At 47.2% G+C, this 143572-nt stretch overlaps 1 protein-coding gene and 1 long non-coding RNA gene across 2 annotated transcripts; one reads left to right on the plus strand and one right to left on the minus strand.

The window, feature by feature from the left end:
- Positions 1-8509: 8509 nt before the first annotated feature.
- Positions 8510-90471, minus strand: SPSB4 (splA/ryanodine receptor domain and SOCS box containing 4). The gene is made up of 3 exons (XM_006936390.5): positions 89769-90471; positions 73715-74561; positions 8510-9890 (listed from the first exon to the last, which is right to left on the minus strand). Exons 2-3 carry the CDS (start codon positions 74406-74408, stop codon positions 9763-9765), a joined length of 822 nt encoding a protein of 273 aa, XP_006936452.2. The 5' UTR covers positions 74409-74561; positions 89769-90471; the 3' UTR covers positions 8510-9762.
- On the plus strand, positions 64820-76295 carry LOC111562296. Its single transcript, XR_002745429.2, has 4 exons — positions 64820-65228; positions 67289-67422; positions 73530-74187; positions 75436-76295. It is a non-coding gene; the product is annotated as an uncharacterized LOC111562296 (long non-coding RNA).
- Positions 90472-143572: the final 53101 nt, after the last annotated feature.

Raw genomic sequence — 143572 nt, forward strand, 5'->3', positions numbered from 1 at the left:
AGACTACACTGTATAATAAACTCTCGTGTTCTCATTACTCAGCTTCAACAGTTCTCAACTCATTGCCTGTTTTGTCTCATCTATATATCCCTGTAACTCCAGCCCCAGCATCATGCGATTCCATCTGGAACTATTTGTTTGTATTTCTACCAAAAAAGATTATTTTCAGTCTCTGTTTTAAATTTCTAAGAATTCAGAACCAGTCCTGGCAACTTCATCTGAAAATCTTGGAGGAGTTTGGGAGGAATGCAGGACTGCCCACACATTGATAAAGGAGAAGCGATTTCAAGACATTTTTTCTTAAGGAGAGGAAAAAGGCTGGTCTTCTCTATTTACAAAAAAAAAAAAAAAAAAAAAAAAAAAAAAGGTGGATTTTTCTGTAGCTAGTGGGCAGTGATATCCTATTAAGCTCTATGTGACAGTCCCAGGGGCTGTTAGGTAACATGACTATTATCCAGGAAAGAAATGTGCATTTTTAGATGGAAACGTGCAACCTCTCCCCTGTGTGCGTTTGGGCTCATAAGGGCATCCACACTTGCTTTTATAGGAGGCCACTAGGTATGGGAGATCCCTGAACAGATGTTGCGCTCCTGGGAGTGCTTCTAGGACCTCAGCTCTCTGAAAATGTTTTCACGAGACAATGGGATTCTTTGTTCTTTAAAACCTTCCAATCTCTCAGCAACTGCCTTCTCCTCCTGCTCCTCCTCCTCCTCTTCCTTCTCTCCCTTCTTCCTTCTTCCTCTTTCTCTTCCTCCTCTTCCTCCTTCTTCACCTTCTCTTTCTCTTTCTTCTCTCCTTCCCTTTTCCTCTTTCTCCTTCCCCCTCCTCCTTCTTCCCTTCTTCCTCTTTCTCCTCCTCCTCCTCCTTTTTCTTTTTCTTCTTATCCTTCTTCCTTCTTCCTCTTCTCCTTCCTCCTCCTCCTTTTTCTTCTCAGATGCGATAACCATACAAGTTGATGTCAAGGGAAATATTGCATTGAATCCGAAGCATTTTTCAATGAGAAGGAAGTTGCTTTGGGGGCATGAAGCTCCTTCTCTCCTTTTTTTTTTTTTTTTAATTTAGGTATCCTATATATAAACAAAGTACATGAATCTTACGTAGATAGTTTGGTGAATTTTCACGTATGTATATATTTGTGTAACCATCACCTGGGTGAAAATGTGGAAGTTTTCCAGGACCCCAGCAAGCTCTCTCATGCTTATCCCCAAGATAGGTGGCATGCCCCTAACCCCTCCTTTGGATATCTGTATGACGGTAACACTATTCTGACTTGTACAATCAGAGGTACGTTTGCCTGTTCTTGAACTCACCTAAATGAAGTCATGTATTTTTTAATGTTTATTTATTTATTTTAAGAGAATGAGAGAGAGAGACAGAGGATGAGAAAAAGAGAATCCCAAGCAGGCTTTGTGTTGTCAATGCAGAGCCCGAGGCAGGGCTCGAACTCATGTGAGATCATGACCTGAGCTGCAAATCAAGGGTTAGATGCTCAGCTGACTGAGCCACCCAGGTACCCCTGAAATTATGTATTATTTTGTGTCTAGCTTCTTTCATTCATCATGTCACAAGATCCACTCAGGTCATATGTAGCAATAGTCCATTTTTGTTTTTTTTACTAAAAATCATTATATGCATACTATTCCACTGTATGAATATGATGCAATTTATTTTTCTCTTCCGGTGATGAACATTTGGCTTTTTTCCAATTTGGGCCTGTTAAGAATAGCCATGATGCACCCAGTTCTGTGTGTTACAACCAGCTTCTTCCAGACCGTGCCTTGCCTTTCCATTCTCTTAAGCTGTCCCGTGATGAAGAAGGGTTCTTAATTTTCATCAAGTGTGATATATTTATCATTTCCTTTATAGCTACTGCATTCTGTGCTTCTAAGAAAGCCTTGCTTGCTTTCTCTAGAAAACATATGTTGTTGTTTTACTTCCGTGTTTATGCCTCCAATCACTTTCAATGTAAATTTTTGTCTGTGATGTGAGCCAGGGGTGATGATTCATGGTTTTTCCATTATGGATAGCCGAGTGACCCAGTACCACTTATTATTTTTTTTTACGTTTATTTTTATTTTTGAGGGGGGGAGGGGCAGAGAGGGAGAGGGACAGAGGATCCAAATCTGACTTTGCGCTGACAGCAGAGAGCTTGATGTGGGGCTCGAACCCATGAACTGTAAGATCATGGCCTGAGCCAAAGTCAAGCACTGAACCGGCTGAGGCACCTAGGCGTCCTGACCCAGCACCACTTATTGAAAAAGCCCATCTTTCCCTCCCTGAAATTCAGTGACACAATCATTGACCAGGCAAGTGTGGGTCTGTTTCTGAACTCTAGTCTAGTCATTGAACTCTTTGTTCATCCTAATGCCACTGACAAGCCATTTTAATTTACCTTTAGAGCAACTCTCAGTATCTGATAACATAAGTCCTCCTACTCCGCTTTTCTTTTTGCAGATCACTACAGCTGTGCTAGGCCCTTTGCATTTCCAAATGAAGTTAGAAGCAACTTGTCAATTTCTACAACAAACTCAGAATTTTTATTGCTATTGCATTGGCTCTACAGATCATTTTGGGAAGAATAACATATGAACAAAATTGAATCTTCTGATTGACATGGTATATCTCTCCATTTATTTAGGGCTTCTTCAATGTCTCCTGAAAATGTTTTGTAGTTTTCCATGTAGAGGCCCTGCATACCTTTCATTAGATTTTCCTATTTTTAAATTAACAATTCAGGAAACAACAGATGTTGGCAAGGATGTGGAGAAACAGGAACCCTCTTGCACTGTTGGTGGGAATGCATGTTGGTGGGAAAACAGTATGGAGGTTCCTCAAAAAATTAAAAACAGAACTACCCTATGACCCATCAATTACACTATTAGGTATTTATCCAATACAAAAATGCTGATTTGAAGGGGCACATGTACTCAATGTTTATAGCAGTTCTATCAATAATAGCCAAATTATGGAAAGAGCGCAAATTTCCATTGACAGATGAATGGGTAAAGAAAATGTGGTGTGTAAATATATGTGTGTGTGTGTGTGTGTGTACACACACACACATATATATACATATGTGTATATATATACGCATATACGTATACATGTATACATGTATATACATACATAAATGTATACGTATATATGTGTATGTGTGTGTACACACACAATGGAGTATTACTCGGCAATGAAAAAGAATGAAATCTTGCCATTTGCAATGATGTGGATGGAACTGGAGGGTATTATGCTAAGAGAAATAAGTCAGTCAGAGAAAGACAAATACCATAAGATTTCACTGATATGTGGAATTTGAGAAACACAACAGATGAATATAGGAGAAGGGAAAGAAAAATAAGATAAAAGCAGAGGGATGCAAACCATAAGGGGCTCTTAAATACAGAGAACAAACTGAGGGTTTCTGGAGGGAGGATGGGAGGGGGTGAGATAAATGGGTGATGGGCATTAAGGAGAGCACTTTTCTGGGTGAGCACTGGAGTTATATGTAAGAGATGAATCACTGGGTTCTACTCCTGAAGTCAAGACCACACTATATGTTAACTAACTTGGAAATAAATTAGGGGCACCTGGGTAGCTCAGTTGGTTAAGCATCCAACTTTGGCTCAGGTCATGATCTCATGATTTGTGGATTCAAGCCCCACATCAGGTTCTGTGCTGACAGCTTGGAAGCTGGAGCCTGCTTCAGATGATGTATGTCCATCTCTCTCTGCCCCTCCCCTGCTCATGCCCTGTCTCTCCCTATATCTCAAAAATGAATAAACGTTTAAAAAAAAGAAAAGAAATTTTACAACATGTAAAAAAAATGTAGAAAAAAGGTTTTCCTATTTTTGTACTGTAAGTGGCATTGTTTTAAATTTTATTTTCTAATTGTTGTTAATATGTACACATGCAATTTATTTATTTTGCTTTATATTTTATTTTAGAAAGAGAGAGATCACAAGCAAGGGAGGGGGAGAGGAGAAAGAGAATCTTAAGCAGGCTCCATGCTCAGCACAGAGCCCAATGTGGGGCTCAATCCCACAACCCTGGGATCATGACCTGAGCCAAGATCAAAAGTCAGAGCTACCCAGGTGCCCCTATACATTCAATTTAAAAAAACACTGACCCTGTATCCAGTGATCATTCTAAATTCCCTTATTGATTCTCAGTTTTCTAAAGATTTGTTTCTATCTATACAGTGATGTCATCTGCAAATAATGATAGTGTTACTTCTTCCTTTCTAACTTTTATACGTTTTAATTTTTCATTCTTGTCTTATTGAACTGCCTAGGATTTCCAATATAATGTTGCACAGAAGTGGTGAAAGTGGGCAACCTTTCTTGTCTGTCATCTCAAGCAGGTGGGGACACTGTCACCGAGCTTGTCGCTACTTATTTACTCCCCAAACCCATCAAAGAAGTGGAGGAGGGCATCGCTATTTAGGTCATATGTGCCATCTTCCTTAAGGAAGCAAGGTTTGGAAACACCGGGAACCAAAGCGTTCTTATAGCTGGGGCTCACCATTCTCTATTCTTCTACTCAAAACAGTACATCCAGGACCACGCCACTCTCAGTCACTCTGTATTTTCTGTATTTATTGTTGTATGGATATTTCGAGTGATCATGACAAACCTCTCTAGGATATTCTCCACACACCGTGGGCCCCACAGGTCAGGGGGGTGGGTGGGGCTGGAATGAATTAGTCAAGAATTGTGAGCCATTGGGGCAGAAGTGAATGGTCCTTCCACTCCGGTTCTGGAGAGCAGCCAACTCAGCATCACTAAAGGAAGAGAGAGAGTTGGGAAGTACTCCCTGGCTTTGGACTTAATCACATTGGTGACAACTGCCCTTCAAAATCTTCTCTTCCCTGGGAGTTCTGGGTGGGCTAGGATAGCTGTCTCTGTTCTCTGATAAGCTTTATCCCCCCGTGTCCACCATGTCTCCACCGAGAAAACTTAATTAGGCACCTCTTCCAGAGAGATTCAACTTGGCTGTGCATTAGAATCACCTAGACAGCTTTACAAACTATCAAAGCCCACGGCCCACTCCCAGAGGTCCTGATTTAATTGGCCTGGGGAGAAGGATCCGGACGCCGGGACTTTTTACAAAGTTCCTCAGAGGATTCTCAAGTGCAGCCAGGCTTGCCTAGTCATATCATGCAGCTTATTAAAAGAGTACCCGAGGGGCACCTGGCTGGCCCAGTCGGTTAAGTGTTCGACTTCAGCGCAGGTCATAATCTCACGGTTCATGGGTTTGAGCCCCACATCAGGCCCTGGGCTGACAGCTCAGAGACTGTGTGTCCCTCTCTCTCTGTCCCTCTTTCTCTGAAAAAGAAATAAACATTTAAAAAAAGAGTACCCAGGGATTCTTTTCCTTGTCCTCTAAGAGTTCATCCTCTAATCAGGGGCATACTGGTTAACCCTGGTATCTGGGCGGAGATCCTGGGTGTCTGTGAGCTCCTTGGACATCGGTGCCCGAGGCTGTGAGGCACTTCAAAGTCAAGTTTAGAACTCACAGACGCCCCTCCCGAAGCCGCCCTTGGTTGAGTGTGCTTGTGTATGTGCCTGTGTTATAGCAATAGTCCAGAGAGGTGAACTCAGAAGCCTTGACCCAGATCCAGACAGTTACACCCATGAGGGAGGTTGGCAGTGAGAGGTCCTGATGCTGTGCTGTGGGAAGGGTGGAGCTAGGGCTGGATCACAGAACAGAGGCCTCTTCTCAAGAGGCTGTCACTACTCAGCTTTGGCCAACATCACCGTCAAGGAATGTGGGCCTGGTCTCAGCTCATCTCCCTATTTTTTAAGAGACGTCAGAAATCTGGATTTTCTGTTAAATTACTTGATTTTACTGGGTTGGGCTCAATTTTATTTAAACACACACATGAAGTGGGAAGACAAAACACGTCTACAGACTGGAATGGGACTCAGCCCCTCAGAACTAGAGGGAAGAGAAGACCAGCTCCTTGTGTTTTGGACTCATTGTGGACATTCCTCTCCTTGCCAGGGGCCTGGGGAGAGGTGCCACATGGTCTCCTGTCCGTTGGCTGAGGCCCAGCCATGTCTCCCGTTCAGGGGCTGCAGCTGGGAGCCGGGGCCTGGAGAGCGGGCCCGGCTGTCCTGCACAAATCAACCACCAAGAAACCGTGTTCCTTGCTACCTGCCGCCCGTCTGGCTGCCACACAGTGAGGTGATGAAATCTTTGTTTCTTAGTGAAAGATGGCCCCCAAAGAAGCGAGCTGCTGGCAGGAGGGTTTGAAGAGAAAGCAAAGGAAAGAGGATGGCCTTTGTCCAGAAAGTGGCAATGTTAGATGGGGTAAAGCTCAGCCCTGTGGGGGGCTGTGCCCCCCATATGCTCTGTTCATAGACAGTTAGAAAGCAGTTAGCGGGACTGTCTCAGCAAGTGCCTCCAGCAGAACCAGGTCATGGAGAGAAAGGCCGAACCTCAGAGAACGTGCCAAGGATGAGAGAGAGCTGGGGGCTGGGTTGTGATGAGCACTGGCTCTGGGGAGTGGTCAGAGGCTCCCGGGATGCCTACACCGGCGTGTGTGTGTGTGTGTGTGTGTGTGTGTAGACAGTGCTAATACACTAGGAACCCTGGGGACATGACACACATCATAGGCAAACTGAACTAGTGCTTGAGGCAGGGTGGCAGCACAGTGGCTCTTGACCTGAGCCCATCTCACCAGGGCCTAGAAGCTCCTGCTTTGAGGATGGGACAGCAGGAAGTTCCCCCACCCAGAGATCCATCCCCCCACCCCCCACCCCTGCTTTCTGTGTATGGCTCCCTCTCATTTCTTCCCAACTCTGCATCTCTGCACTGGTTTTCCTTCACCATCATCAGTCCTGGGCCCTTTCCGCTCCCCTCCCTGCTCTCTAGCCCTGCCCAGCTCCTTTCTTCCCTCTGACTTCATTCCATGGCTTTGCTTCCTGTTATCTGTCTCCGGCTCAGAATGAGAGGTCCAGCAGGGCAGGGCCACATCCCCTCCTTCCTGTTCTGGCAGTGCTGGGCACACTCCAATGTCCAACAATACCTGCGGAATGGCTAAGGGGGTGAAAGGGCCTGAGTTCCTGGAGGCTCATGGCCAGGTCCTTGGCTCTAGCAGGAATTCCTCCTCTCCCCCAGAGACTTTCCTTGCAGGTTCCATGGGCATCCCAGGTACAAGGGGGGCACTTCCACACACATCTCCACCTCGCGGGCCTTTGCTGAGACCACACATCTGGTCCAGGTCTGTGTGGGAACAACAGGCCCAGACTCTACCACCCCAAGGCTCTCAGCCCACTGGGACAGCCAAGCCAGCGCTTGGGCAAGGGCCCTGGGAGCCGGGAGAGGCATCCTCAAGCCTGGGAGGTGAGGAGCAGACTCTCAGAGCAGGTAGAGGTTGGTAGGTGGTTTTAAGGAGGGCTTCCTGAAGGAGGGTGAATCTAAGCTGATCTTAGAGAAGGTAAAGCCAGGACAGGGAGAGTATTGCTGGGGTGAAGGAAATTATATAAGCAAGGCGTGGGCAAGACAGGTGTCTTTAAGCTGGAAAGTTGGTGCTGAAACTAGGACCCTAGGAGTCAGGAGAGGAAGGATCCTTGTCCACTGGCCACCTGGTCTAGCCACTACAGTGTGTAGAGAAGGAAGTGGTTTACCCAAGGTCACAGCACATTAAGTCACAATGCTGGGACTCAAACCCAGGCCCCCTGACTCCCAAAACTGAGCCCAGCCTCCGCCCTGACATCAGAGCAGGGGAAGAACACTGACCCGGGTGGTAGGCTTAGCCGGTCTGATGCTTTCGGTCCATCCTCACCAAGGTTGTTTTTGCTGAAAAAACAGGTATGAGGAGTGCCTCCTCCTCCAGGAAGCCTTCCCTTCAGGCCCTTATCTTCCTACACCAGCTTTGTGATCTTCCTCTCCCTTTATTAGTCCGTAACATCTGTAAACATCTCCCCTGGAGGGACAGATCTGCCTGTGCTCTGGGTCCTCAGAGGTTGGCAATGTGCATGTTGGTGGCCTGTACTGCTGAGTGAATGCTGTGCCCGTCCTGGCCCAGACCTTGTCTTGAACTGTCTCCTGACCTGCTCGCAGCTCCAAGCCTGTCTCGGCTGCACACTCACCCTTCAGCCGTTTGCACCACTCCTCGATGATGACATGCACATCCAAAGTCACATCCAGTTCCACCTGTGGGTCCAGTTTGAAACTGTTATCCCATAGGGTTCACCCTGCTTGACCCTGTGCTCCTTGCAGAGCCCACCCTTGGACACCCCCACCCCAGCATCGTCCAACCTGTTTTCCCACCGTGGGGACTAGCTTTGTGGGGACCCAGGCCCCAGACACATTCGTTCTTCCGGGGCAGGCCTTTGTAAAGTGACTCGGGTTTGGGCTCAAGTGGGAACGACAAGACGGAAGACGCGAGAAGAGCCTGGAGAGGGGTTCCCACTTCTGCCTTATGAGGGTCTGGGAACACACCAGCCAGGCTGATGAAGGACACCCTCCCACGCCTCCCCACACAGCATTTAGTAAACAGCGGAAGGACTGAACAACACACTTTATTAGAAACGCTCCTCATTCATCAGTCAAATTCACATTAAAGTCGGGGGAGGCGGTGCCGTCTGGGGCTCTGGGATCCCACTGCGGTGACAATTTCCAGTTATAACGGAGTCTGGACAGAGCTCTGGGAGTGCACGAGAGATGCCCAACAAGGGTGGTGGCGGCATCCCCAGGAGAGGACCAGGCTCGGGACCTGCACCCCTACGGGTCCGGGGCCGCCCGTGCAGCCCCAAGCTGATAAATAAACAGCACATCGCACACACGCTTGAAACAGAAACAAACTCGTTCGTGTCTCCTAAAGTGAAAAAATAATTCGCTCAAATAAAGCTTTGTGACGGCTAGGTACATCTGAATGGACGGTTGCCTAGAGTCCCTCGGCACCCCAGGAAGGCTCCCCAGCCTGAGGCCATCATCCACTCGGGTGTCACGATGCCCCCACTTCCCCCATTAGCACCTTTGGACTACGTACTGCCCTCACCACATTCCTCTTTTAAAATGCCACCAGGTGTAAGATAATAATAATCAAGGCTACACTCTGTCCCCGGGGTGAATTAGTCAGACTCAGCTTCCCCGAAGAGAGGTGCCGCGGGTAGCCAGGGAACTGTGGGTCAGCGGTGGGGACAGAGGGCACGTGAAAGGGTAAGTAAACAATGTGCAAAGAGGTAAGCTGGAAGGGGTCTACACACGGCTTTGTCCACTTGCCAATTCTGTCATCAGGCATCCCTGGGTCACAGTCTTTCAAAGGAGCACAAAGTCCCGAGGTGTCAAGAGAGCGTCGGCACCAAGCTGCTTTCGTCCTTCATCATTCGGCCGCACTCTCCTCCCCGAGCTGGCCAGTCTTCCCCGGCCCTGTCTGCAACCGGGCACACCACAGCGAGCCTCCCGCACAAATGTTTCATTCATTCTCGTGAATAAGGAGACACGCTCTCTGATCAATACCGGGGCTGCTGTGTCTTCTTGGTCGGGGGGCAGGATCTCCGCTGGGTGGAGGCTCCGGGCTCCTCATGGCTCCCAAGGAGGCGCCTGACTTAGGAGGGCTGCCTCCAGGGTGGCAAATACTGTTGGCAAGGGACATTTCACTTTCAACGTTGGGAACGCGTCCTGGTCCTTTCCAAGAACGGAGTGTCCTGGCGTTCTGGGGCGAGGAGGAGGACGCCTTCCTGAATGTACTGTGTGACCGTGAAATGACAGGCCCAGGCCCTGCTGTGTGTGGGTCCCCACTGCTGCTCCTCAGCCTCACTGGTACTGCAGATAGTTTTTGAGAGATTGAGGCAGGGGCAGGGAGCCGATGTCCCGTAGGCGCTGGCGGCCCAGGGCCAAGCGGATGGATCTCCGGCACAGGTCCATCAGCGGCAGGGGCTCAGCTGCAACGAGAGGAAAGTGGATTAGTCTTGCCGCTGCCTTCACACACCTGCTCACCCCTGCCTACCATCTGCCCACCACAGGCGCACCTGCTCCTCTGATCTGGCCTCCAGGGCTGGGACTCCTCCTCCGGGAAGGCTTCTTCAGTTATACTAGCTGGAGGCTTAGAGCAGGGGTTTTCAAACTGTGGGAAGCAACTGATTAAAGAATCCCGAAACCGGGGTGCCTGGGTGGCTCAGTTGCTTAAGTGTCGGACTTCGGCTCAGGTCATAACCTCACAGCGCATGAGTTCAAGCCCCGCCTCGGGCTCGGTGCTGACAGCTTGAAGCCTGGAGCCTGCTTCAGATCCTGTGTCTCCCTCTCTCTCTGCCCCTCCACCGCTGACTCTCTGTCTCTCTCAAAAATAAGTAAACATTAAAAAAAAAAAAAAAAGAGGGGTGCTTGGGTGGCTCAGTCAGTTAAGCCTCTGACTTCTGTTCAGGTCATGATCTCGGAGTTGGTGAGTTGGAGCCTGGTCGCGGACTCTGTGCTGACAGCTCAGAGCCTGGAGTCTGTTTTGGATTCTGTCTTCTTCTCTCTCTGCCCCTACCCCTCTCACACTCTGTCTCTCTCTCCCACTCAAGAATATAAATAAATAAATAAATAAATAAATAAATAAATAAATAAATAGAATTCTGAAATCAATTCATTGGATGGTGACCAGCAATTTAAAAAAATAATTAAAAAAAAAAAACAACAAAGAAGAAAGACAAGAAAGAGAAAATGGAGAGCAATGGCCATAGCAAGACTAAGTATTCCACGAAAGCTGTTTCTCTGATATGCATGTTCTGTGTGTCTCAGTGGAAAAAATACTTCTCTCTGCAGGTCCCTATAAAAATGAAAGCCTCTGACCTAGGAGGGGATCTGCAGTGGGCTTCCTCCTAGAAACAGGTTAGGCTTGGGGAGGCTGTTTGAAATTCCGTTGAACCCTCAAACTTCTCCTGTAGCACCTTTCGATAATCAGCAGAGGGATGTATTTTCTTCTAATATCCAGTTCTGGGAAAATTCATGAATTAAAATTCATAACCCATAGAACATCTGGATGTGGGACCAAGTTTAATTAGTTTTATTGCACACATATTTATTGAGCTCTTATTCTCTTCCAGGCCCTCTGATTGGACCTAGGTATACAGAGATAACTAAACCAAGGCCAGAGGCAGTCCTGGAAGTAGAGAAGGGCTCCGGGCTGGAGTTTAAGCAGGTGAATACTTGTAACAGAGTGTAATAGATGCAATGATTCCTAAGTGCACAAGGGGCAGAAACTGGGCAGTTCCTATGGAAGAATTGTTTGAAAGCTTCAAAGAGAGGATTGCTGAAAAGGTTTTGAAGGATGAATAGGAGTTTTATGTCACGTTAGGGAAGGGAGTATTCTAGGCTGAGAGAACAGGCAAAGGCACAGAGGCATAAAACAGCCTGGAAGGTCTGGAGGGAGAGGAATGGTGCTGGTCAGCTGGGTCAGGAATGAGAGGATGGTGGTAACATGTTGTCTCATATGGCTTATATAGGGCTAGTTTCCCCAAGCTGATGGTAACACGTTAGAGGCCTAATGCTGCATCTTTTTTTTTTTTTAAGGTTTTTGTTTTTGTTTTTGTTTGAGAGAGAGAGTAGGGGAGGGGAGAGAGAGATAGAAAGGAAGACAGAGAGAATCCCACGCAGGCTCTGCACTGTCAGCACAGAGCCCGGTGTGAGGCTCAAACTCATGACCCCAGCCGAAATCAAGAGTCGGACAATTAACCAACGGAGCCACCCAGGTGCCCCCTGGAGCTGCGTCTGAATGCTTTTTTGGTAACAGAACAAGTGACAGTTTAAAAGCATCTATAATGTGCTAAGATGCCATAAAACTGTAAGTAGTGAATACTGACACAAGAGTTGTGATAGGAATAATATAAGGGATGGGAAAGAGGTCAAGAGTGTGTTTTGGAGGAATTTTCATTTACGAGAGCTGCGGAGTTAATATGGAGAGCCATTCGAGTTAAAGTAGGACGTGGCCGGTGCACTGGAAGCCACACACCAGAGTGTCCCCAGCTCTCCTTCACTCGAGACGAGGCTGTGCTGTGTGGCATATCCACGGGGAGTATTGGTGGCTTTAAACATTCTTGCCTCCGTATCCTCTTTTGGCCCTCATACGAACACTCATGTTGGCCAGGGAGGCCTGGCCTCCTGTTTTTCAGGCCCAGAGAGCAGATCAGTCACCGTCAGTCACATGGTCACACAGTCACCATGCCTAGACCCACACCCGACACCTCTCTTGAGGCGTTCCCATAGCTACACCCTGGTACCCAGCTCTCCTTCTCCCTGTCCTCCCATCTGGTTCTGATCCAAGCTTTGCGCTGCTCCCCAAATCATGCCTCTGTGAACACCCCCTCCCAAATCCCAATCCTCCTATCTACTTATAATTACTTTAAGTTGTTTATTTATATTTTTTTTTCTTTGAGTATAGCTGACACTCAATGTCACATTAGTTTCAGGTTAACTGTAGTCACTCTTTACTGAAGACTTATGTGGTCAGGTGCTGTGGGGAACTGCTCACGTGAATGTATTATCAAACTCATATCACAACAACCTTTTGGGGTAGAAGTTATTATAACTATTATTATTACCCTCATTTTATTGATTTATTTTTTAAGTTTTTTTTTTAGCTTATTTATTTTGAGAAAGACGGAGAGAGCATGAGTGGGGGAGGGACCGAGAGAGGAGGGACAGAGGACCCCAAGCAGGCTCTGCAGTGTCAACGCGGAGCCCAATGCCGAGCTCAAACTCACAAAACCATGAGATCGTGACCTGAGCTGAAGCCAAGAGTCAGATGCTTAACCGACTGAGCCACCCAGGCACCCCTATCCCTATTTTAAGGAGGAGGAAACTGAAACACAAAGAGGGTAAGTCACTTGCCCAAGGACATATGGCCGGTAAGGGCCCCAGCCAGGAGCCAGTCCCCACTCGTGGCAGAGCCCAGGTGGGCCCCGTGCACCAGGTGTCCTGACCAGAAGTGCACTCTTCCTCCACTTAGACAAACGTGGCAAGGGTTTTCAATTCCATTCCTCGTTGCAAGCAGCCTGTGAACTTCTTAAAGGACATGAGCCAACTCACCTGTCCTGGGACCTACAGCCCTCAGTCTGCACACAGGGGGATGGCCCGGAAATTGTCTGTTCAATGAACGAATTGATGTTCTGCCTCGGGGCATGTCCTCTATAGATGTTTTAAGCTATTGGAATAAATTGCTCTTACCCAGAAGCATGTCTGCCTTAGCTCCCCCATGCTCCTGTAAATCCCTCCCCTCCCCCCCCCCCCCAACAGGGCAGGTTTCAATTCAGGTGGGGATTTAATTGTGGTGGGGATTCAGTGAGCTGGAAAGTGTAACGCACTTAGCATGATAACACAGAGTAGGTGTTTAACACGTGCCATTTCTAGCTATCTCCTCCCCACCCGTGCATTTGTTTGGTTGCCCTTGGGGAGGATAAGCTTGGGGGGGGGGCTGTTAACAAGGTAGGTTTTGGCTCTGAGGGGAGAGGGGCTGGCACTTTGCATCAGGAAAATTCTGAGCTGTTAATGTCTGATAATCATGCCAGAGCTTGAAAGCTTCCTTAAATATTTTAAAGCTCTAGGCACACATCAGGTCCTCAATCCCCAAAATGCTAAGCCTTGTCAAGCAAACCCAATGCCCTGTGTGTTCCCTGCCTAGTTAGGGGCTGAGGAGGAGGAAAGAACTCTGTTTATCCTCATTCCTCTGCGGTCTTTGAAATCAGTCCAGAGCCCAACTCCAAAGGAAGTGAGAAAGGGGGCTGGGGCTGGAGTTCAGGGCACGTCTTTAGCTCCGAATAGGAAATAAAAATCATCTCTGCTAATTTCTGAGCGACCTGTAAACTGAAGGCTGCACAGCAATGCCAGGGTGCACAGAGCAAGGCCTTGCTGCAGCCGTGGAACTTCCAGCACTTCAGGGATGCCCAGTGTTGGCTGGGCCCACCCTCCAACTCCTCTCTCTGACTCCCCTTGGCTTTGGAACCCTTCGGAGAACTGCCAAATGCCGAGGCTTGGAAATGATCAACCAGGTGGGAAGAGAAACACAGAATCTTTCAGCACAGGAGCCATTTTCAGAAATGTTTTCCAACCAAGACGACAATCGGAAAGGAGTCATTGTTCACAAAAGCACCTATGCGAGTGGCCAATAAGTATGTGAAGAAGTGCTCGACTTTATGAATCGCCAGAGAAGTGCAAACTGACACTACAATGTGACTCTGCTGTCTGCCAGCCAGAATGGCCAAAATGAAAACAAGGCAATAGCAAGTGCAGACGAGGATGTGGGACAACTGGAGCTCTCGTGACGCTGAGAGCACGTAAGCTGGCACAACTATTTCGGAAAACTAAAGCTGAGCCTGTGGCCTGCAGATTTCCCTCCAGTGTGCACCAGTGTGCTAAATGCAGGTACACGAATGCTCCTGGACGCATTATTGGTTTTTAAAGTTTATTTATTTTGAGACAGAGACAGAGAGCGAGCAGGGGAGGGGCAGAGAGAGAGGGGGAGAGACAGAAATCCCAAGCAGGTGCCACACTGTCAGCACAGAGCCTGATGCGAGGATCGAACCCACAAACGGTGAGATAACAACCTGAGATGAAGTCAAGAATCAGACGTTTAACCCACTGAGCCACCCAGATGCCCCAGAAGCAGTATCTGTAAGAGCACGAATCCAGAAACAATTCTACTGTCCGCCAACAGTGGAATGTAAGCGTAAATTGTGTATCTTCACATAGCACAACCCTAACCAGCCATGAGAAGGAGGACCCACAATTATATGCAAAAACACGGATGAATCACAAACATAATTTGGAGTGAAAGAAAAGTACATTTTGTGTGACTTCACCTATAAAGTTCCCAAAACAAGATGATGACATTAGGGCAGTGGCGATACTGGGCAGGGGGCGATTAGGAGGGGCAGGAGGAGGAGCGCCTGAGTGGCTCAGTCGGCTAAGCAGCTAGGCAGCTAAGTGTCAGACTTCGGCTGATGTCATGATCTCATGGTTTGTGAGTTTGAGCCCCGTGTTGGGCTCTGTGCTGACAGCTCAGAGCCTGGAACCTGCTTTGGATTCTGTGTCTCCCTCTCTCTCTACCTCTCCCTGGGTCACACTCTGTTTCTCTCTCAAAAGTAAATAAATATTAAAAAAAAAAAAAAAAAGGAGGGACAGGAGGAAGCTGGGGGACAGGTATTGTCCTGCTCTTTGAGTTCTGGTTGTACCCGCGTGTTCAATTTATAGAAACCATCCAGCTTTGTCACCTGAGACTTGCATGCTTTCTGCATATTTATACATCAAAAATGCATTTACATTAAGAAAAATAAAAGGTCACTGACTGAGTGGGGAGTGCCTCCACTCCATGGTTGGGGGGTGTGGACACAAGCCAGACGTCTTCCCAGCGGCCTCAATGGGGCCAAGTGAGGAGAGGAAGCTGCTTCAGAATCCCCTCTCCCGCTCCCACCACCAGTGGGCCAGGCAGTTGGCTCACCTTCTCGGGACCACATTTTTCTCATCTGTAAAGTGGGGACAGCAACACTTCCGGCCACGTGTTGTGACGATAGTATGCCACCGCATGCTCCTTGCCTTAAAGACATTCTCTCTACGGTAGGTCTTATTTCAGGCCATCAGCCCAAGAGGCACCATTAAAAATAGTAGCAATTTACTTATTGTGTTTCTAAAAATGCCTCAGTACATGGTCCTAATTGACAATGCTCTGCTCTTGATGAAGATTTATTGAAGCTGGGGCTGCATGTCTGGTTCCACGCTAAAAATATCACAGGGCAATCATTTCCAAGGTTCTGTGGTGACCTGAATTCTTCCGTAACTCTCCATCAACCCCTTGTACAAGCCCAAGTAAGCCACGGAACTTCTCAGGGACTCTTGTTTTGCTGTCAACGAAGTGGGGAAGTTAGATCATCTGGCTTAGAGAGTCCATATCTGTGATGGAAACGGTGAATGGTGGAGATTCCACACAGGGATTGGTGGCTTAAGCAGCTTCCCTGGGCCCCTTGAGGTCTCCTCTGCTTGCAGTGGAAGATGCCAAGATGTGAGTCCTACCCTACATCCATCCCTACGTTGATATTTTGAAAAAAGATCAACAGTTTAAGGTCAGGAGATGAAATTCTTTTGCAACAGCTATAGACAGTGGTCAGCAGAGAGGGGAAGGTTTGAGCGCCAGCCTTGAAATCTGAACTTCAGTAGAGGTGGGTACTGTTTGTTTTTGGGAAAAGAAATGAGAAGACACGCAAATGGGCAACCACATACACGCTCTATATGCCTGACACCGTGCTAATCACTCATCCATAGACTATGGTTTTGGTGTCAGAAGACTCAGAGAATTCCCTGCATGCCTCTGGGCCTCCCCTCATGCTGCTCCTTCAGCTGTCAGACCCCCCGCCTGCCTGCCAGAAGCCTGCCTCCTCTATAGGACCCCAACTAGGTGTCACCTCCTCGCCAATGGCGTGGCTTCTCTGCCTTCTCTGTCTATACCTGTCAAGTGTCGCTCCACTTAATTACACAAATGGACAAATATGTCATTACGCATTCACTTCTAAAATATATGGCATCCCTGTACCAACCGGCCCCATCATGCTCTGCAGGGACCTCAGCTCATATCTAGAAAGCATTTGGAATCTGGAGTTTTCTCTTAGCAAGCTTCACTGTTTCCCCAGCAAAAAGTGTTGTGACTGCAGCTGGGACATAGGCAGCGTTTTCTGATGAACTCTGTCCCAACAAGCGTCACTGGCACAGATGGTCCCCACAGCACAGGTGGGGCCTGCGTTTTTCCCCCGGGATAGAGAGCGAGCGAGCCCCTTCACAAGCATGGGAATGCTGCACAACAGAACAGTCCTAAATAATGCATGGCCTTCCCTAGCAACACCGCGGAGCAGGGACGTGGGAAACTTCCAGAGGGGAGAATCCGGAACAAAGTGTGCTAGGAAACACCACCTGAACTGTGTGAGGCTGTGCCTGGGGCGGCAGCCTGGACCCCCGGCTTCTACCTCTCCCGCCCATGTCTCTCGAAAGGGCAGAGGAGATGTGCACCTGTGTGCACGTGTGTGTTTAAAGGATCTGACAACAGTACTGGAAAGCAAGACAGGCAGTCAGCAGCCTAGACGTTCGGTTAAATTCTGGGAAGACAGGGACAGGACGGTGGAAAGATCAAGCAGAGAACTGGCAGCCCTGTGCACCAGGGGTGGACACGGCTCTCACCAAAGGAGCCCTGGAGAAGCCCCAAGCTCCAGCAACAGAGGGCAAGACATGGGCTATCATCAGGGTAATCCCTTGGAGAACTACAAGCTCAGCATCTGGGACAGCTGAAGCCTCGGCTCTCTCTCTGCAGGAGACAGACAGCCTCGGGGAAGCTCCTGGTCAGCGCTGCGGTCAAACAGAGATGCCGAGTGGAGCACGAGCCAGCCCTTCTCCACCGCAGAGGGCATGCTGGCCGGGGGGAGACGCTTCCATCAGGATGAAGCGCCCGCGGGTCTGGCCCGCCCAGGTCCCTGACCCAGTCCTCTCCAGAAAGGTGGGTCCAGAAAGACAGCGGTCACCCGAAGACTCCACAGCGCTCCCACCGCAGGGGACCTGCACTGCTACGGAGCGAAAAGCAGCTACCCTTCAGATTCTGAAAGAGGAGCCTCTGCCCACCCAGTCTGATTGTTACTCAAGGAGGTGCTCCTGCAGAATGAAAACGTGCTCCAAGAAACAGGATGGCACGAGTTTCCAGGAAAAGGAGAGAGGAAATGGAACGTGCATGTGAAGGAAGGTGGAGGGATGGGCATGAAGAGCCGTTAGATCTCCTGCCAGTGGCCGTCGCTTCTCTCAAGCGCCATCCTCCCCGTGACGCTCTCTGCCTCCTCACCTCTGGCCGCAAACCTCAGCCAATCTTCCACTGTGCCCTGGAACTGCAGCTTTGTACGCAGAAAATGGCACCCCTGACTTCCCCAGGAGCTCCCCCCACCTCCTGCCTGAAGGGCCCGTAACATTCTCTCCCAGACTCCACGGCCCCTCGGCCTTCCCTGGGGGCCGTCTGTGCCCGCAGGCCCAGGAGGCGGGCAGACTCCTTGCACATCTGAAGCTCCACACCTGCCATTCGCTTGTGAGAATTCCCACCTCCTCTTTGCACCCCTTGGCTCTGACCCTTGCTTCTTTCATCCACCGACCTCTGGCCCCTTGTTTGTCAGGGTGCTGGCCCGGCCTCCCAGGTCCCCTCTCCGCCCACACCTGCCGCCTCCGCCTCTGACGCAGTCCTCCACAGGCACAACCCTCTCATCACTCAGGCTCCTGGTTCTGGACCACCTCGTGCTTGGGACACTCCCCTCCACCCAGTGCCCACCCCTGGGTCATGCCATGGAGCTCAGCCACATTCCCTAAATGCCCATTTCAGCACCCCAGTCTCTGACCACTGGATCAGCCTCCCCCACTGTGGCCACAGGACCCTCTCCTTCTTCGCTCAACCCATCAGCATTCTTTTCTTTCACCTTCCTCCTCACCCCAGCTGCATGATTCACCATCCCCAGCGATAAAGGATGGGGGGGCAGACGGGTGGGATGGGTAGCCACTAAGTGGCCGGGGGCGCAGGGCTGGAGACTGAGAACGTACAGGGAGCTAGGAGCCCCTCGAGCTCGGTTCATCTCTGTTCAGGTCCATTTCAGGGCCCCCTCGCCCTGAAGCTGCTGCACAGCTGAGTGAAAAGTGGCTGAGCAGCTGGCAGCCCTGGGCTTGGCGGGCCTCGGCCACCAGCTGCCAGGGTGGCTTCGCCTTCCTCCTTAGGGTCTCAGCCTCTATCAGCGTGGCGAGTGGTTTGGCAAGAAGGCTCAGGGTCCCTTCCACAGCTGACCCTTGGCAGAACGGAAATCAGATTTGATCCTGGCAGCGGAAGGACTCTGACTGAACCCAATCAAATTAGGCTTCAACGTACATGAGAAAGTGAACGGCAGGGGCGCCTGGGTGGCGCCGTCGGTTGAGCGTCCGACTTCAGCCAGGTCACGATCTCGCGGCCCGTGAGTTCGAGCCCCGCGTCGGGCTCTGGGCTGATGGCTCGGAGCCTGGAGCCTGTTTCCGATTCTGTGTCTCCCTCTCTCTGCCCCTGCCCCGTTCATACTCTGTCTCTCTCTGTCCCCAAAAAATAAATAAATGTTGAAAAAAAATTAAAAAAAAAAAAAAAGTGAACGGCAAGGCTTCCGTGAGATAAATGTTAGATGAGCCTTGGAGATCTAGGGCCGTGGCTCTCATGCTAGCACAGGCAAGGTGGGCTTCCTGGGGGAGGTGGTACTGAGCCGTACTCTGCTGTGTTATCAAAGGCAGGGCTGGGTGCTCGGAGGCCGCACTCAGGCTTACCAAGTGAGACTCATGTTAGCCACAGGCTCACATTAGCGCTGCCGAAGGAATGAAGACTCTTGGTGACCTGAGTCCTTCATCTGAGGGCCTTCTATCCATGGGTGCTCTCTGCTCTCTTGCCCTGGATCTAGCAGAGCTGGGGTTGCCTGCCCACTCACTCTGCCGCTGCTGTGCCCAGGCCCCGCCAAAGCCAGTGGGTGGGTGTCGGCTGCTGCCTTCACCCCACTGTGAGGAAGAATGAATGGCTCCAGGCAGGTGCTGGGGGACTTGGGGCTCTCTGGGGATTTGTGGCCTTAGGCCTGTTGAGCCGCCTCAGCCCCTAAGCGGTTGCAGGCTGAAGAAGCCTCTGTGTGTTTAGGCTTGGGGGGGGGGAGGACTGGGGAGACGGAAAGAAGATCCCGTCACTTGCCCAGCCTCTTGAGAGCCTGGCAGGGGTGTGGGGAGCGGTACTGGAGAGAAATCCTAGCTCGGCTTCCGTCCTCCTACAGGGCCAAGGTCAGTCTCTGTTGACAGCAAACTTGAAATTTCCCTGAATGATGTAAGATCTCTTCGCTGGCCCATCCTGCAGATGGGGAAATCAAAGCATGAGGACATCACTGTTATTATTATTTTTTTTAACGTTTATTTATTTTTGAGACAGAGAGAGACAGAGCATGAATGGGGGAGGGGCAGAGAGAGGGAGACACAGAATCGGAAGCAGGCTCCAGGCTCCGAGCCAATAGCCCAGAGCCCGACGCGGGGCTCAAACTCACGGACCATGAGATCGTGACCTGACCTGAAGTCGGACGCTTAAACCAACTGAGCCACCCAGGCGCCCCAGGACATCACTGTTATAATCAAAGTCTTCTTAAGAGGGCTTGGAGGGACACCAGAGTCCCAGTGTCATTTTGTGGACTTTGAGGATAAAGTCTTGTCCCTCTAATGCAACGATGAATCACAGATGCAGGCACTCATCATACTTCTACTTCTAAACTTGCTTTGCAGGACCTGAGCAGGGAGCTGGGCACACAGGGGCTCCCGGGGCTACAGATGGGTCAGGGAGATGAGAATGAATGGTGGCAGCCCAGCTGGGTTTGTGTTTAAGAGCAGGAATTGTAAGGGGGGTTGTGAGAGCCAGGAAGAAGGGCACCTAGCCCAGCCTGGGATTATCCAGGATGGCTTCCTGGAGGAGGCTGCAAGTAAGAGAAGTTTCAGAAGATGAATAAGAGTTAGCTTTACTGCTGGGTGAGGATGCCTATTGGCTCCAAAGCCATCTCTCTAAGATGCGTTCAAGGAATCCCGTTTGTGTAAGTAACATTGGGAAAAGTTCACAGTTTTCTCAAATGACACTTTGAGGAAACAAAAACCAGTTGTTGAAGATCTAGTCTGTTAAAAGAAAAAGTCAGCGCCCTCCCTTTACTGGGAGTAGAGGCTGTACCCTCGATCTTAGCCAAGTGTCCATGAGGGTGCCCAGGCGAGTCCCAGGAGTGAATGTACACTGTGAGATGGTGTGTGCCTCACTCTTCAAATGAAGACATTTCCAGAAAGGCCCATCTCCCTTTCCATTCTCATGTCCCTGAATTCTGACTGGAATGATCAGTGGTGGTGTTCCTGAAGCCTGAGGAACATTTCATTTTGGAGGTGAAACTAAAATGACTATCGACCTCAACTCGACAGGTACTTAGCCCCTGCTATTACCTGAGTCGGGGACAGCGTCACACCAGCCTCTACATCGGCCCCAGTCTGGGACCCTCGGGAGCCATCCATGGCCCAGGAGCATCAGCTTCAGCCGGGAGCCTGCTGGGAATGCGGGAGCTCCGGCCTACCCCGAACAGCTGCATCAGGCCCAGCAATTTCACAAGATCCCCAGTGATTCCAACACAACAGTCTACAGGCCCGCTCCATGGGGCTGCTCCACACACATCCCAACACCCAGCAGAGAACCCACGTATCTCCCCCGGCCCATCTTCCTCACCACTGTGCTTCTCTGGTGGGATCCCTGTCCTAGGGGCCATGTCTCGGGCTCCTAAGCCCTCCTTTGCCCTCCAAATTGGCCCCACCAGCAAGCCCTGCCATGCCCACCTTCTAAACACCTCGGATCCACCCTGACATTCTGTCTTCGCGACCAGCCCTCTGGTCACCTCCTGACCCCGCCACGAAAAGCAGCCTCCCGAGCGTCCCCCTGCCTTTGCCCTCTCCCCATCTAGTATAGCTTCCTCTCTCTGCTGGGTGAGCCTGTCCCCCAAATACGTTCCCCAGCAGAGGCCTGTGAGTGGTTCTCATCATTATAGTGACTCGCCTGAGGAGTTCATGGGACAACCCCTGTTGGAAATATTCTGCCCTGCGGCCAGACATCACCGTCTAATTTTCTGTTTGGGAAGTGTGGTTTCCCTACCCCCGACCTGTGATAAATCCCTGACCACCCTGAATTCTCCTAGAATCACTTCCTGTTGGTGGTGTTCTCTTCACCCCTGTAGATGCTGGGCTCCCACAGGTAGGGACTGGCTCCTATCCTTGCTGCCCAGCCCTTAAGGCTCTGCTCTGCACACGGGTGCTTGGTCCCCGGGACCAAGGAGGCAGCTGCGATGAGCCTCATCTTTACAAAGGAAGTGGTAGCCCAGCTCTTCTGGTGCAAGAAACACATTTTTAAAAAGTAGCCCTTTTACATTGCCCTAAGCTGGCTGAAGAACCCTCCAGCAAGGTCCCACCGGCAGACAGAATTAGCAACACATTGCGCCAGTTCCTCGGTCTGGTGGAGGGATGTTCCTGACTCAGCCGAAAAATTTCCCAGAATATCTGGCTGTTTTCAACTTGGGGCTTGCTCTGGGGAGCTGCATGATGGCTGGACACCCTGGCTTTGGATGAGGACAGCCCCTGGCCACGCGGGGAGAGCCTCAGGGAGGTGGGGGGGGAGGGCTCTGGCTGTGATACACCCTGCACCACGGATTGTCCTATGTCCCCAGAAGTCTTCCCTGCTACTGCAGTCCTGGGAACAGCCTGGTTGCCCCTACAGATGCTGAAAGAAACACACCCAGCATGGAAAGACCACATAAGAGAGCACAATGGTCCTTCGGAGACAGTTGGTGCAGGTCCCATTCAGGGCAGTGCTGGGGCCCTCAGGGGTGGGTCCCCCTTTCTCATGGTGTGTCCCCTTCTAAAGGAGAAGAATGAGGGGTGTGGGGGCAGCAGGACTTGCCGACCACGTAGCAAGACTTACTTAAAGCCATAACAATGAATACAGTGTGGCATTCGAACAGATAAACTAGAAAAGTTCAAGAACAACTAAAACTAAATAAGCCATTGTTTACACATATGTCTATAAGTGAGAAATCTAGGGGCACCTGGATGGCTCAGTCGGTTAAGTGTCTGAGTTCAGCTCAGGTCATGATCTCGAGGTCCATGGGTTTGAGCCCCACAGCGGGCTCTGTGCTGACAGCTCAGAGCCTGGAGCCTGCTTCGGATTCTGTGTCTCCCTTTCTCTCTGCCCCTCCCCTACTCATGCTCTGTCTCTCTCCATCTCTCAAAAATGAATAAACGATTAAAAATAGTTTAAAAAGCAGTACGTGAAAAATCTATAAGGAACAATAAACACAAAATTCAGAGAAGTGCAGGTTGGCAGGGATGAACCACGGATGTGCACGGGGGTATCCAACTGCCAACGTTCTAGTCCTTGGGTTGGGGATAGATTCACGGGAACACTAAATTATAAGGAAGTAAATACATAAAGAAGCAAGTTAGAATGAAAGAGGGCTATGCATGGCTCTGATGCCAGTGTATTACAACTAAGGATTGTATTTAATCCAATTCTCTGTATCAGAGGTTCAGTCAAAACAAAAAAAGAGAAAGAGCAAAAGTGAGTGGGACAAGTCATGGACTGGCCTCTATCTGGCCAGAAGCTTGGCCAGAAGACAATTTATAGCTGAATTCGAGCTGATGAGTAATAACGGAGTCACCCTCGCCTGCTGAGAACTCAGAGCTGCTTAGGAAAAGGTGCTGCTGGAAGGAGACACAGCCCAGGCCTGGAGCTGAATTCTGGCTTTAAGCGGCCAGCTGCTTCCTCTGCAGAAGGGGGGCGATGCCTGCTTCGTCGGGTGTGGGCGTGTGGGGGCACGAGATGAGGGGCACGGGCTTAGGCCCCGGCGCACCTGGGTGATCAAACGTGACAGCTATTGTTTCAGAACAGTTGGTCCTTTAGAACAAAGTGAAAGCAGCTGGGGTAGACAGCGGGACGGACACCCCATGTAGGATGCCTCCACGTCAACAACTGCTGGGGAGGCCCTGCAGCTGGTGCGCCACGAAGCCCGCATCTGAATCTAGCTCGGTGAAATCCCAGACTCCGGCCCTCTCCATCAGCCCCTTCTACTTTGGGGATGTCCCTCCAATCTTTTCATCAGAAGCAGAAGCATGAGGAAAGCCATGAGGGTTGATCTATTTTCAAAGTCTATCTTGGTGTTCTTCTGGGCTCTTTGGCTGCATTTTTGGCAATAATAATAGTAAAAATCTAAACAGTCACAGCAAGGATGTACATAGCACTTCTAATGTCTGGAGATGGTCTAAGTCTTACTGTACTTATGCCTCACTATCACCCAATGAGGTAGCCCACTTACAGACTGAGGAAACTGAGGCACCGAGAGAGGTTAGGTAGCTTACTTAAAGCCAGCTTCAAGTGGTTAAAAGGGACCAGAACTCAGGCAGTGTGGTTTGGGACACACCTTATGTTGGCAGACTCTCCTGGGGAAGTGGGGTGACAGTCACTGAGGAAGAAACCTAGGTCTGCTGATTGTCCCCAGTCTCTGTGCCCCCATGCCCCAAGACTCAGCCTTGCTCCGTGTGTGTGTCAGGGAGGGGTAGCTCTTTCTTTGTGCGTGGAGATCCCTGGATGGACTGGAGGTGAGCCCCTGGCCCAACAAAGCCCAGCCATGGCTGGCAGGCAAGTGGTGAGATATGGGGCCAATGAGGGACTCTGCCTAGTCAGGGACAGCTACTAATGCGTGGTCCGGTCCACCTGGTTGCACCTGGGATTTGGTCTGAAGAATTTGGAAAGGAGAAGGAAGCCAGAGAAGACTGCCTTCCACTGTCATCCCTTCCTGAATCAGCCCCAGGGCCATGTACCCTGCAACCATCGAGGCTAATGGGGACAGTTGACTCCTGTTTTCTAGCAAATAGCCAAGGTCAGGCAAACTTCCTTCCACTTGGGAAACGTCATCACCCTAGCCTCTTGCTAAACAGCATAAGCCTCAGGGGTTTAATACGAAGGCCTTCTAATGGATTTATGGTGTTTATTTGACCTTTCCAAGTGTGAGCTCAGAAACAGGCCCAGAGGACGATGGTGGAAGCTTGTTTTTCTTAACTTAAGCAAAGCTGATGAGTAAACTGAATTCTTGGATGGAGTCTGCCTAGTTTTCTCACCCTGGCTCCCCCCTCCTTTAGCCAGAGGATCCAAGTAGCTCAAGAGGAACCCCGTATTTAGGGGATAGCTTGGGAAGAGAAAAAGTGTGTCTACTGAAAAGCAGCAAGTGATGAGGTCTGTAAATAAAAATGTTCCGTGTGTAAAGAGCCATGATACAGCATAATAGCTAGCAAATTTGCAAACTCCTGCTCTATTTCCATTTCTCATTTCAAGGCAAATGGCTCTTGCTTTAGATAACTTTTTAAAAAGTTAATGGTCAGTACATGAATGAAAGCCACTTCTAGTATCACAGATGTGTTTGGATTTTAGACCAGAGGCGGCCAACTCCAATGCCTAGGGGCCAGAGGGGTGGCCTGTGTGAATGGCAGGCGCAGGTGTGGGCAGTGGGCATGAGGGTTGGGAGGGGGAGTCCTCCACTAGAGGGCGCACACAAGCTCCAGCCACGGATCCAAGCAGGAAGGTGCGTCCGGTGTTACCGATTTCCTGCTCTTTCCAAAACCCCTGACATCCAGATTCTTATGTGACATTTCTGTGTCAAAACATTTCTAGGGCCAGACACAGACCCGGGCTAGTGGCGTCGGTTCACTGCCGAGTGAAGCTCATCCACCACCTTGTCAGAACCTGGTTAACAGTCATCCCACCCTGGGGGGAGGGGCACCCCCATCCTCGTAAACTTCTGGAAGGTCCGATCCAACCACAGAGGCACAAACTCGATGGGATCCAGCAATGTGCTCACTGTTCCTCTATGCTGAGGATGACCCGAGCTATAATATCCACGATGACACATAAGAATCCTGAACTTCACGAAAACCCCATTCTCTCTCTCTCCAGCGTCTCTCACCATGGATTCTGAGTATTCTGATTGGGAAGATCTCACTCACTTGGTCACCAAATGCACCCACTCCTTCTTCGCACTCGGTTTTCCTTGTGTAGACAGACTGGCGAACCAACCAGGTTGGCAAAATGTACAACCTCCTGTAGGGGTTAGGACACCTGGCAGTCCAGGGGCACTGGAGGGATCACCACAGAGTATCAGTCAGTAATGCTACCACCACCACTATCCCACCAACGGTAATAATGGTTAATATGGAGCTCGCCCAAGTAACAGACACTTGCCCTTTGGTAACTCGTTCAGTCCTCCGCATCCTATGAGGCAGGTACCATGTTTACCCTCGTTGTAGAGACGAGGAACTCAGGAATGGAGAGGTCGTGTGATTCCCAAGGTCACCCAGAAAAGAGGGCAGAGCTGTTGGTCCCAGAATCTGTTCCTCACAAGACACTATCCAACGCCCAGAATACTGATGTAGTTGGTGTAAAATGTCCATATCTATTTTCCCATAAAATCAGGCACCTTCTTATTTCTTATTTTACTCCAGACAACGGGTAGCAGATGGTAGAGGTTTAGCAACGAAAATATATTGGTAGAGAAAAATGACAGACAAAATTAATTTTTTTGTTAGTGTGAGTTGGACAAAGGCAGGAAAATATTTTAGTTCCGGTTGTGGCAAAACCAGTTTCTTAAAGGAACACAGATTGAGAATCCCCTTGACCAATCTTGCAAGTTGCCAAGAGAATCGATCTTAAATGAGCAGCTCTTACCACAAAAAAGATAAGGTACTAGGTGATGGGATGGAGGTGTTAGCTTCCCCTGCAGGGGTAATCATTTTGCAATATGAAAGGGTATCAAATCAACACATTGTACATCTTAAACTTACACGATGTTGTATGTCAATTATATCTCAATAAAGTTGGGGGGGGGGGGGGTGGAGGCTTGTTTCCCAATTATAGTAATAATAATAAAACAGCCGAAGACGGGCAGCCGTTGCCCTCTGCTGGGCCCTGCATCCGGGCCCAGCCCTGCCCCACTAGCTTGAGATGCATCACCTCTCTGGGTTGGCATAGTGAGCCAGACACAGCACCATCATCCCATGTTATTTCGCAGTGAGAAAAACAAGCCGGGAGGCTTAAGCTGCTGGCACAATACTACAGACCTGGCGAGGGGCGGTCAGCGCTGGTGGGTATTCGCTATGCTTTCGTCAATTACCCCCTGGAGTCCTATGTTCCCTGAGGATCTGCTGTGTGCAAAGCCAGGTGCTGGGGAATCAGAAATGAATCAGACACCCTCAATTTGGGGAGCACACAGTGTCCTAGGGGTTATGGGGGATAAAGGGTGCTCCCCAGTGCCATGCTCAGGGTGAGTTCACCCCTCAAACACTTCCTGCATGAGCATAACCGCCCTGTTGACTGAAGTCTGGGGACAGCTTCCTTGCAATGAATTTATTTTTTAATTCAGGTGAGGTGGACCTAACATAAAATTAACTATTTTAAAATCGACAATTCAATGGCATTTAATACATTCACAGTGTTGTAGAGTCATTACTTCAATCCACTTCCCTTTTTATCCCTTTTTATCCCTTTTTATCACCTTTTTATCCCTTTATTTTTTTATTTTTTTATTTTTTTTTTTAATTTTTTTTTCAACGTTTATTTATTTTTGGGACAGAGAGAGACAGAGCATGAACGGGCGAGGGGCAGAGAGAGAGGGAGACACAGAATCGGAAACAGGCTCCAGGCTCTGAGCCATCAGCCCAGAGCCCGACGCAGGGCTGGAACTCACGGACCGTGAGATCGTGACCTGGCTGAAGTCGGACGCTTAACCGACTGCGCCACCCAGGCGCCCCTTTTTATCCCTTTTTATCACCCCCAGAGGAGATCCTGTACCCATTAAGCAACTAGCTCCCACCATCCCTCCTTCCTCCAGCCTCTGGCAACCACTAATCTGCCTTCTGTCTCTATGAACTTATCTATTTTGGATATCCCACATAAATGGAATCGTACAGTACGTGGCCTTCTGTATCTGGCTTCTTTTATTTAGCAACAATGTCTTCAGGGTTCCTCCATGTTGTAGCATGTAACAGAACTTCATTCCTTTTTAGGGCTAAATAATATTCCATTGTGTTGAAATGCCATATTTTGTTTATTCCTCCGCTGACGGACATTTGGGTTGTTTCTACCTCTTTTTTGGCTGTGTCTATGTATATTTGGGTACAAGTATTTGTTTGAACACCTGTTTTCATTTCTCTTGGGTATATAACGAGGAGTGGAATTATTGGGTCATGTGTTGACTCTATGTTTAACTTTTTGAGGAATCACCAAGCTGTTTTCCACAGTGGCCACCTCGTTCTACATTCCCACCAGCAATTTCCCCATATCCTTGTCAACACTTATTTTCAAAAATGTGAATTTAGTTGGACGAGATTCCTGGAGTGAGAGACAGAAGACCCAGGTCTCGGCTGTGCCACAGACTCACTATAATATAGTTAATAGCGGCCAGCATTTCTACGGTGTGTGCTACACCAGGCACTATTTTAAGAACTTTCTGCAAACTAGCTTCATTTAATCCCACAACAGCCATCAGTATCTTCCTTTACACATGAGGAAGATAAGTCACATGGAGGTCATAACCTGCCCGAGATCACTCAGCCAGTGAGTGGGTTCAGGAGGGATCCGAGCCCAGGCAGTGTTAACGAAGGTTCCAACCACCGCACACAGGGCGTCTCTGGGCTGCGGTTCTCAGCCTGTGTGAGGCAAGAGGGCAGGTCTCTTGGCCAAAGCCACAGGAGTTTTTTGCAAATGAATTTTTATGTAGAACCACAGGTAGAAGGGAAGGTGACCAGAGTGAGGGGTGGGGTCTCAGGTAACACCCTCAAGGTGGGGCCTTGAGGACTTCAGAGGAACAAGGTTTTGGGACTTCTCTGCAAGATCCACAATTCTGGGAAATGAATGTTGACACGAAACCTCAGACTTTTGTCCGATGGCTAGAAAGGGCACATTATTTGATACACCTTACATGTACCAAGCATGTTGTCTCTTTTCTGAGGACCTTCACAAATACCCTAGTTGCTATCAGAGTGAATCATTCCACAAATACACTCGAGAATGTCTGAGGCCCTAAAGACTTCTATTTACTAGGATAGGCTTTTCAGGAACCAAAGAGACCTGCTGATTTCAGTTAAGTTCAGACTGGAGAATTCCCACTCTTTTCTTGCCTTGGTTTCACGTCCTGTGGCAATCTCCCACAAGCTGGAGCCTCTTTCCTGTCTTGTCAGTTCAAGCTTGGGATCTAGAATAATCACCAAGTATTGAGTACTTACTACATGCTGGGCCTGGTGCTCAGAATTTTTGACACATCATCTCCCTTAATCCTCACTGCAACCCGTGAAGGATCCATGTGCCTTATCCAAAACCCTGGGGCCAGATTGTTTCAGAATTGAGAGAGTTCCAGAGTTTGTTAATTAAGTTGCATATGCCATGTATTGCATAACATCCCTGTGGTCTGGGGCAGCGCCTGTAATCAAATACATTAATATTTCTATAGTGAGACCTATGAATATTCACACTGAGGGAAATAAGGAATGACTATAAATAGGCTCACACCCGTTCCAATGGAGTCTGGCTGCCAAACGAGTTTGCCCCAAACTTAGGAATAAAGTTCTGGTGTTCACAACATAGTCCTGCACCAATATCTCTGTTTTACAGAGAAATGAGGCTCTGAGAGGTTACATGACCGGCTAATTGGGGTAACGTAGCCGGTGAATACTGGAGATAGAATTTGAGTCAGAAGTCTGTCTTTAGCATTCATGTCTATAGCCTCTTGGCAACATGGGGAAAGGGCACAGGGGTGCCCGGGTGGCTCCGCTGGTTGAGCGTCTGACTCTTCACTTTGGCTCAGGTCATGATCCCAGGGTCACGGGATGGAACCATGCGTTGGGCTCCATGATGAGTGTGAGGCCTGCTTAAGATTCTCTCTCTGTCTCCCTCTGCCCCTCTCCCCCATTCTCTCTCTTTCTTGCTCTGTCTCTCTCAAAATAAAAAATAAAAATAAATTTAAAAAAATTTTTAAGAAAGGAAGAGAGCAAAGATTTCTAGGGAAAACAGCTGAATGTTCAAATCTCCGCTCTGCCACTTAGGAGCTGCGGGAGCTAGGAAAATCCCTCACCATTGACCCTGAGCTTCTGTGAGGTCTTTAGGGCTGTTGTCAAACATTCCAGCTTTTACCCTCCAGGCACAGATCAGCTTTCCCTTTCCCTACTCATCTGCAGTCAGGTGTGACCATGCACTTACTTTGGCTAATGAAAGGTCAGTGGGAGTGTTGTGTATCACTTCCAAGTGGAAGTTTTAGCAGCCAGTATGTGCATTGCTGTCTTCTCCTTTCCATTAGGGACCATTAGAGGCTGTTCCTTTTTCCCTGGACCTGAAGGACATAAACCTTGCAAAATAGAGCCTCGGGCTGACCAGGGATGGGCAAAAACAAACCTTGGTTGTTTGAAGTCGGCGCAATCTGGGGTTTGTCTATTACAGCAGCAAGACCTGGCCTACCCTGACTGAAACGGGCCCCTTCCCTCGAAAACAAGTGACGTGAAGACTGAATGAGGTGGCACCTGTGAAACTCCAAGACACTGCCTGGCAGCGAACGTTAATTAATTCCTCTTCTGGCCTCAGCCTGAATTCCCCAGCTATAAGGAATGGGGTATAATTGTTATCCTGCTGTGTGTGAATGAGTAAAACTGCTTGTTAATACCATGAGGTATTAACGCAAAGCATTTTGTGGATGTTTACTTGTATATTCAGTCATACATGTCCCTCACTCCACTCTGGCTTTGATGGAGAGGCTGGGGAGAGGTGTGGGGGGGAGGGGAGGTTGGGGACAGAACCTCAGCCCTGAGATAAATGGCCACCCGAGGACTCCAGGTTCCTGATGGAAGGGACAGCTGTGGGCCAAATATCCCCAAAGACAGGACTGCAAAGGGCCCGCTTGTGACAGGAGGAGGTCAGGGGGGCCAGGCAGCCTGCTGACGGCTGCTGAGCACAGAGAAGGCACCATTTCCCTCAGGAGGGGCTTCCAGGCGAGCCCGCTCAGGCCGACAGATGGAGGGAGTGAGGCTGCGGGGAGGAGATTCTCTGGGATGAAAATGTGCAGTTGCCACGGGACTTGCATTAAGACCCCATTTAGCAACACCGATTAAGGAGCTATAAATAGCACCTGGGCTCTCTCACAGGCCATAAAACACACTTCCCTGCACTGCTCCCAGCCTGCAGCCTGCCCTGCTTAATTGGGGCTCAAAATAAAATACCTGGAAGGCCACTTTTTGATGGAAGGCCCTTGTTGTCATAGTGACCAGTTGCTGGGCTAGGGATGGGCCAGAGGCTTGACACAGGGCTTCTGAGGCAAAGGTGGGGGAGGAGAAAGCTGGGGAGGAGGAAGGGGGGGAAAGGGAATGGGGAGAGGGGAGGGAACACTGACAAGGGTTACTATGGAAGTCTGGAAGCACACATCAAGAAGGCTAGTGGAGACATCAGCCTACTCCCCCATTGACTGTAAAAAATGGCAGCCTCACCCATCACCTTTTCCAACCCACAGTCTAATAATGAAGACCATCGAGGCAAGGCAGTGGGCCTGGCTGGCCTTGGGTAGATATGAGAAGCAGAAGACTCGAGTTTGAGTCCTGGCTCAGTCACTGAACACACTGAACAGCTGGGAGACCTTGGGTGGGCTTCCTACTCTTCTGGACCTCTGGTCTTTTCCACCATCAACAAGAGACCGGATGAGAAGGTCTCTTCGCGCACAGCTGGGGCTCTACAGCTGAACTCCCACCACTGTCAAGAAGAATGATGAAGCCCTCTGGGTGCTGAGTCACCTCCAAGATCTATGAAACGAAGAAAGCAAGGTGCACATCACCTGTCTGCGTCTGCGTAGACTGCGTCTGCTGCTGTCTGCGTATCTGTGAAAAATCCCTTAGAAGAAAACCCAAGAACCTGACAGCAATGGTTGCCTCTGGGGAGGGTAGCTGGGAAAAAGGGTGGGCAGGAAACTTTTCACTGTTACATCTTAATTAAACTTTATGAATGTATTTAATATAAATACACTTTAAATTTAAAAAATATGGACTTCAAAAGGCCCAGGTTTAATGAATGAACAAATGACCAACTACATCAGTGGGGTCACCCTTACATGACTACTCTCCGCCTCATGTGCTCCTTGAACTTCTTGCAGTGTCCTGCACTTGGCTATGTGTTTTAAAGCCTCTGTGCCTTTGCACATGCTATACCCATCTAGCAACAGCCTTTCCATCTAGCAACCTCTTTAAATCTCAACTCCAATATCCCTCTTCTGTGAGCACTGCCTAGATGCTACAGCTGCCCCAAACACCTGTTATTCTCCCCACTGTACTTCCTAGAGCACTTGATTAATCTTATCTCACTGAATTACCATTATCTGCAGCTGCTCCAATAACTAGGAGATTTTTGAGGCCGGGCCCCTATCTGATTTCAGAGTGTATCCCAGGCCCTCACATAGAATGCTGCTCAGTATCTCTCAGGGATCACACACACACACACACAGCATCCATTCCAGATGATTCCCTGCGGTTTATCTGCTGAAATTTAAGTCTCTACTTTCACACCACCTCCTCCCTTGGCCTCATTTGGGTGTGCTGGGAAAGTTACATTTTCACATTAGTCTGAGCAAAATACAATTAGGAAGGGATGCCCTGCAGCAAGAAATAACCACAGTGGATGTACCCAGCAACATACACAGCGAGGGGCCTGCCCCACTGCTCTAAAGAGAAAGGATTCTGTGGATTCTTCACGGCAAAGGTTACATCTGGGCCTTCACCTCAGCTGCCTTCCTGCCTGGATACTCAGGAATCCCATGGAAATGAGGCACCCACAGGAAGGGGCTGCCAGGCAGAGGGCCTTGGCTCTGCAATTTAACTGGTTGAGCGGCCTTGGCAAGCCCTGACTCTCACCGGTCCCCATCCACAGCATGGGGGCTTGGACCAGGGTCCCTAAGGCCCTTCCCATTTGAAATCTCTACCTGGAATTTTAAACATCAGCCCAGGCAGGGCAGCACGGTGAGCAAAATCTACTCTAGACAAATAGATCTCTGAGTGAACACCAGAGACCAGAGGAGGGGACAGAAGGATATCCCAGTAGTTACAGGATGATATCACATGCAAGACACCCTCCCATGGGTAAACACACAAACCTAAAGAAATACCTCCCTTTTTCCAGGTCTTTAAATTGGAGTCATCACTGAAATGTGTCTTCACCAGGACTGCCCCCTGTGGATGGCAGTGCAGGGAGGACAGAATCCAGCTGCTATTAAATGAAACTCCGGAGACAATGAAGTGAGGTTATCAGAAGGATAGCCTTGATTATCACCCTGATTTATCGAAAGATCGATCATTTACACACTTTCATTCTGTTAACCCTTATGTTAGTTACTAATGGATTTTTGGTGGGTTTGCTTCCAGCATCTTTTCTCTGCTCTTTTAATAAAACATACTCAGGTTCCCCTGGGGAATATGTGCATTCCCAAGACCCTGCCCCATCCCACCTGTGTGGGTGGAAATTGTGACCAGGGCTCAGCTAATCAGCACATTCCAAGCCAGTGGCCACTGCGACTGGCTCAGGAGTGGGTATGTGACCCAAAGAGGGCCTTAGAATGCATTCCAGGACTTGTGCTAGTCAAGGCTGATACAACAGGCTGGCCCCTGCAAGATAAGGAGGCAATAGGTTGGGATGCCTGGGTGGCTCAGCCGGTTGACCATCCAACCCTTGACTTCAGTTCACGTCATGATCTCGCAGTTGTGGGACTGAGACCTGCAGTGGACTGTGCACTGAGCTTGGAGACTGAGATTCTCTCTCTTCCCCTGCCCCTCTCCTGCTCGTGCACATAGACACTCTCTCAAAATAAATAAAGATTAAAAAAAAAAAAGGATGGAACAGGTGGCCCCAGGGGCTTCTTGCAGGCATTTTGGGACTTGAGAAAGAGCCCAACCATGGTGCCTCCAGAAATGTGTGTGCAGAAGGGGCTTAAGAGGTGGGATGAGGCAGGGTCTTGGGAACACCCATATTCCCCAAGGGAATCTGAAGATGTTTTATTAAAAGAGCAGAGAAAAGATGCTGGGAGCAAACCCACCAAAAATCCATTACTAACTAACATAAAGGTTAATAGAATGAAAGTGTATAATGATCGATCTTTCGATAAATCAAGGTGATAATCAAGGCTATCCTTCTGATAACCTCACTTCATTGTGGGATGCCCTGTGGGATGAGAGATCTGGAGACTGGTCTATACTTAAATTGTGTTATTTCATGGAGATTGAGAGTATGAGGACCTCAAGCCCCATGAAGTAGCCCTAAGGCACCACTGCGTGCAAAGGAAGAAGAGCTGAGAAATGGAGAGAAAAACTAGACCCTGGCAATAGTGTTTGAACCCTGGATGTAGGTGAGGCTGAAGCCCGATTTACCCAAGTACTGGTCAGTGATAAAAGCATATACATTCCCTTTATTAATATAAGGTAGTTTGGGTCAAGTTTCCTGTTGCTTACAAGAGAATACAACTAATAAACCACCCTGGCTGTGTTAGGCCTTCTCTAACCCTGGACTTGAGTTATGGGACTATGATCAGAGGTTATTTCAGATGGAGGCACTATAGTAGGTCGAAGAGGATCCCTGGTCCAGTGAAGAATGGAAGGAGGTAAGAATGGACATTAAGAGGCCTGGAGTCAGAAAGGATTCCAGAGAGGTAAGAAAACCGTGGCGGGCCATGCTATACACTTGGAGGAGGAAGTCTGCCTTCATGGAGTAGACTAAGGGCTCTGGAAAGCCCTCCTTGCCCAGTGCCAGTTTTCTGGCTCAGGTGCGTCAAAATCCACCTGAGCGTTTCCCCCTCAAGTTCAGTACTATGTAAGAGACACAGAGAGTCAGGGAATGTACAAGTTAGAAGGGATCTTCAGGGATACCAGTCCATCAGGCACTGCACAATCAAGAATCTGCTGCCCAGAGAGCTGAAGTGGCTGACTCAGTGCCCACATGGCCAGTCCAGGGCAGATCACAGGCCAGAACCCCTCAGATGTGGTGTCCTTTCCACTACCCATAGTTGTTGTCTAGTTAAGTCTGCTCTTTTTCAGCCCTCTCTCCTCTGCTATGAGAAAGCTCTGCCACCAGGTGGCGATGCGGAGTTGCCGCATGCTTTGTGGCCTTGAGGTCAGTAGCCATTATGGATTTGCTTTTAAGAAAATGTATCTTTATTCATCTCAAAAGATAATTAGCATACAAAACTATGACTAATTTGAATATAACTTGGAACACAAACCAAAGAATTATAATTGAGGCTACATATATTGTCGCTTCTTTACTAATTACGTGCCTCTTTCTAACCTGGCCAATGTAGTAGAGAGAAGCCAGGCATTGAAGTCAGACTGACTTGGCTTTCAAATGCAGCTCTGCCATGTAGTAGCTGTATGTCTTTGGCAAGTCATTTCTCCATGAGCTCCACTTATTCATCTGTAACAATGGGTTCACTGCTACTATAAACAGCGCTGTTGCAAAGGAGAATTTCATTGCTACATTCTCAGGAGCTTGTATATATAGTAGGTTTTCAATAAACCTCACTTGGAAGAACGTGGTACCTAATGAAGTGCTTGGCACAGAGTGACAAGTACCCAATGACACTTATTACTAGAGGCAAAAGGGAAGTAGGTCTACCAGTGAATTGCAGGCCATGGTCAGTAAGAAAGGGCGCTTTGTAGGGGATGTAAGAACTCACTGGGAAGCTAGAAATCACAGTGTGTCGGTGGCTGCCCACTCCCTCACGACGTAAGACGGATGCTTTCCCCCCCCTTTTTTTTCTTTAATGTTTATTTATTTTGAGAGAAAGCGTGTGAGTTGGGGAAGGGCAGAGAGAAAGTGAGAGAGAGAGAATCCTAAGCAGGCTCCACGCTCATTGTGGAGCCTGACGTGGGGCTAAATCCCATGACCCTGAGGTCATGACCTGAGCTGGTATCAAGAGTCTGACACTTAACTGACTGAGCCACCCTGGTGTCCCAAGGCTGATGCTTGGCAACCTCACTGTCCGACGTCCTCTCCTACCAGGTACCTCGGCTCTGAAACCCTTCTAGAAACCTCTATGCCTGGTGGGCAAGTTCTGCAGGAGAATTCCCATTTCCCCTTCTTTGTGACTTCCCTGGCCTCACCTATGCATAAGGGGCTAAACTGTCCCTAAAAACACAGTGCTATAGAAGATTCTCAGGGAGCTGGCTCTCCTCACCTAACTCCATCTTCTGGGCTGACTTTCCAGGCTTAGGGCCTCATTCTCTCCATCCACAAAAAAGCTGCAGCTGACTTGGATGGTGCCCACATCCCCTCCAGAGGTGGGGTCCTGGGAACCGCCACCCCCCCCGCCCCGGGGCTGACAGGCCTTTCCAGGGGCGCAGAATTCCCTTAACTTCAAACCTCCTCTCAACTCTCACGGAGCAAATTATGTGACGCTTTTATTTTTCCCAGCTTGAATGGGCAGAGCTAGCACCTCATAAAGCGACAGGGAAAATATTTGGCTGGTTTCGTAAACCAGGGCCACAAAGGCTCGCTTGTGAGGGACAGCCCTGCCCATCTGGGCAGTGAGGTCCACAGACACCACTGCCCGCCTGACACCGGCCACCTGTGTGCAGACCATGAGGCCTGGCAGCCTCTCGGCTCTGCCGGGCCGTCTCCTCCCACGCACTTCCCGACCCTGAGCTGCCAAAACCAACCCGGGCCATTGGCACGGCCTAGGGCATTCTCAGGGGCATGCCTGGGAGGCTCTCAAAGAAGCTTCTGTGGACCGGTCAGCGGCAGCCACCGGGAGAGGTCTGCCGTGTATCCGGGTCACAGTCTGGCCCCAGCAGGCTCCCCTCAAGGAACCCACCCACAGGCTCCCCTTCGGCAGACTCAAGTGCTCCCAGCCTCCCCGCCTTTGCTCCTGCCGTTCAGCCTGCCTGGAACACCTCTCTCATCCCCCCCATCAGGCCCATTCCTACTAGGTCCCACCCCTGCACAAGGTCCTCCTTGGTCCATCCCCCCGTAGTTCTGCACCCACAGGGACTGTGTCTTTCCACGAGCTGACAGCACTCATTGCCCATGCCCTCATTAGATAATTAATCACACCCTTCCCGGGGTGCCTTTATTATTTAATGCTGGCATTATTTCGCTGACACCTCATTTATTTGAAACAGGGAAAGAGCTTTTTCAACATCAGTGAATTTTTCTGATAAATTATCCTTTTAAGTACCTAAACCTACTTTTAGTTTGATCTCTTTGGGTGGGAATTTTTCTAAAATGCATTATGCCCTCACCTTTAATTTTTTTCCAGTTTTACTGAGATATAATTAACATATAACACTGTACAGGCTTAAGGTGCACCACAATGATTTTATATATGCATATACTGTGAAATGATATCATGTCCCCATCTAAAACCAGTCACCCTTAACACAATGGAATCCATTTTTTTTTAACGTTTTTTTATTTTTGAGACAGAGAGAGATAGAGCATGAACAGGGTGGGCCAGAGGGAGGGAGACACAGAATCTGAAACAGGCTCCAGGCTCTGAGCTGCCAGCACAGAGCCTGACGCGGCGCTCGAACCCACAAACTGCGAGACCGTGACCTGAGCTGAAGGCGGACGCCCAGCCGGCTGAGCCACCCAGGCACCCCAATGGAATCCATTTCTGAGGATTCCGTTAGAAAAGAAAATGCCACGTTTGGTCCTGGTTCTGCCTGGCTGCTGGGGTGGGGGCTGCACGCCCCTTTGCTGTGCTCGGAGAGCTCCCGCTTGCTGCTGCTCTCCTGAGCGCCCCCATGTGGGTAGGTGGTCCACGGTGTGGGCCCGTGCCTGTGTGCTTTTCTCTGGCCTCACTGCCCACGCTGGCTGCTGCTTCTGTTTGGCGAAGACAGTGGGAGGCAGATGACCGGCCTGATGTACATGCTAGTAAGGTGTGGATGAACAGAAAATAGTGTCTAAGAAGATTGCTCTAAACTTCAAAACAGAAAGTGGGCTCCTTTCAAGGCCCTGAGTCTTTCCATTCATTCTCTGGGCTGAGGTTGTATAGGGCTTGAGGACGTGAAACAACTGTGCTCTTCCCATGTTGCTGTGCCCTCGGGGTGATGAGTGGGCTCTCTGGTGCTTGACCCAGAGCGGCTCCATAAGAAGACCCAGCTGACTTGCTTTGAGCAATGTGTGACTGGGATGGGGTCACCCCAGGGCACCGTTCTCAGCTCTCACTTTAGAACTGATGGCTTCTTGAAGGGCGGGCTGTGTCATCTCTGCCTCGGAGGGGCCATGGCTCCAGGTCACTGGTGACTGCTGGCTCCAGGGGATGTACATTTGGGATGGGTGAGAATTTCTAAACTTTGCTGGAATGAGTTGTTGTGTCTAATCTCTGGTTCTTGGAAAACAGAGAGGTCAAACGACTTTATGCAGCACACAGGACAGGTATGGCCACTTAGGAGCCATTTCGTTTCTTGTAAGTTACCACAGCTGGTTTGGGCTGCAGTAAATCCTCTTTTAAGGCCTGGGAATAGAGGTGCTGAACAAAGAGTGGGCTGGGCGTGGTGAACTACACAGCCACTACTGTCAAGGACAGTAGGAAGAAAGGGCTTGGGTGGCCCTTAGAGTTGCCGGGTGGAGGTGGAGGTGGAGGTGTGGCTTGGTTCATAGGCAGGTAGCCTGTCTGCCTGAAACGTGGTGAGTTCTGTCAAGCAGTGTTCTCCTCCCCGGCAGTGCTTTCCTTGGGCAGCCACTTCAACCACGAGGCATCTCCAAGGTGCCACTCGGCCACCTGGCTTTGGGCACTGTTAGTGAGTTTGTAACCTCATCACACCCCAAATTACCCTTGCTCGAAAATCTTACATACACAAAGCTTTACTTCCTGCTTTCTCCTTTTAACCTTTGGGAGACGCTGCTGCCTCTCCAGCCTTGTTTCTTGCCATGCTCCATGCATGCCACTTGTTATCTCCATTCCTAAATTATACCAAGCTCCTTCTCACCTCAGGGCCTTTGCACATACTGCTCCTGCTGCCTGGAATACCTTTTTCTTCACTCCCACCCCACAATAGACATCTTGCTAGTTAATTTCTCCTCTAAGTTTAGAGGTTCCCTAGATTGGCCTTTTCTGACTCCCAAGACAGACCAGAGCTCCCTCATGCCTGCTCCCAGCACTCTCTGCTTCCCCTGTGTGCCACCAGCACCATAGTAACCACAGGACAACTTCTATAATTGGTTGTGACATGTCTCCCTGCTGAGTTCTAAGTTCCAGGACGGGGTCCCTGGCTGCCCTGTTCACTGCCTTATCAGCACCTAGCACAGGGTCTGGCACAGAGTACATTGTCAGTGAATATTCAATCAATCACTACACCCTCCACTCCAACCCCAGCCAAGCTGAGGCCTCCAGCCCCAGACCCTGAGGCCTCTCATAACTGTGATTTCCTGCTCTTTCTGCCTGGATACACCTTCCTGCTTAAGTAATTCCTGCTCTTTGATGAAGGAAGGAATGAATCAACGAAAGCATGAACCAACGAACAAACTATTAGGATTTCAGTTAATTTATATGGGAGTCATGAGGCCTTCCACTGCATTGGAAAGGCTCTGAACGTGTGGCTGGAGAAGCATTCACAGAGAAAAGGGCCTGGAGTGGGAGCGCTGCCTATAACAAAGTGGAATGAATTGACAAGCATCCCTGAAAATGCTTTTGGGAAATCCTAAAAAGTCTCTGGTGAGCAAGGGCCGGTGAATGGAAATGAATAGTGCAAAACCTATTATGATTAATTTAAGATGAGCACGCATCATTGATGCCTTTCATGTTTAGTGTGCTGTCTGCTGCTTAGCTTAAGGGCGAAGGAAAAATGTTCATAAGGTGGACAGAACTTGGGTGTCCATTATTTGGGGAGTATTATGCAGGTAATGGTAAGAGTTACCTGGCAGTGGTCACTTCTATGTGTGAAAGTCATGCGGGGCAGTTTATATGCATTGTATTATTTACTAATGGTCAGGAGACCTTTGACAGATGGGATCTATCTCCATTTTCCAGCTGAGAAGACAAAGGCTCAGAGAGGTTGAGGAGCTCAGCCATGATAACAGAGGAGCTGTGGCAGGGTTGGGCTCTATCCCTGGTAGCTGGACTCTGAAGTCTCTGCCCGGCTGCAGAGTGAGGTTCTGGGCAGGTGCCTGCAGGGGAGCATCCCCCAAACTGAAGATGCAGTGTTGCCATGGAAACAAGGTTCCCAGCCTCGCGTCCGGCCGGGTCTGTTTGACCCACTGTTTAGTCAGGTGCTCCCCAGCCTCCCAGCGTGGGCGTCTGCAGTGGGGAGGAAGGGGAGGGTGGGCCACTGCAGTACTCAGGCCAGCCTGCTGAGGGCTGTGGCAGTCTCCAAGGGGATGGCAGTTGGGCTCTAAGTTCCCCCAGCCTTCTCCAAAGGGACTCCTCCACTGCCAGCCTGGAAGGTCTGGAGAGCATGTTTTAAGACCAGTGTCACTCATGTGTGACAACTTCCACCTGTTCGTCTACACTTGCTGAGTTGCTGGTTTCACGAGAAGCCAGGCCTCTGCCTCCCTGAAGTGACGTTTCCTGTGTGGTCATTGTGTATCTCCAACACTAGCAGGGTAGCTACAGGGCTTGGGCCTGGAAAGCAGAGGCCTCTGACCATTTCACAGGGACTCTGTCGGGTTTATGCAACAAGCATTGCCCAGAGAGCTGGCTGCAAGGGTACCCTTGCCTTCTCTCTCAAGGCTCCAGGCCCACACCCAGGGCTGCTAAATCCTGGGATCCGGGATGCTCGCTCTGCAAGCCGTGCCCCTCCTCACCCTTGGCCTCACCTGTTGAAGCCATTGTAGTGCATCTTTCTGAGCACACAGAGGCCTTTGCTTCACGCTGATTGAGCAGATGAGCCTTTCCCCTACATATTAGTTTGTTCGGTCTGCCCTAAAAAAAGTGCTACAGACTGGGTGGCTTAAGCAATAGAAGTTTATTGTCTCACAGCTCTGGAGGCTGGGAGTTCAAGATCAGGGTGTCTACACAGTGGGAGCCTTAGAGGGCTGTGAGGGAGAATCTGTTCTACCCGCTTTCCCCTAGCTTCCGGTGGTTTGCAGGCCATCTTTGGTGGTTCTCAGCCTGTAGACATGCACCCTGATCTCTGCCTTCTTGTTCACACGGTGTTCTCCCTGTCTCTGTGTCTGGATCTCCCCTTTTTATAAGGACACCTATCTTATTAGATTAGAGCCCACTGGAGTGACCTCATCTTAACTTACATCTTATTGTATCTTATTTGGAAAAATAAGGTTATATTCTGAGGTTCTGGGGGTTAGGGCTTCAACATACCAGTTTTAGGGGAACATAAGTAAGCCCGTAACACTTTGTTTACTTTACGCAAGGGAAGATGAGGGCTACCAAGGAAGAACAAACCAGCTCAGCAGCTGGTATGTCTGGAGAGCCAGGAGAGAGAGACTGAAACATATATGCAAGAGGCAGCACAGAGGGGCAGAGCCATGAGCCAAAGGACCACGACCCCTGCCACAGACTTGTGGCTTCTGGGCATGGGCAAGCCCAGTCAGGACAATACTTGGCCCATGCCCAATGGTGGTATAGTTTACAACAGTCTCTGGCAGAGGGGATTCTCAGAAGGTAAACATAGACTCTGCTGGACTTGAACTCAGGGGACCCCAAGAGGCCAGACCTGGCCTCAGCACTAGCCCATTCTGATGCTACAATCTCTTGTTCTGAACTAAGTCTGAGTTGACAATAAAACATCTTGACAAGACTAACAACCAAGCTCACTTAATATAAATCTCCTCTAAGTAAATGGTCCCCCAATCTTGAGATTCTACAAGGCACTAGCCAATGTTCAAAGCTTTAACATATACATGTTTAATTAATTAGATAAACCCTTTCTGGAAAATCGGTTGGCACTCAGTGTCAGCAATCTCAAAAACAGTTTATATTTCTTGACCTATTATTACTCCTAACAATCTACCATGCTGAGATAAATAAAGAGAACAGCGGGTATAGGTAAAAGCATTCACTGCAATGTTATTTACAAGAGGGAAAAGTTGGAAACAAATGTATAAAATAGAGGACAGTTAATTAAATTATGATATGATTAAATGGTGACATACTATTTATTTAGTTATTAAAAATTACATTATACCACCAACACCACGACTACTTATCACTGTTCTGTAAGTGAAAGAAGAGAAAGAAGGCAAAATTGTCATTTTCTGCAGATGGTTTGCTTGTATACCCAGGAGAACCAAAAGAGAACCTTCGAGAGAAATAAGAATGCAGTGAAGTAGAAAATTACTGGTCATCAAAAATCAACAGCTTCCCTGCAGGCATATAACAAGTTGGGAAATATAATGGAAGGTAGGATTCCTTTCATAATAACAACAAAAAAGATAAAATACTTAGGGATAAACACAACAAGAAATGTGTAAGGCTTGTAAGAATAAAAATGTAAATCACATTGAAGGACGTAACAGAAAACTTGCCTAAATGGAGAGATATATTTTATGTGTGGACCGCAGTACTCAGTAACTCAAAGATGTCAATTATCCCCTAAAATAATCCATAAATGTAGTATGATCTCGATTAAAATGCCAATGGGGCTTTGGGGGGACCTTACTAAAATGATTAAAGTTTATCTGGAGAAGTAAACACAAAAGAAACAGAAAAATGCAAAAATAAGGAATAACGAGGCAGAAGCAGTCCTACAGGCTATTAAAACAGATTTTTAATCACTGCATTACAGTAATTAAAACCACTTGGCACTGGTGGAGGTCTAGACAGACAGTGAAATGCTGTACTTCTCCAGCAATTGGTGAACCTATCTGCTGCTGGGTGAGAAAATGGTCCTGACGGGGAAGAAAGGTCATGGATGTGATAAGCAGACAGGCCTGGGCTGTCCTCACAGCCTGTGTGGCCTTGAACACCTGCGGTACCTGCCCTGAGCCTATTTTTATTTCACAGGAGTATGGTAAGGTAAAGGTCATGAATAGGGGGTCAGATGTCACGGGGACTCAGTGAAGAGACACGATGATGGTCAGTAATTTATTATTTGTTATTTTTAAATTATTTTAATGACTGGATTGTTTTAACTATTTTAAGTTGTTGAATTTACCTTTTGGATATTACCACACTGCCACCCAGTCAGAGGCTCACCGGCCTTCTTTCCTGTGGCACCAGCCACATCCCAGTGCCATCTGGTCCTCCCTCCCGAGGGTCCTTGAGCCCATCTCTCTTCCTTTAACAGAGAGGAGGCCAGGCTCTCTCTCCCATGGGAGACAAGCAGAAAGTCAAAGTGGAGGCTTTAGGAGATACTCGTAAGAAAGGATCAAGACTACAAGAAATGTAAGTCTTTGGAGAGAAACGTGGGCAGCCTCAGAAACAGTCTCCATTGCTGGAAAGCCTCTGTTATGGGCCCAGGATGGTATTATTGAAGATCATCGCATCCCCAGGTTGGGAGAGAAGAGGGACAATGGTGGACATGAAGGAATCAGCATGGTAGGTCCAAGGGCCAACAAAGGCCCTGGCCTGACTTCAGGGATGGCCTGTGTTAGGACCAAGGGACTTTGGGTGACCCGGGGCTGGGAGCTGATGATGGAGAGCCCCAAATGCAGGCTGAGTGTCCTGGCCTAATTCCAGCTCCAACACAGACTGTCAAGAAGAAAATGGAACAAAAAGAAATGGTATTTCAGGGTGATGAGTCTGGCAGCCATGTATAAAAGGCACCAGGTTGCGGACAGGGGACCCAGAGGCAGGAAGTTCAGCCAGGATTGCTGATGCAGCTGACCTAGAAGGAGCAGGAAGATGCCAGGCCTGCTTAAACCATGCAACGCTCCAGACATAAGGCTCTGGATTACAAACTTTCCAAGATCCTTAAAATATGTTTGAGATCGGGGTAAATTTATTGGTTCATTCATTGGCAAACTTATTGAAAGAAAGCTGCAAAACTAAGTTAATACATTTAATTAAATATCTACCCTAGAAAAAGAGCCACTATGTCAAGAAGTCAAGTTCCGGGCAACACAACTGAACTCACCAACACAACTGAACTCACCGCTACACCTTCATTATGTTTAACAAAGGATGCTGCGAGGCTTTTTGAAATTAATTTTTTTAAATTCAAGTTAGTTAACATACAGTGTAGTACTGGTTTCAGAAGTAGAATCCAGAGGTTCATCATTTGCATATAATACCCAGTGCTCCTCCCAACACGTGCCCTCCTTCATGCCCATCCCCCCACGCCCTCCCCTCCAGCAACCCTCAGTTTGTTCTCTGTATTTAAGAGTCTCTTAGGGTTTGCCTCCCTCTCTGTTTTTATCTTATTTTTTTTCCCTTTCGCTATGTTCATCTGTTTTATTTTTTAAGTTCCACATATGAGTGGGAAATCATATGATATTTGTCTTTCTCTGACTGACTTATTTCGCTTTAAGGGTGTTGTAAGTTTTAATGTGTTTGTTGTGATGTTACCACATATGTAAGAAGCACAAGCTGGAAATGATAGATGATACCCAGTATGGAACTAGAAACCCAAATGATCTGCACACTCTAGGAAATTTGGCATACTGCAGTAAGATGGAACCTATCACGGTTTCCTATAAAGTCCTGCTTTTAAGCCTTGGAAATAAATCCAGCTGGCAGGACAGGGAGAGCTGGCCTGGCAGTGTATTCTGTGAAACAGAGTCATAAGCTCCCCGAGACTGGACAATGTGAGCTGGCTGCTTAGTTAGCTGAGACTAACAGAGGCTGCATCAAAAGCAGTATGAGGTCCAGATGAAAGGAGGGGAGGTCTCGCTATAATGTTTGTTGGAGAGGCCCTGACTATCTACCTCCTTGCTACCTGTCTATCACTTGCTGGCTTATGAACTTATTTAGCTCTTTCCCCCTATAGCCCTAGATGGTCATCACATCCCAGCTTTGGCTCCTCTTCCAGAGGGGGCCTCTACTTCTGCCTTGGGTGTTATTTCTACTCCTTCTATGCTCTTCTTATGGTTTGTCCAAATCCAGGCTCAGACTCCCAGCCCAGACTCAGTCACAGAGGTCTTATGGTTGTACCAGTTTGGAGATCTCCATCCTCTTGGGAGACACCCCCGCGCACAGTGCCAGCTCCCCCCGGCCCAGCCTCTGAAGCAGATGGCACTGGAGCAGATGACCTAAAATGTTCTGGGGGGGTGGGGCACAAAGGATCCCTAGCCATCCCTGCGTTCTGGGTCCTAGCTGCTTCCCAGGAAGTTTGGGTGGACAACGGGCCCTCCCCATCGATCCCCCTCATTTATGGAGAAAAGTGAAAATTCCCTCTTCCCTCCTGATGTCTGGGGCCCTGCAGACAACAGAGCCAGATGACATTGGGATTTATATGAGTTTTGACAACATCGAGTCCCAGAGAAGTCGCAGGGGAGCTGGGCAGGGAGCAGGTGGGGGAGCGAGGGATGAATAAGTCTGTTCTGAGCCCCAGGACAGCCTCTTCCATTATGCATTTGTATTCATCCCGTAGCCATGGTGCTCCAGGCAGTGGCCCAAACAATACAGAGAGCACAGCTGTTGAGGAGCTTACGGTCTCAAATTTTCCGCCTCAGAGTAGCCCGGAAATCCCTTCCCGAACATGCCCTCTGCAGTCTCGCCCAGAGCACTCTTCCCCAGGGATGGTGCAGGGCTGCCTCGTCACCCTGACACCCAGCGGCAGGGCCCCCTGCCCCAAGCTACCTGGAAGCAGGCCTGAGAGGAGCCGAGCCCATTCTTCCAATGGGAACATCCACTAGTTATGCCCTGCTGGGGAGCAGGATACATGGGTAGATAGTCCAGACTCTCCTTGACACCTTTTCTCCTCAAGTGCTTCCTTGGTGGCCCCTGGGGCACTTCTAAACCCCCCATGTTCCCTGAGACAGAAAGTGCAGCCACAGAGAAAGCGTGTAGTGTAGGGGACAAGGGAATCGGGGGAAGGGGGGCAGGGGAAGGGACACGTAGGCAGGATGTGTTCTTCAGCCGGCTAGCAGGGAGAGTTGGCCGGAAGGTGCCCTCAGAGCGATCCCACCTGAGGACGGGGCAGCTGGGGAGTTTATACAGCAACCTCCAGACTGTGAAGGAAGGCTGCTCCCAGGGGACAATCGGGTGGCACAGCCATCTCTCACAGCGGGAAGTCAGGCCACAGGCATGGAGGGCACCGGCCAGTCTGTGCTCGGGCCCTGGGCGCGACGGGTCCTTGACCAGTCTCAGTCCTAGCCTATGACAGCTTCCTCCTCAGGGTGCAATAGAGTGATTTCCACCTGAAAGCCTTTTGTGACAGGACTTGTGGGGTAAGCTAAAAAAAAAAAAAAAAAAAAAAAAAAAAAAAAGGCCAGGGGCAAACGTAATTTCCAATCCGTGTTCTCTTCAGGCCACCTCAAAAATTGCCTCCTCAGGGCACAGAAGTGTGTGGAAGGAACTGCTGTCCAGCCAGCTCTCCCTGAGGGGGATGTGCAGGCCAGGAGCCACCCCATGGGTGAGGCTGGCGGAGTTGCTTGCTCCTCGGGGCACCCTGTGGTAGTCAGCACAGATCTGCATAGACCCGGAACACGAATTCGACCACCCACCAGGTTCCAAGCACCTACTCTGTGCAGTGTCATGGGGGAGGGCGGACAATGCTGGGTCAGGTAGAAAGGGCCGACGCTGGGGGAGTCACAGGAGGAAGATGACGATGGACACAAGCTGCCCTCGGCTGCAGAGGGTGACCACTTGGTGGCCCCAAGCTGCAAGACTGCCACAGATATTGTTCTAGAAATAGAATGAGCACTCCTGGCTACCACTCACTAAAGAGAACCAGGTCAGGCCTAAGTGGCATTTGTTAAACACTGACTGGGTGCCGGGCAGCTGGCTGACTTTTTCATAGACGTCACCACACTAAAGCCCCCCTGCCGTCCCAGAGAGAGGTGCTGCTAGCCCCTATTTCCCAGGAGGGGAAACTGAGGCCCAGAACTTGGCAATGGCTTGCCCAAGGCCACATAGAATGTCTACATGGTGTTAGAGGAGGAGGCCGTCGTGCCGGAGTTCAGCAAGATGTGGCTCTGGCTGCAGATGGCCAAGGGAATAGGCGCATGGCTCTTTGTACACGACTGGCAAGGAAGACCCTTGGCTTCCAGTTTGCCTCTCCTGCAGAGGTTGAGCTGCTCGTAAAAATATATATGTGATAAATAGGCATGTGGAAGGAGGGAAGAAGGGAGCCCAGCCGGGCCCTGGCAGCTGGCACACAGCCCTTCTCCAGCAGTGCATGGTGGTAAGGTGGCTCTGGAGATCCGGAAGCTTCCCCAGCTGTGACTAATCCACCGTGGGCCTCACGCCCAGCTTAACCTCTCTGGGCCTCCTCTTGGTCACTTCAGATCAAACGGGCTGATGAATTAAATTATACCTCAGTTAGAATAGCAGAAGGAGCATGTTTTTGAAATGAGACAGATCCTGGCTCTGCCACTTATTAGCTGAGTGACCTTGGGCAAATCAAGTGACCTCTCTGAGCCCCAATGACCTCAGCTACAAAGTAGAGAAGAAAGTAACGTCTACTCGGCAGATGTGCTAGGAAGATTTACAATATGAAAAGTGCCTACCACAATATATGGCATTACTACATATTGTATTATTGCTGTTGTCATTATGGCCAGCTGACATTTTTAGGTTCAACTTCCAAGAAGGCTTAATTTCTCCCTACAGACTCTGTTATGAAAAAGAACACCTTCATCTCCCTGCATGACCTCTGCAAATGTTCCCACATCGCCAGGGCTGCCCCACCCTCTGCCTCCTCCTCTCCTCTCTGAGTGGGGATCCTGGCACCTTCCATCTTCTGCTCCAGGCAGGTCAGGCTCAGCCCCACTGCTATCCCAGGCCCAGAGCCCGTCACTGAAATCTTCCCTGCGGGCTGGCAGCCACAGTGTGGCCCACAGCCCCCTCTGAGGGCAGAGAGAGGGAGGCAGAGCAGAAGGAGCCAGAGCCCAAGCATCAGACTGGCTTCGAAACAACTGTGTGGTCATGAGCAAGTTGCTTCACCTCCCTGAGCTTCTTAAAATGTGGTAAGCAGCCCCTCTCTGCAGTGGAGCAGAGGTGAAGGAGTCTAGAAGATATCAAGTATACACTGGACACAGGAGGGGCTCCCTTCCGGTGGAAGGAGGCAATGCTGCTTCTCTCTCTCTGCCTTGAGACAGTGCCCAGGCTACGTACCTATCCTTAGCTTCCCTCCCTGCTCTCCCTGGATCAGGGAGCTGAGGGTAGGAGGCCCACTCCAATGCAGTCAGCAAGCGTGGGAGGCCCCTGGTGCAGGACACCGAGCTCCCATGCCAGTTGTTCCTCCAGAGGGCCAGCTCATGGGGCAGGACACCAGCAAAACCAGAGGCTGCCTGAACCGGGCCTGGCTGCCCTGAGTTCCGGGCAGAATCTGGCTTCCTCCCCACTTCAAGTCTCACTCCTGGTGCACAGGGGCACTCAGAGGTACTGGCTATATCAGTGATGGAGGCCTTAATTGTAGCAGATTCTAATCAGTACTTTTTTTTTTTTTTTAAGTTTATTTGTTTGCAAAGAGAGAGAGCACAGCAGGGGAGTGGCAGAGAAAGAGGAGAGAGAGGGGATCCCAAGCAGGCTCCATGCTGTCAGCTGAGAGCCCGACACAACACGGGGCTCGAATGTACGAACCATGAGATCATGACGTGAGCCAAAACACTTAACCAACTGACACACCCAGGCGCCCCTCTGATCAGTACTTCTTTTTTTTTTTTTTTAGCGTTTATTTATTTTTGAGACAGAGAGAGACAAAGCATGAACGGGGAAGGGTCAGAGAGAGGGAGACACAGAATCTGAAACAGGCTCCAGGCTCTGAGCTGTCAGCACAGAGCCCGACACGGGGCTCGAACTCACGGACCGCGAGATCATGACCTGGGCCGAAGTCGGCCGCTTAACCGACTGAGCCACCCAGGCGCCCCCTGATCAGTACTTCTTGATAGACCCCCTTGTCGATGGTTGAGAGTAGATGTGGTTATTGAAGAAGGGCTTTGGTTGAACGTGTGTAGGTTGATTTCACTCTTCATTTAGTTTGCTGATAACATTAATGCTAATAATAATCATGTCATCACCTATTTATCAAGCCCTGTTTTGTGCCATTCACTGTACATGTTATTTCTAGTCCATAAACAATGCTGGGAACCAAGGGGACCCCCCCCCCACCTTACAGAAGAGAGAGCTGAAGCTCAAAGAGGTAAAATAACTTGCACCAAGTACCCAGCTGAAGACAAAGGAAGTCGAGATCTGAACGCAGCTCAGCTCGACCCAGGGCCAACCCAGGCCCTCCCCCCCAAACCTCCTATGCCGCTAACTGGGTTCACAGCTTCTTCCAGAGTTAGCTGCTGTGCTGGGAAATGCACTGACCGCTAGGACCCGGGCTGAGCAGGGGTCCTGCAGGTTTTGCTGAATAGAGCTGGTATGTGAATGAGCTTTACCGCCTCATCTGCTTTGAAAAAGGAGGGTGTCTGACAAAAGGGAGTCACCCTGCCCTGTCACCACCTCCACAGGTTTCAGCCTGTGTCCCTGGCCATTTAGCATGAACCTGGGCCACTGGTACCACCAGTGGGGAGCACTGCCATTGGGGCTTGTCCTGAGTAAAGCTGGCATCCACATTCTCACAGGTGAGTAGCACCTGCTCTACTTAATAAAGTCATTCGTCAGGCTTAACAGGCTGTGGTGGGAGGATCAGAGAAGCAGGGGCTTGGGGGGGGGGTGTCCACACAAATCCTGGCTCTGTCATAACCTCGTGGAAAGCTGGGCACCTCCCTTAACTTCTGTGAGCCCCAGGTTTCTCACTTGCTACACAGGGATACTTATGATGTGTCTTATAGCTCAGGACACTTTTTTAAAGCTTTTTAAAAAATGATGGGGCGCCTGGGTGGCGCAGTCGGTTAAGCGTCCGACTTCAGCCAGGTCACGATCTCGCGGTCCGTGAGTTCGAGCCCCGCGTCAGGCTCTGGGCTAATGGCTCAGAGCCTGGAGCCTGTTTCCGATTCTGTGTCTCCCTCTCTCTCTGCCCCTCCCCCGTTCATGCTCTGTCTCTCTCTGTCCCAAAAATAAATAAACGTTGAAAAAAAAAATTAAAAAAAAATGTTTATTTATTTCTGAGAGAGAGAGGCACACAGTGCGAGTGGGAATGGGGCAGAGAGAGACACACACACACACACACACACACAGAATCCCAAGCAGGCTCCAGGCTCTGAGGTGTCAGCACAGAGCCCGAAGTGGGCCTCGAACCCATGAACCGTGAGATCATGACCTGAGCTGAAGCTGGACACTGAACCGGCTGAGCCATCCAGGTGCCCCTCTCAGGACAGTTTTGATGGTCAAAAATAACAAAGTTGGGGTGCCTGGCTTGCTCAGTCAGTAAAGCATGCAACTCTTGATCTCAGGGTTGTGAGTTCGAGCCCTACTTTGGGTGCAGAGATGATTTTAAAGAAAAAAAATAAAATCTTAAAAAAAAAACCCAGAAAGTAGATTTGAAAGTTAAAAAGCATTTATAAGTAGGAGGCATTATGCTTATTGAGACCGTCATTACTCATTAATAACAACTATTTGTATCATTAATGACAACTCGGGCCTATGATACTCTTACCTATGGCCTTTATTGTGAAATGTTTAATATATGCCTAACACATGAAGTGTCTCACATGATCTCTATGGCAGCCCTTATGAGATGATTCTAGTTTTGATTCCCATTTTACAGAAGGAGAAACTGAGGCTTGGTTTCTAAGCATCACAGTGCCCAAGGGTTTGGTCTGGGACCTCCTCCCTTTAGTAGCTACGCTCATTCCCCAGCAGACTTCACACTGTCTCATGGCTGTAAAAGCCATATTTATGCGGGACTCTCCCCTGCACCCCATATGCAACTCCCTACACAGCACCTCCTCTCAAATGTCCTATGGGCATCTTAACCCCCACATGTCCAAGGTAAGGCTCCTGATCACTACCCAACCTACAGTCTTCCTCATCTCCGTTGATGGCACCTCCGCCCTTGCTGTTGCTTGGGCCCCAAACCCGGAGATCATCCTGACTCCTTGACTCTTCTCTTTTTCTCACCCACTCCAGCAAATCCCATTGGAATTTTCAGAATATATCCAGCATTCAGCTACTTCTCATCACCTCTTCTGTTACCTTCCTGATCCAGGCCACTAGCATCTCTAATAGCCTCCTAAGTGGCCTCCGTGCTTCTACCCAGACCACCCTACAATCTATTCTCAAGACCACAGTAAAAGCGATCCCACTAAAACCTAAGGCAAATCATGTTGCTCCTCTTCCCAAGAGTCTGTATTGACTCCCCACCACACTCAGAGAAAAAGCCAAATGTCATACATGACCTGCCCATCCCCGTGCCTGGATCCTCTCTGGCTTCATACCGTGTTCCTGTACCCTTCACAGCACATGTGCCTCAGGGCTTTTGCACTTGCTGTTACTGTCACCTGGATGGTCCTTCCCAGACACACCCACTGGGCTCACCGCTGCTGTTTCAAGTTCTTTACTTAAATGTCTCTATCTCAACAAGGTCTCCTCCAACACACTCTAGCCCCTTCCCTGCTTTACTTTTCTCTGTAGCACTTATCACTAGCTAACATTTTATTCATTTTTACTTCCTGATTTTGTCTGTCTCCACCTACTAAATATAAGCTTCACAAGGACAGAGTTTTTTTTTTATCTGTTTTGCCTGTGTCATTTGTATCCCCAGTGCCTACTAGTAATTGTCACATAGTAGGTGCTCAGTATGTGCAGAATAAATGAATTTTTAAAATTTTTTTTCAACGTTTATTTATTTTTGGGACAGAGAGAGACAGAGCATGAACGGGGGAGGGGCAGAGAGAGAGGGAGACACAGAATCGGAAACAGGCTCCAGGCTCTGAGCCATCAGCCCAGAGCCTGACGCGGGGCTCAAACTCACGGACCGCGAGATCGTGACCTGGCTGAAGTCGGACGCTTAACCGACTGCGCCACCCAGGCGCCCCCAGAATAAATGAATTTTTAAAAAATGACTTGTCCAGGGTCAAACGGCGGAAGAGCTGGGGTTTTAAATTCTGGGCTGACCCTAATGTGTATTCCCAATCTGGGGAGTAGGCAAGGAGGCAGGGAGAGAGAGGGAGAGAGAGAGAGAGAGAGAGAGAGAGAGAGAGAGAGAGAGAGAACTGTTCTGTTTACCCCTTGCTTTACAAGCAGTCTGGATGGGGGGGGCAGGAGCTGAAAAAGGAGTAGGTAGGCAGCGTCACCTCAGACAAGTATTCATGAATGTTCCCATCACCTCCCCCACCCACACACAATGGGTACACTCATTCGGTCAGCTGCTTTCAAAAAAGCAAATAGACCAATTCCAAAGCAGTCTCTAAAGTGACTTTCCCAAGGTCACCCAGCTGATTAGTGACAGAGCTGTCAACACTCACAAATTCTGGAACAATTTCTGTGAAATCCCTGAAAATTGCTTTTTCAAAGATAACTGGCTTTTGACAAAGTCCCCAAAGAATGAGGTAAGGGCTTCTGTCCAAATGCGTCCATCATCTCCTTTGTTCCTGACCCTAAGGCTGCTGGCAGACACAGGCCTGCTTGTGAAAGTCGTGATAAAAGAATCCATTGCAGTCGAGGAAAATGTCAGGCCGAGGCATGAGAAATACCACATCTGCTCCCTGTCCTACCCGCCCCCCCCCCATCTCCACACCTCAGCCTGCCTCGCTCCTTTGGGCTCTACCCCACTTGGCAAACACCCAGGTTTCAGGACTCAGAGGTCCCTTCCTCTGCAGAGACCTACCTTATCTGCTATCTGTGCCCCCTCGGCGCCCTTTCTCCGCTTTCTGAGGTCTGTGGAAACCTGCAGCTCTTACTGGACTGTTCTATTTTTTGCTGGGCAAATGGGCTGGACCATGCAGGCCTATCTCTGCAGCTGCAAAGCCCAGCCAGGATCTGGCCTGGGGGAAGCGGACTAGGCTCAGCCAGTGCTTGGACAGTGAATACGGACCTACTGGATGAGGACAAGGATTTGTCACACGCTCCCCTTCCTTGAGGACCAGTAACCTCTAGCTGGGATTGGTCCCGTCCTGGGGGACCTGGCTGTCCACAATAAGCAGGATCAAGGTCGCCAGGAAGGGCTGCTAAGTGCACACACCGGCACCTGAAATCCCACTGCAGTGTTCCACTGAGTCACAAAGGAAGCAAGTTGCAGAATGGTACGTACAGTCTGGTCCCGTTTGTGCTTTGCGAAAAAGCAAGTGCACACATCAGTATTTAGCTGTGGATACAGATGTGCTAGAAGACGTCTGAGGAGCTCTTCCAGAAATTGGTCAGTGTGGGCTTTTCTTGGTTGGGGCTCCCCTGAGATGAGGGGAGCAGGTAGTTTTGGGGGGGGGTACGTGATGTCTGAAAATATGAGGGAAAGGGCAGAGTACAACAGGGAAGGGAGGAAGACAAGAAAGGGTATGGTTTTTGTTTTTTAAAGTTTATTTGAGAGAGACAGAGCACAAGCAGGGGAGGGCCACAGAGAGAAGGAGAGAGAATCCCAAGCAGGTTCCACAATGACAGCGCAGAGCTCAATGCGGGGCTCGAACTCATGAACCGTGAGATCATGACCTGAGCCAAAACCAAGAGCCAGACACTTAACCAGCCGAACCACCCAGAAGCCCCAAGAAAGGGTATGCTAATGAGCTCACACAGATGGGGGCACCTGGCCTTATTCTCTCAGGTCCCTCTGAGCAACCCTCAGTCACGCTTCAAAGCTGTCCTGGGGGCTGGAGGCATTTATCCCCTGGCCCCCCTCCTCACAGTAGTTGACGGGTACCCCCCACGGGTACGTCCAGGTGGTAGCTGCACCCAGCTGAGGGGCCGCTGCAGCTCAGCACAGAGCAGAGCGGACGGAAGCCAGCACAATGCCAAAGCGACGGGCCCTGGGAACGCCCACCACAGTGGCTCTGAAACCCAGTGGGCTGGGGGGATGAAGCATGGGCACCCCAAGAATCTGCTAGGAAATGGGGATGGATGGAGAGCACTTTTTATATCCCTGTGTGTGTGTTGATTTGTAAGGGGCATTGAGCACAAAGAAACAGGAAATCTACCTCTGCTCCTGCCTAGAAGTAACCTTGGATAGATAACCTGTTTGGAGCATAGCCTTCTAGCATTAGTTTTTATAGTGTGTACTTTAATTTCGTACTTGTGGACTTACATATGTATCACTTTGTGCCCTCTTTGTGTTTCCCGTGTAACATTGGCGACGTCACCTTTTGAAGCTGGTGCTAACAGCCTCTCTAGTCCAGGGCCGGGTCCATTTCCAAGACAGATTGGAAGGAGTTTTGGGTCCTGGTGGAACTCAGAGAGCAGGGAGACCCCAGGAGGCCAGCTCCCCACCTCACGATGCACAGTGGATTTATCACTCTGACACTGTGGTCCCAAGCTATTAAACACAGTGCTGCCTAAACGGCCAATAGGGCTTTAAATCTCTGCTCCAGGGTCACTTCCATTTTCCTGCTCACTGAGCACAACCAAACTTTTGCGTCCTAAAGAAAAGTCTATTCCTTAAGGTTGTAAACACAGAAGGGTCCCACCATGCCCACTCCTGCCACAGACAAGGCAGCAACTCCTCACCTGCTGCTCCCCGTCCCACTCTGCCTCTCCCCCTGCCCACGGCAGCCTAGGTGGGCAAGGCAGAGAGCAGGGCCCCGACCTTGGTACTCGGCTCTGGGCCCAGGTCCAGCTCTGCTGCTCCCTGGCTGTGCAACCTCAGGCAAGCCATTTCACCTCCTGAGCCTCTGCTTCCTCATCTGGAAAATGGGTACGTCACACTCGCTTCCCAGGACTCTGAGGATCAAACAAGATCATCAGATAAAGCAGCTGTCACAGGTCCTGACATCGTCGGGACCCAGACACCGGGGCTCCACCGGCACACCTTAGGCTTTTCGCCTCCTGCTGGGTCTGTCTCCTGAGTGACCTCCCCCTGTGGCCTGCTCCCGCTCCACTCTCCAATCTTGTCTGCGCAAAGTCCACAGTGTCTGCCATCCCTCCACGTACTGTGAATCCTCCAAAAATGTGGCTTTCTTGGTGCCTCTCCAGCCCCTCCCTTGGATCCCACTGCCTGCAGCTAGGGTCTAAATGCGGCTGAGAGATCCAGGCCTGCCTCAGCCCAGCCCCACCGCCTTCCATGCCTGTCACCCGGCTGCTGCCGGCCACACTGCCGGCCACATGCGGCAAGGACAGCCCTCCTCAGAGGCAGGTCTCAGGAGCTCGTCCTCTGAGCTAGGGTCAAGGTCCCGCATGCAAATCCGACTACAGCGGCTCAGAAGCCCTGGTCCTCGGTTGTGCATCACCTCAGGGGCAGCTGTTCCTGAAACTCTGGGAGTCCTCCACCCCCAGCCCTTCCCCTCTTAATCCCAGGGCCTGCTCCTCTTGACGTTCCCAAGAGGACAGCGCAGGCTCCGGGTCAGTTCACCCAGGAAGTCAAACCTCAGCTTCATGTCTCAGCAGCTGGGTGACCTTGGGCCAGCCCTTAGGCCTCAGCTGCCCCAGGAGGAACCTTAACAGCAGCCTACATCTATAGTGTTTTTAGGTAAAGGAGCTGTTGACAGAGCCTGGGACAAGGTATCATAATTATAATCTTTACCATAGTTCTGACTCGTCAGGTGTCCTACATGTCGCTTTACAGTTATTGTCACTAATCCTCAGGCTGCAAGGGAGGTCACGTTATCCTTATCTCACAAACAAGGAAATGGCGAAGAGGAGCAATTACCCAAAGACGGTGCTTTTTGGAGCTGTAACCTCCTACATGCACACATCACATGCCAGGCTTTAAGCCCTTCCTGTACATTATCATACGGGTGAGCCTTCCAACAGCTCTGCAAGGTAGGTACTATTATTATTATTATCATCCCCATTTCACATAATGAAACCAAGGCACAGAGAAGTTAAGTAACATATGCAAGGTCACACAGTAACCAGTAGCAGAGTCAGGATTGGAACCCAGGCAGTTGGAGGCCAGAGCCTAGGCTCCCATCTGCCATCCTCGGTGTCTCTTCCCTGCTTTGCCCTCTCTTATTTCATGTGAGTCTCCAAACAGCCTCTCAAGGTAGGTAGTATTAGCCCCATTTCACAGCTAAGCAAAGGGGGCTCTGGCACACGGCAGGTATGAAATTAAACCAGGAGACAATCCATTTCCAGCTGTGAAAATAAAATGGCTCAAAACTTCCCTCAAATTCTTTCTGTATTATTGCATTCTCGGAGTTCTCCTCACTGAGGAATGAGGCTGCAGCTATTTAGTGACATTGTATTTCTTTCTTGTCCTCCTAGTCCATGCTCTCACTGCACAGCCCATTCCCTGCAAATCCCGGCTTAGGGAAGGGCAATGGATGCCTTAAGGAGGTGGTAGATCAGAAACGAAATCAGACTGCAGAACACCAAGAAACCCTTTGCCTTAATTCAGCTCAGCTTTGGGGCTTTGGAGACTGACTGGCCATGCGCTTGGCTCTATTTGCAGGAAGTGCACCAAAACACCATGGGAATCCCTGGGGAGAGGACCTTCTGGCTGTGAACAAACACGGGAATGCGTGCTAATTGGCTCCATGCCCACAATGAAGGGAGGCATTATTAACTGAGCCGCCTTCTTTCCCACAAAGGCAAGGTAGGGCCTCAGGATCCTTCGCAGAAGAACAGTATTACAGGCAGCACCTACTGACCAGAGCTACCTTTCTCATCTTCCTTGCAGCCGAGAGTGGTATGTGATAACATATTGACCATTGAGCTATAAGCAGAAGCATGATATGGTATTTCTGAGACATCTTTTTAAAGGAAAGAGTGTGCCCTCCTTCACCTCTTCTTTGGTCCTACTGCCCGAAGTGTGCGTGCAAAAGCTGGAGCTCTGGCAGCCATTCTATACCATATGGTACCTTTGGGAATAGAAGTCACAAGCTGATGAGGTAGAGTAGCAGGCAAAAGGAACCTGGGGCACTGATCACCTCACGGAGGCTCACAATATCCTTGGACTGCCTGCTTCCTGATTTACCTTAAACGAGAGAGAAATGAATCTCTCTTCTTGTGTAAGCCTATATTAGCGGCAATTTTTGGCCACACACAGCCAGACCTATTTCATCCCAATACACCGCTAGCCCCGCTTTATTCCCCAGGTAGACTTCCATCTGCTCTCCAGTTTGTAGGTCCTGAATCTATCAAGCTGCTTCACACCCCATGCCTGCCCCTGCCACATGCTGTTCCTCTGTCTGAAACACACCCACCTTCATTTGGCAAACACCAACTCATCCTTCAAAACTCAGCTTCAGTGCTCCTCCCTGGGAAACTGTCCTAGATTCCTAGGTTATAGTACACCCACCTCTAAGTTCTCACAGTGCTCTGGGTCTCCTGCTCCACTGTAGCTCCTAACACCTTGTCCTGTAATACTCTATATCCATAGCTGTCTCTGGGTACACCGGGTGGTAAGGGCAACGTCCAAGCTTCCCAGTGGGCCCAGGCAAAGGAAGCACAGTAAATGCAGAATGAATGAACAATATATGAGTGAGTGCCTGGGGCCGTCAGACATTCTATGCCATAGAAGTTACAGTAACTGCTGTAGTCAGGGAAGGCTTCCTGGAGGAGGGGTCGAAAATTGCACAGAGCACACCAGCTCTGGGGCTACTGAGCCAGGCTACTCCCTGGCCTGGTGTGGCAAAGCAGGCAGCACAAACCTTCCAGAGATCTTTATATGGCTTTAATGGAATGTCTCCAAGGCAGTCCCTAAGTGTCTCTGAGAGGTCACGGCCCCCAGCTAGAGCCTGGATCACGGATTGGGATTGATTGACAGGGCAGCTGCGTAAAGGAGCTCTAAGGCCCTGGGTCAGGCACGGGAGGGGTCAAGCATTGTTGGAAGCTGGGTTACTCCGTGCTGGCAATGTAGGGCCATCTGGTTTGGGTCAGAGGTCTCCAGGGACAGGTTTGATTTATAGGCCACTGCAGTCGCCCAGGCGGCATGGAGAGGAGGGCAAAGAGGGGCCAGGGCAGGGGTGTCGGGGAGGAGGATGGAAGGGCCAGGCAGAGGCTCCCTGGAAGGCTGAGCAAGCACTGTGCTTCTGCTCTGGGCCTTGGAGTGCCTCAGGTTGCATTTAATAGAGCAACATTACAAAAGAAAGATTGAAAAGAACTCAGAAGTCTTTATTGCGTGCCCACTATCCACCTGGGAGTATATCACATGCTGTTACTGTTGGGAGAAGAAACAGCCACCTGAGCTCCATCCAGTGATGCCAGGCCTTGGGCACTGTGCTAGGCTTTTCATGCTGGCAGGCTCATTGGCCTCTCTGTCACCCTCCAGCAGAGCCATTATTAGCCACATTTTACAGATGATGGGAACAAAGCAAAAGTGCAGAGTCCCGCGGTTTGGAAGGGCAGAGCTAGGATTCAAGCTCGGGCTTTCTGCCCAATTCAGAGCCTTTCCCCTCTGCCCTGAAGGGCCTCCATAGGTTCTGGAGTTAGTGGAGGGAGAGGTGACAGGGGCCAGAGTCCAGCAAGGAGGAGCCACAGAGAACGACGTCCGAAGATGTGTCACCAGGAAGGTGGTCATGCCTTCATCTTTTCTGGGTTACAAACCCTGCAGGCCCCTACTATCCACCCAGATGTGCTCCAATGGTACAGAATGTTGTTACTCCAGCCTGAGATCACTAAAGAGGACTTTAAAAATGAAGTTGGCATCTCTCTGACCTGTGAGAAAGGATACCTTTAGGCAGACGGAGAGGTGGGGCTGGCCTCCAGTCAGGGGGCACAGCATAAGCAAAAGTGTGGGGGTGAAATTTGCCTGGTCTCAGGACTGGGGGCCATACTCTTGTTTTTTTAATGTTTATTTATTTTGGGGCCATACTTGTGATGGAAGTTCTGATACGCGGGCTCTGCGGAGGGAGGCCACACACAGGGCACATCGCCTTGGGGTGGCCTAGAGAAAGGGGCACAATGAGGGCCCCTGCTCCCCAGGCCTCCCTCCTGACAAGAGGCTGAGAAAATGGGGCCCGAGTGGGGCCGATGCCTGTCCTATGTCTTGTGGCGGACATTTCCTGAATAAGAGGGGCACCATCCAGGGTTCTATTTGGGGTAGGGGGTGGGTGGGTAGCAAGGGGACAACAGAAAAACCACAGAGCACAGTTCCCATGGACTGGGGCACTCCATCCCTCTAACTCCTTGGATACGTATGGTGTCCCCACTGTCTAGTGAGGACACCTGAGGCTCAGGGGGTGAGGGGGTCCTGTGGCTGGCCTAGGTCACACAGCTCCGCAAAACCTGGCCTTAAACACACATCTAGAGAAGTTCAGATCGTTGAGTTGAGGCTAAGCAAGGAAAACAAGGATGCTACAGGGCATATCAGATGGTTTAAAAACTCTGCTACAGCTCATCGTGATCAGAGGAAAGATGCCAGGAGCAAGAAAGGAGGCCTTCAGGACCTCCTGAAAGGGAGCCTTTGAACTTGGAGTCAGACAGATAAGGTTCCAATTCCAGTTCTGGCCCTGCGACCTTTTAGCTTCTAGCAGCCTCAGTTTCCTCATCCATGAAATGGGGATATTAATATGACCCACACGGGGCCAAAAGGATGGGATGCATATATGTGTAAAACACTTGTTTGGGGCTGGGAGATGTTTATCAAATGGTTCTTTGACTTATCTTCGTTGCCACTTTTTTTGGGAAGCGTACCAGTTCTGTGGCAGGAAAGGTGGCTCTGGTGGGATTCGAGCTCCCCTCTCTGTGCTCTGCACGCCCATGGTTCAGACTTCATGAAGAGCCAGAGCCAGACCTGAGCAATGAACCTACCCAGGGCTGGTGTGTAGCAGGCAATCCATCATTGACAAGCCGGCCAGAAATGTCACCTCCCAGCTAGGAATGCAGACAAAAAGCTGATTTCTGCGTGGGGCGGGGGCCTACATGATGAAACCAGACACCAGGCTGCTTCCTGCCAACAGCATGTGCGAGGTACTGGCAAAGCCCAGCTCTGGCCTTTGACCTCTGCCCTTGATTTGTTTACACACAGTGGGGCTGGGGTCGGAGCCTGAGATGGGCCATGGGTTCAGAAAATGACAACCAGACCTAGCCAGATGTGCCTATGTGTCAGGGACAAGGAGAGTGTTCAACAACTCTCAGAGCATGGCTAGGTGTTGGTGAAAGGCCACCGGGTCAGGAGCAAAGAGGACAAGCCAGCATGGCCCCCCACATGGTGGCCACCGGCCCTGTTCCATTCAACTGAGCAAAGGCAAAGTGCCTGAGTATTCGGGGCTAAGGAGACACCGGAAGAACGGGCTGGTCCCCTTCTCCAAAGAGCCTACCATCCAGTTGGAAAGACAGGACAGACACCTCAGGTCCTTAAAATCACAGCTGAAGCCCGTCTGTGACTACAAGTCAACACAAATCGTCAACAGTGCTCTGTGAAGCACTCTCTAACATGATTTGGCCGTACCATTGACAGTGGGCTTTCAAGAGCCTGATTTTATTTCATCTCCATCAAAACCTTCATTTCTTCTTCCTCCCCTTTCACTCAAAAGGAAGCGGAGGCTCCATGGGCTCAGAAACTTGCCCAAGGACACAGACCTGGGGGTGGGTGATGGCTGCTCTCGGATCTTGAACCCAGGTGTCCAGACCTGTTTCTTCCTTGCGGCAGCCGCCCCTCCCCAGGGGCTCCTGGCCCCTGCTGTCCCCAGGCCCTCCTCTTTGGCATTCCTTGCATACCTCTGTCACTGGCCCCCTCCTGGCTCTCCTCACCCAGGACCTTTGACATTCTCTAAGGTTTCCTTCCTGGTTGTGCCCAACACTCCCTGGACGGGCATCTGTGCTGAATCTTCTTCCTACACCCGCCTTGCTCAAGCCAGGCCCAGGGGAAAGCTGACTCTCCTCTTGGCACTGACCCCAGAATAGTTCCAGAATGGGAACAGAGGCCTGCACCCCTCTATTATGTTCCCCAGTCCTCCCCAGGGGCTTGAAAGCAGCGCTGACCACGAGAACTTTGTGTGACGATGGAAACGCTCTGCATGTACCCATCCAATATGGTAGCCACCACCGACATGTTGCTATGGAGCACTTGAATGCGGCTGGTGCATCTGAAGCACTGAATGTTTAACTTAACTTTCATTAATTGAAACTCAAATCCAAGCAGGTGCATGAGGCTAGCGGCTGCTGTACTGAACAGCACAGCAGTGTAAAATATTTGTCAACATGTGCAGATAGTGTCTCAACACTAGATAGCAAAACAGAACAATGGAGATGCTTTGAGGTCATCTTGTCCAATCCCCTCCTTCCAGTGGTAGAGAAATAAAGGCACAGAAAGGTGAGGTAACTTGCCCGACGTCACACAGAGCTAATGGCCAAGGTGGAATGGGTTGAACCAGCTTTTTTGGCTCCAAATCTAGCATTTTTTTCCAGGACTTAACTCCTCCTTCTCTTTTCCACCCAACACCAGACTCTAGGTAAATCAAGTTACTTCAGCCTGAAAATGTTTTTTCAACTCACATATCTCAACAATCCATTTTGCCACAACGCCTTGAATAACTGAGGGATGCTGATGGTGTCGTTCAAAATGGAAACAAAGTCCTCCACCTGCCATGTCCCTCCTGGGTGGCTCACCCGGCCTGGAGGTGACAAGCGCCTAAGCCAAAAGACATCTGTCCCATCCCTGGAGCTCCATCATGCCAGGGGACAGAAGGGAAGGCAGAGCCTACCTGCCCAGAACCCACCCAGGTGTCCCCCTTCCCAGGGTGCAGCCAAGGACACGGAGGAACAGAAGCACAGTCAACAGTGGCTGGCCCAGACCTTGGCCACAGTGGTGGCTCCAAGCCCTGGGTCACCCACCCACCACCCAGATAGGGAAGACGACTGTGAACCACAAATCACCAGCCACAGCACCCTCAATAGCCTGGAGGAACAAAAGAACCGTGTGGGGCGAGACTTACCCAGGTCCCCATGGGCTTCCCTGCTCTGGAGAGGCCCCTTCTCTGGGGCCTTCATCTGGACTGCCAGATGGCTCTTAGTAGACCCACGGAGCCCTGTCATGCTCACATACACACCCCCCTAGGATCCGCCTCTTGAGCAGTGACAATGTGGAAAAATGAAAGATGGAGTTCAAATCAGCTTTCCCACTCACCGTGCAACCTGGGCAAGGCTCTCAAATTTTCTGGGCCTCAATCAACTCCTCTGTAAAAATGGAAATGGCAATACCCGCCTCAAACAAAGCTACCTTCACCAAACGTCCAACAGCGCGTGTCATTTGGTAGAACCAGGAGACATGTCCCAGTGGAAAAGGAACTTTAAATATTGCTTCTTTAAAATAAGGTTGTTTATGACTTTTTAAAAAACAGTGAATCATCTGAGTCTGTAGGATGGAAGGAAATGCCACAGGCTGCAGGCCCCCAAGTCCTGCCTCTGCCAACCCCTATGTCTCCCAGCCCTTGATCTCCCCTGCACCACACCCGGCCTTGCTGGCTGCCCTGTTGGCCACAGACTTGCCGCCTGGTGCCCACCAACTCACTCTTCCCCAGATCTTCCCAGGGCTGCCTCCACCTTACCATAGATACCTCCAGGGCCCATCCCCAGCAGCAGCATATGGAGACACCCCTTCCCATCATGGTCCCCCGTTTTGCTCATTTAACCACAATTTTCCATGTCTGGATTTATCACAGCATTTATTTGTTTTTTTCTGTTTCTGTCTTTTCTCCTAAATTGCCATCAGAGTACCCCCAGTGCCTGGCACACAGGAGATGTTTTAAAAAATAGTCACTGACTGATAAGCTGAGTGATAAAAAGCCTCTCTTATTGTGACCATGGCTCTCCAGCAGACTGTGGCTCCACAGAGAGTGGAAAGCCCGCCCCGCCTCCCCTGCTCACCACTGCAGCCCGGCTCCCCGCCCAGGTCAGCACAGGTCAGGCCCTTCACAAACACTGAGTGAAAGGATAAATCACCTCCTTACACCGCGGGACGGACTGGCCCCCGCAGGACGGCATGCGGTTGAGCGAAGAGCAACGGCTTATTTACACCAAGATCAAATTACTGGCTGTGGGCAGAGTGCGACTAATTTTAATTTACTATTCCCGGCTAATTGGAAACTTCTTAGGATTCCGTTCCCCGAAGTTTCAACAGGAAGCTTGTAAAGGCTTTTGTGCAGATGCTGTAGGAGGAATGTGCTCTTCCCTGGGCCTTGTCCTCCTCCGCCCAAACCTGCAATGGTTTTTCACCCTGCCACGTGGACCCTCGGTTATCTAGTCATTCGTTCAACAGAGGTCACTGAGAACCCACCATGTGCCAGATGCTGAGGACACGAGGGCAAAGGGGGCGACCTAGTCTCTGTCGACGGGGAGAAAAGCAGTGGCTCCGGACGTCGCGAGACCGCACCTCGGCCATCCCACAGGTGCAGAAGTGGCACACACAGGTATGTTCCACCTCCTGGAGCCCTGGCTGAGGGACTGATTTGGGGCAGAACTTCCACACGGTGGACCGATCGACCCCAACACCCCTTGGGACACCCCAGGAGGCAACAAGGGGAATAAAGCAGCCTCTCCAAACTCAGGCACCCAACACTGACACTCAACCCGTTGAGGCAGCAGTGAGGTACATGAGCACACTCCCGTTCCTGGACCACTCAGTCCTCACACACCCTCACACTCACCCCTTTCCTGAGGCAACTCCAAAGGAGCTGGACTAAACGTCCCACCCTCACTCGGCACCCGGCCTCCACGTGAGTGGCCCTTGGCCATATCTCCGGCCCCTCCCCACAGAGGCGGCCACACTTAGGGAGATAAACTGGCTCCCACATGCCCCTCCTAGCAAGGCCCAGACTCAGGCAGAGATCTGTCATCCACCTCACTAAATACCAGAAGCAAACCCACTCTCACCCTGGGACTCTCTCATGAAATGCATTTTGAGGGAGAAACATCAACAAATAGGGCAAGATCTGGAACACGGCCGTAGCTCCAAATGGATCACCTCAAGCGCTTCTACTTAAATGGCTCCAAAGCCAAGACAGCGATGTCTTTGCTGGCAGCTCCCACCCCTCGCTGCTCCCCAGGGGGGTCGCCAGCCTGGGAGGTGGGCAAGATGCGAGGCACCAGGTGCCTCATCAGGTGTGGCCCCAGAGGGTTGTGGCAGGGCCGCCCGTGCCCCCCGGGGCTCCCAGCAGGTAGGTCACGAAGCGGGGCTCACAGCTCTGTGTAGAGAAGCGGCCGCCACTAAGGATGAAGAACTGGGGAGAACCAGCCCGGCAGTATTTTTTCCAAGCTCACGCTGTCTCGGCTTAATTTCATCCCAAGCAAATAAATCATTAAGGAGGCATCGAGTCTTGGAAGATGCGATGAAGAACGGCCCTTAAACGGGACAGGCTTAGCTTGAATTATGGAAGGCCTCAGACAAGCAGCCTTATTAGTGTCTGGGCTGGGCTGTAACTCATGCTAACTGCCCCCTTGCCTTAACCAAGGGACACGACTGGGAGGGTCAGCTGGCTCCCCGACCGCGGCAAACAAATGCTGCTGCCAGCCTGGCAGGCTGTTTGCTCTCCCCAGTCGTTTCAACACCGTCCTGCAAATCTGCTTACTCCGTTCATCGCTACCACCGCACCACCCACTCCGCGTCAGCACCGCTCCCACGGGCACAGGTGGGAATGAACACAGTCCGGATGTCCTGTATTTAGGGGGCTTAAATGCCGTGGCAGTGGGTCTGCCGATGCCAGCTTCAGTAAACTCTTCTGCTAAGGCTCGAGACCACCAGCAAAGCTGAAGGAAGGCTCGCCGTGACCCTGTGCGGCCTGGAGGTTAGAGGTGGGGGTGCTGGGGTTGGCGGCCTGGATTCCCGTGCAAACGGCTGCCTCCAAGCTTGTGCTGTGGGCAGGCTCTCCGTCTCCCTTGGCCTCAGGCTCCTCTTGTGGGAAGCGGGGCAACAGTACCTTCTCATCTGTGGGGATTTGATGAGCGAATGTGCACAGGGCACTTTCTAACATTTGTATGGGGCTGGGGGGGGTCTAAATAAGACGATGTGATGCATGAGCAGCGCCAAGCAGTATGTGGACTTTTGTAGGTGCTCAATAACTGTTTAACAAAGAGCCGTTTCTATTTGCAGTAATCTTTTCCCAAACAAAGTTGCCCTGATGGAAAATTCAAGGATTTACTTGTGTATACCTTGCTGACAGCTGTGTGAATTGGGGTTCCAGGACAGGTAAACTGGGTCACACGGTGGTTGGGGAGGATGAGAACAAGAGGAAAATGGGGCTGGATGGGAAATGAAGGAAGTATGCTGAGGCATAGGTGGACATCGGAAGGCTGGGGAGTGTCGGGGGGCAGGGCACAGGAACTACCCTCACGTCAGCCAGGCAGGAGGGGCAGTGGGCAGAGCCTGGCTCGGTAACACTGGGCTTTGATGAGGGGAGGGGGGCGGGCCTGAGGAACAGGCCAATTCCAACAAAGAGGTCAGCACAGACCAAGGCGCAGAGGAATAAGCAGGTTGGCTTGGCTGCATGATCAGAGTGAGGACGGTGGAAGTAAGGGACAAGCCATTCATGTGGAAGTCTTATCTTGTGCCCTGCCCTCAACATGCAGCTGCATGAGCATCACCTAGAGGCTTGTCAGACATGCAGAATCCCGGGCACGGCCCACACCTCTTAAGTCAGAACCTCATTTAACAAGATCTCCAGCTGACCTGAATGCACGTTAAGGTTTGAGAAGCACTGCTGACCACAAGTCTATGGGGTGAGTGCCATCATCAGACCCACTTTACAGATGAGAATACTGAGAAACTGAGAAGTTAGGAAACTTATGCCCAGCTCACCATAAATGAAGGGACCGGTGGGTCTCTGGTCTCTGGGCTGAACTCCCTGCTCTATGGTCTGAGAGGGGTAGGGACAGGGTCTCTGACATGTAGGAGGCACTGGGAAGCCATGGAGGGTTTCAACTTTGCTCAAACTGCAAAGGCTGCTTCTAGGAAGGCATCATTCTCCTCTTAAACTCCTATGTCCTCTGTCATCTATGTCAGAGTTTTTCAAGATGAGCTCACAAATTGCATTGGATTCTCACTCTCTTGTTTCCAGCGAGGTGCATTTTCAAGGGGGATTGGCAGTCTGGGTTTTAGGCTAATTAGTTGGTGACCTTGGGCACGTCCTCCCAGCTCTCTGGTCCATTCAGCTCCCACCTGTAAAGTGGGGGTCTGGCACTGGCTGCTGGATGGCATCTGTTCCAGTTATAACGCCTGGGGCCTGCCTTCACCCTCCTGCCAGCTCCCGAAGAGTGGAGACCGGCCACCTACTCCCCCTTCCCTTTCCTCCAAAGGTCCAGCAGGGGCTGGCCCACAGCCGGGCCTACTGACCATCTGTTCTCAGGCAGATGCTGCCCCTCAGGCCCACCCCCACCTCAGCAGCTCACCCCCACTGAATATGCATGTGGGGCACAGCTGGCAAGGGGGTCACTTACTTGGACATCCTTGCTGAACACTCGTTCACCAACCAAGTTGCCACCGGGAACTACAAAATGCTTAAACCAGACACTTAGCGGGAAACCTTTGAAACTGCTCACAAGGAAGGCTAAACACTCCCAGCTCATTTGCGACAAACTCACAGTGGTCTTTGAACCTCAGGTGGCATTTCCACCAAGTATCTTAAAGATAAAAGAGTCAAAAACCTCCCCAAACCAACATACTCCCTTATGTGAAATCCCTCATATTGCACAATGTGGACCGAAATATTTTTTTTAATGTTTATTTTTGAGAGAAAGAGAGAAAGAAAGATCGAGATTGAGTAGGGGAGGGGCAGAGAGAGGAAGACACAGAATCTGAAGCAGGCTCCAGGCTCTGAGCTGTCAGCACAGAGCCCAACACAGGTCTTGAACTCACAAACCATGAGATCACGACCTGAGCCGAAGTCAGACGCTTAACCGACTGAGCCACCCAGGCGCCCCGTGGACCAAAATTCAATAACAATGAGTATTTCCACATTTAATAACTCTAACAGTAATTTTACCAATCTATGGGAGCTGCAATTGTCATAATCCGCAATTGTGAAACCTACTTTTTCCAGTATCTACTATGTGTCAGGCACTGGCCCACTTACTTTGTATATATCATCCACATGACAACTTGTGGCATGGTATGTTTCTATTACTATTATAGATAAGGAAACTGAGGCTCTGAAGTGAAGTGACTTGCTCAGGGTCACAGCTAATGAGCAGCCCAGTCAGGAGTGAGCCCTAGCTTGTCCCACGAGGCCACACTGACGCCCTCTGAAAGGAAGATGGCAGGCACGCATTGTTTGCAGTGCCCCGTGTGTAACTGCAACCCGGCCCGTGGTGACACTCTCCTGACTGAGCCTGGGCTCCAGAGCCCCCTTCCTGCAGGCAGGACTTTCCTAGAGTGAACCTACCCACCGCTGTTCAAACGTGAGAAACCCCCACTCACAGCAGGCCACGGTGTCTGAGCAAAAGCTTTTTTTCAGCTCAAAGTCTGTTCCTTTTTGTGGAAAACAAAGGGCAGGGGCCACTTTCTGAAGGTCAAGATTCTGAACTGAGTTGCCCAGCCCATCGTGCAGCCTTCGCCTGGCCTGAGTGTGGGGACAGATGTGCTGTGCTCCACACACAATGAGAGGCGGGAATGGGTCACTCTAGGGTCAGGCTTCAAGAGGGCGGCCTCTCGTAGCCAGCCTCCCTCTGTTCCAGCTAACTGTGACTCAGGTCCCGCTGCAGCAGAGAAAAGAAAAGCTGTGCCGGGTGGTAGGAGGCCAGTATATTCACGTGTACTTACTGAGCACCTACTATGTCCTCAGTTCCAAGGGGTGCAACAGCGGGTGGCCGAGAAAGCTGAGATGCAGTCCCTTCCTCCCAGAACCGCCACCTTCAGCAGCGGCAGTGGCAACAACAGAAGAGCAAGCCACGCTCATTGTGGACCCGCTCTGTGCAGGTAAGGGACCCGGTGACTTACCGCACTGACATTCACCCTACGAAAGGACCAGATTATGCGACTCAAATGATCTGAGTCCAGCACTGTCCGAAGCCTCCGTAACAGCAAATTAATGTCATTCTACTATATCTTAAACAAGAAGCCAAATCGTTCACAAGATTCATCAAGTGTCCAGGATGAGTTCAGCACTGGACACGGTCCAATCGGTCATGCAGGGTAAGCGCAGTAATACCCACAGCCCCCTGCAGCACACACACCTAGGAGCCACATGCTGGACCAAGCTTTGTTTCTGCATCATTTCTCATGCGGCAATGATGCAAAGGTACATACGATTATTCCCACTGCACAGATGGGAAAACAATGGCTCGAGGATGTTAATTGGCCAGGAGGCAGAAATGAAACTTAAATCGGAATCAAATGATCATTCTCAAAGATTGGAAACTGCCTTAATGTCAAAAACCTGGGGTCTGAATTATTAAATTATGAGACAGCCATACCAAGAAACTCCATACAGCTGTTAATAAAGAATGAGGCAGCTCTACATTAATCATATTAAATCATCGTCAAGATCTATTAAGGGGGAAGTGAGATGCAGAACAATGTTTACAGCATGATCACACTCATGTAAAAATTCTGTCATAAAATTCTGGAAGGAAACTCGAGAAACTGTTAAGGGAGGTTGCTGGGGAGCTGATGGGTGTAGGGGAGAGGGGTATTCCATTGTCATGTTTATATTTCAGTTTGCCTTTCAAAAGTAAATGCAGGGGCACCTGGGTTGCTCAGTCAGTTAAGCATCAGGCTCAGGTCATGATCTCATGGTCCATGAGTTTGAGCCCCTCATCGGGCTCTGTGCTGACAGCTCAGAGCCTGGAGCCTCCTTTCAATTCTGTGCCTCCCTCTCCCTCTCTCTCTCTCTCTGCCCCTCCCCTGCTCACCACTCTGTCTGTCTGTCTCTCTCAAAAGTGAATAAACATTAAAAAGACAAACATAAGTAAATACATACATATTTTTAAGTCTCTGTGGCTTCCCCACGCATGCCTCCTGGGTCACCGTCCCTCGTCCTAAGGAACTTATTTCATATCTACTTAGGGAAAGAAGGCACACATGTGGAAAAGTAAATGGAGCAGATGAGGGACACTAGGTGCTGAATGAGTACACAGGGGACAGCCTGGGCTGAGGGCTGGGGGTGAGCTGGGGTCAGGGCACAATGATATGACAGAGGGCGAAGGGGAGACCAGGTCTGGCCCTGCGTCAGGAGCAAAGAGGAGCTGAGTCTCAAAGTCAGGGAGACTGGGAGGACCATGTCACCTGGGAGAGACACATGGGAGTTGAGCAGGAAGGTGGTGAGTTCAGTGCAGACTGGAGGATGGCTCTGGCAAGGGGATGGTGTCCTTGTACTCATCTCGGTATAAAACTCTCTCTGGCCTTCATCAATACCAGAAGCCTTGGCTGGCTGCCAGCCTCTTCTGCTGAGCCGCCGCGCCAATAAATACTTGTTGGCAGGTCAATTAAACCATCTAGGAACAACGTCTGGAAATACAGTTTCCCCGGCCCGATGCAGGTGGCCAAGCCCTCTCTGCCAATTAGACCTCAGATCCTATGTTTCCCGTTCTCCCCCACAACCCCCACCCCAGAAAATGAGCCCTGGGCACCGACACCTGCTCTGTGGAATCAGGCCCTACTTGGTGGGCAAAATGGAGTCAGGGATGGTCTAGACAGCAGGAGGCAGGGCACAGGAGTGCTTGGGCCCGGGTTTAAGCACAGCTCTACTGCTGCCTGTCTGTGTGGCCTTGAGCACATTCACTAATTTACCTTTCCAAGAGTCCATTTGCCCATCTACAGAATGGAGATAATAACAGCACAATGCCTCCATGTTTATTGTAGGCACAAAAAAGAGAGGCAGGGGAGAGGGAGAGGGAGAGAAGAATGCCTGGCCCAGAGCACGAAACATGAATGGCATAAACAAACAAACACCTTGTAATCGTTATATGACTCTCGAATCAAAGCCGTGTGGCACTCCAAGCCTGCGCGTCTCTGTCTGGGGCTCCTCTCCACTTCCGGTGTCACTTATACTCCACTCACCACCCAAGATCTCCAAGACAGGAGACAAAGCCGTTCTGTCAACCTACTTTCCTGGCCTCCAACATGTGGAAGGAGGAGCCAGGGAGCAGAGGAGCAACTCCGGGAACCATCCTGGAGCAGATTCCAAAGGCCTGGCCCACCTCACAGCAGTTGGGCCAAACCTCACAGCAGTTGGGACATTTTCAGTGACATTCTCCTGTTAGCGACCAAAGCATGCCTGATTCACAGCCACTGCTGGGGCTGTCTTTATGCAGCTAACTTTTTAGAACACCCCGTGGAGCTCTGTGCTGAGCCAAGAGCTTTGAGGGCTAGAGATGAAGGCAGGAGTGAGGAGAGCTACCAGCATAGCATTTCAGAGTCTCACCTAGACCCACCGCTGAAGGAAAAGTCCAGTTGGCTGCGTGGCCACCCAGCCTGGTGGAGCAGCCTTTCCTGTTCCTTCCCTTTTGCCCCCTCTGCAAACGTCTCCACAAGGGGCCCGCTGGGCCACTATGCCTCCCGTTTGAATCCCAGTTCCCCCAGTTTCCAGTTTGGTGACCTTGAGCAACATACTCAAGCTCTCTGTGCTTCAATTTCCTCACTTTAAATGAGATAATACAGGCATTGGCTGAATGAGTGGTTACAAGGATTAAATGAGTTAAAATTTGTAAAGTGTTTAGAATAGAGCCCAGCACCACCTAAGAGGGAGTTTAGTTTATTGCTGGTGTGCTATTACTGCTGTTATTATTTGGGCCCTGGATCTGGTCATCTGGAGACTTGCCCACTTGCCCGGCCTTGGTTCTGTGCTTCATTTGGATGGCAGAGCCCCCGGGGGTCCTGCAGCTCTTTGCAGCAAACTCTGCGAGGTAGAGCCACTTCACTCCATGCCACGGCCGAAGAACACATTTGCAACAGGAAAACGTGCTTCTAGGAGCTCCTGCCCCCAGCGAACACACGCTTCCGAGTTAAATGAGGTTAGACCTTTTTAGGTCTTGCTTTCAGAGTCATAAAAATTCAAAAATTGAGAAAAGGATATCCGTCAACTTCCTTCCGTCACATTAGAGGAGAAGCTTCTATTGAGGCCACTTTTGTTGTAACCCATAGGTCAACCCCAGGACCTGGCTCCGCTCACCTAGCTAATGAAAGCAGAAGCACCACTTGCCGTGTAACTGCTCTGTGTCGGCGAGCTTTACTACGTCCATTTTACAAAGGAGAACAGTGAGGTTCAGAGCGGTAATCCTTGCGCCCGGCCTTCTGGTGAATGCTAGGGCCACACTAACATAGTCTGTGAGGAGCCCAGGGCACAGCTCTCTCCCCGATGATCTTCCGGGGAAGCAACCCCAGAGAGCAGCCCCGCCTTTCTGCTCCAGAACGTGTCTCTGACTGTGTTCCCCTACATCCCTGTTGGGTCTGAGAATGGGGACTTGACATCATGTCCGCAACCAATGTTGGCACAGAATTCTCACGTACACAACCCCACATTGGGTCATCTTCCCTGCCCAGGGACTCCCTGAGGCCAAACGCCTTCCGGTGCCCAGGATGCCCTTGGTGGACATCAGCCCAGGTCCCAGCTACGGGCATCACACAGTCCCTTCCCAACCAGCCCCTATCAGAGTCCACTGCAGCATGTCCTATGGCCCACTCCGTAGTCAGGGCTTGCTCTAGGCTGACCATGGCCTTTCAAAGCACAGAAAAGTTGAGTTCCCCCCCCTTTCTAAAAAAATTTTGAAGTTGACTTATTTACTTTGAGAGAGAGACAGAGAGAGTGAGCAGGAGAGGGACAGAGAGAGAGGAAGAGAGAAAGAATTCCAAGCAGGAGTGTGGAGCCTAATGTGGGGCTTGAACTCATGAACTGTGAAATCATGACCTGAGCTGAAACCAAGAGTCGAACGCTTAAGCGACTGAGCCAGCCAGGTGCCTCTGCTGAGCTCCTCCTTTTTGCAATCATACCCTGCCCATGATAGAGAACATTACTTCTAGCTGGAGAACAGGCCAGTGTCATAGCAGACAAGCCAATCCTGACATGGAACAACAGATGCTACAGGCCAGCATCACATGACATCCTGGCCTTTGCTTGCCTCCTCGAGGAGCATTCCAGCTTCAGCCAACCTCAAAAATCACCGCCAGTGGGGAGAAGCATGGAACAGTCCACGTTTCAGCCTCACCGAGCTTCTCCAGCCACCTGAAGGATCCAAGCACTCAAAATGCCCCCATTACAACTATCTGTTCCCACCTAGCTCCCCACCAACATTGCCCCAAGGAGGATACCAGGGCTTGACTCCTCCTGATCCTAACACGCATGGGGGAGCCACGGTCTATGACCTTGTTAGCATCTCAGCTTTGTGCCTGAAAACCAAGCAACAGATAATAGCTGGGCATCAATACCAGTGAATCAATACCCAAGAGGAAGCCCACCTTGGGGGCCCAATTGCTGGCTCAGGTAGCTCCTGCTGGGTATCAATGTCAGCCTTTAATCCCAGCTACAAGATCTCACAGCAGCTGTGAAAGAGACCTGATCCTGTCCCATTTTACTGACAAGCAAAATGAGCTGTAAGGCATTAGAATGACTGAAGACGCAAAACCACTGAGCACTGGGGATGCAGTTGGAACTAAGGCATGTCAGACTCCAGAGCCTTGTGCACCAAGTCCACCCTTCTAGTCCCAGGATAAATTCTGGCAAGTAAATTTCCCAATTCTGCTTGAAAAGGGTGTTTGCTGTTGCCATTGGTTTTCTTGGTACTGGGTTTGCCCGCGCCCCATGTCTGTGAGGGTTCCAGACATTCTCCACAGGGCACTGGGATGATTAAACTAGCCCTTCTCAGCACACACTCAGCTGCTCTGAGATCTAACCAGATAAATCAGAGAAAACAGAACAACACTTTGCAATCAATGGCAATCTCATTTCAACAACCGTGAAAAGGAAATCTGAGCAAGAATGTCACCTATTACACCAGAGAGCTGAGCACACCAGCCACTTTCTGCTGGCCTGGCACCCTTGAAAACAGTCAACCTAACCTATACTCAAGTAAATATAAATTTTACTTGAGTAAAATCTTGTTCTTGACTTCTTTTCTTGGGTGTTACTCTCAGCGCCTCAACTGAAGGTGGGGGGAGCGTGGAAAAAGAATAAGTTTCAGGGGCTGACAGATGACCTAGGTAGACCCTGGCTCTCTATAGCTCTGCTCCCTGAAATGGGGGCAATTATATCTCTCATTTGAAATGAATAAACTGGAATTCAGGCTTTAAGCACCTGCCTCTGTGAGCTGTGTCAGGGGTGTGGCAGGAAGTCTATTTGGATGAGGAGTGCATAAGCCCACAAGGCTCCACTCAGCTGGTGGCCATAGATGCCTCTGTCCAGAGGCCACCCTGCCTCCGAATGACTCCCTCCTAAAAACATAACCATTTTTGTTGCCGTGATTTTGAAGCTGCCTGACAGCATGATGGTGCGTGTTAAAGGACAGGAAGGCTTAGAGCTGCCAGGGATCAACCCCAGCAGCCTGGGGGCTTGCCTACAGCCTGCGAGGGTGTTTTGTTTGACGAAGTGGTGTTTTCAGCAGCTGCCAACTCCTGAAAATTGGGATCTTTCACACAGATCTAGATTTCTGGGTCCTCTTGGAGAAATTAAGAGATTCTACAACTTTTGGCTCTCATTCCCAGGAGGCAATAATCAGCTAGAGATGATTATTCTTCACCAGGAAGAGCTGGGAATTGAGCGTCCAGTCCCTGCCTTCAGCTGGTGGTCAATACAGGAGAGTCGTTATTATCATCACTTACTACACTTATTATACATATTAACTCAGAGTGTATGGCATTCGTGTGCAGGGACTCTATCTTCCACCGTCCCTCTCCTCCTGCTGTGAGCTGAGGCCTGGCACAGAGGAGACCTCATTTTGCATAACACAGATTCATGATTCATGATTCGCATCAACACAGGAAGCCCCTTATTAGGCGCCAGTCACCGTTCTCAGCGCGTCACATACATTATTATGGTATGTGATCGTCACAACAACCCGCCCAAGGTTACTGTCCTTGTGCCACTTTTGCAGGTGGGAAAACTGAGGCACAGCCCAAGATCACCAAGCCAGTAAAGGCGAGTCGACGTCCTCTACACGGCAGGGTTATACCCAGCGACCACGGAAGGTGGGGCCTCGCCTGCTTCCTGCCGCCCTCCCCAACTGGTCCCACGACAGGCCGCCTCTGAAACCGCCAGGCACCCCCACTCTGTACTTACGGTCAAGGCCGTTGATGTAGCGCATGGTGACTTCGCAGTGGCCCCACACCGCACTCACCACCGGGTACAGCTTCTTGCCCTTGAGGCCGCGGAAGGCCACGCCCAGATACTGGCCGTCCACCACGAAGCTGAGCGTGCCCTCGTCCATGTCCAGCACCACGAGCAGCGAGTCCGGCAGCGCGAAGGCCTCCTCGGGCCCCAGGAAGGCGGGGTAGGCCACTCCCGGCCTGTTCTTGCCGTCGTGGTAGAGGCGGCTGCGGCCCAGGTCCCAGCCCCACGACTCCGCGTCACTGCCCACCAGTGCCGTGTAGCCCACGGAGTGCAGGGGGGCTCGAGCCGTGGCCACCCCCACTACGGCGTGGGTGCCACGCTGCCGCGCCGGCCAGTTGATCTGCCAGGCGTGCAGGCCCCGGGCGTGGCCCACCTTGCCGCGGATGCCGTCGGTGCTCTGGGCCACCGGGTGCCGGTGGAAGGTGAGCCGGTCGTCATCCTTGACGAAGACATTGAGCGAGCGGTCCTCGGGGTTCCACGCGTGCCGCAGCTGCACCGCCGGCCCCGCCGCCGGCATGTCCAACAGCTGGTCCAGCCGCGCTGGCCGCCCCGGCTCCGCTCCCTGTAGCTCCCGCTTGGCCGGCCGCAGCGCCGGCTCTCGCACCTCCACCGACTTGAGGCTCCCCGAGAGCTTCTGGCCCATGGCTCGCTGCCGGGAGGGGGCCGCTGCAGGCCACCGCTACCTCGTGGGAGCTTCCGCTCCCCACAGCCAGGGATGGGCCGCCGGGCTGGGTACCAGGCTTCTGGACCGTACACCTCCACAGCCTCTACCGGGCTGGGGCAGGGGCCCAAGCTCCTGGAAGGAAGCAAAGCGCACGGGTTACAACAGCAGCACCGACAGCCAGTGATGCCCAGGGGCTGCGTGAATAATAACGTGAACATGGACACAGGACAGCCATCTGAGGGTGGGGTGGGGGGTCTCCATGGGAAGGGGAGCGGGAGGCAGGGGGAATGAGGGAGCTGGGGCCCAGGCTCTGGAGCCAGAAAAAACTGCATCGAAATGCCTGTCTCCAACTCGAAGCTGCGTGGCCTGCAGTTTCCTCATCTGTAAAATGGGGATAAATAGCACCCTCTGGGTGGCGTGGTAATCTGGAGAGACAGTAATACAAAGGGCCAAGCCTGAGACTCTGGGGGCAGGTTTTCCTCTCTGGGGGCAGGTTTGCCTCTGGGAATCCCACAAGCACCCCTTCCCTTCGGATAAGCATGCTTTTTCTTTGGGCGCGTAAACACCATTAACAACACTGACCCCGGACAACCTCCTCCGAGGCAAGATCCTGGTTTTCAGGGAGGAGGACTTGGCCACCATCTCTAGGAGGCCAGCCAGAGCCCAGAGTGCTTGGGCTGCTTGGACAAGCCCTGGGTGTGGGGAAAGATGGAGAGGTGAGCCCGGCAGCTAGTCCAGGGCAGAGGTACGTGCCCTCGCTTCTCTGGCCTAAGAGCTGCTGGGCTCAGAATGACTTGCCCTGAGACAGACCAAGAGGCAGGCATTTTTCATGCCCTGCTCTGCCTGGCCACAGCCTCCCACCCAAACAGTGGCCCACTCCCAGCCACAGTCCAAACGGAGAAGGAAAGAAACTTGCTGCTACACAGCACGGCAAGTATACTATGGATTCCTTTCTAACTCTCCTATTTTATTCTCAACTCTCATTTTCTTTTCCTTCTATTTGCAGACCCCAACTTCAGCACATGCCAACCCTATCCAGAGAGCTCTGGCTAATGTTTAATCTGGGGGAAACCAGAGCACGTAAAAATTTGCAACACTAGACAGCCCGAAGATAGCAGAATACAGTTACTTCTTTTCATATCCCAAATCGCCTAAAATAAAGGAGAAAGAGAAAGAGAAATGCAAATTTTATCTTCAGCAAAACCAGAACACATTTGTAACCCGAACCACAACTTATAAGGAAAGACTGCCAAAAACAGTCAAGGACTGCCAAAAGCAGCGAAGATCAAACGGGGGTGAGAAAACACCTACAGAAAACACCTGTGGCTGCAGATCTCGGCTAAAGCTGGCAGAGCCAACCAGTAGCTGGCACTCTCTGATGGAAAAAAACCAATGGTTCCTAAACAGAACAGTGGGAGCAGGGTATGTGGTCTGGCAGTGGGAGCTGCCTCGGACAGCCTGAGGACAGAGGAGGGCAGGGGTAGCAAGAAAACCACAGGCCTGCCATCGTCACAGGAAGCAGTGTGTTGTTGAGGCAGAGTGGGAGATTGGGGGAAGCCCATAGCTACAGAACTGTGCTGCTGGGTAGAAGCGAGGCCAAAAGAAATCACGGCCTCAGTCCTAGGAACAAAATTACCATGAACCGGGAGCAATCCTGCGCTCCTAAAATACTTCCTGGCACCTCCCCTCTGCATAAATCCCCTGCAAAACGTTCATCTAGAGGAATTAGCACACGACATAGTCAAAGATGCTTACAGGAGAAATAAAGGAGAGAGAGAACAACAACAACAACAAATGGCAAATCAAGAAAATTCACCGGAAAAAAGCTGTCACAAAGCATATAAAAATTGTGACTAAATTTGTAAAGTAATTTTGTGATCACTTATTTCAGAAGGGAGACAACTAGCACAGTCTAAAAAAAAAAAAAAAGATAAAATGCATCTTACATAGTTATAAAGGCAACCTCTAGAAGAACTAAAGTGCAAAGCTTCCAAACTGTCAGAAAGAACACAACACAAAAGACCGCACACTGAAAGATTCTGCTGTAAGAAGCAAGAGAAATCATAACACAAAGACATAAAATATGATAGTAAAACTAAGCCTGAAACACTAGCTGTGTCAATGAATGGCCATAGTAAAAAAAAAAAAAAAAAAAGTAAGTTGGAAAATAAGACAAAACTCCCAACCATATGCTACATATAAAAGACCTCTCCAGGGGCACCTGGGTGGCTCAGTCGGTTAAGCATCTGACTTCAGCCCAGGTCATGATCTCACAACCTGTGAGTTCGAACCCTGAATTGGGCTCTGTACTGGCAGCTCGGAGCCTGGAGCCTGCTTCCGATAGATTCTGTGTTTCTGTCTCTCCCCCTCCCCCACTCATGCTCTCTCTCTCAAAAATAAACATTAAAAAAATTTTTTTTTAAAAAGAGGTATCTCCAAAGCAAAGAGAGGCAACAATATTAAAGATCTAACATACCAAATAATAGCACCAAAATTCAGATCAAAAGCTACAGACAATAACAAGGAAGAACAGGCAGATAGATACCCAGCAGAGGCAGGTGACTTTAATGTACCTTTGTAAGCTTTTGACAGATCAGTGAACCAAATTAGCAAAGGACATAAAAAAATAAAAATTGCATAATTAATAAGGCAGGGTTAATTGAAGTATATATCAAAACATTTCCCATTTATCAGGCCACAAGTAAACCTTACGAAAAAAGCAGAGATAATACAGAATCTAATAACATAAAAGAAAAACTAAAAATTAATCACAAAAATATGAGACAGAACCCTACCACTTGGATATTTTACAAAACTCTGTTTTTTCTAAAGTTTATTTATTTATTTGAGAGAGAGAGAGAGAGAGAGAGAGAGCGAGCGAGCATGGGAGCATGAGTGGGGGGAGGGGCAGAGGGAAGGAGAGAGAGGGAATCCCAAGCAGGTTGCATGCTATCAGAGCAGAGCCCAACGTGGGGCTTGAACCCATGAACCATGGGATCATGACCTGAGCCGAAACCAAAAGTCGAAAGCTTAATCGACTGAGCCAGCCAGGTGTCCCTAAAAACTTTCTTCTAAACGACTCAAATCAAAAAAAGAAACCTACAAAGAATTTGCAGAATATATACAGAGTAAGAATAACAAAACACATTCCATATCTTAAAACCTGTGGGATCCTACTACTCAGAGGAAATCATGGCTGGTGTACTTATACTAGTAAGTATAAAAAATGAAAATACAAGGGGCGCCTGGGTGGCACAGTCGGTTAAGCGTCCAACTTCAGCCAGGTCACGATCTCGCGGTCCGTGAGTTTGAGCCCCACGTCAGGCTCTGGGCTGATGGCTCAGAGCCTGGAGCCTGTTTCCGATTCTGTGTCTCCCTCTCTATCTGCCCCTCCCCTGTTCATGCTCTGTCTCTCTCTGTCCTAAAAATAAATAAACGTTGAAAAAAAAATTAAAAAAAAAAATGAAAATACATGAATTAAGCATAATAAAATAGAAAAAGAATAGAACTAATGTGAGAAGTAATTCTTTGGGAAAAAGTACCACAAAAACAAAACAAAACCAATAAAACACAAAAACTGTCTAAGGCAATCATTTAATCTACCATATTATCTATTATATGGTTATTAATTATTATATCATTATCATGCTGATAGTATGTCATGAAATGATAAAACATGATGTAATGAAATAGTACTTTATGGTCTTCCACAAAACCCATAACCTCAGTCTAATCATGACAAAGATATAGGACAGATTCCAATGGGGGGTATCCAACAAAATACCTGACCAATACTCGTCAACACTGTTAAGGGCGTTAAAGACAAGGAACATCTGGGGCATCTGAGTGGCTCAGTTGGTTAAACACCAGACACTTGATTTTGGCTCAGGCCATGATCTCATGGTTTGTGGGTTCGAGCCCCACATTGGGCTCTGCTCTGACAGTGCAGAGGCTGCATGGGATTCTCTATCTCTCCCTCTCTCTCTGCCCCTCCCCTGCTCTCGTATTTGAGGGCACACACTGGCTCTCTCTCTCTCTCTCAAAAATAAATAAGCAAATAAGCTTAAAAAAAGAAAAAGGAACAAACTGTCACAGCCAAGGGGAGCCTACCTAAAGAGACATGACAACTAAATTTAATATGGTATCCTGGAACAGAGAAACGATACTAGGAGAAAACTAAGGAAATCTGAATAAAGCATAGTCTTTAGTTAACAAGGTATCAATATTGGTTAATTAGCTGTGATAAATGTACCACACTAATGTAAAATGTTAATAATAGGGAAAACTGGGTGTGAGTATATGGGAACTGTACATATTTTCTATGTAGTTTTCTATAAATCTACAACTATTCTAAAAATTAAAGTCTATTAATTAGAAAACAAATTAATTTCTAAGTTCTAGAAAATTCAAAAAAATGTACAAAACTATAAATCACCACCTATCTCATTAACCAGATGTAAACAGTGTTAGCATTTAGATTATTTCAGTTTATCTTTTTCTTAATTTACTAAATATTAGTGAATTTTCTTTTTAAAAAATGGCATCATGGGCCTTTATTCAGGTCATTTCACCTAAAATTAAATAATTTATATTTTCATATATTGTTAACTGTACTTTAAATGCAGAACTTCAATGACTAAAATAAGGAAACAATAAAACACATAAACCATTTAAGCTAATCATGTAAAGGGTGGGGAGAAGGCACAAATATGAGACATAAGAACTGAAAATGGGGGGGGCAGCTGGGTGGCTCAGTCAGTTAAGTGTCCAACGTCAGCTCAGGTCATGATCTCATGGTTCGTGGGTTCGAGCCCCACGTGAGGCTCTGTGCTGAGAACCTGGAGCCTGCTTCGGATTCTGTGCTCCTTCTCTCTCTGCCCCTCCCCCACTCACACTCTGTCTCTCTCTCTCTCTCGAAAAGAAATAAAACATTAAAAATTTATTAAAAAATAAAAAAGAAATGAAAATGGGAAATAACCAAATGGCGTAACAAAAAGCACTCATGAAAAAAGTTAGACTTGCTTATTGTTTTAATATGGGGAAATATTTAAGACACAGATTACAAATATATGACAAACAAATTGCTAAGAGAAGACCAACCCACATACAGAATGTGAAAGATACAACAAATAGTTCACACAAAAAGAAAACCAAATGGCTCCTTTGGAAAGATGTTCCACCAAATGCATAATAAAAGAGAAACAGGTTAGGGGGCGCCTGGATGGCTCAGTCGGTTAAGCCTTGGACTCTTGATTTCGGCTCAGCTCATGATCTCACAGTTTGTGGGTTCAAAGCCCTGTGTGGGTCTCTGCACTGACAGCACAGGGCCTGTCTGGGATTGTCTCTCTCCTATCTCTCTGTCCCTCACCTACTCACTCTCTCTCAAAAATAAACAAACATTTAAAAAGAGAGAGAGAAACAAGTTAGAATTGCAATGAAATGCTATTTTATTTATCAGATTAGCAAAGCTCAAAAAGTTGGATTACACCTTCCTGGAGAAGCAGACAGGCTCATATGTTGCTAAAGTGAAGGTAAAATGGTGTGACCTCAGTGACCTCAGTGAATGACATATTAACACTGTCTATCAGAATTGGAAATGCGCATACCTTTTGACCTAGCTATTCCACTGCCAGTATTTATTCAGTATTAAATATGCAGAACTATGTACATACGTATAATACATCAGACGCATAAAATACGTATTATATATAATACGTATATAATACATGTATATATCAAATATTTTATATAGATGTAATACACTGCAGCATTGTTTGTAATAGCAAAATATTGGGGGGAAAACATAACTAAAGACAGGCTAAATAAATATGGTAAATCCATGTAATGGAATACTATGCAACTGGAGAAAAGAACGTACCGATGATGAAGTCAAAGTGCAGAACCTTATGTGAGGTGTGCTGCCATTTCTGTGGAGGGCAGGGGGAGGAGTAAAAGGGAAGAGGTAGGGGAGTGAGGAGGGGGTGGGGGTGTCAAACCCAAAGGGCCCAGACAGAAATGAGGACCTGTTGCGTGTACAAGAAAACTGGACACTGTAGTTCCGTGAGCAAGACAACTTGCTTTTTTTCTCTATTCACCTTAGAGCTTCATAGCGACCTTCACTCAGCCCTCGAGCCTCAACCAGATTATGAGAAATAAACAAGATAACGTGTGAGAGGTGCAGGCTGTGTGTGGGGACTCCGTTAATAGAACCGACACTCATCCAGGGCCGTCTCTGTAAGTCTGTACAGTGTGCCCTGATGCAACGGACTGTAAGGGTTGGAATCTGCCTCGAAGGCACCTTATAGTCCCAGCTAACAGACCAGGAAACTAAGGCGCCAAGAGGAAGCAGCCTGACCGCAGCGAACGGCTAAAGGACAGCAGAGCAGTTCCCATCCTGAAGCCAAAGCCCCCATCGCACGCGCTCCTCTATGCTTTCTCCAACACTAACCTTAAGTATCTGCACTCGCTCTGTGCCAAGCGGCATGACAGCCGCTTCCCAGGAACTGTAAGGCATCTGCCCCTTTATTCAAATGAGGAAACAGGCTCAGAGAGGTTCCTAGCAAGCGGCAGGACTGAGAGGGACCCCTGGGCCATGGTAGGACAAGCCCATGCTCTCCCATTTTTCTTCCTGTAATCAGGGCTGTGTGGCCCACACAGGGCGAGCCTAAGGGAAACTGCCTTATCCTTGTGCACAGCCAGGCCCGCTTGAGAGTTGTTGCTGTTGAATGGACACCTTTAAGGTGTTTGAGAGCAACAGCGAAACCACATTCCCAGAGGAGACCCGCACTGGGTCCCTGAGGGCAAAGGCTCTCCTTCCCAGCTGCAGTCTCAGGGCCTCAAGGCCTCTGTCCCAACAGTGGCAGGTGGGGATCCCATAGGCTGCCCACACTGGGGGTGAGGCAAGGCAGACATATAACAGATGGCCCCTTTGCTGCTCCCCCCCAAGGCAGGACCCACGCAGAGTGCTGATGTCCACTAACTAGCGACTGCACATTATAATGAAGGGCAGGGTTTGAATGCCGGGCTGTGCACTGGGCCTTGGGCAAGGACATAACCTCTCTGAGACTCACCTGAGAAGGGCTGCTAACTCTGTGCTAACCTTGCCTGCCTTTACCAGGATGTCTGGAATGGCCCAGGGCACCCAGGAGGTACCCAGTAAATGGTAAGTGCTCCTTTAAACTGTGTATATTCTCTGACATTGCCATTTTGGGCCCTGAACGCACCCTAAAGACACAACCACGGGTGAGCACTAGGATTCAGCGATGGAGCGAAGGGCAGAGTGGTTCACAGCAGTGAAGAATGGAGACCAGTGCAAACGCTCAACAATAGGGGACTATGTGTTAGCTTCTAGCCCAGATCCTGGTCTGCAGCAGGGGCCCTATTCTGCCCTCACCTTCCCTGCACCCAGCCAAGACTCACAGCCTCTATAGTCTTCACCCCAGGGAAGTTCTAGCATCTTTGGTTTCCTGCAACTAGTGAGTGAATAATGAATAAAAGAGGGGCTAAGAAATTTGGTTTTAGTCCCATGGAACCTGTCACGGGCAATGGTCAGGATCAGAATCGAGGGACAGAAGGACCAGCTGACAACCGGCTCGAGGCCAGAGCTGGGAGAAAGGAAATTAGCAATGCAGAGTCCCAACTCCTAAACCGGGGCCACAGGTCAGTCTTCATGTCTGTGTCCAGGGGGGTGGAGTCCCTAGTCCTTCCTTCCTCATTTTCCCAATCCTGCCTGAGAGCTCCACCTTCTCCAGGAAGCCTGCCCTGATCCACCAGGACTCGAGGGACCTGCCCCAGACCTCTGTCCGCCCAGAGCCAGCCTGGTCTCTCTAGTCCTATTGATCTGCTTTTTTTCTACCTTTAGGGGTGTTCCTCTGAGGACAGGAATCTCTCACCTGCACGTCTCTGCTCCCCTCCAAGCACAGACAGAGGCACATGCTCTAAAGACAGGGTAGAGTACATGTATGCATGTGGAGAGGTGACAGTGACCTTCAGGGAGGTCTCACTTTCTGCTTTTTAGAGGATGTAATCAGGAGATGAGGACATGGGGCCTAGTTCTGCCATTAACACTGTCATTGCCTCTGATCACCTGACTCTTGGTACCTAATCTGCCCCTTTGTTAGGTACTGCTGTGCATGCTTCCTGCCCTAGTTCTCATGTATTCATTCAACAAACACTTGGAGGATAGCTGCCACGTGCCAGGCTCTGTGCTGCTGAGAGCTAGGGATAGAGCAGTGGCCAGGTCAGGCTCAGTCCCTGCCTTCTCTCTTCAGCCAGGAGTGGCTTGTCACATTTCTTGTCTCCACCACAGGACGTGGCACCGGGCCAGGCACACAGGAGATACAACAAAGTCCAACTTCCTGATAGGAATAATAACATCGTCTCTCAACCCAGAAAGCAGAGAGCATACTGAACAATGCTTAATGGTTCCTCTTTCACATTCCCCCCAAACCAAACTTAATTTCTTAGTCTACGCTTGGGTGGGATGCTTAATGACATTATCTGGAAGGGTCCGCCCTCGGGCTTCAACGATGACTGAGCAAGAAAACAAAAACCCAAATTGCCACTTGCCCTTCCCAGGACCCTGGTGGGTCTTGCAACACGACAGAGAAACAAGGAGATGTGAAGTGTGGAGGTTGCATCGCTTAAAGAGCCTCAGCGGTTTGCAAAATGTGACACTCAGCCTTCAGAGGCACGGGACCAGAAATCCCATTCTCAGAGGCCTGGCCAGGCTCACCCAGGCATGGGGTTTGCCACAAGACAGACGCTGCAGGAATTGGTAATGACTGGGTGAGCCACCCTCCTCTCAGTGTGGCCTTTGGCTTCAGACTTACGGGGTGGGTATGGATTTCAGTCCTTCTTGTAACTGACAGTGATGCTGCCTCCCTGGGGAGCTGAGGCTACGGGGAAGTATAAAACCAGACCGCGTCCCTCTAGGGAGAGCTCACACCAAAGGGGTCACACCCAGTGACAGGTCTGAATAATGACAAGGACTATAAAAAAAAAAAAAACAGTGCAGTTTGATACCGTTTGAATTCCTTTAACAGACGGCATACTGCTTTTCAATGTATACTACAGCATTTGTAAAATGCAAAACTAATTTAATCATGTCCCTGCTTACAATCTTCCACAGCAGGACAAAGTGCAAACCCCTAACCCTAACCTCCCCAAGTGCTCCCCTGGCCTCCACACAAACCCCTTCACTGCATCCCTACCAACCTGCCAGAATTTCCCAACAGGCACACATAAGCCCACACATTCCTGTCCTGACACGCTGCTGCCTTCGTCCCTTCCCTCTCCCTGCACACCCCCACAGGCACACAGGTGGGTAATTCAGCTCGGGAATCAACACTTCTGGGGAGCCTCCTTCCCTGCTCACAAAGCCCCTATACTTGTCTCCACCAGACTAATCACAGGAGGCCGTGACTCTCCTTAGCTGCCTGCCCACCGCCAACAAGGAAACAACTCGAGAGCAGGCCTGGGTCCCCTCACTGCAGTCCCAGGGAGTCTCCATGGCTCTGGCTCAGAGCAAGGGCTAGGTGAATGTCTACACAACACACAAGCCTGAGCAAATGAGTAAAAGAACCTCCACTGAGGCATGAGCTGGAAGTACAGAGCTCCGGCAGCTCAGGCAATTCATTTCCATCTTTATTCTTTAGTGTTTGCCTCTCCAATGGTGCCAATGAAACCTACCCTAATCTGGTTTGACTGGGATGTTTTTAAGATTCTCTTAATACAAACATTCAGTAGAGGGGCTGTTTCATCACAAGATGCTCATTCAGAGCGAAACCACCAATGATGAATGAACTAAAGAACCTCCAAGGTTTTCTCCACTGACGCCCATGATCTTTCCCCCTCTACACACATGCTTGGAGCTCACGCTACAACTGGCTGGGCAAGCCTTTTCTTCCCCAGAGCTCACAAAGAGAGCCATCTGCCCAGTTCCAGGTGGAACCGTCTCACGCCTGTCTTCCTAGAGTGTGAATCAATGAGGCTTTCCCAAGCCTCTCCTTCTTGTGGGGTTTCCATGGGAATCCTCCCACGCGTGACTGAGCCAAGAGCCCCCAAGGCAGAAGCTCAGGCTGTCAGCCAGCAAGGAGAGCAGAGGATGGGATGAAGGAGGTTGCTGGGCGGAGACCAGGCCAGCGTGCTTCGCAAGGTCATTTGAAAGAGACACTCCTCTGAGGCAGCGGAGGCCAGGGGCCCTGATACACATGCAGCCTGGGCAGGCCTGGTCACCCTGCAGCTGCTCCCATACCCAGAGGGCAGCCCCAGGCACATATGGGTTGTTCTGAGGGACAGCTGGCCTCCGTGAGGCGCAGCGTGGCTCGGGCTACAGCAAAGCTGGACCACAGGGGCTGGGGGAGGGTGCCACACTTTGGAACCCTCTCAGGGAAAATTCCATGAGGAAAACACAATAATCTTCAGGTCCAGCACCTCGTTTGTCTCCCAAGCTGAACGTTGCCCATTTGGTTTAACTGGTTGTGGGAAAACACAGGATGCCTGAAAGAAAAGCAAAAGTATTCATGCCTCAGGCTTGATTGAGGAGATCATGATAGGCACCTTCTGGGATTTCTGAAGGTCCTCTGTTAAGCCTGAGGTCTCTGGGAGCATTTTTGAGATACCAGGGAGCAGGCAAGAGAGGAAAAGGGGCTGGTGAGGAATTGGGAAAACAGGAAGGCCAGAGAGGGAAGACAGTGAGACAGAGAGAGACGATGGGGGTGGGGGTGGGGGCGGGGAGGACAAGTGAGAAGGAGTCCCCGACCCCAGGAATCTATGTAATTCAACCTATCTCACAGTATGCGGCCGAGAGGGGAGCCATCTCTGTGGTCTGGCTACCTGGAAGAACTCGGCTCCCTCCTGGACAAAGTAGAGCTCCATGTTCCCCACCAATGACATTTCACAGCACTAAGCCAGGTGGGTGACTTGGGAGCTGCTCTGGGCCTCTCCTGTGCACATATAGAGGTACAGAACTCGTGGCAGCTTCCTGCCACCTCCTGGCTCCAGGATGCACCTTGCCTGCCCCATAAACCTGGGGGTACCCCCTAGGTCACATCTTTTGTTTCTGCTCCTCTCTCTCTCCATGTGTCTTCTCTCAATTCCGGCCTCTGCAGATTCTTCCAAACTGGGTATCCAGCCCTGCCTTCTCTCCTCAGCACCACAACCCTCTTGCTGGAAGCCTCTGCCCACCAGATTAGGTGCTCCTTCAAACAGCCTTGGAAAGCCACCTGGTCTCTACCGCAAGCCACGTCTGGGGGCATGCTCACCTTCTTGGGATACCAGACATCTGGGGAGAAGATGACCCAACAGTACATGTCCAGGGCTCAACCTCAGCCTCTTCCCTCTCCAGCATACCAGGCTCCCCTCTGTGCACCCCCATTTCTGCCATGGATTTCCCCCCCACCATCCCTCTCATTTAATGCCTCCAGCTCTCCCTCAGCTCAGCTGTTGCCTGGATTACTACAATGGTCTCCTAATGGGGCTCCTGGACTCCAGTCTGTGTCCCCTAAGCCCCCTTCCACATTGCCAAGGGGTAAATCTGACCAAGCCACCACCCATCTTCTCATTCACCTCTCCACGTGGCTTCTCAGGGGAAGCTGCACCCCGTGGCTTGGCACAACAGCCCCCAAGACCTGCTCCTGCTTATTCCTCCCGCACTGCCTCCCAGCATGGCCTAGCCCAGGGTACCCATGCCAGACTCCCCCAAGCACCACATCTTGTCCATACCTTGGTGTCCTAGGAGCCTTCCCACTTTCACTTGCCTGGCTGATTGCTCCCCCCAGGCAGGCTGGGCATCCTCTGTGCCAGCCCTCCAGCTCTGTGCACCCTCATCTCTGCTGTCTTCTGCAGTGCATGCTGCATTTCTTGCTGGCAAAGCCAGCACCCGACTCTCCTCTACCTCCTGGCGGCAGCCAGCCAGCACCTGTCCCCTTGGGCTAGGTTAGAAAGTACTTGTTGGGTTGAAGAAGGAATATCCACTCCACATCTCCTGTGTATTTTGCATTTTAAGCAACAAACACTTTTTTCAAAATTAAAGTACACATTAAAAAAAAATAATAAACCAAGTACACACTTTAAATGGGGATTCAGTTCTAAACTCAATATGTGAAGCAAAAATCACACAGTCAACACTGCCCTGGAAAGGTCCACAAGGCCCATGATATCTGATTTGGGTTCACCATCCTCTTTCCCTAAGGGTTTAGCAGAGACGACTTTTTCTCACAGCCTCCGAACAGAATCTTATTTCTTGAGCTGAGCAGCAGCAGATAAACTAGTTGACTTATTTAGGAACCATGTTTTATTAAAAATGTGTTCATATTTTACATATATTTTGCTGTTGATCTTCTTTAACCAAATACGTATGGTTATGTCCACAAAAATTAAGCGCACACATTTATGTACTAATTTTTTTAAATGACTATGAGGCAGACGCTTCTGCCTGGTAACTTCACCCCAGGTCCCACCAGCCTCCTGATTTTCCACACAGAATGGCCTGTTCTAGCCAGGGAGCTGCCCTGAGACCCTTGGTTCTTATAACAACAGAGAAGGGACCTTTCAAGAGCCTGGCTATGTGACAACAGGCCAGGCAACTCAGAATTAAGTAGCCCCCATTTGGTGAGTTGAACTGGGTCTGTTCACAGAGGGATGAGGAACACTGTAGTGGCCCGGGCCTGGGCCACTTCCTGGGAGAGGAGTGAAGTCCCCCAAGGACAGGCCTGCCCAAGCTAGAAGAAGCCGCCAGTCTTAAGAAAAGCGAAGAGAAAAAGTAGTCTAGGAGGGGGAACGGCAAATGAAGTCCTTCCACTGTTGCAGCAAAACCAGAAAGGCCGGTAGTGGAGGGCAACGTGGGAAGAAAATGATGGCAAAAGGGAGTAGGGGGCAGTAACCAGACCTGGAAGACCCTGGCGGTGACCAGGCACGCTTCTCCAAGCGTGGCAGCTTGGAGAAGGTTCTAAGAGAGAGAGGACTTTGATTTAAATTTTAAAAGATGTTTCTGATTAATGCTTATTGCTAATATCTGCTGAAGTGAAAAAAATATATATCTTATTGTAGCGTGTTTTTTGTTTGTTTGTTTGTATTTTAGTAGAGATAGAACACAAGCAGGGGAGAGGGGCAGAGAGAGAGAATCTTTATCAGGCTCCATGCTTAGCGTGGAGCTAAACTCAGGGCTCACTCTCACAACCCTGGGATCATGACCAGAGCTGAAATCAAGAATTGGTAGCCCAATCAACTGAGCCTCCCCAGGGCCCCTATCTTACTTACTAAGTAAGTAAGTAAGTGAAAAGAGTGCATGTTTTCACTTGCATTCTTATTGAGGGAGGTAGAGCATCTTGTCACATGTTTAAGTGTCATTTCGCGTGTGTGGACTGTTTATGATCTTTATCCAGTTTTGGTCTTTTGCTTATTGACATGAGGAACATTTTACATATTAAAGAGATGAGCCCTTTGGATAGGAGTAATAATTCTCCCCCTACTTTGACTTTTGACTATTTATGGTGATTTCTTTCCCGTGCAGAGTTTCTTTTCATATCATTGAATTTATCAGTCTTTGAAATAAAATAGAAATGCAAACTGGAGAGATATTTGAGTGGAAAGGCCAGCAAGTTGAATGTTGTTTGCTTCTTGCCAAAGGTGGCTTAAAGTGCTTTTATTACTACTTTTTAAGGAAGTTTTCAAAATTGAATCAATGAGAAAGTATGTGTTTCAGAGGAATATGCCCTTGTGTAAAGCTTGCTTTTATCATGCTACTGACACTTTTTGTCTTTCTGCAAACTCCATTAATCTGCAGAGCTTTAAAAACAAATGAAGGTTTTGCAGGATGAGAAGAGGTTCCCCCATCAGCCTGACAGAAGGGGCAAAATACGTCTGGAGGAGAGAGGTGAGAAGGTGGGGAAACAGAGATGGAGAGACTGAGAGAGATTTAGTACATTGATCTCTTCTTATGCTGCGGTGACCGGCCGGGAAGAGGGTGGGAAGATCCTGGATCTTCCTTTTAACAGCGTTTCCCTGAGGCTCAGGCATAACATTTCACGTCTTCCGGATTTGGCTCATCAGATTGCGGGGAGGGCAGAAGGTGGGTGGCAAGATGGGGGCTCAGATTCCTAGAGAGGAGAGAACTCCTTTCTTCACAACCCCCCACCCCCAACCGCCCCCGGAGGAGGATAGGGCAGAGGAAGAAACTAAACTGGGAGAGATTAGAGTACTTGCCCAAGGTCACACGGAGGGCTGATGGTGGAGGCGGAATTCGAACTCTAGCCTGTCTCCAGAGCCCAGAACTCTCCGCCTCTTGGGGACAGCGGTACAAAACTGCCCTCCCCTCCTTTCCAGTCCGCAATAGTCCACGGTCGGCCATTAGGGAGGCTGGACAGGTCACTTTCTCAGCTTATCCCACCAGAGAGAGGTCCCGGGCTTGGTGTCCCCTCCTGGCTCGGAGCCCGTGGCGCGTCCTGCGCTACCCGCTACCCGAGCAGCCACATTTGCTGCGCTCCAGGCTCTGGCCTCCTCCCGCCTTCCTAGACCCCACCTCCTACCCCTATCCGTGACTCGCAGAGCTCGCGACCCCTTCCCTTCCTGAGCATCACCAAGTTTGTCTCCAGGCAAGGCCAGAAACTGGCCCCGAGCTGCGAGCAGCGCTCTCTTACCCCAGCGTCTAGAGTAAACGATAACAACAGACACCACTTCCTCACAGCCTACTGCGTGCCAGGCCCTTAATTTCCACCGCTCCGAATCCCCTGACCCCGCCCAGACCCCCACAATCTATTCAGTCCCCGTTAAATAGACGAGGGAGCTGCTACAGCTCCGGAAAGTTGTGACACGCTTGGGCTCACCCAGCTAATAATAATGTAGCTAGTAGCATTTGCCTGAGTACTTCCTCTGTGCCAGGCACAGGTCTACGGGCGTTACAGGCACCACCTCGTAGATCCTACCAATACTCCTATAAAATACGTACCATGACCATCCCCATCCTACGGATGAGGAAACTGAGGTTTGGCTCCTTGCCCAAGGTCACCCAGCCAGTGAATGACGGATCTTGGACCCAAACCCAGGCAGAGTGACTCGGGGGACAGTTTTTCGTGCTGTCTCCATTACAGAGAAGCGGCAGGCTTCGAACCTACGGCAAGAGGGGCCAGCCCCAAACGCCCCAAAGGCTGAGCGCAAAACCAAACCAGCTGGGACCGCCACAGCCTGCAGAGAGGAATTCCCGGGAACCCGAACAGGACCCGTGCCAGGAGCTCCCGCTGTGGTGAGTGCCTGCCCGCACGAGGTCCGCGCTGCCAGATCTTGGCTCCCGGCTCCAGCGCGCCCAAGGGCGCCCCTCGCCAGAAGCTGGACAATACTCACCATAAAAGAGAGGGCGAGCGCCTGCCGGGAGGAATCGCCAGCGCTGGCAGGTCCTGCACTCCCTGAAGAGGCGTCTGCCGCCGCCGCCGCCGCCCACTCAGGGGCGCCCGAGGAACCTCGAAGATGCCGGCTGGCTCCCCAGGGCCAGGGGCGCGTCCTCACGGCCGGTGCCCAGCAGCAGCGCCCCCTCTGCCCGGCAGGGTGGCCTGGAGTTGGAGCGTTCTTGGGGAAGTTGGCGCTCGGGCGCGGCGGGAGGGCGCGAGAGGTCGGGTGGGAGTGGGGCAGTGCCTTCCTGCGCGGATTCCGGGGACGCGCCAAGGCCCGCGCGCTAGCCGTTCCGAAGCTCCGCGCCTGACCGGGAGGGCGGCGAGTCCCGAGCTCAGGGCTCAGGGCTCACGGCCCGCGCCTCGGCCGCTGGCCCCTGGCGCGCCCTGCGTCTTCCCCGGCGCCCTGGGCGCACGTCTCGGTAGTTGGAGCTGGGGTCCTGGCCCAGGCTGCGGTGTGCTCATCGCCTTCCCCAGGGGCTGGGCGCCTTTGTGCGCGGGGCGCGCCGGCCGCCGCGGCCAGCTCTGGATGCTGCAGCCGCCGCCGCCTCCCCCTCCTCCTCCTCCTCCGCCGCCGCCCGCTCCCCGCCTTCCCGGCCGGCCCGGAGGCTGCAGCTGAAAGCCGATCCGGCTGAGCTCATCCCTGAAGGCCACTAATCCAATAGCCGCGGAAGGCGCGGCCGCCGGGAACGCCCCTTCCCCCACCATCCCGCGCCCCGGCCCGTCCCAGCTCGGGCCGCTGCCGGCGCCGCCACCTTCCCGAGGCCACCAGCTGGCGGGAGAGGGAAGTGGAGCCCGCGCCCGCGCCCCCGTGCCGAGTCGGCGCGGTCGCCATTCACCCGCCCGCTCACCCGCGCACTCCCTCACTCCCGCACTCATTCATGTGCACGGGTCCTCCCCCATTCATTCAAGCGCGCGGGGAGCTCCAGGGTGGGTGCCCCTGAGAGGGAGGAGACACCCTCGGTCACTCGGCAGCTTTGGTGTCTCTACCCAGCGCACGTGGGAAGTAGCAGCCAGGAAAAGAGGATGGCTTAATAGCCTCTTCCTCAGACACGTGTCCACACTTTATTTTTAAAGAGCAGGCTTCAGCTCGTCTTTAAATCCCAATTTCACACTGCACCTGCTTCGCGGAGCCTTCCCCACCCACCCGAGGCTCAGGGAGATGGGTCTCTCTGCTGTACCGGCCCCTAGAGCTGATGGTGGGCAGCCTCCTGCCCAGCCAGAGCGGAGACCTAAGGCAGAGGGCGTGGCCAGAGCGAAGGCCGAGGGGGTGCTTCCTTAGGGAAATTGAAAGTTCTTGGTCTGGGTATCCTCATCTCTGCTCCCGGGGTTGACTTCAGTTCCATTCCACAGTCATTTGGTCTGATCCCCGTTCTCTCTGTGCCAGGCACCAAAGAGCCTAAATGCAACAAGCGCCGGTTCATCAAAAACACAGACAGGTAAAGACCATTCAAACCAGTGAGGGAAATGTTTTGATGGAGGATCTGGAGCTCCTTTCCCGGGCTGGGAAGGGCAGTCTGGGAATGTTTCCTGGTGAAGGTAGTTACAAGAATTAGCTCCTGGAGGCAGACGGACGGGATGATCACCTAACTAGGTACCCACCCCAGCACAGAGCCTATAGCATGACTGGTGTGTGAGCAGAAGGTGGTTAAGACAAAGCTGGAGGGACAGACAGTGGTTAGGCTGCTTGAGGGTAGCCGACTCACTCCCACAGTGAGTAGACAGCCAGAGCTGTCTTCCTAAAGTCAGTGTCCTGGTACTTTCCCTAAAGTCAGCACTCTCCCTCCCTGGTACCCCATGGCCTACAGGATGCTTTCCCTCTTCTTAGCTGAGGCTAGCTCCTGAGCTCCAGTCTCATTTTTTTTTTAATTTTTTAATGTTTATTTATTTTTGAGAGAGGGAGAGAGAGCATGAGTGGAGGAGGGACAGAGAGAGAGGGAGACACAGAATCCAAAGCAGGCTCCAGGCTCCGAGCTGTCAGCACACAGCCCAACGTGGGGCTCAAACTGATGGACCCGAGATCATGACCTGACCCAAAATCAGACGCTTAACTGACTGAGCCACCCAGGCACCCACTCCAGTCTTACTTTTATGCAACTTTGCTCTGGGCCACACTGTGCTAAGACCCTCTCAGCAGCTCCAGAAAGTTGAGCTCTCTCTCTCTCTGACACAGGCCTTTGCACACAGTGATCTCTCTGCCTGATAGAGCCTGACCCCAGATAACTCTGATTCACCCTCCAGCTCTCTGCCTGTATGCCAGTTGTCTCCAGGGAGCCTTCCTGGCACTTACATTTATTTATGTGTTTATTCACAATATAATACACCCATGATCCCACTATCCAAAGCCAGGCTCCTACAGTTCCCTGTGTGCTCCTTTCCTAGTACATCTTTTTGTCTCTGCAAAAACAAACAAAACAAAACAAAACAAAACCCACTATCTGTATTGATATACATACACATATGCAGGCACTTGAAAAAAGTTATATGTATATGCCTAAACATCATCTTATGTAGTTTTATGTATTTGTTTTTTGAACTTTATTAATGCTATACTCTTGGACTTGCTGTTTGGACTCAACAGGATTCATCCACACTGATGCATGCACCTGTAGTTCCTTCATTTTCATGGCTTATAATAGTTCTTTGGGTGGACAAACAATGCTAAACCATTCCTGACACTTGTAAAAGATGGTAAGGAAGACTTTGCTCAAGGGTGAGGGGGCTTCTACAATGGGGTTTTGTTGTAGGGGAGAAAGATTAGGCTCAACTCAATACAAGGACAAGTGCGAATTTATAGGCGAGGAACTGGGTGGGGGTCAGTGGATAGAAAATTAGCACACATCAGGGGTGATGGGGATCCGTGCCACACCAACCCCACAGGGTTCTTGCTGAAGGCAGACTAGGGTGAGAGATGAGGAATTTGTTCAGATACGGAGGGTGGTCAGATACCAGAGTGGGAGATTTTCACTAAACTGACTTAGCAAATTCATTTTTCTTCCTTCTTCTTCTTCTTCTTTTTAAATGTAGATACTACCTTGATTGCTAAACTGTGTCAGCCCAACTGTGTATTTAACCATAACTCAGAGTCTGTGAAAAGAGAATCTCAGTTTAGAAGTTTAGCTCTATGCTTGAACAGAGATAGGGCTTTTTTAATCAGATAGATTCTCAGTACCAATAATTTCTACTAGATTCAGAGCATCTTTTTAAAAAAGCTTTTTTTAAAATAACTGGTTTAAGGGACTACGCTACATCTACCACATTCCATTAACACATTTAATTTCTTTTCCGGACTCAATAACATGATTCCTACAGAGCACAATCCAAAGTATTTAATGATGAGCCTTTTCAGGAACTCAGAAATGACCTAAAGTACTAATTAATATTGAATATCAGTCTATGTGTACTGTATGCACTAAAAATATAAATAATTATTTATTTTAATGACTAAATGTTGAAGTTCATTTAGACAATATGGAAAAACAGATGCTCATACACTGAGAATACGATGGTAGATTTAACGTTAAAAGTAGTAAAATAGAGGAGCTCTTGGGTGGCTCAGTCACTTAGGTATCCAACTCTTGAACTCAAGTCTTGATCTCAGGGGTGTGAGTTCAAGCCCCGTGTTGGGCGTGAAGCCTACTTAGAAAGAAAAAGAAAGAAAGAAGAAAGAAAGAAAGAAAGAAAGAAAGAAAGAAAGAAAGAAAGAAAGAAAGAAAGAAAGAAAGGAGGGAGGGAGGGAGGGAGGGAGGGAGGGAGGGAGGGAGGGAGGGAGGGAGGGAGGGAGGGAGGAAGGAAGGAAGGAAGGAAGGAAGGAAGGAAGGAAGGAAGAAATAACATAGAACATGAGCACTCTCCTTGTTTATAACCATGGATGGAGATTTACGGGTTTTTTTTTTCTCTTTTTTACCCCCTTTAGCATTTCTTCCCCTCCACCCACCCACCCACCTGTGACAACCACCAGTCTATACTCTATAAGCTTGGTTTATTTCTATTTCTATTTCTATTTCTATTTCTATTTCTATTTCTATTTCTATTTCTATTTCTATTTCTATTTTTTTAGATTTTTATTTTTTTTATTTTTTTATTTTTTTAGATTCCACATATAAAAAAGATAATAGAATATTTGTCTTTCTTTGACTTATTTCACTTAGCATAATACCCTCAATGTCCATCCATGTTGTCAAAAATGGCAAAATTTCATTTTTTTATGGCTGAATAATATCCCATTGTGTGTGTGTGTGTGTGTGTGTGTGTGTGTGTGTGTGTGTGTATATATACCAAAAATTTCTTTATCCATTTATTCATCAGTAGACACTTGGGTTGTTTCCATATCTTGACTGTTGTAAATAATGCTGCAGTGAACATGGAGTGCAGATATCTTGAGTTATTGTTTTCATTTCTTCAGATAAATATCCAGAATTGGAATTCCTGAATCATGTGGTAATCCTAGTTTTAATTTTTTGAGGAACCTCCATAATGTTTTCCATACTGGCTACCCCAATTTATATTCCCGCCAACAGTGCACAAGGGTTTTATTTTCTCCACATCCTTGCCAATACTACTATCTTTTCTTTTTTTAAAAAATGCTTATTTATTGGGGTGCCTGAGTGGTTCAGTCAGTTAGGTGTCTGACATTGGCTCAGGTCATGATCTCGCTGCTCCTGAGTTCAAGCCCCAGGTCCAGCTCTGTGCTGAAGGCTCAGAGCCTGGATCCTGCTTCAGTTTCTGTCTCCATCTCTCTGCCCCTTTCCGGCTTGCACTTTGTCTCTGTCTCTCTCTCTCAAATATAAAATTTAAAACAATGTTTATTTATTTCAGAGAGAGAGAGAGCAGGGGAGGGGCAGAGTGGGAGGGAGAGAGAATTCCAAGCAGGCTCCACACGGTCAGTGCAGAGCCTGATATGGGGCTCGAACTCACAAACCATGAGATCATGACCTGGGCTGAAATTAAGAGTTGGACCCTCAACCAACTGAGCCATCCAGGTCCCCCTCTTACCTTTTTTGTAATAGACATTCTAACAGGTGTGAGGTGATATTTCATTGTGGTTTTGATTTGCATTTTCCTGATGCTTAGTGGTGTTGAGCATCTTTTCATGTGCCTATTGGCATCTGTTTGTCATCTTTGGAAAAAGGTATATCCAGATCTTCTGTTTCTTTTTTTTTTTTTAATTATAAGAATTTTTTATATTTTTATTTTTTAAACTTCTGCTTATTTAATATGATTGGTTTTTTAAATTTTCTTTCCATTAAGTTGAATGAGTTCTTTATACATTTTGGATATTAGCCCCTTAGTAAATACGGGCTTTGCAAATATTTTCTACCATTCTGTAGGCTGTCTTTTCATTTTGTTGATGGTTTCCTTTCCTGTGCAGAAGTTTTTTAGTACGATGCAGTCCCATTTACTTATTTATTTATTTGAGAGCAAGAGATGGGGTGGATGGCAGAGGGAGAGGGAGAGGGAGACTCTTAAGCAGGCTCCACACACAGTGCAAAGCCTGACATGGGGCTCAATTCCACAAAATGTGAGATCATGACCTGAGCCAAAATCAAGAGTTGGGCACTTAACTGACTGTCCCACTCAGGCACCCCTGTTGCTTTTTACTTTTGATATCAGATTCAGAAAATCGCCACCAAGGCCTATGTCAAGGAGCTTACTGTCTGTATTTTCTTCTAGGAGTTTTATGGTTGCACATCTTATATACAAGTCTTTAATCCACTTTGAGTGACTGTTTATGTACACTGTAAGATAGTGGTCAAATTTCATTCTTTTGCATATGGCTGTCTAATTTACCCAACACCATTTATTAAAGAGACAGTCCTTTCCCCATTGTATATTCTTGGCTCCTTTGTTATAAATTAATTGAACTTACATGCATGGGTTTACTTCTTGGCTCTCTATTCTGTTCTATTGATCTATGTGTGTTTTTATGCCAATACTGTACTGTTTCAATTATTATAGCTTTGTAATATTGTTTGAAATCAGGAAGTGTGATGCCTCCGGCTTTGTTCTTCTTTTTCAAGATTGCTTTGGCTATTCGGGGCCTTTTATGGTTCCATGCAAATTTTAGAATCCTTTGTTCTATTTCTGTGAAAAATGCTATTGGAATTATGATAGGGATTTCATTAAATCTGTAGATTGCTTTGGACATTTTAACAACATTAATTTCTCCAATCCATGATCACAGAACATCTTTCCATTTATTTGTGCCTTCTTCAGTCTTCTTCACTAATGTCTTACAGTTTTCAATATACAAGTCTTTCATCTCTTTGGTTAAATTTGTTGCTGGGTTTTTTATTCTTTTTGATGCACTTGTAAATGGGATTTTCTTAATTTCTCTAATAGTATATTAATAGAAATACAGATTTCCACATATTGCTTTTGTATCCTGCAACTGTACTGAGTTTGCTTATTAGTTCTAACAGTTTTTTGGTGGAGTCTTTAGGGTTCTGCATAATATGTCATCTGCAAATAGTGATAGTTTTACTTCTCTAATGGATGCCTTTCCTTCCTTCCTTCCTTCCTTCCTTCCTTCCTTCCTTCCTTCCTTCCTTCCTTCCTTCCATCTTTCCTTCCTTCCTACTGTCCTACCATCCTACCGTCCTTCTTTCCCCTCCCTCCCTCCTTTCCTTCCTTCCTTCCCTTCCTTCCTTTCTTTTTTTGCCCAATTGCTGTAGCTAGTACTTCCAATACTATGTTGAATAAAATTGGCAAGAGTGGGGCATCTGGGTGGCTCAGTTAATTAGCCATCTGACTCCTGACTTCAGCTCAGGTCATGATCTCACAGTTCCAGATTTCAAGTCCTGTATTGAGCTCTGCACTGACAGTACAGAGCCTGCTTAGGATTCTCTGTTTCCCTCTCTCTCTCTGCTTGCTCTCTGTCCCTCTCTTTCAAAATAAATAAACATTTTTAAAAACTGGCGAGAGTAGACATCCTTGTCTTGTTCCTCATCTTAGAGGAAAGACTTTCAACTTTTCACCACTAAGTGTGAAGCTGTGGGTTTATCATATATGGCATTTATTATGTTGAGGTATGTTCCCTCTACAGCCAGCCTTGGTTGTGAATTTTTATCATAAATGGAAGTTGAATTTTGTCAAATGATTTTTCTGCATCTATTGAGATGATCTTATGGTTTTCATCCTTCATTTTGTTAATGTGGTATATTACAATGGCTGATTTGTGGATATTGAACCATCCTCATATGCCTGGAGGAAATCCCACTTGATCATGATACATGGTCCTTTTAATGTATTGTTGAATTCCGTTTGCTAATATTCTGGTAATGATTTTTGCATCTATGTTCATCAGGGTTATTGACCTATCATTTTCTTTTCTTGTGGTGTCCTTGTCTGGCTTTGGTATCCGGATATTGCTGACCTCATAAACTAAGTTTAGAAGCATTCCCTCCTTGTCTATTTTTTGAAAGAATTTGAGAATGTTTTGAATTTGAATGTTTGATAGAATTTTCCAGTGAATCCATGTGCTGCTGAACTTCTATATGTTAGAAGATTTCTGATCATCAATTCAATTTCCTTCTTAGTAATTGATCTATTCAAAAATTTTTTTATTTCATCATGATTCAGTATTGATGGGTTGTATGTTTCTAGGAATGTATCCATTTCTTCCAGATTGTCCAGTTTGATGGTATGATTTCTCATAGTAGTCTCTTATGATCCTTTGTATTTCTGTGATATCAGTTGTAATATCTTCTCTTTCAATTCTGATTTTGTTTGAGTCCTCTCTCTTTTTTGTCTTGGTGAGTCTAGCTATAGGCTTGTCAATTTTGTTTATCTTTTCAAAGAACCAGCTCTTAGTTTCACTAGTCTTCTCTATTGTGTTCATAGTCTCTATTTCATTTATTTATGCTCTGATCTTGTTATTTTACCTCCTACTAACTTTGAACTTCATTTATTCTTACTTTTCTAGCTCCTTGAGGTACAAAGTTAGGTTTTTTTTATTTAAGACTTTTCTTCTTTACTTGAGGTAGGCATTTATTGCTATGAAATTCCCTCTTAGAACTGCTTTTGCTGCATCCTACAGATTTTGGTATATTTCTATTTTTATTTGCCTTATTTTTTTGATTTCTTCTTTTATCCGTTGTTTGTTCATGTAACATGTGTTTCATCTCAACATATTTGTGAATTTTCCAGTGTTCCTTTATAATTATTTTCTAGTTTCATGCCCCTGTGGCAAAAAAAAAAAAAATGCTTCCTATTAAATGTATTAAGACTTGTTTTGTGGCCTAACATATGATCCATCTGGGAAAATGTCTCACGTGCACTTAAGAAGAATGTGTATTCTGGTGCTTTTGGATGCAGTGTTCTGTATATTATCTGTCAGTCCATCTGGTCCTACATGTCATTCAAGGCTAATGTTTCCTAATTGATTTTCTGCCTGAATGATCTATCCTTTGATGTAAGTAAGGTATTAAAATCCCTTACTATTATTATATTGCTGTCTATTTCTCCTTTTAGGTCTGATAATATTTGCTTCATATATTTAGGTACTTCTACGTTGGGTGCATAAATATTTATGAATATTCTATCCTCTTGTTGGTTTGACCCCTTTATCATTATGTGACATCCATCTTTGTATCTTATTACAGTCTTTGTTTTAAAGGCTATTTGGCCTAATTTAAGCGTAACTACTCCAACTTTGCTTGGTTTCCATTTGCATGGGATACCTTTTTCTATCCTTCACTTTCAGTCCATGTGTGTGTCCTTATATCTAAAGTGTATGTCTTGTAGGCAGCATATAGATGGGTCTTTTTTTTTTTTTTTCCTATTCAGCTACTCTATGTCTTTTGGACAATTTAATACATTTACATTAAAAATAATTATTGATAGGGGGGCTCCTGGGTGGCTCAGTTGGTTAGGTGACCGACTTCAGCTCAGGTCATGATCTCACACTTTGTGGGTTCGAGCCCCGCATCAGGCTCTGTGCTGACACCTCAGAGCCTGGAACTTGCTTCAAATTCTGTGTCTTCCCCTCTCTCTATCCCTTCCCTGCTCACGCTCTGTGTCTCGCTGTCTCTCAATAATAAATAAACGTTAAAAAATTTAAAAAAAAATTATTGATAGGTATGTGCTTATTGCCATATTGTTAGTTGTTTATTGGCTGTTTTTTTAGTTCCTCTTGGTTCTGTTCTTTTCTTGTTCTCTTCTTTGGTGGTTTGATGACTTTCTTTAGTGGTACACTTATAATCCTTTCCCTTTTCTCTTTGTGTGTTTACTATAGGTTTTTACTTTGTGGTTGTCACAAAGCTTACATATAACAGCTTGTATCTGTAATAGTCTGTTTTTTTTTTAAGTTTATTTATTTTGAGAGACAGAAAGAGCAGAGGAGAGGCAGAGAGAGAGGGAGAGAGAGAATCCCAGGAAGGGTCTGTGCTGTCAACACGGAGCCTGATGCAGGGCTCAAATTCATGAACTAGTGAGATCATGACTTGAACTGAAACCAAGAGTCAGACATTCAACCTGCTGAACCACCCAGGTGCCCCTGTAATAGTCTATTTTAAGTTGATAACAACTTAAGTGTGATCTCATTCTAAAGTTTAACATTCTTACTCTCCCTCCCCCCCCCCCATTTTAGGTTTTTGAGATCACATTTTACATCTTTTCATCTTGTGTATTCCTTAACCTATTATTATAATTAAAGTTGTTTTTACTACTTTTGTCTTTTAACTTTTATACTAGCATATAAGTAATTAATCTACTACTTTTACTACATATTTGCCTTTCCAGTGAGGTTTATTCTTTCATATGTTTACTTGTTACTAATTAGCACCATTTCTTTCAGTTTAAAGAAGTCCCTTTCACATTTCTTATGAGGCCAGCCTAATGGTAATGAACTCCTTTATTTTTTCTTGTCTGAAAAAACTTTGTCTTTCTACCAATTCTTAATGATAACTTTGCCAGGTAGAGCATTCTTGGTTGGAAGTGTTTTTTCTTTCAGCACTTTGAATATATTGTGTCATTCCTTTATGGCCTGCAAAGTTTCTGCTGAATAATTTGCTGATGCTGTTATGGAGGTTCCCTTGTACATACAAGTTGTTTTTCTCTTGCTGCCTTTCACATTCTCTCCTTGTTTTTAGCATTTGGCATTTAAATTATAATGTATCTTCGTGTGGATCTTTTTCAGTTCATTTTATTTGGAACATCACCAAGAATGACCCTAAGGGAAACTATGGATTTAGAGTGATAACGATGTGTCAATGTAATACTGATGTATCAGTTGTAACAAATGTATCACTCTGCAGGGTATGTCAACAGGGGAGGCTATGCAGAGTGCATGCAAAATCATGGTATCTTCTGCTCAGTTTTGCTGTGTCCTTAAAACTACTCTAAAAGAAATAAAGTCTATTCTTTAAAAACTATTTCAGTCTAACCACAAAACACAGAGGGTCATATACACCAAAGGTATTTTGCATCATTTATGGGAAAGAAAGATTGACTCAGGGATCCCAAACACCATTTCCTTGGAATACTTTGCATATAAATCAATGATTTGCATACTGACATAGCTACAGATCCCAGACCATCCCATGCCCCCATCCCATTGCCCTTTACTTGTTAGATCATTAGACCTAGCAGGGCCCAGACATCTCAGCACCCCAGAAGACTCTGGAATATACCTGAGACAGTGTGTAGTAAGAAAAAGTGAGACTTAGTAACAGAGATACTCAAATTTATCCAATGAACATTGAACTTGGTGCAGGACAAGATGTTAGGGATGCACAACTGCACACGTGCAAATGCACACCTATACCCAGAGACCTGAAGAGTTCTGCTGTCACGAGGCACCTTGGTTCGCTGGGATGAGGTGGTGGGATGGAGGGCAGGTTACAGCAGGGTCACACCACAGGACTTTGAGCTTTTTAATTGATTTCTATAATGCTCATTTTTCTATTATATAAACCAGGGTGGTAATAACTGCCACGGAGGGCTGTGAAGATTAAAGGCAGTGAGGTCTGTAAGCGTTTTGGCTGATGCTTGTTCTTCAAACTGTCATCTTGCACAAGTTACCAAATGTCTGGGAAGCTCAGTTTCCAGTCTGTACAATGGAAGTAATAAAGTGCCTTTCTCTAGTGCTTTTCCATTGTCACTTTTGGAAATCCAGCATCCGAACCACCTTCCTAAGCTTGAGGAACTTTGCTCCACATGAAGGAGGGACATTCCCTCCCTCCCTCTGGGTAGGAAGAAGAGTCGCCTCTCACTGAGGGACAAAAAACCTAGCACTCATTCGTGGCACTTTCAGATCTCTTGCAAACCCTCTTCACATTTTATTTTTGGTAAAACCAAACAAACAAAGCCCCTGCATTCCCTAGCCTCCCTTGCCACTCAGTGTGGATATCATCTGGATTCTGCCAAACAGATAACACCAGTCTAATTCAGAAGTGAGCTACTTGAGGGGTGCCTGCACGGCTCCGTCGATTAAGAATCCAACTCTTGATTTCGGCTCAGGTCATGATCTCGCCATGCATGGATTTGAGCCCCACATCAGGCTCTGCACTGACAGTGTGAATCCTGCTTGGGGTTCTCTCTCTCCCTCTCTCTCTCTGCCCCTCTCCTGCTTGTGCTCTCTCTCTCTCTCTCTCAAAATAAGTAAACTTAAAAAACAAACAAACAAACAAACAAACAAACAAAGTGAGCTACTTGAGGAAACTTTCTGAGCCTGGGACACCCATTCTGGCTGGTACTTCTGGGGAAGTAGAGGCAGCTCTTTTCTGGGATCAGGAGCAAGAGCTCAGTTGTGGCAGAAGCTGCCTTATCAGGCCCTGCTCTGCAGTGTAATCTCAGGTATTTTCCTGAAAGTTCTGTCTGTAGCCTAGTTTTCAACAATTCCAAGGATTCTGTGAACTATTTAATCTGTCTCACTAAGTCCCCACCTGTGTGAAGCAGGTGGCATTGATTCTGTTGTTGACAACTAAGAACCTCTTCTGTCACCCTGTCTTATCCTGTCTTCTTGACAGCTTGGCTGATCAGAACCTCATTCTTGGGTCTTCACAGCTGGAACCAGCCATTCAAAGAAGCAAAGATAGCGGAGAATGCATTCTGATGGGGGCAGGGTTAGCAGCAGCTACATCCAGACCCCAGCAATGGCATTAGCCATGGTGCCCACCCCCCGTGTCCAGTGTCCAGGGACCTGGCCGTGGCAGCAGTGTCCGCAACAGATCATGTTTGGGCTGTGATTCCAGCTGTGGTTCTGGGTCTGGCTCTCCAGTCCCCCAGTCATTCTGCCATTTCCCCATTTCCTTTCTTTTTGAGTCTGGTCATACAGTGAATTACATTGACTGAATTTTGAATGCGGTACTAGCTTTGCATTCTGAGCATAAATCCCATTTGGCCATAATATATTTATTATCCTTTTAATACGTTGTTGGGTTCCATTTACATCTATGTTTATGGGGGATACTGGTCTGAGATTTTTTTTTTCTTGTTATCTTTGCCTAGCTTTGGCATCAAATTCACAAGTGAGTTGAGGTGTTCTCTTTCCTTCTATTTTCTGGAAGAATTTGTGTAGAATTTGTATTATTTCCTCTTTAAATGCTTCACAGAATCCACCAGTGAAGTAACCTGGCCCTGGAGTTTTCTTTGTGAAGAGATTTTTAAATAGAAATTCAATTACTTTAACAGATACAGAGCTATTCTCTCTCTCTCTCTCTCTCTCTCTCTCTCCCTCTTTAAATGTTTATTTATTTTTGAGAGAGACAGAGACACCATGCACGTGGGTTAGGGGCAGAGAGAGAGGGAGACACAGAATCCGAAGAAGGCTCCAGTCTGCGAACGGTCAACACAGAGCCCGACGCAGGGCTCGAACTCAGGAGCTGTGAGATCATGACTTGAGCCGAAGTCAGACACTCAACCGACTGAGCCACCCAAACCTTCCTCTCTCTTTTTAATAAACGGTGGTAGTTCATTATCTTCTTTTTTTTTTTTCCAACGTTTTTTGTTTTTTGTTTTTTGTTTTATTTTTGGGACAGAGAGAGACAGAGCATGAACGGGGGAGGGGCAGAGAGAGAGGGAGACGCAGAATCGGAAACAGGCTCCAGGCTCCGAGCCATCAGCCCAGAGCCATCAGCCCAGAGCCCAACGTGGGGCTCGAACTCACGGACCGTGAGATCGTGACCTGGCTGAAGTCGGACGCTTAACCGATTGCGCCACCCAGGCGCCCCATCTTCTAAGAAATTTGTCATTTCATCTAGTTGTTGTCTATATTGGCACTAAGTTGTCTATAATATTTCTTTATTATCCTTTAAAATTTTTTAAAATATTTATTTATTTATTTATTTTTGAGAGAGAGAGAGAGAGAGAGAGAGAGAGAGAGAGAGAGAGAGAATATGTGAGTGGGAAAGGGGCAGAGAGAGTCAGTGAAACAGTATCTGAAGCAGGTTCCAGACTCCAAACTGTCAGCACAAAGCCCGACGTGGGGCTCAAACCCACGAGCAGTGAGATCATGACCTGAGCTGAAGTTGGACACTCAACCGACTGAGCCCCTTCCTTATTATCCCTTTAATATGTGTGGAATCTATAGTGGTACCACTGCTCATGTTTCTGATAGTGGTAACTCAGGTCTTTTCTCTCCTTTTTTGCCTGTTCGGTCTGGCTAGCAGTTTATCGACTTCATTGATCTTCTCAAAGAATCAGCTTTTGGTTTCATTGATTTCTTTGTTTTTCTGGTTTTGATTCCATTGATTTTTGCTCTGATCTTTCATTACTTTCTTTCTTCTGTTACTTTGGCGTCTGCTTGCTCTTCTTTTTTTAGTTTCTTAAGGTGGAAGTGGAGATCATTGATTTGCAACCATTTTTCTTGTCTAATATAGGCCTTTACTGCTATAAAGTCCTTTTTAAGTACTGTTACAGCTGCATCTTGCAGATTTTGCAATATGGCATTTTCAGTTTCAGTCCGTTCAAAATATTTTGTAACTTTAGCAAACTTTCTTTTTGACTCATAAATTACTTAAAACCATGTTATTTTGTTTCCAAGTATTTGGAGATTTTCCAGTCATTGTTCCATATTAATTTCTAATTTAATTCTACTGTATTTAGAGAACACTCTTTGCCCTCAAACTGCCAGTTCTCACCATCCACCTGTCTCAATGGCCTTTCACCCCACAATGAATCAATCGACCCCCCTCCCGCAGTAATCGGAGTCCATTGGGCAAAGACAAATTAAGCGGAGGACAGATATCCCTAGGATGAAGGAAATGCTGATGGACAGAGATGTGCTCACCCCAATACTTCTAAAAAAAAGTATTGCTTTGAACAGACATGTACAGGGAAATTTACTTCTAGACGAGGATGTTAATAACAATCAGCGGCTATGGTAAATTATGTTATTGTTCCAATTATCAGCTCCTCCTTCTGTAAGAAAATCTTCTGTAAGTGTCCTCTTGCCAGGACTCTCTGCGGGTAGAGTACAGTGGTATTCCATTGAGTTTCAGGATGGCCATATAACCTGCTTTGGCCAATAAAATATGGGAGGACGCAATAGCCACCACATCAGAGCGGAAACATTAACTGCATTTCAGTCGTTTACTTGGCCTTAGGCTCTTGTCTTCTCAGATGATGTTACTTTCCACCTGGGTCCCAGAATGAGGAAGCCTGGTCCTCAAGGTAAATTAAGCACAGCTGAGTCATGACAGCATTAAGTAAACCAACATACCAGCAGACACATTAGAAATGTTGGTTATTGTAAGTCACTGACTTACACTGACTAAAGTCAATGTACTAGTCAGTTTTGCTGTGGCCACAAAGAGCTGATAAACTGACAAGTACATTAACTTTAATTGAACACTTGCTGTGTGCTGGCACCGTCCTGAGCATTTGCATGCGTGCATTACATTCACGTAATCCTCACACTAATCACGCAAGGTAACGTTTCAGCCAGGGTTTTCGGTTGTAAACATCAGAAAGTTACTCTGGCTGTGTCCACCAGGAAGTGCAAAAGGAAGACTTCTGCTTCCAGCCAAGGTGAAAGAGCAGAGTCTGGATGTGCCCTCCCACCTGAAAGAATGCATGGCACTGGATGGATAACTGAATGACTTTCTTTAGTCTTCAAGGCGCTACTTTGATCTTAGGTGCCCAAGTCTTTATTCCTTGTCACTGGTGCAGGAAACAGGGCTTCCACGATGCATCTGAGAAAATCAGCCCATCTTTGGAGGATGCCAGTCATTTTCCTTCTTCATCCAAGAATCTACCCTACCTGCCTCAGCCTGAATGCTTTTGCTCTTCAATGAACTCTAACAGCCTTTATTTCAGGGCATTTCACTTGCAGTGAATATAGGCTGTCCTGTAAGAGATCTTCTGTTACATTATTTAGCTACAATATGCTTTGAGGAAAGAGGAACTTAGATTTTCCATGTGCCTACTCTGGGCCAACTACATGTAGTAGCTATTCCTTTTTTTTTTTTTTTTTTTTTAAGTTTTGTATTGTTTATTTTGAGAGAGGCGGGTACAGGGCAGAGAGAGAGGAGGAGAGAGAGAATCCCAAGCAGGCTCTGCACTGTGAGCACAGAGCCCAATGTGGGGCTCAAACTGAGCTGGAACTCACAAACTGTGAGATCATGACCTGAGCCAAAATCGAGAGTCGGACACTTAACCAACTCAAGCCACCCATGCACCTCCATGTAGTAGTTACTCTAAACCTATGATGTAGGTTTAGACCTACAGACCTGGTGGGTCTGTTTTACAGGTGAGGAAATAGAGGTACAAAGATGTTACATGACTCTTCACGGTCACACAGCTAGTAAATGCAGAGCTGGGATTGAACCCAGGTCTGTCTGCTATGCATTGTGCTTACTTGGGTCCTTAACTGGGACCTTATGTTCCTGGGAAGCAGGGACCACACCTTATATTTCTTTGTATCATCCATAAAATTCAGGACAGAAACTGAGTGCTGGGTAGGTGTTTAAGAATATTATGAACTTGTCTTTATAAACAGAGAAGCAGGTGACTTAGTGCTTCTTGAGTCCTGAAAGAAATACGGGGTGTGATATTGGAAGAAGCATGGTTCCTCTTGGCTCTTGTTTCTGTGGTGTCTAATCTTCATGGCTGGCTAATGGTACATTAGGCTGAGGCCACTGTGTAGCTGAGAGGATATATGGATAAATAGGGCTTTGTCGGGGCACAAAAGTAAATCCATGGAAGTTGCAAAGGGGGAAGGGAACACTCACTCACTGTGTGTCTGTGTGGTTGGCTTTCATCATTCATTATCTTACCAAAGGCATATCTTACACGGTCAGGATTTCTTACCCCTTTGTAACAGCCCAGCATTATACAGCGATGAAGAACAGAGCTGGAACTTGAATACAGGTCTGGCTGACTCCAAAGTCCTGACTATTGTCATTACCCTCCACGACTAACATGGATAGCATCCCTTCTGCTGACAGGAAGCCAGGTCAGGCCATCACGGAGGATGCCTGGCCTTGAGCACATAGGGAATTTAATAACTTGGAATATATTCCACCTACACAGGTTAGAGATACCTACTCTCCACTACCTGATCTACACTGCCACTTGAAGATTTTTTTTTTTTGTCAGCTATTACTTGGGTGGTAGTCAAGCATTTCATCTTTTTCATTAAATTATCTCATTATGTTCTTGACATAGTCTCTCATTCCCTCTGAAAATAAGTGGTTTAAGATGAAAACTACAATTACGATGCCATGTATTAAAAGGATTTGAGATTCCTGTAGTGTTGAAAGGAATAGGCAATTGCCAATTAAAGAAAAACATGCTGTTGGCCAAAACCATTGATTCGAGGTAAATTTGGAAACGTTTTCTGAGCAACATCATAGACAGGCTCACGTCTTTTCTCCAAGCACCAAAGTGCCCCGTGTGGGGCTCAGAGAGATTAATAACTTGTCCAGGGCCACACAGCTAGTATTCTCCTGACATTGGAGAGTGCATATTTGAAATGTATTATCCAGAGATCTTACAGACTAGAGTACATAAGATTCTAGAAGGGCTCAGCTGATTTCATGTGCAACATGCCCCTAGTAGCCTTCCCTGGTTCAGGCCTTTATCATCTCTCCTCTGGACGTTGGCAGTCCAGTCTCCTCTCCCTTATGTCACTCCCTTGGTGTTCACCAAATAGCACCCAGAGGAACTGCAAGCAATTATTATTGATTGCCCACCAAGAAGCTTTCCCTGTCCTTTCCATTAACAGAACAGTAGTTTTCATCCAGTGACAATATACCCAGCCTCAGGGACAAATCCTGGTATGTTTTAGCCACTCCTGGCAACTGCATAAATAAATACATAAGTCTTGCATTTTACTTAGCAGATTTGGTTTTCCGTAGCAGTGTGTATAAGAATTCTGGAACTATTTTCTATGTTTTTAGGTCCGAACAAGTAAATGGATATACTAATGTTGGGAATCAGAGTTCTCACCCTGAAAGAAAGGAGAGGTGACCATGAAATGGGGCAAAACAAGCAAACCCTCCAGAGTTAGATTGGAATTAGAGATACCAGGATTTCTACCTTTGTCCATGGAAGGACCTGGAAACACCAACACAGCCGGCAATGAGCACACTCTAGCATACAATGTTTTTGGTTTCTAAAAAGCATTCTTTGCTACAAGGAACCAGAGATCCTTGAAGAGATGGCTTTTTTGAGGACTGGGTAAGGCAAGAACAAGATGAGTTTGGAACACTGGACTGTGACAGAATAAGAAATAATCGGAATACATCAAGAGTACACAGGAAACACCTGAAGGCATGAAGCATCCAAATAGATGACAATAATGGATTATAATCAGTTGAATATAATGAGAATTCAGAAGTCCATACAAATATACACATCCATCCCTAAAGGACAGCTCTTCCTTGGTGTAGAATGCCAATATACAACATCAATGCAGAGAGAATTATGGGATTAGAAAATCACCATCCTATAATGGATCCAGGCAAGAATCATCAAATGATGAACAAGATATTTACGGTCTCAACAAATCTCTCCACAAAAAATAATTATTAATTACAAAAGGAAAATAGAAACTTGTCAGGCACCATTTTAAGAAAACGATCAATGTTAATATCACCAGTAATGGACAAATCGTTACCATCGCCTACTGATATGTTGCACGGAGAAGAACACAACATCACTTCTGTGGCATTCTGGCCCAAAGTACATAATCTAAAACTAATAACGAGAAAGTATCAAACCCAAACTGAGGAACATTCTACAAGACAATTGGCATGAGTGTACTGTTCAAAATGTCAAAAGTTATGAAGGAAAAAGAAAGGATGAGGAATTGTTCCAGATTAAAGGAGACTACAGAGCTACAGAGGGCTGATAACTAAAGGTAATACATGACTCTGGATTGGAATCTAGACCAGAAAAACATTTGCTATAAATTATTTTATTTGGACCCTCACTGTTTTGGGGGGAGGGATGGTAAAAGCCCTGGGCCGTAGGCCAGGTTGGGGCGCCCCGTGGGTTGTGTGTGTGTATTGTGGGGCATCTGGAGGGTAGGAAGGTCAAGATGCCGAGAAAGCATCTTTGCTGTGGCTGGCTTTCTGTCATGTGTGTCTGTTTCTCCTTCCTCGCTCAGACGTCTTCCCTGGCTCTCCCTCAGGACGCGCGATCCCCCTCCTGCCCTGATCTGTGGCCACCTCAGCCGACTCAACTTACCCCTTCCTCTTCCTCCTTTCCAGAGCCATCACGGTCAGCCACCCGCTCTCCGCCAGAGCGCTCGCGTTTCTCCGGTTCTCCGGGCGCGAGAGCCCAGAGCCACTGCAGAGCACGCCTAGAACGCCCATGCGCCAGTTAAAACACGCAACGGGGCTCCCAGGCTGGGGGTAAAAAGCAGCACCTGCACAGAGACCAGCTGCTCTTGACCCTTTTAACAATTCCTCTCTATTATCTCACTTAAGGCTTAGGACCACCTTCACAGTGAAATGAGTAATATCCTCACTTCACAGGGAAGAAGACGGAGGCCCCCGGTGGGGGGAGGGGGGGTTTCCCACTGCCCTTCAAAATAAGACAGCACCTTGCTCACAGGACATTCGATGTCTCACAGGAGACTGGTGAGTGCTGAAACCAGCGAGACACCCAGGTGAGTCAGCCTCTGCCACTCGCCTGCTGTGTGGCTGTAGGCAAATCACTTGCCTTCTCTGAGCTTTCATTTCCAGGGCCCCGCTGTGATAATATTTCCTGCCCCACATGGTTATGAATGATGACCAAATGGACAACAAAGGTAAAATTCTTCCACACGGAACTCATTTGATTTCTTCAGCTGTGAAGACAGATCTGCCTGCTGGTGATTTTTCCTTCTGAATGTCTTTCCTTACTCATTTTATGTTGAAATATTAAAATGGAAAATATCCAAAGCCTCATGTCGCACACATAAATACAAATTGAACTATTTCTCCCCAATTATTTGAAGCCATTCTTTTCCTCCTCCATTTCTCCCACTTCCCTCCCCCTATATATAATCACACACCCTCAGTCCATGAGTTCTCCCTGTGCTTGCATCTAACTTGGAAAAAGTCCACAGAAGGAAAAGGAACCCCGGTGTACTGTTGGGAATGCAAATTGGTGCAGCCGCCATGGAAAACAGCGTGGAGCTAACTCAAAGAATGAACAATAGAACAACCAAACGTTCCAGCAATTTCACTTCTGGATATTTACCCAAAGGAAAAGAAAACACTGTCTCAAAGACATCTGCACCCCCATGTTCATTGCAGCATTATTTACAAGACGTAACAACCTAAGTGTCCATCGACATGGCGAACAGATAAAGAAAATGTGGTGTATCTATACACAATGGGATACTATCCAGTCAAAGAAGGAAATCCTGCCATTTGCAACATGGGTGAGCCTTGAGATCATTACGCTGAGTATCAAGTCTGATAGAGAAAGACAAATACTGTATGATCTCATTTTTTTTTTATATAAAATTTTTCTTTTAACGTTTATTTATGTTTTTGAGACAGAGAGAGACAGAGCATGAACAGGGGAGGAGCAGAGAGAGAGGGAGACACAGAATCCAAAACAGGCTCCAGGCTCTGAGCTGTCAGCACAGAGCCTGACGCGGGGCTCGAACTCACGGCCCGTGAGATCATGACCTGAGCCGAAGTCGGACGCTTAACCGACCAAGCCACCCAGGCATCCCCGTATGATCTCATTTCTCTGTGGAGTGTAATAAAGCCGAACTCATGGGAGGTGGGTGGGGGATGGGTGAAACAGGCAAAGGGGATTAAGAGCACACATGGTGACGAGCACTGAGGAATATGTAGAATTGCCACATCACTATATTGTACACCTGAAACCAATGTAACACTGTATGCTAATTCTACTTCGATTAAAAATTAAAATTAAAAATGGAAATGGATGTTTTGAGCTGAACTCCCAAAAATAGGGAATTGAAGGGTGGTTACCAGGGGCTGGGAGTGGGGGAGATGGGGACGTGTTGGTCAAAAGGTACAGACTCCCAGACGTGAGATGAGTAAGTTCTGGGGATGAAATGAACAGCATGGTGGCTATAACTAACAGTGATACACTGTATCATTGATAGTTGTGAAGTGAGTAGACTTCGAATGTCATCACTACCCACAAAAAAAGGTAATGATACGAAAGGATAAGGGTGCTAACTAACCTTATGGTAGTAATCATTTTGAATATCCGTGTGTATCGAATCATCACATTGTACACCTGAAACTTGACAGGGGGTATATGTCAATATATGGATAAAGCTGGGGGGGAAAATAGTCCAGGGGCATTGCAAGAAAATTACATCAGAGAGAGAACTTGCCACCTAAATGTGTTACATGGACTAATGTCCAAAAAGGAGGAAGAAGAAGAATGGTTCACAGAAGACAGAACTAACTCTGCATAAGGTTCCCCTAAATCCAGACCCGCTTGTGCGTCTAGGCCTGGTCAGTCCCCACACAAACTCAGAGCTGTCCCTGTCGAGGGAACAACACCAAGGCCTGAGTGGACAGCGAGGGAGTTTAGGAGGCTGCTTGTCCGTGGCCATCCTGTCCTCTGTCCCCTGCAGTCCTGTCCCTAAAGCCCCCCTTCAGCGTCCTCCACAGGGGCCCAGCCATTGGCCCATCTGGGCTTGGCTGTGAGGCGGAGAGGCCTCCGGGCAGACACAAAGCAGGGGGCTGACCTGGGCCCCAGAAGGCGTCCCTGCATTGTTCTGAGGGAGGCCCTGGGCGGCCCGAGGCCGGGGGAGGGGAGCAAGCTGGGCTCAGATGGCAGGCGGCACCCCTGGCCAGACAGACGGTGAAAAGGGGAGTCACACAAAGGATGCAAAGGCACCAGGGGGGTCTCCACCCAGGGCCTGGACCTCGAACTGGCTTGACACAGCAGGGAAGGGGGAAGGGGGGGTGCCTTTTGCACTTGCCCGTGTGAGCTGGGAACAAACCAGTTTCTGCATTGCAATTTCACAGCCAAATTCTCACTCTCGTTTTACAGATGAGGAAACCAGATCTAAGAGATGCTTGTCCGAGCTCACACACCAGGATTTAAACCATGCAGTCTGCTTCCAAAGCCTATATTTTGATCTTCTTCACTGATTCTTTCTAGATGGTAAATATTGAGTTCTTGGCCTCCTGTACACGACTTCTATCCAAGATCACAAAGACGAAACCCTAAAAATTCCTCAACCTGTGTTCTCAAAAGCCAGGAAACATCCGAATTCTCAATGGGGACAAATGAACCATGCTGCCAAATCGCTCGACTTAGAGACATTCGTATCACAATACATGTGTGTTTTCGGATGTTCAAAACAATTGTTTTTTTTTAAAGGAGGGAGTTTTTGACCACACACAGTCGTGCTGAAGCACGATCAATCTGAACAACTGCTGGGTCCATTAAACGTACTTTGTGGGGCGCCTGGGTGGCTCAGTCGGCTAAGCATCCGGCTCTTAGTTTCCGCTCAGGTCATGGTCTCACGGTTTGTGGGATCAAGCCCGGGGTCGGGCCCTGTGCCCAGAGCACGAAGCCTGCTTGGGCTTCTCTCTCTCCCCCTCTCTCTGCCCCTCTCCTGCTCTCTCTCTCTCTCTCTCTCAAAATAAATACACTTAAAAAAGTGCAAAACTTAAAAAGAAATATTTTGCAAGCATCTAGAGGTGGCCTCACCAATTGCTGTGTAGCACTCCTCCCCAGGGGTTTTGCCAATTCTAGGCAAAATTCTAGGGCTCTCTAGAACCACCGAAGAGGGTGCATGGTGACGTGAGGTGGCTGTCATACGGCACACGCATGCTGACTCAAAGGCTGCCTGTGTCTCAGTCTCCACGAAAAGGAAGAGAAATGGACCCGGCAGAGAGAGTGGAGATGAGAACAGTTACACTTGTCATGTCACTGAGCGTCAGGACTGTGCGGATCTCACTGACTGCTCAGGTGGGCAGCATCAGCTCCATGCTACAGATGAGGAGTGGAGGCTGGAGATGGTGAAGTGATGAAGGCGTGTCCGTGTGCCTTCTCTGCCAAGGACCAAGTCCCCCGGCCGGCAACAGCAACCCCCTTTCCCCTTGCGCCACTCCCAGTCTACTGTGATTCAGGCGAGGCTGCTGGGCTCCCCTCTGATCTAATTAGGCCCCTCACCACATCTGATCCCTAGGACACAGTGATTGGCTCAGGGGTGTGCAGGAGACCCAGGTCAGTCAAGCAGATTCAGTCCAGGGGGTTCTGTCGGCCGCTTGGCCAAGCAGAGCCCTCTCTCCACTGAAATGGCCGCAATGATGGGGGGTGGGGAGGTAGTTGGCCTCAAGAGGCTACGGGCGTCCTGTGAAGTCAGAACCTTCCTGAGACCGAACCACACAGAGTAGGAGCAGCAGATGAGCGAGGTCCAGTCCTAGGGGCCGCTGAGTTCTTGCCCGAAGCCTCTCAGGGATGTGAGAAAAGCAATACCAATTCTGATCAAGTCCGTTGGTTTTCTTTCCCTGCGTATCTCCCTTTACTTCCTTAGCTCTCTTTCTCTTCTTTGTAACCTCAAGTGCAGATGGAGGGGCTAATCATACTCCTCAGTCATAATCCATCATCATCAGTCAGGGGACGGGCACTTGGGAAGACATGCTTCCCAGCCTCCCCTGCAGTCAGTAGGGCATGTGACTGAGTTTCAATACTTCTTGCATCTATCCTATCTACATCCACTCACCTTTCCCCCACCCCCGCCATTCTAAATGAAATTCTAGACATCTGAGCATTTTACCCTCAGGTAAGGAGTTTTAAAAAACATTACCACGATACCATTATCACACCCACAAAAATTACGGTAATTGCTTACAATCATCTAATACCCAATCCACGTCCACATTTCCTCAGTTATGTGAAAATGTCTTTCTGTCATTGGTGTGTCCAAATCAGAATCCAGTTATGTTCCTTTTGCATATGACTTATGTCTCTTAATGTCTTTTAAATTTATTTTAATCTTGGGGCGCCCGGGTGGCGCAGTCGGTTAAGCGTCCGACTTCAGCCAGGTCACGATCTCACGGTCCGTGAGTTCGAGCCCCGCGTCAGGCTCTGGGCTGATGGCTCAGAGCCTGGAGCCTGTTTCTGATTCTGTGTCTCCCTCTCTCTCTCTGCCCCTCCCCCGTTCATGCTCTGTCTCTCTCTGTCCCAAAAATAAATAAACGTTGAAAAAAAAAATTTAAAAAAAAAGTCTACAATAATACACTCTCTCATTCTTTACCCCTGCATCATTTACCGGAGAAACAGAGTCATTTATCCTGTAGAATTTCCAACGTTCTGGTTTCAGCAGGTTATTTCCTCACAGAGTTTCTTTCTTTTTCTTTTTCTTTTTCTTTTTCTTTTTCTTTTTCTTTTTCTTTTTCTTTTTCTTTTTCTTTCTTTCTCTTTCTTTCTTTCTTTCCTTCTTTCTTTCCTTCTTTCTTTCTTTCTTTCCTCCTTCCTTCCTTCCTTCCTTCCTTCCTTCCTTCCTTCCTTTCTTTCTTTCTAAAAACTTTTTAATGTTTATTTTTGAGAGAGACAGAGAGTGAGTGGGAAGGGGCAGAAAGAGAGGGAGACACAGAATCCGAAGCAGGCTCCAGGCTCCGAGCTGTCAGCACAGAGCCCGACGTGGGGCTCCAGATCATGACCTGAGCCGAAGTTGGACGCTTACCCCACCGAGCTGCCCAGGCGCCCCTCCTCACAGAGTTTCTTAATACATTCCTCCACCCATTGTGTTTTCTGTCAAGTAGCTGGAAGAAGATGTAGAGGTGTGGTCTGATTCAGGGTCACTTTGGGGGGGTGAGCATACTTGAGCGTGGTGCTGTGTGTTCTCTCCGGCACCACACCTGGAAGCACACCACTTCTGGGTGCTGAACTTTGGCCGATGTTAAAACTGATCTCAGGGTTCAGGCGTCCACTCGATTCATCCGCTTCAGAGTTTTAATAGTAGTGATGATTGTGGCTTAGATCCACTATTCCGATATGAGTTGCAAAATGGTGGTTTGCTAATTCCGTCATGTTTCTTGCTGTTATTAGCCAAGATTCTTCTCCAAAGAGAAACTTTTCTCCATCAACTATTTGATCATTCTGAAATATCCAGTGAAGGAAAGATAAATGGTCGTTTCTTTCCTTTCACTTGCCTGTTTTCAGAATGATTTATTCCCTACCAAACACACAAAACCCATAGCAAGTTTTTGATGAGTATCATTTAAAGAGGATTTAAAGCACATATTTCAGTGAATTGTAATCATTATTCCGTTCGATGCTCAAGGTGCCTCATCTTTGGCCACAGCAAACCCCTTCAGATTGGACTCCATTTCCTTTCCACAGGACCTGGTAGCCCGGATAGCTCCCTCGCTTTCTGGCCCAAGATGTCCCAAGCTTATCTTGCCCATGTCCAGAACCACAGCCTCGGAATCAGTCATTTCTCCAAGGAGCCTGGGTTCCTTCGGTGGTAAATGGTGCTTAACTGAACACAATCGTTTTAAAAGCCCTTCCCTGTGGAAGTGAAACAGACAAGCAGTTCCCATAATCACTGGTCAGATCTTTTCTGGAGCAGCCAGGGGAGACAGATGCTGCAAAAGCAACCTCACCACGTTCAAGATTTTGGCCTCTGGCTGGCCCTGCCGGAAAGGACCATGGAGAAAAGCCCAGAAAAACCCAGCCCAGCTGTCTTCGCATCCTTCCCGCAGAGCAACTGGCCAAGAGCTGGCAGGTGTGAGGCGAGTGTTTTCCTGAGACCTGGGTCCTCTGCTGACCAAGCTGATGTCTGAAGCAAAGCATGAGCTGGGTTTCTCACAGAGGCCCCCCCCCCCCCCCCCGCCCCGGGTGCTACCGCTTGGTGTGTGATTGGGCCTGTGTGGGAGGAGGAGAGCTGAACAGTCCTAGAGGGTTTTTGGTAAGATCTTCACAAACAAGTTAAGGCTCACAACCACCCTAGGAGATAAGTACCATTTGTATCCCCGTTGTACAGCTGAGGAAAATGAGACTCAAAGAGGTTAAGTCACTCAGCTAAGGTTACCACACAGTAAGAGGACAGGCTACAGTGTAACCAGAGTCTCTTAGGAGCTTTCTAAGCCTGGGGAGCAAAATCAATATCACTAGCAGGAGCAGCAAATGAAATTGCTAAATGCCACCCCAACGTCCATTCTCCTTTTCTTTCTTAGTATCAGAATTCCCATTGTATTCTGGAGAACACGCACGAAGCTGAAAGACTACATTTCCCAGCCTTCCAGGAGGCAGTTGGGGGCGGCCCATGAGATGTAAGCAGATGTTGTTGGATGGGACTTCTGGGCGCTCCTTATAAGGGGACAGACAGCTTCAGGGTACCCCATTGCCCACGTCGCTTTCCTTGCTCTCTGCCTACGTTGTGGCCAAGACGCCTAGAACTCCAGTGTCATCTTGGATCATAAAACAGGTCTGAAAATGGAAGGCTGGCACCAAGGATAAGGGAACAGAAAGATAGGAGACTGGGTCCCTGAGGACTAAGACATTGCCACCCCTGTGCCGCCTGTGACCACGGTTCTCCCCTGGATCTAACTCTACTCAGGCTGCCCTGTGCTCTCTTTCCAACCAGGGCCTGACGTTCGAGCTTCCATGACATTCCTGACATTCATCTCTGCATTGTCCAATTTTAGCAAGAATCCTGCTAAGTCAGTTTAGCAGAACCACTCCCGTCCTCAATATCTGATCACCCTCGATATCTGATCAGCTTCCTCGTCCCCACCATCCCCCACGTGATGTCTGGTCACCATGCCCTGCCTTCAGGAAGAATCCTGTTAGGTCAGTTTCAGCAGAACCCTCCTCACCCCTGATATTTGCTCTTAGCAATTTTCCATCCACTGACCTCCACCCTGCTCCTTGGCTGTAAAGTCCCTCTTGTCCTTGTTGTGTTCAGAGTTGAGCCTGGTCTCTTTCCTCTCCAACAAAATCTCATTGCAGTAGTCCCCCCATCCCCCCCACTCCCCACCTTGAATAAAGTCTTCCTTCCCATCTTTAACTCAAGTGTCAAAAAGAACTTTTTTCTTTGACAACAATCTTTGGAATTCGTTTCTGGGACAGAGAAACAGAATTCTGTCTTGTTGAAGCCATTTAGTTGGACATTTTATTCAGGGCAGACGAGCCTAATCCAAATAGATATAAACAACATCAAAAGCAGAAGCAGCACACAATCCTGGATCTTCAGAGATGCTCTAGTTTGGAGCCTACCAGCCTTCCTGATAAAACTTTCTCTTGCATGACAAATATTTTGCAAGATCCCCTTTATCATTTTGAAATAAAAATCACATGTTAAATACCCAAAGCAATATAACATTCCAATTCTAATATAAAGGAGAAATAAAAAGAAAGCAGACACAGTGAAGTAGTCAGAGGCCAATACCTATACATAAAATCCTATATGAGGCAGCTTCCAATGCGGGCTAAGAGGAGTGCTTTATTAGTGACTCAAATACAAGAATAGCTTTGTCACTGGTGTTGTGGCTGTCTGAAATGGCAAACATCTCTAGGTAAAGTTTCCATAATAATGAAACAAAGCATACTCTTACCCTGATTTACATAGATGCATTTCCAGAAAACACAGTATCAGACCCACACAAACGTACTCGATTTGTATATAACACAGGAGTTCTTAGGCGAGCTAATTATCAACAGATTTTTCATCTACATCGTTTTCTGGTAGGACACCGAGAATTTGTGTGGGGTGAAGGACAGCTCGGTTGTATGGGGCTGTCCCACGCACTGCAGGGGACAATGCTCCACCCCCGCCCCCGCCACACCCGCCATTACTCCTCTCCAGTCAACCTGAGCACAGAGTTCAGCGCCCCCTAGTGAGTGGTACTGATCCGGCTGAAAACTGCTGGCGGAACACAGCTCTCCCCGAGAGGCAGACTCAACTCAGTAGCTCCAGAATGAGAGCGAAGTTGCCACAATGAGGAGTGCCTTCTATTTCATGCTCCTTCTGGAGCCCAAGGGCAGCTCTGGAGGGCCTGGAGGTACCATTGTCCCCATATGCCAGATGAATAAGCAGAAGTGATGGGAAAATTATCGAGGCCCAAAGAGCTGTGCCTTGAGGCACTCAACAACTTAACTTGCAAATTGCTAAGAGGTCTAACAAAGAATAAGGAAATATAATTATCAACACAATTCTTTCCGTTTTAGAAACAAACACCTAGCCAACACTGCACATTTATCTTGTGAGGCACTTGCCACTTAAATTTGGGTTGGCTAATTGATCCTTGGATGACATGAAATTATACTCTAAGGATGCTTTGCTTGTATTGTAAGAATAGAGAGAAAATGCCTTTGTGGCAGATTTCCACTGACGAACATTCAGTCTGCAATGCAACATGGATGAACAGGAACTCTCTTTAGATTCAGTCCTGCAGCCGGCCCTGGCTGATATTCAGTTGCAAGAAGGAACTTCCTATAGCAGTTCCCAAGACCAGTGACATGAGAAGTAGCAGTATGCAATACACAAAAATGCATATTTCCTCTACAAAAAATTGACCAGCTTTTTTTTTTTTATCTTCCAGCATCAGCTTGACTCTGCAGAACTTTGGCATGGTGAATTGACAGTGTGATTTCTCTCCTGTCAGTAGGCACTGGGTGAACACTCAATTTACTGACATATTCCCTTTCATTGTTTTCATGTATATTTTTTCATTAAAAAATGTTAATTTATTTATTTTGAGAGGTGGGGAGGGGCAGAGAGAGGAGAGAGAGAGAGAATCCCAAGCAGGCTCTGCCGTCAGCTCAGAGGCAGACGCAATGGCACAGAGCCTAATGCAGAGGGCTTGGTCTCAAGAACCCTGAGGTCATGACCTGAGCCGAAATCAGGAGTTGGATGCTTAACCCACTGAGCCACGCAGGCACCCCTATGTTTTTCATTTTGAAATAAAGAAAAAAATGCTTCCTTTATTCAACTCTTCCCTTTGCAACACAAGTTTTACTGTTGTTGCTGCTTTTGTTTTTGTTTTGTTTTCTAGAAACTGAAGATTTAGACTGGCAGAAGTTTCTTGAAGCATAGGTCAGGCAGATGGTGGGTTTAAATGAAGGTGCTATTGGGGCGCCTGGGTGGTTCAGCCTGCGGTTCCAGAGTTTGAGCCCCACGTCCGGCTCTGTGCTGACAGCTTGGAGCCTGGAACCTGCTTCGGATTCTGTGTCTCCCTCTCTCTCTCTGCCCCTCCCTCACTCACAAGCTCTCTCTCTCTCTCTCTTAAAAATAAATAAACATTTATAAATAAATAAATAAATAAATAAATAAATAAATAAAGGTGCTGTTGACTTCTCTCCTCTTATTGGGTGACAAGCAGTCCCAAAGGATATTGCACAATTTGGCTTTTTGTGCAACAGGACGCTCACACGGGCTTCCCAAGTACAATGCTCAAAGAAGCTGTGTTGGAGTGGGTATCATCCTTCTCATTTTATAGATGGGAAAAATCAGACAAGATGATTTGCTCAACTGCCTAGAGCAGGTGCCAGGTGCAGGATCTGAACCCAGATCTGTGTGAACCAGGCAACCATGGTGACTCTGTCAGACCCGTTGATAATGACCTGATTGAGCAAATTTGCCCTTCTCCACCGCCTCACCCGGGTAGGGTGTTCACTGCCCCATCGGGCAGGATCATGTGGCACAGTGAGCTGAACTCTCTGCCCTTGTAATCTGTCTCAATCTCCAAATCTGAAAGTCTGAGGGTGCAATTGGAAATGCAAATTCTACCTACAAAATGCTCTAGAAAGCAGCTCTCTCTCTTTCTGGCTCTGTCCCTCCCACAAATGGAACCCAGTACAATTATATTGGTCTTTCACTATGAACAATGAAGAACTATTGAAGGAAGTGCTAAATTCCAGCGAGCTCTGCCAGGATTTCTCTGTAACTCAGTAAACATTTGCTGAATATGAATAAACGAATAAACAAGAAAACTGATGAACATAATCTGTGCTTCTGAGGACTGAGAATGCACTCTCAGGGATGGGGACAGAGGGTGGGGCTGGAACAGCCTATGGCGGTCATGTATGCTCCCCTGTGTCCCACCTGCTTTCAAGCGAAACCCGCTGAGAACAAAGAGGAAATTGCACCAATAAACACAATGTTACTTTAAATCCTTGATTTCCTGTATGGCACAGCAAAGTATTTACTCTAATGCCCACTAAAGGCAGCATGAAATCCCATTCCCCAAAAGGAGAGGGGCTAGAGGAAGATTAAAGATTAGGGCATTTATCACAACTGCAATTAGAATCGGAGTCAAACTGTTTTAAAGATACAATGTCAATATTTTGCAGACTATTCCCCTATGGGGCAGAGAATCTGGGAGCACCCAGCTGCTGTTTTCAACTTCATAATCTCATTCTGGCTAAATTATCTCATTAAACCATAGAATTATTAATATGCAGCCCACATTTGCACATATACAACAGCACCAAATAGTATTTTAGAGGACAAGTACCTAATGGTGGATATATTTATTCAGATTACACTTAATTTGCCTTCTATCATCACAGAAGACTATAAAACCATTCTTTATTTCTCTCCAATGTTTTAATGTTTGTGATTTATCAGGCCCTTAGGCATCTCCCAGATTTTCCTAAATTATTAATGTAACAAACTTTCAGGGTACTCCTCTGTGGAGGGATGATGTTTCCAAGTTCTGAGGGTTTTGGGCACCAGCTCCTGGGCTCAGAAAGAAAGAGCCCGCTGCAGACCCCGGAGACAGACAGGCTGCAAACCCCAGAGCAGCTGCCGGGCGCCCCCTAGGGCTTCCAAAGGGGTAAGACACCTTATTTCTGCATAAACCTTAATCTAATTTTGTTCCTAGGGCCTTATCAGCAAGGAAACTGTTTGGATTGAGAGAAACATTGGAGTGGATTTTTTCCTAAACTATTTTTCATGTAAATCAATACTTAGATTGTATTTGTAATCATTTTCTAGTTGTTTCAGGAATAGAATTATCAGATCTTTAAATGCCTACTTGTCTTCCTTCCCAAAGTGCCTAAACTCATTGTAATCATAAGGATAGACTAAGACAAACTCAAATTATGGGTCATCCTACAAAAGAATTGGTCTGTACTCTGATGAAAAATATTAGTGTCTTGAGAGTAAAAAGCTGAGAATTGCTCCGGAGTAAAGGAGTCTAAAGAGACATGACAGCTACATGCAGTGTGTGACTCTGAAACTGGAGCACTATCAGGGCAACGAGCAATATCTGGACAACCACTTGTACACTAGAAAATAGTGTCCTCTACTAGGTATTTATCCAAGGGGTACAGGTGTGCTGTTTTGAAGGGGAACATGCACCCCAATGTTTATAGCAGCACTACCAACAATAGCCAAAGTACGGAAAGAGCCCAAATGTCCATCGATGGATGAATGGATAAAGAAGATGTGGTATATATACAAGATGGAGTACTACTCGGCAATCAAAAAGAATGAAACCTTGCCATTTGCAACTACGTGGATGGAACTGGAGGGTATTATGCTAAGTGAAATTAGTCAGAGAAAGACAACTATCATATGACTTCACTCATATGAGGACTTTAAGATACAAAACAGATGAACACAAGGGAAGGGAGGCGAAAATAATATAAAAACAGGGAGGGGGGCAAAACCTAAGAGACTCATAAATATGGAGAACAAACTGAGGGTTGTGGGAGGGGTTGTGGGAGGGGGGATGGGTTAAATGGGTAAGGGGCCTTAAGAAATCTACTCCTGAAATCACTGTTGCACTATATACTAACTAACTTGGATATAAATTTAAAAATAAATCAAAAAAAAGAAAAGAAAATAGTGTCATATAGGGGCACGTGGGTGGCTCAGTTGGTTAAGCAATCAACTCTTGATTGGGCACAGGTCATGATCCCAGTGTCGTGGGATCGAGCTCATATTGGGCTCTGTGCTGAGCATGGCACCTGCTTAAGATTCTCTCTCTCTCTCTCTCTCTCTCTCTCTCTCTCTCTCTCTCCCTCTCTGCTGCTCGCTCTCTCTAAAAAGAAAATGGTGTTGTGTAAATGTTACTTTTCCCAAATTTTATAATTGTACTCCACTGTATAAGCATAAGCATATCCTTGATCTCTGAAACTTACTCTTAACTGAAAAAAATTTAACTTAAAAAAAGGGGATGAGAATATATATGTATGTGATATGCACATTGTATTAGTTTGCTGTTGCTGCTTTAACAAATTACCACAAACTTGGCAGCTTTAAATAACACAAATTCATTACCTTACTGTTTTGGAAGTTGGAATTATGAAATGGGTCTTATTGGGTTAACATCAAGGTATCTGAAGGGATGTATTGTTTTCCAGAGGATCTAGAGGAGAATGTGTTTTCTTGCCCTTTCCAGCTTCTGGAAGCTGCCCTCATTCCTTGGCTCATCATGGCACCCTTCGTTCTTCAAAGCTCTGGATGGATGGATGGCCGGGTCTTTATCCCCCTGCAATCTTTTTGGTCCTGACTCTTCTGCCTTCCTTCTCCCCATTTATAAGAATTGCTGTGATCACAACTGGCCCACCTGAGTAACTCAGGATAATCTCTTTAGTGTAAAGTCAGCTGATTTGCAATTTTAATTGTGTCTTCAACCTTAATTCCCCCTTGCCCTTTATATATATTCATAGGTTCCAGGAATTAGGATGTGGACATATTTGGGGCTATTATTCTGCCTAACACACACACACACACACACACACACACACACACCACTGAGAAAGAGAGAAAGCAAATGTGCTAAGATGTTAACAAGTTATATTGGGACCTCATCAAGATAAAAAGCTTCTGCATGGTGAAGGAAGCAATCAGCAAAACTAAAAGGCAACTGACAGAATGGGAGAAGATATTTGCAAATGACATCTCAGATAAAAGGTTAGTATCCAAAAGCTATACAGAACTTATCAAACTCAACACCCAAAAAACAAATAATCCAGTGAAGAAATGGGCAAAAGATATGGATACACACTTCTCCAAAGAAGACATCCAGATGGCCAACCGACACATGAAAAAATGCTCAACATCACTCATCATCAGGGGAATACAAATCAAAACCGCAATGAGATACCACCTCACACCTGTCAGAATGGCTAACATTAACAACTCAGGCAACAACAGATGTTGGCCAGGATATGAGAAAAAGGAACCCTTTCTCACTGCTAGTGGGAATGCAAAGTGGTGCAGCCACTCTGGAAAACAGTATGGAGGTTCCTCAAAAAATTAAAAATAGGACTACTCTATGACCCAGCAATTGCACTACTAGGTATTCCAAAGGATGCAGGTGTGCTGTTTTGAAGGGGCAAATACATACCAATGTTTATAGCAGTACTATCAATAATGGCCAAATTATGGAAAGAGCCCAAATATCCATCGACAGATGAATGGACAAAGAAGATGTGATATGTATATACAATGGAATTTTACTCATCAATCAAAAAGACTGAAATCTTGCCATTTTCAGCAACATGGATGGAACTAGAGGGTATTATGCTCAGCGAAATGAGTCAGAGAAAGACAAATATCCTATGACTTCACTCATATGAGGAGTATAAGACACAGAACAGATGAGCATAAGGAAAGGGAAGCAAAAACAATATAAAAACAGGGAGGGGGGCAAAACATAAGAGACTCTTAAATACAGAGAACAAAAAGAGGGTTGCTGGAGGGGTTGTGGGAGAGGGGATGGGTTAAATGGACAAAGGGCATTAAGGAGGACACTTGTTGGGATGAGCACCGGGTGTCATATGTAGGGGATGAATCACTTGATTCTACTCCTGAAATCACTATTGCACTATATGCTAACTAACTTGGACGTAAATTTTTTAAAAAGATGTTAACAAGTTAACAATAAATGAAGAGTATATGGGGGCGCTTGTCTGGCTCAGTCTGTGGAACATGTGACTCTTGGCCTTGGGGTTGTGAGTTCGAGCCCCATATTGAGTGTAGAGATTACTTAAAAAATAAAGTCTTAAAAGAAAAAAGAATATATGGAAGCTAATTGCAATATTCTTGCAACTTTTGGTGGGCTTGACATTTTTTCAAAATAAAAAGTTTAATTTAAAAATCATCTTACAATAGTGCTAGAACTTCCAAGCAAACACAGATGCACGATCCCTTATCTGAAATGCAAAAGCTCTGAAAACAGTTTTTTCATAACTCCTGTGGCTTCAAAGCCCTACCTGAACTATCATGAGGCTCTTCACAGTGTCTATTTACTCCTTGCTGTGACTGCTCCTCAGTGTCCCTTCACTGTTTCTCCTGGTGGAGGGTTCATGGGCTAACTAAGGCTCCGGGCTAACTAAGTCCTGGGAGGCAAACCATGGGGATGGGGCGCTGCCCTTTGAGGGCCCAGAGACAATGGGGCCAATGCCCGAGGTGCCTTGAGATCAGCAGAACCCAAGCTGGGCCTGAATGCAGGGAGACAGCAGCCAGAGCAGAGATGGGTTTTGGCAGGAGGTAGAGGAGAAGAGAAGGTCCCTGAGGAGAAGACATCCAAGGTGGGAGAAGTGTGGGGGAATACTTGGAGACCGGACAGCATAGTGGGTTTGAGAAACCCAAGTCAATCAGTCTGATGGGAGGAATGGTGGAGGTCAGAGGGAAACAAGGTCAGGTCATGAGGGGGGCTTCTTAGCACAAAATGACCATAGAAAGGAAGTGATTTTAGGGGCACCTGGGTGGCTCAGTTGGTTAAGCATTGACTTCGGCTCAGGTCATGATCTCACAGTTCATGAGTTCCAGTCCTGCATCGGGCTCTGTGCTGACGGCTCAGAGCCTGGAGCCTGCATGTGATTCTCTCTCTCTCTGTCTCTCTCTCTCCCTCTCCCTCTCTGCTCCTCCCCTGCTCACACTCTGTCTCTCTCTCTCAAAAATAAATAAACATTACAAAAAAAGAAAAGAAAGGAAACGATTTTGATCCTGAGTTTCCTGAGGAGCCCCCAAGAGGGATTTTTATTACAGAACATTTAATAGAGAACAAACACACTTTCAAATATACGGTGTCAGCAGCTTTTCAAACGGCTGTCAGTGACTCTTGCCTCCTGAGGTTCACAGTCGGGTGTAAGCCCCCTCCCAGCGTGGCTGGTGTGTGACGTGCTTCACAGGTAGAGAGTACAGCAATGAAGAGAGCACGGCAAAAATAATGGGCTGTCACTGCTGACATTAGGTTATAAAGGCTGGTTTCCTTCTCGCTTACCTCTTTTGCTTCGGCTCACTCTGATGAGGCCGGCTGCCACGCTGCGAGCTGCCCTAGGGAGAGACCTACGTGTCAAGGAACCAAGGGTGGCCTTTGGCCAAGAGCTGTCAAGGATCTGAGGCCCTCCGTCCAACAACCCGTGAGAAACTGAATCTTGCCAACAATCACATGAGTGAGCCTGGAAGCAGATATTTCCCTGTGGAGCCTTAAGTTGACTGCAGCCCCAGCTGACAACTTGTGGCCTCTGAGAGTCCCTGAGACGGAGGACTGGGATGCGCACAAACGCTGTGTGTCGCTTTACGTTGTTAAGCTTTGCGGTAATTTGTTATGCAGCGAGAGATAAGAAAAAATTTTAAAAATCGTCTGGCCTGCCAGCTGCTTGAAGAAGCATTGGTTCCTTCAAAGCCTCCTGTGTGCCTTCTTCCCACCCCACCCTACCCCTTTCTCCTGCCAGAGGTGACCACTACCCAGAATTGTTATTACACTGCTTTAAAAAAAAAAATCATTTTAACACATGTATGTTTGCCTAAGCAGATTTTGTTACCCTACAGGTTTGTGAACTTCATACAAACAGAATTGCACTCTACGTATGCTTCTGTGATTTGCTTCTCTGATTGAAAATTAAGTTCCTGGGGCACCTGGGTGGCTCAGTTGGCTAAGCCTCTGACTTCAGCTCAGGTCATGATCTCCTGGTCTGTGAGTTTGAGCCCCACGTCTGGTTCTGTGCTGACAGCTCAGAGCCTGGAGCCTGCTTCAGATTCTGTGTCTCCCTCTCTCTCTGCCCTTCCCCTGCTCTCTCTCTGTCTCTCTGAAAAATAAATAAACATTTTTTAAAATTTGTTTAAGAAAATTAAGTTCCTGAGGTTGAGCCATGTTGATCACGTGGTTCATTCATTTTCACTGATGTGTATTTCTCTGTTGTCGCGTCCTTGGACGCTTAGAATGTTTTCAGTGTTTTGCTATTGCAACCAGGCTCCTATGAACATTCTTGTGCATCACTCTTGGAACATATGAGCCAGGGTTTCTCTGGGGTATACACCTAGGAATGGACATTCCAGCTTATAATGGTATAAACATCTTCAACTATCTAATAGAATGCAATCTTTTTCCCCAAAGTGATGATACCACATTACAGCCCCAGCTGGAGTGCCTAAGAATTCCTTTGTTTTACATCTATTTGAGATTGTGTGATGTACTCATTTTTGCCTTTGGATGGTTGTAAAATGACATCTCATAATTTTAATTTGCAGTTTCCTGATTATTACTAAAATGAACATTTTTTCACATACTTCATTGAATGTTAGGTTTTATTCTCCTGTGAACTGCTTATTTACGGCTTTTGCCCAGGTTTTTATTGGGTTGTCTTTCACTAATCAATACACACGAGTTCTTTATATATTCTGATACTACACCTTGTCAGTTATATGTGTTGCAAGTTTATTCTTTGAATTTTTGGAGGATCTTTTCATTCTTTTTGACGTATTTTGAGGAAAAGAAGTTGAAAAGTTTAAGGTAGTCTAATTTATCAATCATATCCTGTATGACGTGCACTATTAATGTCTTGCTTAAGAAAACATTTTACTCAGGGCTCACTCCGTTGAGCGTCCGACTTTGGTTCAGGTCATGATCTCAGGGTTCGTGAATTCGAGTCCTGCGTGGGGCTCTGTGCTGACAGCTCCGAGCCTGGAGCCTGCTTCCAATTCTGAGTCTCCCTCTCTCTCTGCCCCTCCCCCGCTCATGCTCTGTCTCTCTCTCTCAAAAATAAATAAACATTAAAGAAAAAGAAAACATTGTACTCCCACTAGCTTGTAAAAACTTTATCTTCCATTTTCTTCTTTTTTTAATTTTCTTTAATGTTTATTTTTGAGAGAGAGAGAGAGACAGAGCATGAGCGGGGGAGGGGCAGAGAGAGAGGGAGACTCAGAACTGGAAGCAGGCTCCAGGCTCGGAGCTGTCAGCACAGAGCCCCACGCAGGACTCGAATTCACGAACCCTGAGATCATGACCTGAACCAAAGTCGGACGCTCAACGGAGTGAGCCACCCAGGCGCCCCTCTTGCATTTTCTTCTTAATGCTTTAAAAGTTTGGCCTCTCACATTTAAGCCTACTCCCTCTGAAATGGATTCTTTTCGGATGGTATAAGGTATCCATTAATTGGATAAGAATATCCAGTTTCATAATTTTTCAAATGAACAACCTTGAACAAGTAGCGTGTTGAGTGGTCCATCCACCGCTCTGCAGTGCTGTCTCTGACACAATCAAGTTTGTGTGTAGGTGTGGTCTGTGGGCTCCACCTCCATTGTTCGGATTATATATTCCTGTATCAATAACATATGTCTTAATTACTCGAACTTAACAATAATGTCAGTGTATCCTTTAGAAGGGTCAGGCTTGTTCTGGTCCTTTGTTTTACCATATACATTTTGCAATTATTTTAATTTTTTTTTTTTAACGTTTATTTATTTTTGAGACAGAGAGAGACAGAGCATGAACGGGGGAGGGTCAGAGAGAGGGAGACGCAGAATATGAAGCAGGCACCAGGCTCTGAGCTGTCAGCACAGAGCCCGACGCGGGCTCGAACTCACGGACCGTGAGATCATGACCTGAGCCGAAGTCGGCCGCTCAACCGACTGAGCCACCCAGGCGCCCCACATTTTGCAATTATTCTAATTAAATTCGAAGAAAAATGCTGTTGAGATTAAAATTGTACCGAATCCATAGGTCTATTGGAGGCAGCTGGTGATATTCTACCACTAAGTTTTCCTACCCATGCCATGTCGTATCTCTCCAATTGTTTGGGACTTCTTTTAACGGTTTTCCAGAAGAGTTTGGTCATTTCATCCATATTTTCTGAGCTCCAGGTTCAATACCTTCATTTCTCGCTGTTGCTATCATAAATGGTATTATTGAAAATTTACATTTCTTGTTGCTACCATGAAACACAATTATTGCTATATATCCAGCAACATTAGTAAACATACATTAACTAATAACTTACCTATAGATTTTTTTGAGTTTTCCATGTAAGCAATCATAATAGCTCATTCACTTTCTTTTCTAATCATGTCTGGATAGGATCTTAAGTACAATCTTATATAAAAGTGGTAATAGCAGGCATTCTTGGCTTATTTTTGGAAGAATTACCATAATACTTATAAATGTGATATTCACTATAGGTTTATTGAAGGTATTTTTTTGTTTTATCAGATTAAAAAACTCTCCTTCTGGGGTGCCTGGCTGGCTCAGTCAGTAGAACATGTGACTCTTAATCTCCAGGTTGTGAGTTCGAGCCCCACGTTGAGCGTAGAGATTACTTAAAACAAAACAAAACAAACAAAAACTTCTCCTTTTCCTAGCTTCCTAAGAGTTTTATCATGAATGAATATCGGATTTCACTGAATGCTTTTTCATACCTGTGATGATCATATGGTTTCCTTCACTAATCTGATGTGGTAAAATTAATAAATTACTTAATGTTAAACTAACCTGGTGTTGTTGAGATTACTACAGCTGGGTCACAATTTACTGTCTTTTTAAAATTTTTTTTATGTTTATTTATTTATTTTATTTTTGAGAGAGAGAGAGAGAGAGACAGAGCACGAGCAGGGGAAGAACAGAGAGAGAGAGAGAGAGAGAGAGAGAGAGACAGAATCTGAAGCAGGCTCCAGGCTCTGTGCTGCCAGCCTGACGCAGGGCTCGAACCCACGAACCGTGTGATCATGACCTGAGCTGAAGTCGGACACTCAACCTACGGAGCCACCCAGGCCCCCCTATTGTCTTTTTTAAAACAATGGTATTGATTAATTCAGGCTCAGTAAGTTTATGAAGTCCGTGAGTGAGATTGGCCTCCAATTTTTCTTACTGTACTCTTGCTGCTGTTTTTGCAATCAAGATATAGTAACTCAAAAATTAGTCAGAGAGTTGGGGCACTTGGGTGGCTCAGTCGGTTAAGCGTCCAACTTCGGCTCCGGTCATAATCTCACAGTTTGTGAGTTTGAGTCCCATGTCAGCCTTCAGATTCTGTGTCTTCCTCTCTCTCTCTCCTCCTCCCCTGTTAGCACTCTGTCTGTTTTTCTCTCTTTCTCAAAAATAAATAAATATTAAAAAAATTTTTTTAAGTAAAACTGTTTTCTTTTCTCTGGAAAAATACATGTAAACTTGAAGTTATCTATTCTGTAAGTTACTGATAAGATTTGATGATTAGAACCTTTTAGGATTTGTCCATACTGTGAAAAAAATTTTTAACTTTTAACCATAGATTAAATTTCTCTTCATAAGTCAGTTTTTTAAATTTTTTTTAAATGTTTATTTATTTTTGAGAGAGACAGAGCCAAGTGAGGGAGGGGTAGAGAGAGGGAAACACAGAATCTGAAGCAGTCTCCAGTTCTGAGCTGTCGGCCCAGAGTCTGACATGGGGCTTGAACCCACGAACCTCAAGATCATGACCCGAGCCGAAATCAAGAGTTGGACGTTCAACCAACTGAGCCACCCAGGTGCCCCTATTAAGTCAGCTTTGATAACTTTGGTAAGTGGTTTTTATTAAAAATTTGTTCATTTAATTTGCAACTTCATTCACGTAACATTTTCATAACCATACAGTTAAGAATTACATCTGTCTGTAACCGAAATGCAAAACCTAGTGGCTTAAGCAGGTTTTGTTTTCCTCGTGTAATGGTAAGATCAAAGGCTGGTTATCCAGAGTGGCTATATGGTTCCACAATGTCGGCTGGGACTTAGATTCCTTCATTTTTCTGCTTAGTCACATACCGTATGCTTATAACTGGCTTGTCACTGGTTGGTTGTCCTCAAGCATGATGACTACACTCCAGGTAGGATGAAGTGAAAAGGTAAGGGAAAAAGACATGGTCTGCATGGAGACCGACACCTGGCACAAGGTTTCCACTGCACTGTAAAAACTGTGGAAGTGAATGCACTATGCCTTTGAAAAACACGGAGGAGCTGGTAACCACGAGGATGTGGAATTGGGTGGCTATCGGTAAATTCTATTGCAGCTCTAGAAAAGACAATTAATAAAAAGCTAAGAGTGATTCACATGCAACTGAAAGCCACTTACGAAAGCCAGAGGGTTTCCTTGGCAGGACACAGAGAAGGACTCATCTCTGCAGTGGGGCAGCAGAGAGAGCTGAGGCCCAGGCCCAGGGTTTGATCATCAGAGCAGTCCTGCTCCCGAGAAGATTGAATTCCCAACCAAGGAAGGTCTGTTATACCCAGGGCAGGGCTGTGTTTGGGAAAGAATACTTTGACACTTGTGTCTCGGGTTCTCTGGGTTGATGCCCCTGAGAATGGGCCCCTACTTGTCAAGGCTCCTCTAGCTACTGCTGCCACCGAGTGCCCAGCCTTCCAGTAACAGAGACCAATGCTGAGTGCCCAACTTGGCAGCATTCCTTGAGAGGACCAAGCAACCGCCAAGTGGAAAGTTGAATCGAGTTGCTGTCTCGTGTTTGGGAAGAGCCAGCAATCGGTTCTGACAGGACTAGACGCGTATTTCAGGGGTGAGTCTGCCTGTAAGCCTCACAAGCACCACCGTCCGAGAACTACAGAGAGTTTGCTCAGCTGGCCCATCTCGCCAGACCAGGGGCCCCACTTTTCAGTGAGGGAGTGTGGGAGTGGGTCCCTGATCACCAGCTTTCCTGGTTGTCTCATGCGCCGAGCCACCCAAAAGCTTCAAGCCTAACTGAGCATTGCGATGGCCTGTTGGCGTCACAGCTGAAGCTATAGTCCACAGGTAATATTTTATTTGAATACCATCCTTCCTCATGGGTCCAAAGGGGGTGATCTCACGTCACATCACTCACAGCTGGTGAATCTCATCTTCTCACGACTCGGGGCTCTGAAAATTTAGAGGTCTTGGTCCCCAAAGGGAGGAACACGTCTGTCAGCATAGACAGCAAGAGTCCATTTGAACTGTAAGCTGCATCTGCTACCCGGGCACTTCAAGATCTTTGTGTCCAGGGACCACGAGGCGAAAAAGAGGAGTCGCCATTTTTGGTGGGAATTCTGTCAAGGGATATTGACCCTGATTATCATTAGGAGAAACTTAGGGTTTCTGTTGCATGATGAAGGCAGCAAAGAATATGAGGAGGACCCAGGTCTACTTGGGTGCCCCTTGGCTCTCCCTTACTCAGTTTTGATGGTAACTGGACAAGTGCAGCAAACCTGTCCTGAAAGGGCACAGTCACCACAGAGCCCAGACCCTTCAGAGAGGAGAGTCTGGTTCATGTCACCATATAAGCCACTGAGACCAACGTAACTCTGACTTGAGAGGGAGGAAAATCTAGAATGGAGAGCGGAACAGAGGAACGATGAGCATTAGTTGCCGCTCCAATACCAACTGCAGTGCTGGGGGCTGTAATTCATCTCACTAACCTTCCTCTTCCCCAGGAAGAGCAGCCTGGCACTCTACAGCTGCTTTCGGAACATAGGGGAAGAAAGGGATCTGAGCGTGTAAACTGTAGCGGACAGAGAGACGCATCACACATTTCAAGGAATTCATTCATGTCATCTAAGTTGTTGCATTTATGGGCATTATGTTTTTTATATGTTCTTATCCTTTCAGTACTGTGGTATTGTAGGATAACTCTGCTGTATTTCTAGTATCACTTACTTGTGTCTTATTCTTTTTTATAGTCTAGCTAGAATTTTTGAATCTTACTGATTTAAAAAAAATTTTTTTTAATGTTTATTTATTATTTTTGAGACAGAGAGAGACAGAGCATGAACAGGGGAGGGTCAGAGAGAGAGGGAGACACAGAATCGGAAGCAGGCTCCAGGCTCTGAGCTGTCAGCACAGAGCCTGACGCGGGGCTTGAACTCATGGACCGTGAGATCATGACCTGAGCCGAAGTCAGATGCTTAACCGACTGAGCCACCCAGGCGCCCCCTGATTTTTTTTAAACAGCTTTTGGGGGCACCTGGGTGGCTCACTCAGTTGAGCGTTCAGCTCCTGATTTCGGCTCAGGTCACGATCTCACAGTTTGTGAGATCAAGCCCTGCATGGAGCTCTGTGCCGACAAGTTGGAGCCTGCTTGGGATTCTCTCCTCCCTCTCTCTCTGCCCCTCCCCTGCTCCTGCTCTCTCTCCCTCTTTCTCAAGATAAATAAATAAACATTTTTTAAAAATTAAAAAAAAAAAACCAGCTTTTAGTGTCATGGATGTTTCTCATTTTTTACCACCATTTCTTAATATCCTTGCCAAAACTGCATAACCTGATTAAATGTGAAGAAACATCAGATAAGCTCAAACTGACAGTTTACAAAATAACCGGCCAGGGCTTTTCAACAGTGTCAAGGTCATGAATAAAAAAAAAATACTAAAGAACCATCAAATCTAGAGGCAACAAAGGAGACATGATAACTAAATGCAGTGTGGCATCCTAGATTAAATTCTGGGCCAGAGAAATAACATTAGTGAGACAATTGCTGAAATTTGAGTAGGGTCTATAAATTTGTAAGTAATGTTGTTTCAATGTTAACTTCCAAGTTTTGATAATTGTATATAATATGTTATCTTGTGGGAAAGGTAGATGAAAGTATATGGGAACTCTTTGTTCTCTTTTTGCAACTTTTTTGTAAGTATAATATTATTTTAAAATCAAAAGGTTTTAAAAAATAAAAACAGCACAGGGGTGCTTGGGTGGCTCAGTTGGTTGAGCATCCGACTTTGGCTCAGGTCATGATCTCACGGTTTGTGGGTTTGAGTCCTGCACTGGGCTCTGTGCTGACAGCGCAGAGCCTGGAGCCCACTTTGAGCTCTGTGTCTCCATCTCTCTCTCTGCCCCTCCCCGGCTCATGCTCTGTCTCTCAAAAATGAATAAGCATTAACAAAAAAGAATTTTTTTAAAGTAAAAGCAGCACACAGTTGAACTTTACATTGCTATCCAGTCTGACAATCTCTGTCTTTTAATCAATTGTTCAGACCACTTATATTTAATGTGCTTATCGACATAGGAATGTTCATCTCCACCATCTTGCTATTTGCTTTCTATTCATCTCATTTGTTCTATGTTTTTCCAAAACCCTTCTTCTCCTAGCTTCTTTTCAACTGAGTATACTTTAGTATTCCCTTTGTCTCCACTACTGACTCATTAACTATACCTTTTTGTTTTATTTATTTTTAGCTGCTCTAGGATTTATAGTATTTTAAAGTATCACTATTAGTCTTCTTAAAGAACCAGTTTTTGGCTTTGTTGATTTTCTATTGTATTTTTAGATTTTAGTGCATCAAGTCCTGCTCTTAATTATTTTATTCTTTTTAGGTTATTTGGGTTTATTCTACTTTATTTTTCTAATTCATTGCAAAGGATGTGGTCACAGAGTTCTTCACACAAATGCTTCCTTTTCATTCTGGGCCAACAGCTACTCTATATTTCCCAGCCTTCCTGTCAGATAAGTGTGATCACATGACTGGGTTCTAGCCAGTGAAAAGTGGACAGAAGTTGTATACCCATCCATGCTCACTGTTCTTTCCCATTAACTTAGATATAGATAATCCAAAGTTCAGTGGGGCTCAGAGTATAATCTCTGAACCAACAAAAGCAGCATGTTAGAAATGCAAATTCTTGGACTACAGACTTAGGTGAGACCTACAGAATAAAATTCCAGGGGGGAATACCAAGCAATCAGTGTTTTAACAAGCTCTCTAGAATTTCAAGCTGAAATGAAAGGGCACTAATCAGTAATATGAAAACATATGAAAATATGCAATACCTACAAGAGTAAGTATAGAGTCAAATTTGGCATATTTGGCATATTCTAATACTGTAATATGATAGAGTGTTAACCACTTAATTCTAGTATCAAGGTTAAAGGACAAGAATATTAAAAATAACAATAAAAAACATAATAGACTCTTAAATATAGAGAACCAATAGAGGGTTGCTGGAGGGGTTGTGGGAGAGGGGATGGTGTAAATGGGTAAGGGGCATTAAGGAATCTACTCCTGAAATCATTGTTGCACTATATGCTAACTAACTTGGATATAAATTTAAAAAATAAATTCAATAAAAATAAATTAAAAAATGAAAAATAACAATAACAATAGCTACAATAATTTGTTAATGAATACACACTATGAAAAGAGGTAAATTGTGACCTCAAAACCATAAAAGATGGGTGAGTAAAAGGGTTAAGTTTTTGTATGCAGTCAAAGTTAATCGTTAACAATGTAAAGTAGACTCCTATCTATAAGATGTTTTATGTAAGCCTCATGGTAACCACAAAGCAAAAATATACAGTAGATTCACAAAAGGTAAAGCAGGAAATCAAAGCAAGCCAGGAATGAAATCATCAATCCACAGAGGAAAGCAGAAAAAGAAAGAAAGAAGAGAGGGCACAACAAACAGCCAGAAAACAGTTAATTAGATGACATTAATAGTCCTTACCTATCAGTAATTACCCTGAACGTAAAAATTAAATATCTGAAAAAGAAGTAAACAATCCCATAGTACCATCAAAAACAATAGAATACTTAGGAATAAGCTTAACCGAGGAGGTGAAAGATCTGTATGCCGCAAATTATGAAAGAAAATGACGAAAGAAAATGAAGGTGACACAAATGGAAAAATATCCTGTGTTCATGGATCACAAGAATTAATACTGTTAGAATGTCCATAGTACCCATCCATAGATTCAATGCACTCTCTCCCAAAATTCCAATGCTACTTTTTATAGAAATAAAAAAAAAATCTTAGAATTCACACAGAACCACAAAAAAACCCCGAATAACCAAAGCAATCCTGAGAAAGAGGAACAAAGCTGAAGAAACCACACTTTCTCATTTCAAACACCTGTATTTCAAAGCTGTAGTAATTAAAACAGTATGATATTGGCATAAAAACAGACACATAGACCAGTGGAATAGAATCAAGATCCCAGAAATAAACTCATGTATACATGGTCAACTAATAATTGACAAGGAGGCCAAGAATACCTAATGGGGGAAAGATTGTCTTTAAAAAATTTTTTTTAAATGTTTTATTTATTTTTGAGACAGAGAGAGACAGAGCATGAACAGGGGAGGGGCAGAAACAGAGGGAGACACAGAATCCGAAGTAGGCTCCAGGCTCTGAGCTGTCAGCACAAATCCCGACGCAGGGCTCGAACTCACAGACCGTGAGATCATGACCTGAGCTGAAGTCGGATGCTTAACCAACTGAGCCACCCAGGCACCCCAAGATTGTCTTTTTAATAAATGGTGTTGAGAAGACTGGATATTCACATGCAAAAGAATGAAATTGGACTCCTATTTTCCACTACTCACAAAAATTAAGTCAAAATGGATTGAAAACTTAAATTTAAGACATGAAACTGTAACACTCCTAGAAGAAAAGATAGGGAAAAAGCTCCTTCTCATTGATATTGGCAATAATTTTTTGGATGTGACACCAAGAGCAATAATTAAAGGTGGGGCTACATCAAACTAAAAACCTTCTGCGCAGCAAAAGAAACAATAAAGCAAAATGGAAAAGTAACCTGTGGAATAGGAGAAAATATTTGCAAACCTTCTATCTGGTAAGGGGGTAATATCCAAAATACATAAGGAACTCATACAACCCAACAACAACAAAAACAAAAAAACAAATAATCTGATTAAAATGGGCAAATAAACTCAGTAGACATTTTTCTAAAGATGACATACAAATAGCCAACAGGCATATGAAAAGATGCTCAGCATCACTAATCATCAGGGAAATGTGAATCAAGACCACAATGAGATATCACCTCACACCAGTTAGAATGGCTAGTATCAAAGACATAAGAGATAACAAGTGTTGGTGAGGATATAGAGACAAGGGAATCTTTGAGCAGTGTTGGTGGGAAAGTAAATTGGTGCAGCCACTATCAAAAGAGCATGGTGGTTCCTCAAATAATTACAAATAGACCCAGCATCTGAGCCAGCAATCCCACTGTGGGGTATATATAAAAGGAAAGGAAATCACTGTCTTAGTGAGACATCTGCACCCTGAAGTTCACTGCAGCATTATTCACAATAGCCAAGACTGGAAACAACGAATGAACAGATAAAGAAATTTTGTGTCTATATACAAAATGGAATATTATTCAGCCATAGACAAGAAAGAAATCCTGCCTTTTGTGACAACATGCTAAGTGAAATAAGTCACACAGAGAAAGACAAATACTGCATGATCTCATTTATATGTGGAGTCTAAAAAATGTGAACTCAGGGGAGCCTGGATGGCTCAGTCGGTTAAGCATCTGACTCTTGAATTCTGCTCAGGTCATGATCTCACAGTTTGTAAGTTCAAGCCCTCAATCAGGCTCTGTGCTGAGGGTGCGGAGCCTGCTTGGGATTCATTCTCTCTCCTTTTCTCTCTCTCTCTGTCTCTCCCCAGCTCTCTCTCTCTCTTTCTCAAAATAAGTAAACCTAAAAAAATCAAAAATAAAAAAGCTGAACTTACAGAAATAGAGAACAGAGTGGTAGTTACCAGGGGATGCAGGGAGGCAGAGGCAGAGGAGAAATGTTAGTCAAAGGATGCAAACTTCCAGTTATAAGATGACCAGGTTCTGGGGATCTAAAAGACAGCATGGTGACTATAGTTAACAATACTGTACATCTTAAATGCTCTAACCACATACACACAAAAATGGTAATTATGTGAGGGGATGGAGGCGTTAACTTCTTGTAGTCATCATTTCGCAATGCGTACGTGTATCCAGTCATCAGGTCGTATACTTCAAACCTAGACAATATTATATCTCAATAAAGCTGAGGCGGGGCAGGTGGAAGAAAATACTTTGGTAATGGTATGGGAAAAATACACCTAGTAGTTCTATTCTCTGAATTTTTTTCCCAAAATGATGGCATTTTCCCTACCTGCTTACAGCTTATCTAAAATAGGTAACATGTATTTTTTTGTTTTAAACAATACCGAAAAACACAACAAGCCTTCCATGTGATTTGGATACAGGCTGAGGTCTAACAACCATGGCCCTAGGCCACCTTGGAAGGCAAATGTTGAGAATGGTAGAGCCTCCATCAGCTGAGTCCCTGAAGAACTGTTAGAGAGGAACCAACCTGCTCCTCTAAGATCGTAAAGTGAGCAAGCCGTAAAATGTCTATCCGTTTCAGCCACTGTGCATCTGAGTCTCTAACTATGGTGCCCTAGCTAACCCTAACTAATACAAATGCGTACTTCATTAATTTTCAGCCTTTTTGTCTTTCTAATATATGGGCAGAAAAATTTAGATTTTTCTCTAAGGACTGTTTGATTTGCATTCATCAGTTTTGACATTTAGAACTTTTATTACTGTTCAGCTCAAAATATTTTGTCCGTGTGGTTGAGCAGACCTACAGTTTATTTGGAAGCATGTGTCTAAATTTCCAAATTTATGAAGTTCTTCAATTATTTATTTGTTGATTTCTAGTTTGATTGCATTGTGGTCAGAGAACATCCTCTGTATGATTTCAACACTTTGAAATCTGATGAGGTTGCTTGGGTCAATTTCTATAAATAGCGTGCATATTCTGCAGATGTTAAGTGCAGTGCTGTATGCGTTTCCATTGGGCCAAGGTTGTTAACCGTACCCTTGAAGTGTATATGCTTACTTTTTTTTTGTATCAATTTTTGAGAGAAGTTTGTTAAAGATTCCCACAATTGTGGATTTGTCTGCTTCTTCCTGTGGTTCTTTCAATTTTGGATCTATATGAGGAAATTTTATCAGGCATATGAATATTTTAAATCATTGTATATTTGGTGAAACAAACCTTTTATTACCACACGATGATGTCACAACCTTCCTGAATTCTGGTAATGCTTTCTTGCATTAAAATCTGTTTTCTCTGGTAGTAATTTGGTTACATCTGTTTCCTTTGGGTAGTATTTTCAAGTCTTATCTTTATTCATTCTTTTACTTCCAACCTTAACATGTCCTTATGGTTTAACCATGTCTCTCACAAGTAACTTTTTGTTGTTTTTAAATATCAGTCTGACAATCTTTAAACTGGAGTATTTGGTCCATTTTCACTAATATTAACCACTGGGTTATTTGGATTTAAAGCCTATTATTTCTGGGGTGTCTGGCTGGCTCAGAATGCAACTCTTGATCCCGGGATTGGGAGTTCGAACCCCACATTAGGCATAGAGTTAACCTAAAAAAAAAAAAAAACCTATATAATTTCATGTGGTTTATCTCTCATTTCTGGCACTCCTTTTATTTATTTTATTTTTTAATTTATTTTTGAGAGAGAAAGAGAGAGAGAGAGAATGCACACAAGTGGGGGAGGGGCAGAGAGAGGGAGACACAGAACCTGAAGCAGGCTCCGGGCTCTGGGCTCCAAGCTATCAGCACAGAGCCCATCATTGGGCTTGAGCCCACGAACTGTGAGATCATGATCTGAGCTGAAGTTGGATGCCTAACCGACTGAGCCATCCAGGAACCCCTCTGGCACTCCTTTTAAACTGATTTTTGAAAAGAATAATTTCATATGTTCCACTTTGGTATGGAAGTGGTACTATTTCCGTTCTTTCATTGGTTATCCTCCATTTTACAACAGACACTTAACATTTATTTTTATTTTTTTAATGTTTATTTTTGAGAGAGAGAGAGAGAGAGAGAGAGAGAGAGAGAGAGAACATGAGCAGGGGAGAGGCAGAGAGAGGGAGACACAGAATCCAAAGCAGGCTCCAGGCTCTGAGCTGTCAGCACAGAGCCCAATGTGGGGCTCGAACCCACGAACCACGAGATCATGACCTGAGCTGAAGTCAGACACTTAACTGACTGAGTCACCCAGGTGCTCCCATACTTAACATTTAAAATGAATTAAAATCTTCATCTTCCACCTAGGTAATGGGAAGCTCATAGAATACTTTAACTCCATTTATCCCCTTCCCTTCTTTCATAAAATCGTAATGTGCTATAGTTTGGTCAAATTTTTAAAAATCCCATTATTATTGCCCACCTAACTTACTTTTTCATGTAGCATTTTTCCCTTGCCTCGTAGGCCTTCCATCCGTACTTCTGCCTGAAGTGCATCTTTTAGGATTTCCTTTGATGACCCAGTGATGGCGCACTCCCAGTTTAACTTTTTCTGAAATTTCTTTATTCCATTCTCACGCCTTAAGGATTTCCTGGGTATAAAATTCTAGTCTGGCAGCACACTGGAAGAAATTGTTCCACTCTCTTCTACTATGCATGTGAAGTGAGTGGTCAGACTGGCTGTCACTGCTTTGACGGATCTGTCAGGGGTAAAATTCTGGCTGTTTTTATCCCCAAACCTCTGCTTTTGGTTATCTAGTTTCACGATACTGTGTGTAGATATGGGTTCCTTTTTATGTATTCTGTTTGGGAATACTTAGGATTTTCAATCCATAGGATTTTCAATCCACGGAGGTGAGTTCTTCATCGGTTGTAGAAAATCCTCAGCCTCCATCACTTGAGCTGACCCCTCTGATCCACTCTCTCTGCTTCCCTGGGACAGCAGTCCACCTGCCCGGGGCTTCCTGTGTGTCCCGCCTGCATCTCACCGTCTCCTCTGTATCTTCTGGTGACTCTTCGCAGCATTCTGCTCCATCTTTCAGTTAAACAACTTTTATCAGCTTTGTCCAACTGTGCTTTCTACTTTAGTTTTCACTTCTAGGAGTTATATTTGGTTTTCAAATCTGCTCGACCATTTTTTAGCGTCCCATTCTCCTATTTTCAAGCACGCCTTATATTTTTAAAAATGTGCTCATTTGCATTTTACAATCCATATTTGGTAACTCTAGAATCTTTCTTTTTGGGAGTAGGCTGTTTTCGCTTTTAAGGGTTGTCACCAATGGTGTGGCTTCCTCGTGTGCTTATTATTGACTGGGTACTGCTCACAGTCCTTGAAATTATTGATATGCTTTCAACATGACCAGGGATGAGTGCTTTTTCCAGAAAAGAATGGTCTTTGCTTTTACCATGCACTTGGGATCCTGTGTGTCTGGAACCACCTTAGTTCATGATCTTAGGGTCTCCTCCCCACTCTAGCAATGCAAAGCTGAACTTTAATTCTGCTCGGGGGTATTTGGTCTCAGGGATCGGCTTTTTTTTTTTTTTTTTTTTTTTTTTTTACTTCTGTGTTCTGCTTAGCACCAAGGAAACTTTGTCTAGTCCCTTGTAGATGGAAGAATCCAAATATACTACCGGGGCCCCAACTTAAATGGGGAGGGTTCTATCAGACTCCTCAACCTAAGTGGGGCCTGGCCACGTATGCCTGTCTTACTTCTAGATCTTCAGTGGCTTGGAGGGCTCTTAACTTTCCAGGTTCTTCGCATGTCCTGGATTTGGGCCTGCTCATTCTTCATTATTATGTTCACTCTCAGATGTTAAGATTTTTATAATATATTTTTCCAGCCTTTTAATTGCACTCATTAGGTGCACTGGCCCTAAAACCTAGCCCACTGCAGGTAGCAGAAATAAAAATCTTCACTTTGCTTTGATGTTCTTCCTATCACTACATTTAGAGGCATGTTTTAATCCAAATTAGGATGCATTGGGATTCATGGAGCCATGGATTCATTTATCAACTCTCGGAAGGTTCCAATTATTTTTAAAGTATTGCCTCCTCTCTATTCTCATTTACTGAATATAATGACGTTATTTTAGACATTCTCATTCCATGCATTATCTCCTAACAGATCTTTCATAGCCCTCTTTATCTGTTTCTGGTCTTCTAGATAACTTAGATCTTCAAGTTTAAATCACTTCAGTTACCTCTATTTTTTACTTACCCATTGAGTTCTTGATTTCAGGGCCTATAGTTTTCATTTTTACGGTTAACTATTAAAGTCTGTTTATTCCTTATTTCATACTGTATGCTTGTCTCTGTAAATTACAGCTACTACCTACTCTGCGCTTTGCCTCTAAGTCCTTGATGGTGTGAATCTGTTGCTTCTGTAATCACTCCCAGTGGCAAGTCTTATGTGTTTGGTAATAATTAAGCAATGCTCTGGGAATCTGTATGCCTAGCTCTCCAAGATTCTGCTTCTACTGGTACCCAGGGGAGTACCCCCCCCCCATCCTGGAAGCACCACAGCCTGCTGACTCCTTTGGGCCTGGACCCCAGATATAATTGCTCCTGGAGATCAAAGCCCCAGTACCAGTCTCCACCCTGATGAATCCAAATTTAGTTCTAATTGTTTGGCTTGGGGCTTGGGATGGGGAAGGAAAAGGGGAAAGTCCTTGAGGAACTCTTCTATTTTTTGTGAGCAATGCCTCAAAAAGCATGTTGAGATCTAAGTGTCATGGAGGTACGTAGCTCAGAGGTCCTGCTTACTTGATACCAAAATCAGATACTTTTAAAACCTCCATTTTACTTCTTAAAACATTAAGTACCCTTATTTTATGAACTGTATTTTGGTAATTCCGTTACCTCAAGTCTTCATGGGTTTCATTCTGTAGCATTCAGTCAAATTAACTTTTCCTTAAGCATTTTACTTTGATTAAATTCTTTAAAAGCATGTTTAAAGTGAACAAATCTTAAATTTACAGCTAACGTATCTTCACAGTACGTACAAACCTGTTTAACTCTACCCAGATGAACAGGTAGGATTTTTCCGTTTCTCCAGTAAGTTCCACCAGGCCCCTTGTGAAGTCGACAGTTCTCTACTGCCTGTCTGCCAATTTGACTTCTATCATGCGGACTACTCTTGCCTGTTAACCTTCATATAAATGGAATACATTTATGTATGTATTCCATATACATATGTGTGTCTGTGCCAGACTTCTTTCATCTAACATGTTTTTGATACCCATTCACGTTACTGGATGTAGCAGTAATTCCTACTTTGGTTTTTGTTTCACAATTATTCCACTGCACGAATTTACAATTGACTTTCCCTTGATGTCCACGTTGAGAAATAAAACAGCTATGAACACTTGTACAGATTTTCATTTCTCTTGGAAACTCCCTTCTCCCTTTCCCAACAGTAATAATTCTGGATTATAGAGTAGCAATAAAGTTTCTTAAAAACTGCATCTTTCCAGGGCTGCCTGGGTGGCTCAGTTAAGTGTCTGACTTCTGCTCAGGTCATGATTTCACGGTTTGAGCCTCACCGTCAGTACAGAGCCTCCTTTGGATCCTCTGTCCCCATCACTTCCCTGCTCTCAAAAAAATAAACATTGAAGGGACGCCTGGGTGGCTCAGTCGGTTAAGCCTCCGACTTCAGCTCAGGTTACGATCTCATGGTCCGTGAGTTCGAGCCCCGCGTCGGGCTCTGGGCTGACAGCTCAGAGCCTGGAGCCTGCTTCTGATTCTGTGTCTCCCTCTCTCTCTGCCCCTCCCCCATTCATACTCTCTCTGTCTCAAAAATAAATAAACGTTAAAAAAATTTTTTTTTATAAAAAAATAAACATTGAAAAAAAACTTTCATCTTTCCAAAGTAGCTATACCATTTTACATTCTTAACAGCAATGTAGCAGTTCGTTTCTCCATTTTTGGTGTTGTTTCTACTTGTTCCTGTACTGGGTATATTGTAGTGTTATCTCCTTTGTGGTTCTAATTTGTTTTACTAACCATGTTAAACATCTTTACATAGGTTTATTTTTTTAAAAAATGTTTAGGTTATATGTGTTTATGAGTATATCCTGTCTATTGCAAATATTTTCTTGTAGTCTGGGGATGCATTTTTACCTTTGATGTTTTTTTTGTTTTAAACTTTGAGGGTTTAATGGTTAGTGCTTTTTGTGGACTCTAACCCCCCCCCCCCCCCCCCCCCCCCCCCCCGCCAAGGTTGCAAAGATACTCCATTTTTTTCAAGGTTTGCAATGTTAATTTTTGCCTTTAGACCCACAGCCACCTTTTATGCATGGTGAGGTAATGGCTCTTTTCATACTAATATCCAGTTGGTCTAGCACACTTATGGGGGGGGGGGGGTGAGAAACAACAAATATACGCACATAAAACAGGAAAATTTGGATCAAATAACCTAAGCCATGAAAACACCGCACAGTAAGTTCATACAATGGAGATCAATCTTACTGGATAACCTTGAAAGGGAGGATTCAGAAACAGCGACTGAAAGTGGGCCTTTATCCTTGATGGAAGACTCGAGGAATTGAGCTTTGGAAGTGTGGGGGACTGAGACACAGAAAACAGGTGTCTAGCACTAAATTTCACTGAGCTGGATGTGGTAAGCTCCTCTGAATGAGACTAGGTTTAGAATCCTAGATCTACCACTAGTTTCAAAATCTCAAGACAGTTACTTTTTGTTATCAGTTCCCAAGAGGGAATCAGAGAAAGTGGGTTATTTCTCCTGATGGGCTAGAACACCTTGATCTTTGTTTCAACAAGAAATGCCCCTCCCCAAATCAGCCTGTCAAATTGCTATTGTTCCAACGTTTGGTTTCAATACTGTTTTCTCCAGGCAACCTTTCCAGATCTTTCTAAAAGAATTAATTGCCATAACACTTCCAGAGAACATAGGACATACCTAACAACCAATGAACCTGGTGTCTGACTTGCTGTTGTTACACAAATGCTTTGGGGGAAAAAAAAATCCAATGGTTCCCAGTAGCCTCAGGATGTAATCTATGTAGATCAGCTTCAAGAACAGTAAACTGTAAATAGTAGCTCTATTTCTTATTATCCCCCAGTAGGTTTCATTCTGAGCCAATCCCTGTAGGTCTTTCCTCTAAATGAAGGGTTTTTTGTTTTGCTAACCACCTCTGTGTCGTCCCAAATGCTACTGAAGACTCTAGTGTAGTAAATAAACATAGAACTAAAACTCAGAACAACACCAAGTAAAAAAAAAAACCCCATTGTGATTGATTTCCCCCTAATTATCACTTGTGTATTCACCCAATCTCTAGGTGGTTGGAAAACTTCATGAAATCACTGTATAAAGAGCACACTCTATGAACTTAAAATTACTGAATTGATTCCACATATTAAGATAGTCAGCTGGTTTGTGCAATGCAAGAAAATTAGGAAAATAAAGGAAACCATTTAACTACATCTTGCTTTCTTGCCTGAGTTTATTGCTTGTATGAAGGTCATACCTGAACCTCAAGAAATCACACACTCACAAATTCCTTCCTCTACCACAACTCCTGCTATTCACTAATAAATGAATAAATAAATGAATAAATAAAACCTGGGACACTATTAAAATATGCTGGTCATACCAACCTCAACTATTATTTTCCCAATGTCTTCACCTCATCCACTATTTCAGTCTTCAGTGGAA

Source organism: Felis catus, chromosome C2, assembly GCF_018350175.1.
Source record: "Felis catus isolate Fca126 chromosome C2, F.catus_Fca126_mat1.0, whole genome shotgun sequence".
NCBI lineage: Eukaryota > Metazoa > Chordata > Mammalia > Carnivora > Felidae > Felis > Felis catus.

What these genes read in the sequence shown, in the direction of transcription:
- SPSB4 (XM_006936390.5), bottom strand. Translation starts at nt 74,408, where the DNA reads ATGGGCCAGAAGCTCTCGGGGAGCCTCAAGTCGGTGGAGGTGCGAGAG. An exon ending in CTACATCAACGGCCTTGACC is followed by an intron (nt 9,891 to 73,714) that starts GTAAGTACAGAG and finishes CTCTCGTTGCAG; the next exon opens with CTGAGCCCCTGCCGCTGATG.